This window comes from Cydia splendana, chromosome 6, assembly GCF_910591565.1.
Source record: "Cydia splendana chromosome 6, ilCydSple1.2, whole genome shotgun sequence".
NCBI classification, from domain to species: domain Eukaryota; kingdom Metazoa; phylum Arthropoda; class Insecta; order Lepidoptera; family Tortricidae; genus Cydia; species Cydia splendana.
The window spans coordinates 15,529,652-15,651,547 of record NC_085965.1 but is presented as its reverse complement, the minus strand read 5'-3'; the positions used below and the strand labels follow the sequence as shown (position 1 = coordinate 15,651,547).

The following is a 121,896-nucleotide window of genomic DNA, read 5'->3' as shown; positions in this document are numbered from 1 at the left end:
TGTGTATGTTAAGTTAGTGTTATTTCTACATTAAAGCAATGTTTGCTTACAAGAGTTAGCTAAATTAATGAATGTTGTCAAAACTGGTCAAAACCGATTAAATTATTTGTCTGGAGCGGAGCAACGGTAGATGGCGCTGCGGTGCAGAACGGTCCTAATTAAACCAACTGGAGCGTGAAGAACCGTCTTCGCTCGCTGCGGATGCGGTACAAGTATTATTCGCAGTATAAAAATCACTCTGAGGCGAGCGGTAAGACTGGGCAGCTGCGCTTTTTCAAGAACCCTTTGATTTGTCACTTTGATCGGCCTACACAGTCACCAAACCTGTTGTCTAAACAGCAATGCATAAATCGTCTGCAATAGACACAAAGGCCTGATGAAAAATCATTAACATATTACGACTGACTGAAACGGTATTAGTAGCCGGGATATTAGATTGTAGGTATTCTAATCACATATTATGCTTATTGTCATTCGAGCCAGTTCAAACATTATTGTGCTAACAGACGGGCGTACCGGACCGCGACCTTGGTCCGATCAGCTTATTTCTTTCTCGCTTTCACTCATAGCTGCGTCCTTAACAAACGTACGGCGAACCACGTTCCACTTGATCAAACAGATCTCGGACTACGGACCTACTTTAGCTTAGATAGCTTTTAAATAATAAATGACTTATCTTATCTAATACTGGACAAATAAATAACTTATGAACTAAATACATCTATGAATAAAACTAAATTAAAACTAACAACCCTAAATATATCTAAAATAAAACAAGGAATATAAAAACTACTGAAAGAGGCCTCCCCGCGCTACCCCCGGCGCAAAGGTGTCCATCACACTCGCTGCGTTACCGCGTTGAATTGCGATGGACAGCCTTTGCACCAGGAAATACCCAGAGCGCGGGTCACTACTACTTATTTTACCTACTCTAGTTTGGTTTAGGTAGCTACCCGTAGTATTTTCTATAGGTTATGGGCCCAGCACGCTTCGCGGTTCCTCATCAGTCATCATAATCACTACCACTCTCTGCATGGACGTTTAGCATCAGTTTTCAATTATATTATGTCTTTTAATAACTAAGTATTGATAATTGTAGATCTTACAAACCTACAAGTCAGAAAGATATAGGTAAGTATACAATACAAAGTATTTAACTGAACTAAAATAGATCTAAGGACTTGCAAAATTAAGAATTTATTGAAGATAAAATACTGGGAAGCATATTTTAGTTTAGTGTGGATTACAATCAGCGTGTTAAACTGACCACAAAAAAATAGAGTTTTAAAACGTTGCATATTCATTCGCACTCGTAGTTTATCTAGCGTTGTCATGAAAAATATCTGGAGATTTTCGTAAAATTATTTTGAGTTTCCCTTTCTGCATATTAACGAAGTAAAAGTCTGTAGATCAGATTCTCCATTAACCGTGTCGGAAAACCGCGATTAGTATACATAATATAAGTAGCGAACCGAAGCAAAACTAGGCTCCTCATTGATTGATGGTACCTAATTAGAGTAATTAGTGATACTTTTGGTACTTTTACTAACATATTCGTGCGTATTACAAAATCGTGCAAATCAAATTGCTTAACTGAAAAATATCTGTATAAGTCTATTCATTATTCCCAGATAAATCTTGATAGCGTAATGCGGGATTTTTAGTATATAGACGGAATAGCGCCATTTATAATATTGTAAATCAATTGACTAGGTATACGGCGGGTTTTAGGATACAGCAGGAATAGCAGGATACTAGTGGTTTGTTTTTATGTTTAAACAACCACGCCATCTAGCGGGTAATTTGGTAACTATACTGTGGCAAACTCACTTTGTAAGTAAAAAAAGGCGCGAAATTAAAATTTTCTATGGGAGCACATAGTCCTTCCCGCCTAATTTTTTTTAAATTTGTCGGCTTTTCCTACTGACGGAAATGGCTTGCCAAAGTATAAACAAGAAGCTGTATGTGTGGTTCCTATTATCTATGGTCTTTAATTTATTTTGGAAAAACAATAAATACTATAGATCATAATTATGTTGTTTAGATTGTGATCGTGTAAAATCCTTCCTTCCTTCGTGGCCTTTATTCGATTATTCGGGAATATAGCCGGTCAAACAAGTATGTCGGTAGAAAAAGGCGCAAAATTCAAATTTTCTATAGAACGATAACCCCTCGCGAACACATTTATTAAATTTGCAGCTCTTTTCTACTGAAGGAAATTGTTTGACAGAGTATATAGCTATAAAATCGCGGAGTTTTTACTGTTAGGTAACTCAAACAGCGCACTTGACAGCTGAGCTGACTGACATTGACGTTTCATTTTTGAGGTTATATGTTATATTTCGCTTTGAATCGGTAATCGATAAAATGCAATTTATGCTTAGTTTTTAATTAGAATTGGTATAAGACACAGTAAACATAATCGATAGTTTGTGTTAGTTCGGCAATATGGCGTTCGCCCCGTTGAGAGTGGGGTTTATACAAAAAATTGTTACGAATGCATTCTATACTACTATGAAACGACCTATGGCTTACAAAAGCGCTATTTCTTTGGAGACATTGTACCCCAACAGTTCTTTAAAACTCAGCACTCCGTCGTTTGTAAGTAGTCTTATTATTATTATAGATTAATCTGGCATTGTTACACTATCTTGGAATACGGCCATGGTCCATAGTAACATCTAGTTATAGTAAGCTAAAGTGATTGTAATGGGTGATAGCACTAATAGCATAGATTAACCTAATTTATTTCTTTAATTAAGACCGTTGCCTTTTGTGCAATTCAGAATCATATCCATAATTATAAAATCACATTGCTAAACAGAACACTCTTTTCTTATGTCGATGAGGCAACATTTTTTTTTTTTTGTCAGTTAAGCGTTCCTTCTCTGTGACTGTATGTATAAGTCAGAGTGATATTTGGGTAATCCTATGAATTACAGAATGCTGACCCAAAGGAGAAATTCTCTGGTTTCATCCCAATGGAGAAACTGGACATCACATACAGCGCCAGCTCCGGGCCGGGGGGACAGAATGTAAACAAAGTGAGTAAAACAATCATTGTAGGCATCTTACACTGGAATGCTAAAGGGTTCTTTAGACAGTGCAATTCTTGCACTGCTATTACATGCCAGTTTTGTTATATTCCAATATTTTGATAGATTGGTGGAATTTGTTGTACTTACTCCAGTTGTCAGTAATTTTTCAGCTTAGAATTTTTCATTGAGCGTGCTTGTGTCACCACCAGTATGAAGTTACATGAAGACCATGAAGTTTTGTCTTATTTATCAGACTACAGTGAAATGAGCTGGATATTGTATGTCTTATATATCAGACTGTTATGTATTTAGATGGGTACTTGCAGGATTGAATTGTAATGACAGCTGAAGGTAGTTTGGAAATAAATGAGTTTTGCTTCTGACCTCAATGGCGTTGTATCTTTTATTGGCGACTACGGTAAATTAATGTAATTTGTGCGCAAAATGAACAGTAATCTTTCTAATGTGGTGCTTCTTGGACAATTTAACCCAAAAACGGACAAGTGGTGTGATTATAAGGACCAATTACTATGTGCATTGGACGTGGCGGGCGTGGCGCTGGACCCGACTCGGGCGCGCTCGTTGTTTCTGTCCCAGAGTGGCAAAGACACTTATTCACTCATTGCATCACTTCTGGTCCCGCTGAGGCCAACTAATGTTGCATTTGAGGACATTATCCGTGTTTTGGACCAGTTTTTTGAGCCGGAAGTAAATGAAATTTTACAAGCGGGGAAGTTTCATAAACGCGTACAACTACAACAAGAGAGCGTGCAAGAGTTTATCGGCGCGATAAGTTTGCTCGGTGCTAAGTGTAACTTTGCCGATCTTAAGCGACAGTTGAGAGATAGACTAGTACTTGGGGTGCGTGACGAGCGCCTGCGCCGCGAATTGTTGAAGACCAAGGACCTCACGTATACGGGGGCCGTTCAGTATTGTCTTAACTACCAGGCGACGTTCCTAGACTTGTATCCTGAAGCGCGTGCTAGTACATCTAAGCAAACTCCACATAACGAAAGTGACCAGATGGAAATTGATAAAATACAATCAGTGAATTGCAAACATTGTGCCCGGGTACATAAACCGAATGAGCGGTGCCCTTTCAGTAAGGCTCAGTGTTATTATTGCAAGCGACATGGACATATTGCTTCGGCCTGCAATAAGAAACAAGGTAAGGTCCATGTGACCGAAGACAAGTGTTCATGTGACTCCAACTCGGACCAGGAAGACATGATGAATGGGATCTATGTCTGCGCTGAAGATTACTGTGAACCGATTACAGCAAATGTGCATCTTAATGGTGCCAAATTATTAATGGAAATAGATTCCGGAGCTTCAAGGTCTATAATATCTGAGGAGACATTTAAAAAGTTGTGGTCCAACCCACCCCCATTAAATACCACAAATGTGAAACTAGTTACGTGGAGCCGTGCCCCTTTAAGAATCTTAGGGTTGGTACACGTACGAGTGGTTTTAGGCGACAAAGAAGCCCAGTGTGAACTGTTGGTGGTCGCCGGCCGCGGATCGAGCTTGCTCGGTAGGAACTGGTTTAAGAAGTTGGGGCTGCAAGTGGATGGCGTGGGCTGGTCAGAAGAGGAAGTAGCTGAATGGAAGAATAAATATCCAGATTTGTTTATGGAGGGTTTAGGAGAGTACACGGGACCACCAGTGTCACTGCACGTGCGACCCGGGACCGCGCCACGATTCATGAAAGCGCGCCCTGTAGCATTCCCACTAAAACAACAAGTGGACGATGAGCTGCGTCAAATGATTAAGGATGGCGTATTAACACCAGTCAAATATTCAAAGTGGGCTACTCCCTTAAGAATTGTTAAGAAAGATAACGGATCTTTGCGTATCTGTGGAGACTATCGTTCTACGGTTAACGCATCAATAGATGTTGACACATACCCGCTCCCTACATCGACAGAGGCATTCGTGAAGCTTAGCGGGGAAGTATATTTAGCAAACTGGACTTGAAGCAGGCGTACACTCAGCTCAAGGTTGACGATGATACCGCGACGCTGCTAACACTAAATACACCCATCGGACTAATGAAGGTGAATCGTTTGGCTTACGGGGTGAGCGCTGCGCCTGGCATCTTCCAAAGGCTCATGTCTACCACCCTGGCAGATATGGAAGGAGTCGCGTGTCTCCTGGACGATGTAGCCATCACAGGGAGAAATATGGAAGAACATAACCAGAGGTTGAATGCAGTACTGAAAAAACTTCAAGATCTGGGTTTTCGACTAAACGTTAATAAATGCGTCTTTGCTTCACAGGGTATTACCTTTTTGGGCCATATGCTGGACGCCGAAGGGCTCCATCCGACTCCGGAGAAAGTAGAAGAGATTCAGGGTAAACCAGCGCCCACAAACAAAGAGACATTAAGAGCATTTTTAGGACTATACACGTACTACGAGAAATTCTTACCCGACAAAGCTACATTACTTGAACCATTGTACCGGTTGCTGGAAGCGAAATCACCGTGGACTTGGGGTGATAAGGAACAAGCTGCGTTTAATAAAGCTAAGAATCTTTTGTCGTCGGATTGTACGTTGGTCGGATATGACCTAAATAAAGATTTGTTACTGATCTGTGACTCGTCAGATTATGGTTTGGGAGCCGTGTTGGTTCACATTATGGAAGATGGATCCGAACGGCCGGTGATGATGGCGTCGCGGACACTACAACCACACGAGAGACGCTACGGGCAGATCGACAAAGAAGCGCTCGCGATAATGTTCGGGCTAACTAAGTATCATCAATTTCTGGCCGGACGGAAATTTTGCATCATCACCGACCATAAACCCTTAGTTGGTCTGTTCAACCCGGAGAAACCAATTCCTGACCAAATATCGCCTAGAATGTTACGGTGGTCGCTAAAACTTAACGGATACAGTTATTCTATCAAATATCGACCAGGCAAATTGATTGGAAATGCGGACGCTTTAAGCAGGTGGACAGAACCGGAGACGTCTTCGGTGAACCCAAATATAGACTGTCTGGGCGAGGTACTTTTGCTAGAAGAGCAACCACTGGGATGGAACCTGGATGTAAAAGCTATTGCTGAAGAAACCAAGAAAGATCAGATGCTACAAAAGGTGTTGTTTAACGTACTCCATGGGTGGCCGCGCTCCAATACAGATCCTGAAATGCAACCATATTGGATCCGCAGAGATGCTCTTTCACACAATAAAGATTGTTTATTGTGGTGTAACAGAGTCATCATACCTACTTCGCTTCACCAAAAGGTACTTAAATTGCTACATGCTCCACATGCTGGGATTGTACAGACAAAGGCATACGCTAGAGGGTACCTTTGGTGGGCCGGCATGGACAAGGAAATCGAAAAGGTCGTGGCTGAGTGCGAGGATTGCCAGTCTGTGAGGAACAACCCACCTAAAGATCCGCAAATATGGGTCATGCCTGAAAAACCTTGGAGTCGAGTCCACATCGATTTTGCTGGTCCATTCCAGGGAAAAACCTTCTTGCTATTAATCGATTCTTACAGCAAGTGGATAGAGGCAGAAATTGTTCCATCTATGAGCGCAGATTCCATAATTACTATTTTGAGACGCATTTTCGCCTCACAAGGCTTGCCGGATCTCTTGGTGTCGGATAACGGCAGGACATTTACGTCTGAGGACTTCAATTTATTTTTAAGGAGGAACCATATCAGACACATATTCACTCCGCCCTACCACCCAGCTTCGAATGGGCAGATAGAAAGGGCTGTGCAAACATTTAAAAACAAATTGAACAAAATGGCAGCTACAAACATGGCTTGGAGTGAAAAACTGGCAAAAGCTTTATACGCTTTGCGCACCGTCCCTAACAGCTCTACTAATAAAACACCGGCGGAAATGCTTAACGGACGCAAGTACAGAACAGCCATATCAAGTTTACACCCAGAGAGCACGCCGAGCCGTGCCGAACAACAGCTGGAACAGGCAGCGCAGAGGCCGAGCGCCCGCGCCTTCCGTCGGCATCAACCGGTGCTCGTGCGAATGTACACGCCAGGAACTAAGTGGGCAAAGGGCGAGGTTGAGACAATAGAGGGACCCAGCACTTATGTGGTAAGAACGGAAGATGGAGAGCTGCATCGTCGCCACGCTGATCAAATTATAGCTCGAGCACTGAGACAGCCGATGGAAGCTCCTACTTGTGACCAACAACAGCTTGAATTTGGGTCTCAGTCTTCAGCTGAAGAAGATCCTCCTATTGAGATTCCACCACCAGAGTTATGGCCCGACATCATAGGAATTCCCAATGATTATTGATTGTATAACTATTTTGTAATGAATAATGTGTTGATTTAGACTTGTTGATTATGGTGGAAAGGTATGTTATGTATTTAGATGGGTACTTGCAGGATTGAATTGTAATGACAGCTGAAGGTAGTTTGGAAATAAATGAGTTTTGCTTCTGACCTCAATGGCGTTGTATCTTTTACAGACTATGGTGGTTAAATGGTTAAATAAACTTGCACCAGAAAGTACAATAGTAAGATTGATGAAAGCTTTTGTTTGCCTGTCAAGTATTTATCATAATCATACATCGGGGTTTTCGGGCCAGGAATGTTTTACACTAGCCAAATAACAGGTAAAAACTGTAAAAAACGATACTAATCTAACATTTCTAAGCACATTTGGACCTACGTTTAATTCATAGTTTGGTAATTATTTTACAATAAACAAAGTTATAAATACACGAAATCATTCCCGGTCCCAAAACCCGGATGTATGATCATAATTGAGCCTGGGTGATTTTATTTAGTGTCTTATTATAATTTCAGGTGCACACAAAGGTTGACCTGAGATTCAAGCTGAGTGAAGCGGATTGGCTGCACCCAGAAGTGAAGGAAAAGATGCTAGAACTGGTTAGTGTTTGTTTATTAAAAACCGGACAAGTGCGAGTCGGACTCGCCCACCGAGGGTGCCATACTTTTTAGTACTTGTTGTTATAGCGGCAACAGAAATACATCATCTGTGAAAACTTCAACTGTCTAGCTATCACGGTTCATGAGATACAGCCTGGTGACAGACAGACAGACAGATGGACGGACAGTGGAGTCTTAGTAATAGGGTCCCGTTTTTACCCTTTGGGTATGGAACCCTAAAAATTACCAGGTTTTCACCGTCATTTTTGCTTCTGATTCGTGAATCTTATTTAAAATCCTTGTTTTAACATTGGATGGCTCAATTTTGAATATATTATTTAAAATAATTAAGTACATTATTGGGACAGTCATATGACCATTCTTAAGGCTTATTGCAACTAGATTCTGCTGGTGGACAGTTAAGTGTATGACTGATAAGTTAAATGTACACTCTGCACAAGAGTTCCCAGGACTTGTAGCGAAGCCACGTCGTGGCATCCCCTTACCTCGGTTTCTTGTCTTGTAAATGGACGGAGCTTGTGCTTGGACTATAGCATGGGACTATTCCAATTACTATTACAATGACTATTCTTGCATGCGACGCGTATTTGTTAACCTTTTCTAAATACTCGAAGCTATTTGATATTGAGCTGTAGCCGCGCGGATCAGTTGACGTCTTTGGCCAAATGGTTAGGGCTTGTGCACAAATCACGCGATGTTTGATAGGGGAGTGGGGGTCACCAAAAAATCACGACAGATCACCTCACGTGTATTTTTCTACAGTGAACGAAACCAGTGGGGAGACACTCAAAAAGTAGGCGAAAACACCTCGCGTAAATTGTGCACAAGCTCTTAAGGGCTATCTGTATGTTTTTATTCATAATTTCAGCATGGGAAGAAATTATCCAAGGAAGGGTACCTGATCATCCGCTCGGACGCCACGCGCTCGCAGCAGCTCAACTTAGCAGACTGCCTCCAGAAACTTCGTACTCTTCTGAGAGATGCCGCCGTCACGCAGCAGACGCCTTCGCCGGAGACGCTCGAGAAAGTTAGGCAGAGGTATGATTCAAGTGTTTCAATACCGTTGGTTGGGTTTGGTGTTTGAGAATATTTCGGGCATCATCAATTAATGCTTTTCTAAAAGAAATACATTTTGCTTTTGTAAACTATTCTAATTTTTTAACGCATTTTTAAACGCCTGTAAAGCCTGACCAGGAATATATGATCACGCGCCATGTTGTGGAATTTCACTGGAACAATTTTTTTCATACTATACTGAACTGTCACATGAGAATAACAGCGCGCTCTTGACAATGATCATATATTACCTTAGTATATTACAGGTCAGGCTTTACTAATTTAACGACTCGTTAAATTCCTACGTGTTTTCTTTCCTGCCAGGGGGGTGCAAGTGCACCCCCTTGCACCCCGCTGCCGGCGCCCATGTTAACGAGCATGTTTACAATCGATCCATTCAACAGATTACCAGATTCAACAGATTAGATACGTGTCTTGTCAGTAAAGGGTCGCTTGCAAAAACCGATTATAACGTAAAATGTTTTGATTATGACTTGACGCGATCGCTATTGACTTTGCTCCTATGTTACTCATGTGATACGGAGGGCCTTTACACCACGCCATTTCTCCATCCCTAGCAACGATTCTAAAGTAACTCCAAAAATTTCTACTTAGATGTCTTATTGCCATTGCCATATCCATCTATTTTCTAATTATTGATATTATTTTGTTGACAGACACCTGAAAGCTGCGCGTATGAGGGTGGCGCTGAAACGCGAGGACGCAGTAAAGCGCGCGCAGAGGCAACCGCCGACCGTCGTCGACTTATGATTCTTCCACTAATTGGCCGCGTTGCACTAGGCTACAGACTTCAGGACAATGGACTAACACCTAAACCAATATCAATGAAAACTTTCTGACATACAACGCTTAAGCGCGCATAAAGCTCTGTGCACACCGGGTGCGTCTGCACAGAGCTTTATGCGCGCTTAAGCAAATATGTAGAGATATTCTTTTTGTCACTTGCAAGCAAAAATAAACGTACTATTCTTCCATGTCTAATCAGATGTGAGAGCCGAAATCACTTTGGTTAGCGCGACGACCGCATGCGAAGACAGTGATTTTGAGTCGTGAATGCGACTATAATAATTCAGAAACGTCTTGTTTGTATAGAGTGGCGTATCTGATATCGTATTGTGTATGTTATATGTAACCAGAAATAGCAAAAGCCGCTGAGGACAGAATCCTATGTTATTTATGAGGGGATCAGAAAACTGGGTAAAGGGACTGAAGACTTCACTTTGAATGTTCGATTAAGTGTTTGCCCATTGCCATACCGTCTGTAAGCCAGTGTCCAAGAAACCCTCAGCTATTTTGAAAGTCATTAATTCAGTAGCGTGTTCACTGCCATAGTTACCTTGCGGTCCCTGAAGAAGTGGAAAAACGTCCGTAAATAAAACCAGAGAATTGGCAAAATGACTGTCAAAATATCTGAGAATTGGTGGCAGTCAGCCTGTTATTGGCTGCCAAACGCGTCCAGTTACCATTACCTTTAGTTCTTTTACTTTGAATGTAATTAGCTTTTAGATATGATATCAATAAAATTAATAATTGTTTATTTGTACTGTTTTACTTTTCTAAACGATCGGTTTTGTAAAACGAATGTAGGTACTTATCTACTTATTGTCAGTAGTTGTCTCACGAACGTCTGTCTCACTCTCTCCAACGAATGTCAATGGCAAATTCAAAATCTGATTCAAAGAGTATAATTATACTGGGTCAAGCAGATCTTGTCAAATTTGAAAAATGTAGGCGCGAAAGGATATAGGCCCATAGAAAATTGGAATTTCACGCCTTTTTCTACTGACAAGATTTGCTTGACCATCTATAGTTGATCTGATTTGCGTGTGTGTGCTCGTTCGTCCATACCAAAGTCCATACCTAAAGTATGGAAAAGAGGCGCGAGAAGAATTCATAATCTGAATGTAGGTACAGATCGATCTGAGAAAATCATCATCTAAAAAAATTAATGACATTGGAATATGGAATTCCGGGCTTTCTGAATTTTATTAAGAATCTGAATCTTTGATCTGAATTCAGAGAGACATTCCCGACGTGTGTGGCCGGCCTAACGCACCTGGGAGTTAACCGACCCAATGTTGCCAAACTAACAAATGTAACCATTGGTTACCATGGCAACGTATGAAAACAAACAGTGAGTTGTCATTTGGGAGGTTAACCTGGAAATCAAACGAATTTAATTCCAGTAATTTGCTATTTATAATTGTTATAATGTCGTATAGAGATCTAAGAAGTAAGTATTTAATATTTAAGGAATTATTTAATCTTCAAGGTAATATTTACAGCTTCGTTTCAGCTCTTATTCAAGTACTTAAAAATATAAATGGAAGCATTTGCTTTCATATAACACCGAAAAATTTAATTTGTCGTCTTCTTACTGTACTTTACCTATTTACAGTTTAAAGTACCCACCTAACCTACCTATATAGTACCTACCTATCTGACAGAGCGGATTTATATGTACTTACTGTTAGTTTCAAACTATTACAAAGGGCGTAAAATCATATCGACTTGAGGCTTTCTTGGCATTTCTAGGCTTAACGTGTTAAAAAAAATAGATTTCAGCGAAGCCATGCGCGCTCTCGGCTACCCCCGCCAGATCAACATGGAGAGCTTCCGCAACCCCAACTGGGAGGCGGTGGAGGAGTGCACTCGTTGGCTAGCGGCTCGGGTGGAGCCCGACGTAGAACTCCGTGGGGGCCGCGCCGACGCCGAGCAACGGGTCGCGCTCGTCACACATGCGATAGCACTCTTCGTAAGTTGTACTTACAAATCTACAATCTAATCTACGAGTACAAGCCTTAATAAAGTTGGGTCCATAGCCCACGGGTTTAATTGATTAACATATCCGATGCCGCAAACCCAACTGGGAGAGCGGGAGGCGGTTGAGGAGTGTACTCGCTGGCCGGCGGCCTGGGTTGAGTCCGACGTAGAGCTCCGTGGTGGCCGCGCTGACGCGTTGCTCATACTATTTTTCGTTAACCAGCTCACGCTCACCCGCTCCGTGCAACAGCTAGTGGACGCCCTTACGAAAGTCCCTATAATAACTCTAGATTTTGCTGCATTCATTACATAATTTTATTTCTCCTAGCATTCTCGAGCTAACCTAAAGTTGAACGGCAAGCGCCTATACGGTGCCGACGGCTGGGCGGTGCGCGAGCTGCTCAAAGTGGCGTCTCTGCTCCGCGACGCTCTGCAGGCGCCGCCGCCAGACGAGCAGCGGCCTGACGTACCCTTGACTTATGATGTCACGAGTCGGGTAAGCAATCATGTCTAATTTTTCAAAACCATTGTGGATTAAGGCCACGTTCAATTGAGGAATTAGGCCTAGGTCTACGTTTGACGCCATGTAATTCTACCTAGTGGTCTACGGTTCACTTTCAGTAGGAAATGTTGTTACAATAATTACATAAATAAGTAGGTAAGTCTAATATTGGTTTCTGTTACAGCTGGGTGAAATCAAACAAGCAAGAGCCCTAGCAACTGACATCACAGCTCAGGGTTCGTTTTTATTCGACCTGCTTGGTAAAGAAGCAGAACGTAAGGTGAGTCTTAAACATATGTCACTAAGGGCCATTTGCACCATGCCACTAACCCGGGGTTGGTTAACCCGTTAACCCAATGTCAAATTGTACAGTCACCTGCAATAATATGTTAAACTTTGAAGGCCGCAAAAATATGTGACACGCTCTTATGGCTCTACCAAAAAGAATAGATAGTATAGAGGGGTCCTGTCATTGTAAATTTTGTAGTCACAGTTAATTTACTGCCATCTATCGACACACGACTAAAACTCAAAATGAAAACGTATAAAGTTATCAAAAAATGTATATATATGGATAAATGATTTTATTATTTTTATATCATTTTGATCCATGTTCATTCACTGATATCTATGTGTTATAATTGTTAAATATGAAACGGTGTCGTCACGCCATCTAGCCGAGGATAGGCTAAAGGTGTGTGCGCCATCTATTCGGGAATGACTTTTACTTGAATTCCGAGGCACGTTTTTTCCTTAGACTTTATTCGTCTTATACGAAGTTACATATGTCTTTGGCTCTACTAACTAATAAGATCGTGTCAGATATTTTTGCGGCTTCGTTGTGTAACATATTATTGCAGGTGACTGTACTGGTAACCATGGTAACTCCAGGTTTAACCGGTTAGCCCCGGGTTACGTAGTGAATGAGGCAAGTGGCCCTAAGTCTTTTGCGATATAGGTACACTCCATACTTACACTATGTGACTCGTAGTTTCCATTCCCATTCCCGCTCGTTCTATTAGCAATTTGACTTTCGTATAGGTTATTAATGGTAACGACTAAGCTGGTTTACAGGAGCAACGTGAACAGGCCCTCGCTCGTCCGCTGGACATGTCGGCCATGGAAGCATGTCTGCGCCGTGCGGTAAGTGCTACCGATATACCTAGAAGTAGCGCCAGTAGCACATCTCAATACGATAGTATCAAATCGAGTTGGTATTCTGTGTATAAAAATATTTAGAATCCTCGACAAACCGTCAAGTACCGCAACTTAAGTTTTCTTGAGATAGAGGACGAAATTTGGGTGCACGTCGCGCATTCTAAATGAGTAATATGATCAGTGGAAGAAGTCTAGATGTCTCATAATAAATAATAATAAAATAAATAAATAAATATTGGGGACATCTTACACAGATCAAACCTAGCCCCAAACTAAGCAAAGCTTGTACTATGGGTACTAGGCGACGATATACATACTTGTATAGATAAATACATACTTATATACATAGAAAACAACCATGACTCAGGAACAAATATTAGTGTTCATCACACAAATAAATGCCCTTACTGGGATTCGAACCCAGGACCATCGGCTTAGCAGACAGGGTCACTATCCACTAGACCAGACCGGTCGTCAAGTCTTTTCTTTGTCTTTTCTTTGATATCTTAATGCAATATTTAGTTAGAGACAGCGGCAGCACGAGTGACCGACGCGCGCGAACGCATCGACAATGTGGCGGCCTCCGAGGCAGCGCTGGACGCGAAACTGGAGCGCAGGCGAGCGGAGCTGCAGCGCGCAGAGAAGCGGCTGCTTACGGTGCAGAAGATTAAGTAAGTGTTTGCTGATGAAGTGAGTTGAAGGTGGTTGAAGTGAGTGGTGAGTGATCGTTTTAGTACCTATGAAATGTAACACCTTTTATGTATACCTAATGTCACAATAAATATATTATTATTATGATTGTGAAAGAAGTATAGGTCCCGAATTAGATGTCCAGTAACACAGCAGACTTGTTAGGGTTCGCGAGGCTCTTTGCTGATAAGAGTGATAAGGAACCGGGGACCCGGCAGCACTGTGACCTAAATAGGTGGGGACACGAAATACTGAGCACTTTATCGATCCGTACTATTAAGTCAGAAAAGGACCTTAGGAGCTAGCAAGGTAGCAGTCGAGAACGGGAGCAAACTAAATACGGGAGGTATGATAGTGTAAATCACAGTTGTGAATACATGAATACGGAAGAAGCCAAAGATCACCTAAATAGGGCTTTATATTGAGGATTGTACAAAGACTATGTTCCAGTTATCAGGACTGGCCATTATGGTATGGCTGTGGTTAGATTTAATTGATTTCTTTTCTTGAGTACCTAATATTTTGCTTGTTCCGCAGGCCAGCATATCAGGGCGAGTTGACAGCTCTGGAAACCGAGATCGAGCAACTATGGGACCAGTACGTGTTGCGCTACCGCTGCGTTGAAGCGCTCAAACACCAGTTGAGCGTACTGGAGACCGCTCAAGCGGAGGTCAGTAATCGTTGGCGTAGTAAGAGTAATTTGAGGTCGTAGGACTTTAGGCCTCATTTAATGTGGAGCAACGCTGGGCTCTGTCAATCGACTTTTTCTACTCGGTGACTTTTGACAGAGTGTACGGGATTAAGTATGGATCATTCATAGGTATCTGTGACCATGTTTCTCTCTTGTATCTTACATTAATGGACAAATAATTTGTTCCAGGTTGCCGAAGAGCAGCAGGCGGCTATCATGCAGCTCATACATAAATACGAAGCGGAAGATGTGCTGGGGAAACTTAGCGAATCAGGTGCAAATCATTAAATTCATTAGTACCTACTGTCTTTATATCTTTATTTGGAAAAATAAACACAAGGTGGAATCCCTATTCCACCAAAGAATAATTACATGATATAGGTACTTTTATAATGATTGTCTTGGTTATCAACTTATCAAACATGATCAAGTCACAAACATTTGTTTTATGTAACAGCACTTATTTTTATTATCAGATGAGCTAGACTCAAGTGATGACGCAAAAGAGTTTGAAGCGAAGCAGCCACGGCCGGCCACGAGACCCAAGACACGTCTACGTATCAAAACTGCAGGTCAGTACAGTATACCTAAAAGGTACCTACCTACCAATGTGGTATATGTATATTCTCCCAAAAACGTTGTATCACGTCGAAATTTTAACGTTTTTGCGAATCAACATAGGTAGCTTATTAATTACTGTCATATTTATCGTATAATTTTAGTACCTATAGCTTTTTTATTACTTACTTAATTTTACAGCGCATTGGCGCCCCCTAGCTGTAATGCTGTAAAATTTAATTTCAATAAATATCAAATATCAATATCACTGGTACCATGAAAGAGGGAATGTTGGGAATATCAATGTATTTATTTTTACTGCTCATATTCCAATATCCTTTAGAGGGCGCTAAATTGCTTTGCGTTTCCACTCAGAGGAGCGTGTTAAGCGGAGACGTCTTGCGAGTGCTGTCAGTTTGGGAAAGTGACGAGTTTAGGCAACAACGCCCCCAAAGTGGATTCAATGCAATAGCGACGATCAACTTGCCGGGATAAAAAAGGTCGAGAAGCTGAGATACCCTTCTTGATGCTAAATTGGTTCTCGACGTTCTCGTTTGCAGGTACGGGTGCCGCGGAGGCTCGGCGGGCATTCGGCAATATGGCGGGGCGCGACTCGCTCGACGAAGTGCGGGATGAGGACGACTCGCGGTCAGACTCCGACTCGGACCGCGCGCTCTACGGTATGACGATTTGTTTTATTATAGACAAAAAAAAATGCTACACTGAAGAAAATTAGTCTGCCAGTCTAATATTGTACCATAAGTATCGGAAAAACCTTCACGTACTTTACTCATTCACTGCTAAGTGAGCTACGGTCTTAGCGCTAGGTCGTAACACGTTGTAGTGGTAAATCCACATTTGACGATGTGCATTTCGGCTGTTCGTTGCGGTACAGACGTGCTGTTCTCGAGAACGTTCTCCGTTCACTATGGACAAAACTATAGGTTAAGTAAGCATCAAATAGTGACGTCCAAAGTGGCCAAATATGTATAGGTAGGTATTGTACTAGGTGGTACTAGGAGACTCCATTAACTGTAACTCCATTGCCAAAACAAAATATGTTACCTAAACAATAAATCATATTTTTTTCATTTTCATTGTAACCACCTTTGCTCGAAATAAGGATAAGTTCCGATATATTTGGTCACTTTGGTCGTCACTATCTATTTGATGCTGACTAAGATACCTGCAACCTAAGGCAGCCAGACAATAGGCCTGATGACAAATTTTGAAAACCCTTTTATTATCGTCGGTACACTTGTATTAGTTCCGAAAAACACTATATTTCAGTTATACTCATAAGATTTAACATAGATAATTGCATTTTATTATAGCTAGTTTAAACTTCGCGCGAAAACGCCTCGCATGCCATTTGTGACGTCATCATTTAGTTGGTGGTAGGGTGGTAGATATTGTTTACATACTTACAGTTACGAATTTCCCTTGAATCCGAATGATATTGTTAATTCAGCACCATATATTACGATTAGGGATGATAAATACATTACAAAAATTTATCACAATAACTCATTTTACACAAAAACTCTCACACGGTTGCAGTTTAAGATGAATTATTTAGATACATGTAAATTTTGAGTGAAAATCACCGAACGCCGCTTTTACTTTTTAATTTTTCATTTTTTCTAGTTACGACAGCCAACATGGCAATGATAGTTCCATTCAGCCAAATAATTAAAAAAGTTTGTTGTTGAAATATCGTATTATTTAGCATTTCATTTTAAATCGACTTTCTAAAGCAAATTATTTTCTAGATTTTGTATTTACATGTTGCTTTCTACATTATTTTTATGAAAAATATAACCCAAGACTGCTGCGTACTATTACATATATATAAGGGTTATAATTGGCCATAGAATATGATGTCCTAACATGTACGACAAAACTCCCCGTGAAAGAAAATGCAAACGAGAAGCAAAACACGAGCTCAACTAGCGTCTCCACGAAACGCACGCCCACCACCCCCGTCCGCATCATCCGTCTCCTCGCAATCGTCGTCGGGCGATGAATTCGCCACCGCGCCCGACACCAGCGAGTCGAGCTATGAGTGCGGGCCGCCGCCACCGCCGTCACGACCACCTGCGCGGCGCGGGCGGCCACCGCTGTCGGCACGCTTGGGGCCTGCGGGACATCCTGCCCCGCCCACGGCTCCCGCTGCCGGTGGTGTAGTGCGTCGCATGCGATGGTCTCAAACCATTAATGAGAACGTCATGCGCGCCTACTATGGGGCTACAGAGGGGGGAACCAACTTATGCGCGTACCGTGTCCGAATGCTTCCACTGTTTCAGGCCCTCGAACCGACCATCGACGTGACTGCGCAACGACTATCGGATCAGGTGCGAGTCATCCAGCGGCAAAAGCGGTTGGATGACTCGACACTTGATCGGCTTCGCCTGGAGGCTCTCTCTGCTCGCGCAGCTTCTACCTCGGCGCGGGATCCGCCCGCCACGTCGCCGGATCCGGTGCCGGCACCCGACCAGGCACCGGGGGCGCCGCGGGTAGATCTCAGTGCCGACGAGGAGGAGTTCGCGCAGAGTGTGGGTAGTACAGCCAATGAGCAACTGAGGAGGACTCTGGACGAGGCGATTACGCGGTACCGCTCCACACCCGATACTAGGCCACGATTACCACGTTTGCCTATGAATAGACACAATCTAGCGCTAATGGGAGCCCTAAACGCTTTACTAGAGCCATATTTGCGGACTAGTAAAGATTTAGATGATACGCACGCGATCATGTATTGCGGAGCCATCGCGGCGTGCCGTGTTGCACGAGTCAAGTTTCCGGACTCTGAACGTGCACCTAGGACCGCCGGAGGTGCCCCCGCATGGCAAATACGGATCGAGCGACGTATCAGCTCTTTTAGGACTCTTATCGCAAAGCTGATCTGCTTCAGGGGGGGCAACAATCGCCCCCGAGTAATGCGCTTTGTAAACCAGGCATTCGTGGGGACGGATATCAGGCCCCGCGACTACATGGCCAACGTTACGGAGCGCATCGACTTTCTAAAGCAGAAAGTCTATGCATGGGCAAACCGTATTCGCCGCTACAGAGAGCGTGTGGACCGATTCCAGCAGAATCGTCTTTTCCAGAGTGACCAAAGGAAGATGTACCGAAAGTGGGAGGAAACCAACCTTCGTGCATCCGACTCGCGGCCACCGGATGCTACTGTCATGAATGACTTCTGGCGTAGCATCTGGTCGGTGCCTGTCGGACACACCGAGGGGAGTTGGATGAGTGTTGTCGAGCGTGAGTGCGAGTCCATTGAACCTATGGGGGCAGTCACCATCAGCCCCGATGACGTAAGTTGTGCCATCCGCACGGCCCAGAACTGGAAAAGTCCTGGGCCGGATGGATTGCACAACTTCTGGCTAAAATGGTTCCGATGCTCGCACTCCTACTTAGCAGCACAATTTCAACAAGCCCTCGAACTTGGTTCTCTCCCACCTTCCTTAACAACTGGTGTCACCTTCCTGCTCTATAAGTCCGGTAGTACCACGGAAGCGAAGAACTACAGACCCATCACATGCTTGCCTACACTCTACAAGCTCCTTACATCCGTTTTGAGAGCAAAAATCAACGCGCACATTGTCGCAAACAATATTTTGGCCTCTGCTCAAAATGGATGTAGGGTTGGGTCCCGTGGTACTAAAGAGCTCCTCCTCATAGACATGACCATCTGCCAACAAATCCGGCGGACCAAGGGGGCCCTCTCAGCCGCTTGGATTGACTACAAGAAGGCCTATGATTCGGTGCCTCATTCATGGCTGGGGAGGGTCTTAGAGCTGTACAAAGTTGATGCAGCTTTGAGAGCCTTCCTAAGCGCGTGTATGGGGCAGTGGACCACAGTCCTTCGTCAACCAGGAGGCGGGGATAACCGACCTGGCCCACAGGATTTTATAAGGATTGAGCGAGGAATATTTCAGGGCGACAGTCTGAGTCCGCTATGGTTCTGCCTAGCTCTGAATCCCCTCAGCACCTTGCTGAAGGATTTGGGACTAGGTTGCCGGCTTCGGAGAGAGGGTGAAGTTATTTCTCACCTTCTGTACATGGATGACCTCAAATTATTTGCACCAAATACCCAAGGCTTGTTGGAGCTACTGAAAACCACCGAAGTCTTCAGTAGTGCCATCAACATGGAGTTTGGTGTCGATAAATGTGCGGTTATGCATGTACAGCGGGGGAAGGTTGTAAATTCAACAAATTTACAACTTTCTGAGACAATGTCTTTCAGGTCTATCTCTGAATCAGAGACCTATAAATACCTTGGTATGTCACAGTCGTTGGGTATTGAGGACGAGGGTATTAGACGGTCGGTGAAGGAGCGCTTTTTCAGTCGGCTCACAAAAGTCCTTAACAGTCTTTTGTCAGGAGGCAACAAAGTGCGCGCCTTCAACGCCTGGGTAATGCCTCTTCTCACATACTCCTTTGGCATACTAAGGTGGACTCAGACCGAGCTGGACGCCCTGGATCGGAGGGTCCGGTCACTGCTCACCACACATCGCATGCTACACCCACGCTCGTCAGTTATGAGATTGTACATCCCACGGAAGTGTGGAGGCCGAGGCTTCCTAAACGCCAAGGATCTCCACAACCGCGAGGTGTACAATCTCAGGAATTATTTCCTTAACAACGAGTGTGGGATGCATCGTGATGTGGTGGCAGTAGACAGGAACCTCACGCCGCTCTCCTTGGCAAACGAGAACTGGCGCAAACCTGTGGTACTAAGTACTGCGGATCGCAAGGCGGCATGGGAGAGTAAGGCGCTACACGGGCGGTTCTACAAGGCCCTCACGGGACCCGATGTGGACCTGCTCGCGTCGGTGAACTGGTTACGATTCGGGGACCTCTTCGGAGAAACCGAGGGTTTTGCCTGTGCAATTGCGGACGAAGTGATGATGACGAACAACTATCGGAAATATATCCTGAAGGACGGTACGGTCGACATTTGTCGGGCATGCCGCCGTCCCGGAGAGTCACTCAGGCATATCATTTCCGGTTGTTCTCATCTTGCTAACGGTGAGTACTTGCACAGACATAATCTCGTAGCCAGGATTATTCACCAGCAACTTGCTCTTCTATACGGCCTTGTGGACCGCGAAGTACCGTACTACAAGTACTTACCTGCGCCTGTTCTCGAGAATGGTCGTGCCACGCTCTATTGGGATCGATCTATCATCACTGACAGGACTATTGTCGCCAATAAGCCTGACATCGTGCTGATAGACCGATCGCAGCGCCGGGCCGTGCTCGCCGACGTCACCATCCCCCATGATGAGAATCTCGTGAAGGCCGAGAAGGACAAGTCCAGCAAGTACCTAGACTTAGCTCACGAGATTACCGCCATGTGGGATGTTGACTCGACGATCATTGTTCCGATAGTTGTGTCAGCGAACGGTCTCATAGCGAAGAGTCTCGACCAACACCTAGAGAGACTCTCGCTGGGTGGTTGGATCAAGGGTCAGATGCAGAAGGCGGTAATATTGGACACGGCGCGTATAGTACGTCGGTTCCTCACTCTGCGGCCCTGACCACCGGCAGCTTGGGCCAAGCCCCGCTGCCGGCGGCACCCTAGGTTAGGTTTTTTATAATGTGTTTATATGTATTTTTTATTGTTTTGTAAGTGTTTTTATATTTTACTTTTATATTCATATTATAACAAACCTAACTTAAGACGAAAAATAAATAAAGAGAACAAATAGATATCTACTTTATATCGTGTAATAATATTTTTTGGACGTAATAAATGTTTAGTGGCGAAATAACATTTTTTTTGCACCTTTCGAACTCTTTGGTGCCCACGTATAGATTTCGGTCAATGAGGTTGTCTATGTTGCTCTAAGAAATATGTTATGGATTGATGACGTCACTGTTTGGAACGTTTCTGATTGGCGTTTCAGTAAAAATGGCCGATTGGAGAATTTTGCACTTTTATTTTATTGAATATATTAATAATCCTTCAGTTTATACTGAGATTGGGCCATTTTTTAGAATCATATTAACATATATGTTTCGTTGAAATCATTATTTCCATGATTCTTTGTTACTTGCAACAGGCCTATTACACGTACTTACTTATATAACTGTAATATGCTTAGGTCACGACGAGCCAGCGGCGTCGCGCTGGTCGCGCCCGCGCCCCGCCACGCGTACCATTGCCGCTGAAGACGATGATTTCGCTGATCTCATTGAAGGTGAGCTATTAACATACCTAAAACTATATCTTATCTTATACCTTTAAACTACCTTCTAACGATTTCGATGAAATTTGCTATATGGGGGTTTTTGAGGGCGAAAAACCGATCTAGCTAGGTCTTATCTCTGGGAAAACGCGGTATTTTGAATTTTTATATGTTTTCCGAGCAAAGCTCGGTCTCCCAGATATTAATTATAAATACCGCTGCGGTAATAGGGGATATTACTGCAATGTTCTGCCGCCAGAGTGCAGCACTACCGACTCAGTAAATTCATGGACTAACTTATACATACTGTGCTTTAAACTGTTTTTCGTCAAGTTTTCACAGACAATAAAATATGACATTGATGCATCAAGGCGGTAAACGCGAAAATCGAAATTTAGTTATCTGCCTCTTTATCGCTCGAATATGCAAGAGTGATAGAGAGATTAGATAACGAAATTTCGATTTTCTTGTTTCGCGGTAGGCCATGTGTCAATGTGGTTTGTTTACTGTATGTGCCACAAAGGTGCCACCTACGCAGAGCTTTGCCTAATATCCCCTATTAGTTAACTTCGTAAATTAAGCTTACATTTGTGGGGTCGAGTCCACCATGGGGAGCTACCGCAAAATCCAAATTCGAAAATTGTATGTTTGGTTTTACAAACAAACGAACGTACCTATACGTATACGTTATATAGTTCTCAGTTATATCCTTTTGTGATTTGAACCTTAGCGAACGTGAAAAGTTATATTTTTTAGGAGTTGACGGCGATGATGGTGGCTCCCTCGGCAGTTCTTCTGAGAGCGAGCTGCGACTGACAAGCGCGCGACCCAGCGCTGCACCCGGCCGCGCTTCTGTGCTCAGCGACAATGAATTTTGAACTCTTTTGAAGAATAATATATAGACATTAAATGATAGATTGTATTTTTTTGGGGGGCACCAATTCCATTGCATGCTAATAGGCTAGATGACAAAGGTTATTTACAGTAATTCGCAACGAGCGGCGATACATTGAAACACGACCTAAGGGAGTGTTTTTAATCGACACGAGTTCCTACTTCTCTCACTTGTATCGTAATGTACTATACCATATCAGTCGATCCGGTTTGTTTTGAGAATCAAATGTATTACCTACGGGACCTATTGCAATAAAGCAATACCAATTTCAGAAACAACAGTCAAAATCTGACAATCGCGCACAATGCACGAAACGAAACGTCATCACTCTAATTCAGTACCTAGGTAATAACTTGATCGTGACGTCACGTTTCAGTTGAAAGCGTCTTGAAATATGTAAGAAAACAAGAAAATTGCTATTTTCAGTTTCAGCAAAGCCTTTAAACCACTTCGTAGCTGACAATGATCATTTATCACCAAACGCCTTATAATAGCATAGAGCCCACTAGCACCATTCCACTAACCCGGGGTTAACCGGTTAAACCTGGAGCTACCATGCACCTGGTTAACGGTTTAACCGCTTAACCCCGAGTTAGTGGGATGGTGCAAGTGGGTCTAGGTTAGGTACCTTACCTAACCTACCGCGTGTGGCACGTGTGCAATGGAATGGATGGTCTAAGATTTTTTGTATACATACGGTATTGTGGTATATCGAATAAAACAAGCATATTTATTACGAATTTGTATTAATGTCGATTTACACGTGGCAATATAACCAATTAAATAATTTCGTACCTATAAATAAATATTAATTAGTCTCAATTAATTACAATTAATTATAACTTTGACTCCAGTTAACACTTCTATACGTTGTGCAGTAAATAAGTACTGGAATAACTAGTATAAAAATAATATAGACGAATTGTATGATTTACAAGGTATTTACACAATCTACTTATGCTAAACTAAAATATTGATCTAAGTAAGTACATATTGAAAATAGAGAAGAAATCGATGAGTATTCTACTTTTATTTTTAAAGAAGGGTGAATTTAAAAGGATGAATTAAAAAAAATACTTAAATTATATAGTACCTACTGCTTAATAATACACAAGTTACAAAGCTGAAGACTGTTTAAGTTTTCAGGCGTGAAATTTTTGAAAGTTAGATTCTCGTACAAAGGGAAATATGGAACTATAACAATATTACATATTCTCCCGGTTGCAAAAAGGCTAAATCTAAACTTAGATGTAAGTGTAATAATAAAATACAGTAATAATGGTAACGGTACAACAACGTTAAACTTGTAGGTACTTGTAGGTGTGATTGATCAACAATAGTTATTTGTTTTATAAGGGGGCAAAGTTGTTGTTTAACCGCTCATGCTAATACCTATTGATACCCGAGCAAGCGAAAGATTCCAAAATCGCCAAAGCGAAAAGTTCGAAAAATGGAACCTTGAGCGTTGCGAGGGTTTCAAAGCACGAGGGTTAAACAAAATTTGCCCCCGAGTGAAACTCAAAATTTTTCGCTACACCAACCCGAAGCAAATATTAAATGTAAAATATCAAACAAAATCAAACCAAATCAAATTCAAGTGAATGTTATTAAATATTTATCATCCAAAATCATAATTTAAAAGTCAATTCTACCAGCAAACATAAGAAAACAACTCAAAATATGCATTTGATTACTTTGCCTCACATGTGAATTACTGATAGCAAAGTGCAACTTTCCTATCCGTTTTTGAAGTGCAAAGTAAGCCTTTCCGAGCTGGTGTGGTGAAAAATATGTATCCTTAGCACAAACAAGCCCCGAGAATTCTCAATAACTAAATCGCAAGGACTTATTTAGACGGTGCAAGCCAGCGCATGCTAGTTTCATGTTTTAACAATTTCTGGACCCATATGACCCTCACGACCCCGATGGATCCCCTAGACCCATATGGTGGAAAGATTTGCTGGCTATGGATGAGGTCTTGGTGGCTCAGATGGCAGCGCGATGGAGTATCGATCCAGAGGCCGTGAGTTCAAGTCTCACACAAGTAATTCAGATCAGTCGGCTGAATTGGATGTAATGTCCGCAATGTAACTAAAATCGCATGCGTGTTCGCGCGCCGTCTTAACGCCCAAGAGTAGGTAGAAATTACCCTTATGTGTTTTTTTTTAATGTCAAGCCAATAGGTACATCCAAAACTTGGTAGAACTATAAACAATGTTTTCCAGCCAAGTCTATTCTCGGAGCTCGCTCGCGGTTGAAATTCAGCTGACAAGTCAGTTTATGTTAAATATTAGGTACATTATGTTTGTCGATATTTCATGACTTCTTCGGTGGAAAACGACAGAAGATGTCAAAATTATAAGCTGACTTAAGCTAATTACATATACATATATTTAATAAACCTTAGCAATAGGAATAAAATCTAGAGCAAACGCAAACGAATTGAGCAAATTTAGACGCACTATATACAGACCGATTGCTCTGTGCAATTTGGCACCGCTTAGGTACATAGGACTTCAGTTGAAATGTACAAAATAACATTAAATTGATTGTTAGAGATATCCTTGATTAAATAAGGTCGCTATGCTAATTAAAATGGATTAGGTTTTTTATTGAATTTTCGCTTAGGAAACACAAGTACTTGGTTGGTAGCTAATAGGTCGCAATGCTAAAAGCAGGATGTAGTTGATTGTGAAAAACGATGGAAGTTGACCTTACTAAACACGCCTTAAGAATTGACAAGATAAACTATATGCAGAAGTCACCTGATTGGTGAAGCGTCTCTTTTCTAGCAGCTGCTTAAACGGCTGCCAGCAAGCGATCTGATATGTATTAATAAGTACAACATTATTTTGCTTAGCTAGTCTTTAGCTATAGTCTGTTCGAGGTACGGAAAACGGTGAAAAATATAGATAATACTCCTAAAAATACGTGTGATACCTCATTCGATTCGTAATGATGTCTAGAAAAATGTATTCGAAGCGTGTATTAGCACACAAAAAATTACAAAAGTTATTAACAAAAAAGGGAGAAAAAAGTAGATATGTCTTATTTCCCAAATATCTCAAAAAGTATTAATATTTAAGTAACCAAATTTAATATTATAAAAGAGGAGGATATTTTCAATCAAACATTCCATACTTGCAGAACTGTATTTCCACTATTTATACTTCTTTTTCAACGCTGAACACAGCCCTCCGCGCCTCATATTCGGGAAACGCGCGCGGCGTGAAAAAGCGATTACGTAACATTAAATATAATTTTAAAGGTATTAAATGTTCAATGAAAAAAAAAAAATGGTGTATTTAAAATATGTCAACAAATGTAATACTTGTATAAATTTATCTTAAAGTTATTTTTTCAACAAGTTTAGGCAATTGTTAATGAACAAAATTTTCTCGAAATTCCTTCTTTATTGAAAACGAATAAAAAATGTATAAATAACTATTGTAAAATTTTGTCGCTTTCTAGAGCCCTAATATTGATTGAAAAATTTAAAAAAAATATGGTGTTAAATACACCATATTTTTTTAAAATTTTTCAATCAATATTTAATGTCTTTAAAATCATATTTAATGTTGTACGTAATGGCTTTTTCACGCCACGCGCGTTTCTCGAAAATGAGGCGCGGAGGGCTGTGTTCAGCGTTGAAAAAGAAGTATAAATAATGGAAATACAGTTCTGCAAGTATAGAATGTTTGATTGGAAATATCCTCCTCTTTTATAATATTAATTTTGGTTTCTTAAATATTAATACTTTTTGAGATATTTGGGAAATAAGACAAATCTACTTTTTTCTCCCTTTTTTTGTTAATAACTTTTGTAATTTTTTGTGTGCTAATACACGCTTCGAATACATTTTTCTAGACATCATTACGAATCTAATGAGGTATCACACGTATTTTTAGGAGTATTATCTATATTTTTCACCGTTTTCCGTACTTAGAACAGACTACTAGGTGTAAGAAGATCCTTAGACATTGTAGATTGCTGATCATCGATGTTGAATAATATAAATTTAAACGGTGGCAAAATAAAAGGTTCCGTAGGTATTTTAATGCGTGGCGGTCATTAAGGTTTAAGTATTGGTCATAAATAGCATTTCAGTCTTAGTTATTAATCAAAAATATCTCTATCAATCAATGTTTAACTACGAGCTAGATAAATAAGACTTACAAGTATCGTATAACACAGACTTTTGACGAATAAACACAAGTTTATAAGTATTGTGCGCGTGTTAGTAAATCGAGGCCTAGATCCCATCATCATGAGTAGTTTACCAAGGTAATGTATTTATTTAGATAACGCATGGAATTTAAATTTATCTAGAGTGCAAATAATGAAGAAAAAACATATTATGCTATCAAAGTTGTGTTGATAAATACTAAAATAGCTGGCAACATTAAATTAATTCATATTATCGTTTGCTGTGGTTGATAAAGATAATATGCATACTGTTGCACTCGCATAACTTGTTTACTTACTACGTTCGGATGACGGATGTTTTAACGATAAACTAGCGACCCGCCACGCCTTCGCACGGGTTACACAAAACCTTGACAAATTATACACCTAAACCTTCCTCAAGTATCACTTTATTGATAGGTAAAAACCGCATGAAAATCCATTCAGTAGTTTATCGCGAACATATACATACATACAAACAGATAGACGCGGCGGGGGACTTTGTTTTATAAGGTGTAATGCATGTTTTTTAAGACAGGATCTTTGACACAGGGTGTGTGTGTTAGTGTGGTGCGTCAATGAATACATAATGTCATCGCAGAATATTTTCATGAATAACGTCTCAGTAAATGGTTAACTTTCGTTTTGCCCACAAGGAAGACGCCAGTTTTCCCGAACGTTATTGAAACGCATTTAAGTTTGTGTCCGACGATCTATCAAAATAAAGATAATAATAAAGATGTATCAAAAAATCAACAATCTATTTCACGTAGGTAGCCCTACCCAATGTAGGATTCTAATGAACGTAAACCTAGGAAGGTTATTCTACGATGACAGATTAATCGTGTATAGTTTAGTGATGTGTAGTTAGTAACATTATATGTACAGTCGTAAAGCTATCGGGTTTAGTTTGGTATGATATGTATCGTAAAGGTTAAGCTAATTTATGAGTATAACAATAATTCTTCTACATCTAATGATAGTTTATAAATTGCCATTTTTACAGCATGAACAGACACAAACCATAACTGTAAAGGTGCCACGAAGTATACAGATATTATAGAGTTGAAATAAAAAAGATAAAATAACCTAGTCACAATTTTTTTTTAAATTTGGGTGTGAGTGATTTCGAGGAAAAAAATCCACAACAAAATCATTTCTACTGTTAATTGTCAAGCACTTTGAGGAAATATTATGGTGAATAACAATGTATATAACCCAATTTATATACCTATCTAAGAATTATCAAACGAGTATTTTAAAAGACATTTACAAAGTTAACATTAAACTAAGTAGTTACTAACGTAAGTACATAATCAAAATAAAATACTTTTACCCTGTCGCGAATTTGAATTTCTTTCAATTTTTAAATAGTATAGAGTATTGTATCAAATTTATATAATTTAATTACTGGAGTCGTTATAATTATCAAAATTACAACATTTTTTGTCAGATCAAACTTTCCACAACTTGGCCCTTATTTATAACTTTAAGTTACAGCTAAGATTACATTATTTTACGATATAAATATTGCGCCTCGAACACCTAGGTAATCAATAGGTTTAGTATTAGTTTCGCCATGTTGCAAAAAGTAACGATTTGTTAAGGATAAGAAAAATACCGAGGCACAAAATTTAAACCGTACCCTCTTTTGTAGAGATTTCTGAAAATTAGCGAACTTTATCAGAAACTCTATAGTTATGAGACCGTAAATGCCGCAAATAAACGCTTTATCTTAATCAACAACAGAATTAAAGAACACCTTGTAAGAATTATCGATGAAGGAATAGAAAATGTTTTTAATACTTAAATTGATCCCAACACCAGGGGCCTTAGTTGGCTAAACCATTTAGGGCATTTTCTATCGATTAGGGGCATCAATCGAAAAGTATACATATGATATTGTATGTCCCATTTGACTGAATCCACCAACGCAACATACAAAATATATGTAGGAATCTCGGATTCCATAATGAAAAGTCGTCAGTAGACAACGACAACTCATTAACGTATTTGTTACAACACTTAACAACCTCTTCGTATTACCGTATCTACTAAAATAATATTGAGATACGTGATTTTAACACTCATCGAGTTTTAGTTAAATGTTCATCCCATATTCTATCGTCTGGCGTCAACGCAACGACAACGACACACTTGTGGTCGTGTTGTGCTACTGGTGCTAGCTACATGGACTCTCTGTGGGAATGAGATTGGCTGGAGTCGCTAGTGGTACTGGGCAGCGAGTCGTGTCTCTCGCCGGCCTGATGGCGGCTCTCGTCGCACACGGCGATAAACTGCTCGGCGTATGCCCTGGACACATAAATAGAAAATTTAATAGCTATTGTACGTTATATAATTTTTTCCGGACCAACAAACATACTTAATACAGGCGACAGGCGATTGTCTTATTCTTTCAAAGCCCAGTATAAATACTAATTCTAAAAGCTACTCAATGACTGGCATTTCATGGTGAGGTTTCGCTTGCAGCAGTAAACTCACCTATCGAGCCCGGTGTATGTCCTCCTCAGTTGCTCGTCGGAGACGCGGTCGCGCTCAGCTCGTCGCTTGCGATGAATGCGCTCGAGTGAGCGAGTCAGCTGGCTGTCTCGGTCTCGCTCGCGCCGCCTGCGCTCGCGCGGGTCGCGAGGCGAGCGTCGTCGTCGGAGTCGCTGGAAAGAGACATGTGGTTGAACAGCATTATTGTCTTAAAGACGTCTACTGCTGGGTAACCGATCAGAGTAGTACCGATCGTTGATAAATGATGAGATCCTTGGGTCTTTTGGAATCGGTCAGGGCTTGACTGTCCAGTCGTCTCCTGCGATTTCGAACAGAACGTCGGTCTGCATTGTCAATGACTCAACTATCTCCCTCCCTACTAGCTAGCGCAGAGCACTTGCGGCTTCCATAGTTGAAGAGTTTGAAGATGTAGTCTACCTACCGCGTCGTGTACGGGGTAGAAGAGCGGCGCAGCAGCGTATGGTGCGGGAGGAAGCGGTAGCGTGGCGTAGCGCGGAGGCACCATCACGCTCACTGGCATGCGGCCCAGCTGTGGACAAAGAGACAATGATGGTTAGCAAACTGTAATAATAGGTATATGTATTAATTGAAGACAGCCTTGTACTCGTAGCGAAATCAATTTTTCGGTAAGCCTAAGAGTCTAAAAGTTATACCTATGCGTATAGATTTTTTAAAGACAAACGTCGAATTTTTAATTTAATGTACAATTGTACATAATACATATAATGAATTCAAATTTCTAAACGAAACCCGACGACGCCTGTTGCGGATTTTATCGCTGTAGTTTTGTGTGACGATGCCTGTAGCTGATTGTAAATTTGTGTTCACCTGACGAAGCCTACGTTGTGGATATAAAAGTATGGTCCCTGAATAAATGTTGAATTTTTTATTACAACAAAAATAAAAAAAAATATTTCACCTTTATTCTGTGTACATTATAGAATCCAAAGTGTTATTGCCCATTAAGCTTCAAAGTGCTCTGTAAAAACAATGATCTGATAGCAATTTTAGCGACAGGGGGCATCCAAAACCATTGTTCAAGCCTAGCTAATTAAAGTACACATTCACTTTCAAGATATTCGGCTGAGAAGCGTGTCTGTGTGTCAGTAGGAAGTGCCCTCCATTCAAATGTGCCTGACGAGCATTTTAAGTTCTTGGATGGAGATTAGGCTCTACCAGTGCCAGGCTGTATATGTAAGTAAATCCGTCCTATAGATGTCACGTTCAGAGTATCCATTACCCAAGTAGCACAGATAGCTCTATAACTACTCACTTTTAGTTCTATCTAACGCTCTGTGCGTTTTAAGACACTTATAAGAGCACACTCGTGGTCCTACAGCTGTATAATAGATCTCAGTGATATTTATATAGCTTAGGGCTGATTAAAAGCTGCATTACGGCTTATCGCTGAACATGTTTACCGCTATGCAGCTTTTATTACGCTGACTTTTAAGGGAGCACGAGTGAACTAATATGAAGCCAATAGACGTATAAATGGAACACATGGGGCGCATAATACAGCTTATAGCTGAACATGTTTACCGCTAAGCAGCTTTTATTATTCTGACTTTTTGAGGAAGCACGAATGAACTATTATGAAGCCAATAGACGTATAATGGAACACATGGGGCGCATAATACAGCTTATCGCTGAACATGTTTACCGCTAAAGCAGCTTTTATTTCGCTGACTTATTATAAGGGAGAACGAGTGAACTATTATGAAACCAATAGACGTATAATCGAACACATATGGCGCATAATACGGCTTAGCGCTGAACATGTTTACCGCTAAGCAGCCTATTATACTACCATTGGGACTGTCTGCATAGCGGCTGTTAAAACGTTCATAAGATGCCTTATAACTGTTTAGAGGTTCACTAGTGTATCGAAATAACGACTTGGACTTTATAGTGGTTCACTTAAGTATCTTTATCAGATATATAACAGTCGTATGCTGCATATAAGAATTTTAACGGTTCACGTTGCTTTTTAACATTGACCGCCATTTTATTGTATATAACCTACAAAATTGAAATTGCTTTTCCAACTTTTAAGGGTAACAATATGGTTTTGTGCCTGAGTTCTTAACCTAAATCATTAGTTTAGTACTTCCTATAACATATTATTAACTTTTTATCTCATAATTCTGTCCAAACCACTGAAATAGTAATTACACATAGCTTATTTATATCATTAATTTAAATAAATACTGATTACTTTCGTGGCGCACTGAAATTTTCTTAGATAATGTATATATATAAAGTCAATAAACTTGCATTCCCAAACATCTTTCTCGCATTAATATATAAAAGATGATGTACAAACATTTAACTAAACACTTTAACAAAATGACTTATGGTGTCGTTGCGCTTAACGTTTTTGCTTCAATATAAATATATTCACCTCTGCGTTCGTCGTCACTATACTAAATATAATAGCTGATTTTTAAGGCAGAGGTGTAAAAGTATGTTATTAATTATCTTTTATTCAGCCCAACGTCAATCTTTCCCGGTATTAGGGCGCACATGTGACATATTAGCTGAATAAAGGGTAACTGGTGGTCTCTTACCCAGCCAATATACACCTCTTATAACTCCTGTTACCCCTTATAATTCCGTTAAATTGCTGCTACAACGCTATGTGAACTTAAGGCTGCCTAATTTGTGCCCATTTAAGAGTTATAAAAGCTGAAAAGACGCTTATACAGCTCTTATGCAGCTTTTATATTCCAGCTTCAAGCGTATTCGTACTTCATTATGCGGCTGCTATACAGCTAATCTGTGCTACTTGGGTAGGTATTAAGAATAGAACTTAATGGTATTTGAAGTTGCTTTTTCGCTTCGCAAATCTTGAGATGTTGATTTTTGTTGTGATCATTCGATTTAGCGCGTAATTGGGTTGTCTCTAAAAGTGGTGGAACAAGAATAAAGATATGCTATTCCATTTTCAGACTAAACTATTTGGAACATGACACTTATCCAGTCGGCTCTGACATCACAACAGATCGTGACCGTTGCCGTAACAAGGCAATTTGCAGGCACAGCACAACTATTGGGAATGTAGGATTTCGCCAATCTCACTAGCATGGTTTAAATTGTTTAAGTTTGCCGCGAGTTTGTTGTTTACGAAACGCAAACTGTAGGTAGTTCAATATTTAGAATATGTTGGTAATTGGTCAATAAGTGCTTGCGCAGATGCAGCAGGCCCCGGCCAACCTATAATTTTGCCAATAGTAGGCAGACTCAAATTTTATCTAGGCCTCTTTTTAAGAAATGAGAACAAGATTTTATTTATGTTCCAAATACTTTTTAGCCTCCCTTGTTGTCTCTATCAACCCATAATTCACAGGCAAAACGACTTAACAGCGCAAATGAGTTGTCAGTCTTAAATCGGCTTAATCAATTTAATCACGACATGACATAACCGTTAGTCACTACTTTCTGCAGCCATTTTAAAATCGCATGCCATCGGAACTCCCGATATCTTTCCAATACAACTCATAGGTCGTTAGTTCATGTCGTGCCGGCGGTCAACGATTTCTATTTGATCTTAACTTAACATTATCAATATTTTATCATCCCATCTGTATTTGAAACCATTGCATCCTACAGTGAGCTGTCAACCAATGGATGACAGCTGATTTATGTCCACTTTACAATTTCAAGGAGATCGCATTATGCCGGCTAGGGAGGGGACACGTCCGTCACTTCTGTCACTAGTGATGCAGCGACTTATGCTAATACTGCTGTGTCACTTTAATTTGCTGCATAAATTGGCATGGCTAAACTTCCGGGTTGTTCGTTTACTTGTTTGAGTTTCAGTAGTTGTATAACTGCCGCATAACAGTCTTGTAAAAGCATTAATGCCATTAATGTTAATAATCATAAAAGGCAATTATTAACAAGTTTCATAACTTTCACCGTAACAATGGCCAGGGAATGGAATCTTACAAAATATTATAGTGTTTTTGTAGAATCAGAATAGAAGTTACAAATCAACAATGGTTTAATTTAATGTTACTAAATGGATTTGGTGAGTAGTGAGTACGAAACTGTCAGTATTGATAGACAGACGACAGAGCCTCTACCATCAGTTTTAACATTGACATAACGCTCACGTCTACGTAATTTACTTTCTGTACAACTCGCTTCCACTATTGCTCGCATATGCGAGTACGAGCGAGATGCATAGAAAGTAAGTTACGTAAACGTGAGCGTTATGTCAATGTCAAAACTGGTGGTAGCCGTACAGTTCATTCGTTGTTTTGTGCCCCCCCCCCCCCCATGATTACGAGTAGCTTTGGGTGCCAAAATTATTTGTCAACCAGTCGAATCAGTAATAATTTCTCAAGACGTTTGAAGTAAAAAGTAAACAGGTTTTAAGTATTTGACGTTGCTGCGTTGAGCGTTGAAATAATGTGACTTTCGGCCGTATTCGAACAATGTGACGTTTTTGGCTGAAGAAATGTCACTTTTGATACCATAGACTAGAAATCCTCTAGACAGAGTTTAGAGCAATTATTTCATGCAACCAATGATGCCAAAATGCGGGGGTGCGCGGGACGAGGTGAGCGAAATCCCGTGCCGTGATTGGTCCGTTCAAATACACGGACGTCACACAAAGACACTTTCGACTCGAACATGGAGTAAAATGACCGTATGCGTGGCAGAGGGGGCAGCGCGACTATGCTAAGTCTGGAGGATGTTTTGTCTGTGTTTGATACTGACAGACCGGTATCGTTTCGCTGTGACATCTTATAAGCATTGTTCGAATACGGCCGAAAATCACATATATTTCAACGCTCCATGCAGCAACGTCAAATAGGTGAAGTCTTTTTTTGCAGTACCTATCTATGATTGTAAATTAAATATACCTTCGTAGCTACTATTAGTAAATTATATTAAATTTTAACCCGAATATTAATAATGAACCCGAAACACAAAAATCTTTACCTTAAAATTTGTAGGTACCAAAGGTATTTCCAACTTAAAAGCTTTATTAATAAAGGATTTGATCATCGGCGTTTAATGAACTATGCAATGTCTTAAGAAGTTGACCTTAACATTGCTTCGCACAACCACATTCTCTTTAAGATTATTATTTTGAACTAGCTGTATTTACAAAACAGATCAAATAACGCTTAACCTTCACGGGAAAGGTTAGATAAATATTGCCAAACATGATGTTAAATGATTCTAAGAATTATTGAAGCAATTGGTATTAGGAAAGCGAGTACACAATTCTTTGTTTTAGTTTAAATATGATACGACTTTTGAATTTTGATCATGATTATCTGATAGCCTTTATATATGTAGGTACAAAATTGCAAAAGTACTTTGAGGCTTGTATAAAATGGTAATAAGTAAACAAACAAGCACTCAATGTACAAACAGCGGTGCATTATTAATAGAAAAGTTATCAAACAGTGTTGTTTAAGTATTAAATTATAAGCTGTCCCATTGGCCAATGGCCAATTGGGATGGAAAGGCAGGCACCCCTAGAACTGAAAAATGAAGCCAAAGGAAACCACTAAACATATTTTTTCCATTATTCTTGCATTTCCCTGTCATGAAATAGGCGACTGATCGACTATGACCGCATGGTTTCGCGATTCTTTTGTTATTCTTTACTAAGGCAATAAGAAACCTAACTAGTAAGTTGTGTGTCTGAAAAAATCGACGGTAAAGTATGTTATGGGCCTGAAAAGTCGAATGTTGACTTTGCGCAACAAGATGCGCAATATTTTGGCATTGCATAACCGGAGTGTCTATCTAGTTCTAATGGCATGTACCTGCGCCGGCTCTCGAACGTTCGTGCCAGAACCGAACCGCCTCGCCTTGATACGAATACGGGCGTTATTCAGATAAATACCAAACTCGTTCGCGACATTAGACTGGTGATAGGGTGGTATATGCGCATTTAGACTTTCTTTATTTTACTCTTTATACTGAATAGGTAAACAAAACCAAAGATAATAACGTCATCAATCAGGTAGCTATTTCAGATATTTACTTCACAGAGCGTACATAATCGCGTTTTTTGCTGAAAGGCATGAAATGTTAGTGACAAATGCGAGGTATTCCTGTTTTCATCACTAATAATAGTATTGTTGAAAATTAAAAATCATTTGAGAAATATATATTTTCCTGCCATCAATAGAATATTTTACTAAATCCTAAGAAATATCGACCACGCATCCTCATCCTCACTCGACTACTTACTGAAGTACTTACCCAAAATAATTTTCTTTATTTTCCTAGCCACGCCTACAGCTTTTCCGCTGTGGTGGTCTGGTTTAGAATCGTACTTTAGACAGGCAGTGCATGCGTTAAGATAATATAAAGAATGGAATCGCTCCGCTTATCTCCCTGTACCCTTGTTTGTATTAGAACTGTAGCAGCCTTGACGCAAGGCGGACCGCTGGAGACGCCCTACCCGACCAGCAACAATAGGCCACCACACAAGTAAAAGGATATGGTACCACTTCCCTTGTACGGTTCGTACGTCGTTCCGATCCTGGGCTACAGGACTGCATTCACAACTCCGTAATCGTTCAATCAGGCTGTTTGTTCTTTGTTCGATTGACTAAACAGCTTAACAGGTTTTCAATCTTTGAATGCACAATTAAGGAAGTTACCAGTAGTTTTTCTAGATATGTAGTTTAAAGCGCCGGCTGTAGCCACTTTAGCTAATGAGAAATGATTTACCCTTTCAATGGTTAACTATAGGTATACTCGTACATGACAACTTTAGCTCGTAGTTCGTAGTTCCTATTAGCAGCAGAGTGGTTAAGGAAAATAGATTAATAAAATGTTATATGAAGAGTTTAAGGATGTTTAAGGAAAATTACTAACACTAATTACAGGTCCTTAATTACTCTAAACTACGTACAATATTTTTAGAGTTCTCTCTTATAAAAATCACTACATAGTTTAGTACTTACGTCCGACGTCCGGTCGGTCCGGTAGGTACGACCTTCCCTACGTTACGTCTTACGTAAGTTGCAGATATAGATACCTTAGATGCTTTAACCTACATTCAATCTTCCATTTACAAAAATACATACCTACTTTGAATAGTTAGTATACCTAATACATGAGTATGTCGACGATAGCATGTAGGTCGCTGTGTATATAATATCTAAATATACATACATAAAAGGTTGCATATGCAAACAACTGTATCAAGCCTGAGGTCGTCGACCTGCCTGTCACTTGACCCTAAGGCCACATTGTTTAAGCCTAGTCAGTTAGTGGACCGAGCCAGTTGTGCATTTAAAAAGAACCTAAGCTTAATAACGTTTTTTTTGTGTAATTCACGCAAAATATTGAACTCTCGACCGATGTTCTGAATTATTTTATTACAATAGAGCTACGGTGTATTATCTATATAGGCTAGCACTTGCAAGAGAATTTTCTTTGTATGGGACTGAAGCTGTAGCAAAATAAAGTCGCCTATTAGAAACTCAACGAAGCGCTTTCGTAAAATACTATTAGAACATTTTGCGTGTAACATCACTCCGGCAATATTTTTAAAAGTTTTACAATACCTACTTAAAGGAAGCTATGTAAGTTGTAGACGTATAATCTAACATTAATTTGTAATTGTCAAATGCTGCGCGATAATTTGACCATCTAAGGTTTCTTCTCTCTGCGTAAGCCTTGATAATGAATGACTCATGACTCATGACTAGGGAATGCAAATCGGTTATTTTCGGTTATTTTTTGTATGGAAATTATCGGTTATTAACCGAAAATAACCGATTTGCATTCCCTACTCATGACAATTACAAGCGGCCATCTAATTAGTAATCCCGTCTCGTTCGCTTCCATTGTCTCATCAGTACGGTTACCATCAGTTTGTCACTAACATAAACGCCGTCGAGAACGTAATTTACTTTCTATACATCTCGCTCGCACTCGCATATTAGTGCAAACGGGATGTATAGAAAGTAAATTACGTTCTCGACGGCGTTTATGTCAGTGACAAACTGATGGTAACCGTACAGGAAAGCGACCCGCTTTCCGGCTGACCTTGTGCTCGTGCGCACATTTACTCGCGATTTTATTTCCCACATGCGTAGCAAACAAATTTCAACGTTCAATGAAAGTGCATAAAGTTTATTTTTGGTCGACTGCAGCTTGTATATTCTTGGATGTATAAGATAATTAATGCCTTATGTACGGCGATTAGCGTAGTAACTTTTTTTCGGTTACGTACTTAAATTTGAACCGTTTGTTTATAGTGTCAAAGTTCATTTTAGTATGCAAATGGTTATTAAAAAAGTGAAGTTAAAGTGTGTTTGGGTTATACGAGTAATTGGGAGAAATTATGATTTTGTTAAAGATTTTCACGTGTTTTGGGCGAGTATGTTTTTGTAGGTAATTAATTTTGTTGATTAAAAGTTAAAAGTGTCGGTTAAAAGTATTTTTTTAAGGTCATGGGGGAAAAATATGGTAGTAAATAAAAATAATGTAGCCTGATATAGGTACGCTCCATTGCTGGGCATAAACTTCCTTTAATTCACAAGAACTAGCATATATTCCAGAGCAATAAAGATTAAATAAATAAAGTTTTGAATTATTAAATAATTTATTTATATCATCGTTATAAATGACTCCATTATTATAATATTTGAATAGGTCTTATGATTTATTCACATAGCCTGGACAAAGCCTGCGTGGGGTTCGGTTCCCGGCATTAGCACACGAGGCGGGACAGCTGATTTATGAATGGCTCGATTTGACAGACACTTGACAGAGTCGCATTTACATTTATTCCAACTGTACTGTCTTTACAAAATAAAATCACATAATTTACTATAAAGGTATAATACAACATACAGTCGTACACTTTTGACAGCTGACAGAACTAAAAATCAACATCAGGATGGGGCGCCAATTCGGCCATACGTTTCTCAGACAAAACAAAGGCCCCACATTACATTATGTTTGCATTAATATATCTTTTATTACATATTAAAGAAAACTTATATACTTAGACAACTTGTTGCTCAAATAAAGCGAATACAAGTCGTACCAAAAATGTCTTAAATTCTGCAAAGATTTATTGCACTAATCCTGCTACGGCGTAGGCGACGTAGCATTAAGCGTAGCGCCTACGATAGGTCCCTTTACAAGTATTGTGATGCAGACCTATGGGCGCGAGTCGGATTTAATTTAATTCAGAATAGACATCTTTTAAAGATAAAGATAAAAAATAGTTTATTCAAGTAGGCATATTACAACGCGCTTATGAACGTCAAATAAACCTTTACCGGCTCCAACCGTACACCTCTGCCCCGAGAAGATTTAAATCCCCCCTCAATTGGAGGAGGGTATCCCAATATGGGACCGGCAACAAACTCGGCGGGACACATCTTTTCAAAACATTATTACATCTTATAATTAACATGCATTACGAGTAATTAAGAAAAATACCAAAGAAGACATCAAGACATCAAAGACATCACCAAGATACGATAACGATATGTTTAAGATCTAACCTGTCAAATTTGACATTTGCGCGATTCTGGAGATACTGTTGAACGATTTCCACAGGATATGACTTAGAGATCCAATTCACATCTAATAGATATCTTACTCTATCTAACGTAAAAGTGACATTGGTTGCCCGAATTGCGCTGCAAAAGAGAACTAGTTGGTATCTAAACTATAACGTATCTAGAATGGATCTAGTACCTACGTGTCGTCTCTTGTGAATATCCTGAAGTTCGAATACGGCAGTCAGTCACTTTTGCCAGTTTATTCATTGATAAATTGCTCATAGTTCTTATCAATCCAGACCTTTCGTTTTAATACTTGTATTAAAAGTGTTGTAAATGGCAGGTTTCATTGTTCTAGTGACTGACTAATTAGTTAATTACACAAACAAACAATTCGTCATGATAAATAATTGCAAAAATATAAGGTCCCAACCCAATAATGCCAATGGGTAAGTTAAGAGCTGTTATTTTATTACCTAATCGATCCGCGTCAAATAACGTCTAGCGTCCCCTAATACTACGAGTAGTACTAAAATTACCTGCAATGAAATTAAAATTATTATTAGATGGAACAATGTTGTTCATTTCGTTCGTTTTTAAAACGAAAAAAACAACATTCTATTTTCTAATACCATTGATTTCAATTTGACTGCCAATTATTTTAGCCGCTAGAGGATAAAATGAGTGTGTGAATGTTTACTATGCAAAATAATGAATGACTGACACCTGAAAGTGACGGTTTGGTACGGGCTAGCTATTGTCTGAACCTCTCGCTTGACGTTTTTCTCCAATGTCCAATGCCATTAATGAATACAGTAATTAGTATTGAAATATAATGAACTACTCGTAGTAGATTTTATTTAGTGATTATGAAGGCCATCACCCGTCTTCGCACGGTGAATACATTCACGTGTCATAATCATGTTATGCTATAAAATATTTAAAATCAAATAAAAGTTATTAAAACTTCTGTTTGAATACTTTTAATGAGACAAGTGAAGACCAAGGCAATATTTTACAAAGATAAGTTAATTGACCCACGAACATTCCAAGCGAAATAAAAAATCACGTTTGTTGTATGGGAGCCCCACTTAAATATTTATTATATTCTGTTTATAATATTTGTTGTTATAGCGGCAACAGAAATACATCATCCGTGAAAATTTCAACTGCCTAGCTATCACGGTTCATGAGATACAGCCTGGTGACAGACAGTAGATAGACGGGCAGACGGACGGACAGCGGAGTTTCAGTAATGGGGTCCCGTTTTTACCCTTTAGGTATGGAGCCCTAAAAAGTGTATTTTATTGGAAAGTGAGTTCGCACGCTCCCAATGCACACTTGCGGTCTGCCGGCAATCGATTTATTGCCTTAAACCTAAAAATATCGATAGAAGATTTGAATAAGTCGATTAACTCATTAGCATAAAGGCTCAATAAATTATTGTTGGAGTTAAAGAGGTATCGATGTAAATGAATGCAAAGACAAATTCGTTAATGCTATAGGAGTACAGGCAATCAAAGGGCAAGCTTTTTCGGCAAAATACACAAGTAATTAATTAATATAATCAATTTTTAGGGTTCCGTACCCAAAGGGTAAAACGGGACCCTATTACTAAGACTTCGCTGTCCGTCCGTCCGTCCGTCTGTCTGTCACCAGGCTGTATCTCACGAACCGTGATAGCTAGACAGTTGAAATTTTCACAGATGATGTATTTCTGTTGCCGCTATAACAACAAATATTAAAAACAGAATAAAATAAAGATTTAAATGGGGCTCCCATACAACAAACGTGATTTTTGACCAAAGTTAAGCAACGTCGGGAGTGGTCAGTACTTGGATTGGTGACCGTTTTTTTTTTGCTTTTTTTTTTCGTTTTTTTTTGCATTATGGTACGGAACCCTTCGTGCGCGAGTACGACTCGCACTTGCCCGGTTTTTTTTCGTTTGGCGCAGTATCTGTTTAGGTAACTCTTAATTATGATTTTATGATTAAAATAAAGATCTTACTTGCGAATATAATATCGGCATTTAAAAGTCGCACTTTACGCATGGATGTTGTAAATATACTGATCGTATTTACATATTTAACTGTAATTGTTTGACTATCATTTATATTTTAAACTGAATATTACATATAAATTCCTTTTTAGTGTTCCACATCAAAATTTGTAAAATGACTCTCATCTTCGAAATTCGGCCCTATCAAGTGCATATACTTAACCAGGGGGTCCCATTGTTTCCCATAAAGTTTTAAGTCATAATGTATTGTTTGTCATATTATCGTTAGTCATAAAACTGAAACCGTTAACTTTTCAGGATTTTCGTAAGGTTATTCTGTAGATAGGTTAGGTTAGGTTAGGTTTGTTTTGTGGCAATCCTGAAAAGTTACACGTTTCTGAGAAAAACCAATTATGACTAACGAAAATTCGGACAAACAATACATTATGACTTAAAACTATTTGGGAAACAATAGAGACCCACTTAACCAGACACTCTTATAAATATAGATTTTTATTTTGAAATGAATTATATTTTTGTATGATAGAGATAGACGGGTATTGTTTTCCTTTTGATTACTTGCAAATTGCATTGTGACCACATGGATCGTGCAGCTATCCACTCTTGCGCAACACGTCCGTCCGGTTGCGTCGCTTTCTTCCCCCGACCTGTCAATTAGATAACTACACGACGCCGATCAAGTGTTAATTGTGACTTGTAACTGTTTGTATAAATCATTTCAGTAGGAAGTGGTCACTGTACGAACATTATGGTGTGTATAGGTAGATTTTAAGTGATTTACTAGAAACCGTGATATTATTGAAAAGTGTTAAAATAATTTTTGTTCATGCTGGACCTACGCCAATTAGTTTTCGTGTCTTTTTTGCATGTTCAAAAAGAAATCAATGCCATTATACTGAAGTGTGTTAACAAATGGAAATGACGTGACTATGATTACCTGTGATTATTAAAAAGAGGCTATAATATATGTATTATCGGTTTACAGCGACTCAATAATCAACATAGAACACAGAATAAAGTAAAAAAAAATTGCTCTATGATGCATTTTGCCCCACGAAAGTCTTACATTGATTTCGCTGGTACGAATATGTCCCGAAGAGCAGTAATGTTACAACACCTGTGATAACTTTATAAACGAAATTCAAATTTACTCTTACGTCTGTTTCAGATTCGGATAAGGCAGTCAGTCGCTCGAGGCGGAAAGAAAGTTGTGAATTAGAGATACCTACAACCAGCTTGCGGTGACCGCTGACCACACGACGTCACAAAACACAACCGGTTGATAAGTCTATTGAGTCTATTCTAATGAGGAGTGACATTACAATCGCCTAATCGAGTTAAAGGCTAGAACAAACCAGTCCAAACCATTAGTCCACTCTTTAAGTATGATTGTTACGGATTTAGAAGTTCAAGTTAGACTGGTTCGGAAAATAATAGGGCTCAATCAAAACGATACTAATGGAAACATAAGGCGAGCTCTTACCGCACGATCACCACTTATTCGACATATACTAATGTAACTAATTTTGTAAATAATATGCAACTAAACCGAAAGATCTCAGTTTGGCGCATCTAACACAAATAACACAATAGAAGTAAAAGTCTAGTGAAATCGAGAGGGTCATTCTAATCAATAATTTAATTAATAAAAACAATGCAGTAGATGAAATAATACTAAAATGCAGGACTACATAACAGGAAATTATTCAAATATATATATCTTTGTCTATAGATTTAGCTTACTTTGCAGCCAGAGACTAGGAATCCTCTAGACCGAGTTTAGAGCAATTATTTCATGCAATCGATGATGCCAAAAATGCGGGGGTGCGCGGGACGAGGTGAGCGAAGTCCCGTGCCGTCATTGGTCCGTTCAAAGACACGGACGTCACACATAGACACTTTCGACACGAACATGGAGTAAAAAATTATCATATGCGTGGCAGAGGGGGTAGCGCGGCTATGCTAAGTCTGAAGGATGTTTTGTCTGTGTTTGCAGCCCAAACTTCTTGAAGCATTTGGATTTGGCATATAAAACGTCGATCATTCCATTGTCTCATGTGTATTTGCTTCTCTGGGATAAGGACGTTAACATTATTCTTCTAGTAGGTAAATAAAATAAACTCTTAGTTCGTCGACATCATTTAAATGTAGGTAGGTCATGATCATTCTTGGCAAAAAAGCTATTCAGCTACTGTAGCACATGTTGAATACCAAGCAGATTGTCCGCGGTACAGTCGGCGCCGTTTACCGGAACGTTTACATAAATTCTAGTTTTCTCCACAACGACTGATGTTGTATGTATGAGCTTTCTCCGCGGATTCCTCGCCGAGACTTGCCCGACGCGCCCGCGATGATTAAGATGTCAGAAGAATTGTTATAAACGTCGGCGTTTATAATGTCGCAAATCCTTTAACAATAAGTAAGCGCTAAAATTTATGATGGCTATTTTTTATACGAGAAAGCTACCAAACAGACTTTACCCAAGTAAAAATTGCATTACCTACAACATTATAAAATTTTGGTAATCCGTTGGCCCTTCAAAATACTATGTAATAATATGGTATCGATAAATCATCGTATCTACTCTCGTCCTTTTCGTCACGATTTGTGTATAAATTAGACCGTTTAACTCGCAAACATCGCAAAATGCGCTTGCGTCAGTCTTTTTTTTTTTCTTCTTTATTAGGGGCTATATAAGGCTCCAAAGCCTATGTATCACTGCGACCATTCCTGATCTATTGTGATCGCCACCTATTACAACTCTCGATCCAACCCTGCAACTTCGAATAGCTGCAGGATCCTTTTGGTCTCGAGAGACTTTACCTCCTCCGGGCGTAATATGTGTCCGCCCAAGATTAGGTCACGAGTACGCATTAGGCAAGGGCACTCTGTGAGGATGTGCAAGGGCGTCTCCTCCGCCTCCATGCAGAGTCTGCACCGCCCTATGTCACGTTTCCCCATGGTGCGCATGTGCTTATTTAGGCCGCAATGCCCGGTAAGCACCCTTACCAAGTTGCGCAGTTGGTTCCTAGACAGCGCTAAGGCGTTCGAGGACGCCTTTTTGCTGAAGGCCTTGATAAGCGCTTTGGAATGGTTCAAACCTGTTGTTTCTCTCCAGAGTTGAATGGTTTTGTAGTGACAGTAGGTCTTTAGGGTGAGCCGCGTTAGGCTTTTGGGGATACCACAAAAGGGCTCAGGACTGTAGTTCTTCCCCTTAGCCCCTGCTCGCGCGAGTTCGTCGGCCTTCTCGTTTCCTACGATACCCGCATGCCCCGGGACCCAACGTAGAACAACCTTGTTCCTGGCTCCAAGGTTGTTCAATAGTTGCCTGCAGTTCTCAACCAGCCTCGATGTGGTGACATCGGAGGTTAGAGCTAAGAGTGCCGCCTGGCTATCCGAATGGATATAGATAGTATGGTTGCCGTAGTTGCTTTGCAGATTGATTGACGCACATTCTAGAATGGCGTATACCTCTGCCTGGAATATAGAGCAAAAACGTCCTAGGTTTAAGCTGATGCTTTTCCTAGGCGCTTCACCGTATACTCCGCAACCTACTTCAGATCCGGATTTGGAGCCATCAGTACCACCTCAGGCTTCCTTCTTTCCACTTAATTTGACTGTTTGACCAGTCCTCCCGTTTGGGGATTTCCACTGAGTAAAGTTTGAGTGGACAAAATTTGGGTGACATAGTGTCGGTTGGCATCCCAAGAACAGGAATATCGTACACTGATTCATTAAACAGTCTCAGAGTTTGCGATAACCAATTACCTCTCCTCACGTCAGTCTTACTTCACCGTTGACAGGCCGTGCATCGGATGCGTGCGTGCATCGGCAGCTTTTGCGCAACGACACTCGGACGAGGCTTCAACTTTAGCCTCCAATTATTTACCTATCATTATACAAGCTAAGACACGCAGAACTGCACAACGCAAGACCTTGTGATAAAATTTACGATCAGTCAAATTAACTGTGTCGTCGATGGTTCTGTATTATAATGTCTGTGTATCTAATATGATACTGGATGTACATACATTATTACGGCCATGAAATTAATGCCGGTTGAATTAAAATAATATAACACCTGTAATAAGGCCAGTTGCTACAACGGCTCCCATGAGGCAAAGAGTTAGGGACACTTCCACTTGGGTACATTTCTCCTATCTGTCTAAAGGAGTTCCTCAAATTCATAATGTGCCTTTCCTTATTTTAAAAATATGCACTATTTCCCCCACTGACCTTACAATAATAAACAGTGATGATATATGAATTATTTTCTATGTTCTATGTTCATCAATCATTCCCTCAATGAAGGCTATGAGGCTATGGTCAATGTTTTTACCATTTGTAATAATGAAAGAACCATCATTAAGTATGTACCTAATACATGTGGCGGCCATGTCGTGGCAACACCAAATCCTCTCACTTGCTGATGACATATACCTACCTATCTGTCCAGTAACTCACTGACATGACGTGCTGCAGAGGTACGGGACAAATACCACCGAAATCGTCGTCATTACCAGACTGTCGGCTCGATTCGGAAAATGAATTAGATTTCTACTAGACTTCAACAAGTTACGATACGGATAATTTAAAGATATTTGTAAGATAGAAATGTCAAATTTGACGTTTCTGCGATTCTGGAGGTCCTCTTGAACGATTTCGACAAGTTATGACTTAGATATCCAAGTCACATCTAGTCGATATCTAATGTAGATCTAGTTGATCTCTAAATCGTCTCAAGATCTTGTGATTATCTCGAAATCCGAATAGGCCTGAGGATTTTGTATGTTCCGCTATGAATTGCAGTTAACCATGACACGTGTTATGGTATGTAAGTATATTATGTAGGTTGCTAAATATTACGGTTACTATAATTCTGATTGGATCTTTATCAAATGTACAGTAGATTGTACGTTCGATGAATATCAATAAATAAGTTTCTGCTTCTGTTCATCATGCAAAAGCGTCGCCAGGTTTGTTGGCCAGTGTTTTTACTGGCAGCTATCTTGAGATTGTAAAATATTCCTGATCAGTATCTCAAAAGACAAACCAACACAAATCAACCTACCTACTTCTAAAATAAACTCTAGAAAACATGTTCAATGAAAGTTTACAAATAAATAGCAATCCTCAAATGCTTCTGAACGCAGGACCGTCAGCCTAGAAGGCACCACTACCAGCTATAGGCTTACCACATTATCACTAAATAATTTTATGTTGGCCTAATAGTTACAACTGCAATAAATTGCCATACTAGAATTGTTTTGTTTTCGTAGCTGGACAGATGAATGACCTTTGCAGAATGTGCGCACCGCGTTGCGCAAACCAATCTCGCGCCGACGCTAGTGATCCCCGCGGCGCTGTTTAGAGGCCGGACACTGTGTGTTCTGATATGTTGCCACCTGATAATATTTGGCAGGTGGTTGGCTAATGTATGGCCTAAATGTCTGTCGTACTTGTAGTATTAATGGTTTTTATGGCCGTCAAGAGACTGTAAACTTTGCGAATAATGCGACATGAACGTTAGCGGTATTAAGAGCAATCTATCAATGACAGGCAAAATGATCTAGAGCTATGAAAAATAGTAGGTAGGTACCTATACAAATAGTGATTAAGAGCGCTCTTACAAGAAAAGTCGAAATAATGCAAAATTGATGATACTAGTCGACGAAATTCAGGACTTTGCGCTCATTATTAGAAACAATGAGTACTTGTTCCAGTAAAAGCGTCTTCTTATCTTTATACATATCGTTGTAAATATTAGAAAAAGGACTTATTAAATTAGTAATGATTTTTTTTCTGATGGTCGTTTCCGAAAAACCCCGTGAAGCACTGAATGGCGAGCTGTTATTTGGAAATGTTGAGAATTTTACTCTGCTAAACCTGGCTTTTTTGTATTACTAATACCCTGTACTTTAGGCATATCAAACTATATTTTTCCTACATACCTTTGAGAAAGAGAAAATCAAAGTAAAACGAACTCGATTTTCTCTCCGAAACAAGTGTCAATTCCTACGAAAATCTACTTAATATCGAAGTCATTTTCATACTCAAGCAATCTGCAACGTTTGCTTATACTGTTGGTATACATTAGTGTTTATGAAATTCTACTATAATTTTTTGGCAATTTTTTGAAAACTACTCTATATTACCGATGACGCGCGCTGCGCCAGCTCAGTGCCGCGGCAGAGCTTGTAGAGGCAGGACGTGTGTCGGTCGGCTCCGCACATTTTCAACGGCGACGACGAGGTTTTTTCATCATTGTGTGCGGCGGGCGCCGTGTAAAACGCTATACTGTGTGCGTGTAAACCGCAACGAGAGACTTTGATCCTAGCACTGTTTTTATAGTATTATAATTTATAATGGTACAGTTTAATAAACTACCGGACAGGATTAAAAATATTTGAAACGACCTGACATTCTATATGTATTTATTTGACTCAAGATAGTACTCAGGGTCTGATGATGGAGCCGGAAGGTGGTCACCGGTACCAATCAACCATGCAACTAAACCACTTCGTGTTTAGGCTCGTTTTATTCATCTCAACAAGATCTTTGACAGAAGATAGTACTCAGGGTCTGATGATGGAGCCGGAAGGTGGTCACCGGTACCAATCAACCATGCAACTAAACCACTTCGTGTTTGGGCTCGTTTGATTCGGCTCAACAAGATCTTTGACTTAAGATAGTACTCAGGGTCTGATGATGGAGCCGGAAGGTGGTCACCGGTACCAATCAACCATGCAACTAAACCACTTCGTGTTTGGGCTCGTTTGATTCGTCTCAACAAGATCTTTGGCACAAGATAATACTCAGGGTCTGATGATGGAGCCGGAAGGTGGTCACCGGTACCAATCAACCATGCAACTAAACCACTTCGTGTTTAGGCTCGTTTGATTCGTCTCAACAAGATCTTTGACACAAGATAGTACTCAGGGTCTGATGATGGAGCCGGCAGGTGGTCACCGGTACCAATCAACCATGCCACTAAACCACTTCGTGTTTAGGCTCGTTTTATTCGTTTCTATAAGATCTTTGACACAAGATAGTACTCAGGGTCTGATGTTGGAGCCGGAAGGTGGTCACCGGTACCAATCAACCATGCAACTAAACCACTTCGTGTTTAGGCTCGTTTGATTCGTCTCAACAAGACCTTGGACACAAGATAGTACTCAGGATCTGATGATGGAGCTGGAAGGTGGCCACGGGTACCAGTCTACCATGTAACTGAACCACTTCGTGTTTGGGCTCGTTTGATTTGTCGCAACAAGATCTTTGACACAAGATAGTACTCAGGGTCTGATGATGGAGCCGGCAGGTGGTCACCGGTACCAATCAACCATGCCACTAAACCACTTCGTGTTTAGGCTCGTTTTATTCGTTTCTATAAGATCTTTGACACAAGATAGTACTCAGGGTCTGATGTTGGACCCGGAAGGTGGTCACCGGTACCAATCAACCATGCAACTAAAGCACTTCGTGTTTAGGCTCGTTTGATTCGTCTCAACAAGACCTTGGACACAAGATAGTACTCAGGATCTGATGATGGAGCTGGAAGGTGGCCACGGGTACCAGTCTACCATGTAACTGAACCACTTCGTGTTTGGGCTCGTTTGATTTGTCGCAACAAGATCTTTGACACAAGGTAGTACTGAGGGTCTGATGATGGATCCGGAAGGTGGTGACCGGTACCAATCAACCATGCAACTAAACCACTTCGTGTTTGGCTTCGTTCGATTCGTCGCAACAAGATCTTTGACACAAGATAGTACTCAGGGTCTGATGATGGAGCCGGCAGGTGGTCACCGGTACCAATCAACCATGCCACTAAACCACTTCGTGTTTAGGCTCGTTTTATTCGTTTCTATAAGATCTTTGACACAAGATAGTACTCAGGGTCTGATGTTGGACCCGGAAGGTGGTCACCGGTACCAATCAACCATGCAACTAAAGCACTTCGTGTTTAGGCTCGTTTGATTCGTCTCAACAAGACCTTGGACACAAGATAGTACTCAGGATCTGATGATGGAGCTGGAAGGTGGCCACGGGTACCAGTCTACCATGTAACTGAACCACTTCGTGTTTGGGCTCGTTTGATTTGTCGCAACAAGATCTTTGACACAAGGTAGTACTGAGGGTCTGATGATGGATCCGGAAGGTGGTGACCGGTACCAATCAACCATGCAACTAAACCACTTCGTGTTTGGCTTCGTTCGATTCGTCGCAACAAGATCTTTGACACAAGTTAGTACTCAGGGTCTGATGATGGAGCTGGACTGTGGCCACGGGTACCAGTCTACCATGTAACTGAACCACTTCGTGTTTGGGCTCGTTTGATTTGTCGCAACAAGATCTTTGACACAAGGTAGTACTGAGGGTATGATGATGGATCCGGAAGGTGGTCACCGGTACCAATCAACCATGCAACTACACCACTTCGTGTTTGGCTTCGTTCGATTCGTCGCAACAAGATCTTTGACACAAGTTAGTACTCAGGGTCTGATGATGGAGCTGGACTGTGGCCACGGGTACCAGTCTACCATGTAACTGAACCACTTCGTGTTTGGGCTCGTTTGATTCGTCGCAATAAGATGTTTGACACAAGATACTACTCAGGGTCTGATGATGGAGCTGATAGACAGGTACCCGTCGCCACCTTCGCGCTCCATCATCAGACCCTGAGTACTACCTTGTGTCAAAGATCTTGTTGAGATGAATAAAACGTGCCTAAACACGAAGTGGTTTAGTTGCATGGTTGATTGGTACCGGTGACCACCTTCCGGCTCCAACATCAGACCCTGAGTACTATCTTGTGTCAAAGATCTTGTTGAAACGAATAAAACGAGCCTAAACACGAAGTGGTTTAGTTGCATGGTTGATTGGTACCGGTGACCACCTTCCAGCTCCATCATCAGACTCTGAGTATCACCTAGTGTCAAAGATCTTGTTGAGACGAATCAAACGATCCTAAACACGATGTGGTTTAGTTGCATGGTTGATTGGTAATGGTACCTTCCAGCTCCATCATCAGACCCTGAGTACTGTCTTGTGTCAAAGATCTTGTTGAGACGAATCAAACAAGCCCAAACACGAAGTTGTTTAGTTACATGATAGACTGGTACCCGTGGCCACCTTCCAGCTCCATCATCAGACCCTGTGTATCTTCAGTGTCAAAGATCTTGTTGAGACGAATCAAACGAGCCTAATCATGTTACTACATGGTTGATTGGTATCCGTGACCACCTTAATCATCATCAGATCCTCAGTACCAGTTCGTTTTTAAACCCTCGTTGATACAAACTTTACAACCTATAGGTACCAAATGCAATGACGAAACATGTAAATAAGCGAGTAGGTACCTATAATTTCTTTCGAGTAATATACCTTCATAAGTACGAGTATGGGGCTATTCATAAATTACGTCGTTTCAAATGGGAGGAGTCGGGGGGTCTGGACTTCGGATGATGGTAACATGACGTAGGAGGAAACAGATTCATCCGAAGCTTGATTTTTGGATGATTTGAGGGGTGGGGGGGGGGGGGGGGGTCAAAAATCGTCAAAAATAGATGACGTAATTTATGAACAGCCCCTATGTACTGCATTTATTATTTTCGTACTTACCAAATAAGTTTTAGAACTTTAAAAGTTAAGTACAGTTAGTGTTGTTATGGTTGATTTCAATATGCTTCGCGAAGGATCAAGAATGTTTAATCCATCATTGTAGTGCGAGTGTGGTAGAAGGGATCGGCATACTGAGCTCGCACGGCCTGCCGCAGCGCGTAAAATACCTAAACTCGCTCAACGCCGAAATGTAATAGCGCTCTTAATAATTTAGATTAAATTAATTAATTAATTAATTTAGATTTGTGACTTTGTTAATAAAAAGGTACACGCATCATTGTCGCTTGCCATATTTAAGGACGCTATGACAGGTTATTCGTATAAAGTTATAAGCAGATTTCGTCTTTATGGTAAGCGACAAAGTGGTACCTTTTGATTGAGAACGTCACATTTTTTGCATTCTAGATATAATACATAGTAATTATTGTTGGGGTCATGTGATGTAAAATCGTTGAAAATATTAGATATTAGATGCAAATTTCCAAATGTGGTCTTAGTATATGAAACTTATAAGATAGGTATCGATAAACTAAATATCGGAAGGAAGAAACTAGCGTTGCCTCGTTCGTGCTAGAAAATTCTCTATGTCTATACATAAATAACTCAATCAAACATTTTCCTACCGTCTCTATCCCTTTATCGAATAACAAGTCATCAATGCCGTTTATTCCTGATTCTTTTATTAATTTAGGTCTCAACTATTAGGTTACTATGCGTTAAGATACGCAACTTAAAGTAACAACCTAAATATTAACTGACGACACATATAGCTTGTTAATTTAATAGCTTAATCGTAAGCTATTACAAAGTTATGCCATGTAGTTATATGTTGAAATATTTAGTCCCTCTTTAGTCTGGCACATGTACATATATACGTAATTGGACATTAAGAAGTGGACGATCGCTTATTCTACATACAAACGTAGGTAGTCCCCAGTCACCCAGGATGAATAGGTCATTGACTACGTTGTGTACTTGTCTCTATGATTATGGTACTTACAAGGAATTTTTAAGTAGGTAAGTACTTAAGCATGGAAACTACTGCTCTGAAAGTAAGTTTTACATTAGGAATAAATTGTTAAGCCTTTTGTCTTTGTCAGTAATTAGACTGACAAAGAATTCTTCAATTAAATCTTTTGTGAGTGATTAGATTAGTTGTTACTTTTTGGCGAAACTAGCGAACGAATATCTTGGCTTTACAGTATAAATCTGATAAATAGTAAAATTAGGTGTAGCTAAGCGGAACAGATTGAGTGCAGTGCAAGCGTGCAGCGTGTGACCGGCTAATCGGCGACCTTTCTCTGTTGTTTCAAAAGTTTCAAAACCAAGTTGCACAAACCATAGCGAGCAGCGTCAGCAACAACAAGACAGGCTAGAGGCTAGAGCAAGGGTTACATTTTTGCGCTATAGTGTATGTTGATGGTAGGTACTACATATTAGGTAATAAATATCAAAATAGGTGACACCGTTTTAAAATCATAAGGGGTCATCCATTAATTACGTCACACGTTTAGGGGGAGGGAGGGGGTCAAGAAAATGTGACATATTGTGACATGGGGGAGGGGGGAGACACAAACTTTGTGACGTCACTTTAACTTCATCAGTAACCGAATTTTTGTTTTAAATTATTTTATTCGCTGTACATTTAAATAACAAGTTTTTAAAACGATAATCGTTTTTATTCTTTTAATTTTCTTTCCTAAGCAGTTTTGGGTTATAAAATTACTAATATTTATATCGTCAAAAATATTTTGATAAAATATTAATAATACTTAGGTACTTACTTAATTCGATTTGGCGATTTCGTAGAAAAAATGTGACGTCACACTAGGGGGGAGGGGTTTGCCAAATGTGACCAAATGTGACAGGGGGGGGGGAGGGGTCAAAAAACCTAGAAATTCGTGTGACGTAATTAATGGATGACCCCTAATGTAAAGGAGATCTATGTTAACCGTTACATGTAATATTTATATTCACACCTTGTGCTAGATTTTCCATAAAATATTTTCCAAATCGAATAGGTTGTTAAATTAAAATTCCTTATAATATTTACACATCACACATTGGTAATTATCAATTGCTAATATATTAGTAAATGAACATTTTTCAACTATGGGGCTGTCCATAAATTACGACATCGATTTTTGACGATTTTTTACCCCCCCCCCCTAAAATCATCAAAAAATCATGCTTCGAATGACCCCGTTTCCTCCTACGTCATGCTACCATCATCCGATGCCCAGAACCCCCCCCCCCCTAATTTGAAATGACGTAATTTATGAATAGCCCCTATAATGAATACCGATAGGTAAAACATTAAAATCTTGGCACTCAATACATTTTCAGTCAAGGTTGTAAATTTTTATATTCATGTCGATAAAGAAAATCATGGTAGAAGTACAATTAATTTGCCGACGTTACTGAGATAATCGAATCGCCGCAGCGCCCGCGCCGCGCTCGCAAATATCTCATTAAAACAAACTGTTTCCTTCATGTTTACACACATTTATTCGTGCACTATTATTTTATTATCGTTTAAAGCTCGTTATACCTGCAGAAATAGTGATCCATTAGTTTGATAACGTATATTATAGACTTCAACAAGTTTGGCACCGACTTGGCAGTGACAACGCATACCTTACGGCACATAGGAGCGCCATACTTGACATAACACTTGGCATGAAAACTTATCGTCGACTTACAAATAGAATTACAAATAGATATACAACAAAAACAAAAGGATTAAGTACTGTGTTGGTATCATGAAACGGGCTTAATTCAGCATAATATTGCCTTAAACCGTATGCCCATTCGGTAAAGCCAGTAAAGACGACGTATATTTATAATTAGAAAATAAAATACGTGTGTTCATGCTTTCACGATTCAGCATCTAGCGAATTCGCTCGCATATTTTATTGTGGATAGTGGTTTGGCATTAATTGTGTAGGCAGGTAATAAAGGCTTGTAATCAACTGAATTTAATGGTAAAATGCTTGTAATAAATTGAATTTAATAGTAAAGTAAGTATTAGGCCTTGTAGTTTGTAATTGAAATGCCCGAACTGTAATCAAGCCGGCCACTAAACTGCGCTTTAAACGGTTGCAACACTTAATTGCCGATATGTGGCCCTAGACTGCCCGTATATGGCAGCTAAGGCTGGAGCCAACACGATAACGCGCTAAGCATAAAAATGCAAATTTTAATATAGCTAACAAAAGTAATCTGTTCCCAATAAAAAAAGAGAAAAAATAACCTAAACCCACTGTGCATTATCAGTATTGAATGTACATTTGAATGTAAATATTACCTAAGCCGAAATAAATGTCATATACGAAGGGAAAAATGACCAAAGCCTCCAGTGTCCAGAGCTGGAATCGAACCATAATATATGGATGGTTTATACTTTATATGATAGTGTGTCTACTGGAAAAAAACACAATTTTTTTTTAATACAAGAAATTAAATTGTTCTTAGAGTATTGAATGTCATAATACCCATAGTGTATGTCTATTTTTTTGCGATTACATGATTCTTTCAGTGATAGCGTTTTCCGTTGATGTGAAATTTCCTCTCTGTTGCCTTGAAAGTGCAACTTAGATGTTTTCCGCTTCCCGTTTAATTCTAGCCACAGCTTTATAAAGCCGTCGATCTAGAATGCGCCCGCGTGGTGAAAGGGACGGCCCTTCGCCTCGACCATTCAAGTGCTAATCACTGTTATCTATTCAAAATACAATTTACCATAACAATGTAAGTAGGTATTTTGAGACCACAGGGATCATATTGGTTTCGCCCCGTTCAATTGATGTTTCTTTTTTTCATTTGTACGAGATAGTTAAGATTCATCTATTCTCGCCCACCTTACATACCTTACCTTCATCAATTGATTTAATTGTTATTATCACCACCATCATCATCACCATATCAGCCCTTTATCGCCCACTGCTGAGCATAGGCCTCTCGTCTAGTAGGTACTCCACTTGTTCCGTTCCTAAGCTAATCTCATCCAGAACTGACCCGCAATCTTCCGGATATCGTCCACCCAACGAGCCAACGGACGTCAGGCGCTTCTTTCATCCGAAAGCGGCCACAATTCTGTTAACATTTTAGTCCATCTGTCATCACTGTGCCTTGCAACATGTCCATGCAAATTGTTATTATGCGTGTGTGAACGTGGGATTTTCTCCAGAAAATTCATTGTCCTAGGGCTCCTCACACTTAAGGCAGTCTATGTTTGGGTGTACAGCCTCTAGGTTAGGCGCAGCTAAAGTCAGTGTCTAATCTCATCAGCTCATCGCAGTGACTTCTATGGGATTTTTTGTACTCTTTTGCGTAGTTAGAGCTAATATTTTTCTGACTTATGGATGTAATGTTTTAACTATATGCACAATACAGTTTTCAGACAAACTTACATCTGTATGCTAGTATTAATTTATTCATTCTGTTTTACGTTCCCAATTGTTCGAATGAAAAAAAAATACAAGGTTAACTCCCTATGATTGTACTAATCAAATTTTAAATAACATAATAATTATAATTAAGAAGAATCACCTAATGTCATGGTCACGACGCTCATTACCCAAAGGTTGGCTAACTGTGGGAACATATACATAATTAATATGTGTTATTCTTATTCGAAGATGTATAGAATGGTGAATCATAAATTAACTGTCCATGCCGGCTTAACCGCTGACTACCTGCGGCAATCGTATCTATCGATGCCTTTTGCAAGGCCGATTGTATGTAACTTTAAAGAGCCTTCTAACCGTCGGCTAGAAAAGCAATAAAGATCTTAATTTTGAGAATCGTAAAACCATAAGAAAACTCTTAGGTATCCTTAATGTAAGAAAGCGTGAATTCATGATGGGATGATGATTATTGAAACTTGACTGAGAATTGTTTATTCCAAAATATACACATTTTTTGACGCATTACCTACCTCAAGTTTAAGTAAGTAGGTACATAGTAATTGTTTCAGTCTTCAAAATGGGTGCGGGATTGAGTATTTTTGGAGTAGCTTCACGATCAAAACCAGATGCATCATAGATCACAGTTCGAGGTTGCGCTGCTAAACTCAAATGGTATTAAATACATCTAAGATTTCATTATCATACGTCGTTTTAGTTGGGCAGCCTCGACACAGGTGCGCCGAGAGTTGCGCAGGCGGCTAAAGTTTGCGTCCGGCGCGGGCGCCGTAACTATTAATTCATAACTAAGCTGATTATTACGTTAGGTTAAGACAGGCGCCTTCAGATTCATAAAATATGATAGGTACCACTTTGCTTGCTATCCAGTATTTGCGATGTAGGTCATGTAGGTACATACCGAAATAACAAATTGAAATGAAGTCTAAAGAAGAAAAACAATAATACGTACTATAACTAGTCCTTTTTTTTAAATATTTGGACATTCATTGACCTCAGAGTCTTGGTACTGTTATGAGCTGGTTTTCTGTTGACGGTACTCAGTAGTGTAGATAACAGGTCATTGGCCTTTGGCATAAAATAAGTATACTTGTAATCATATAGGTACACCTACTTACTTACGTCTTACAAAAAGAAACCAAAAAAATGCCCGTCAGATAGTTTATTCAATAATCGTGACTCTGCTTCCCGTTTACCGTACTAAACTGTACCTACTATATGTTACTTGCCATGCTCATTGTGTGCCCCCGAATGATCAATCATTGCACCATTGATGTTTCTGTTATTGTAACGGCATCGTATTTAAAATAAAATTGACGTTGATAGACTCATACTTGTGGAAAGTGTCGGTTTATGTTTAAAGCTTAAAGGTTCGTGTACAATACAAGCTTTTATCGCAGACTGTACTTTTCCTCAGACAGTTATTGGTACAGAACGAGTAGGAGTAGCTGAGCGGGTGAGATGTTAAAAAAAAACTTACAAAAGCTGTTATTTTCTCTAAAGTGAATTTGAATTTTCAAGACAGCGCCCCCTTAGCAACTTCTGCAACTGATTGTACTAATACTCATTCTCATTATGATGATTCTAACAAAACCGAACATAATTAAAGCCTGACCAGGAATATATGATCACGCGCCATGTTGCGGAATTTCACTGGAACAAATTTTGTCATACTATACTGAACTGTCACCCTAAACAATGAGAATAACAGCGCGCTCTTGACAATGATCATATATTACTGGTCAGGCTTTAGGTTACTTTATTTTATAATATAGTTCCTAATATAGACACTGCATGGTTAACATTTAAAGAAGTCAAAACCAACTAACTTTTTTCATATGTACTACTTATGAAAAAATACAGCCCAAGCGAATGCCGAAAAATTAGATGTATTTCCTAATATTCGACAGTTCTAACTAATAGAAGGGAACCGACCTGATTATGTTTTCATGACACGCGTTCTGACTGTTCTGAGTCCTATTGCCGGATCGGATCGCATTGCAGCGCTCTCGGGTTGCGACGTGTTATTGCTCAACTGTTGTGGGAAGTATCGGTATATTCCACTATTTTACTACATTTCTTACTAGTTTCTTGCAACGTATTCCGTGTGAAGTTTATCTCATGCTGATTTCATAAGTGGTTTTCCACGTGACATTTAAGTAGAGAATCTATTATTGAAAGTGGCGGACTAAACTATATTTTTAGAGAAACTAGAAATGCTTCATCTTATTTACATGCTTACATAATTACATAGCTTACAATATTGACCTACATTATGGTACATCATTAATTACGTGGCCACGATTTTAACTCTACCGATACCGTCTCGACTGACTCGAAGATTTATCTTACGCCTAATGTATGAGATTTTTTGCTTGCTCAGGTAAAACAATCTTAGCTGATATATTTATGTTTTCCCTTGTACCAATTCTAGTGCTATTAGACAGGAATTTAGAGTTTATATTTTTACCACCAAAACTAGAAATCTCCGTCGAAACGTCGGAAATAGAGGTAGGTAAACAAAATAAATTCGTGATAGACCTTTTGCAATTTATGATTTAGTCATCATCATCTTCCTCGCGTTATCCCGGCATTTTGCCACGGCTCATGGGAGCCTGGGGTCCGCTTGACAACTAATCCCAAGAATTGAGGTATGTGTTATGAAAGCGACTGCCATCTGAACTTCCAACCCAGAGGGGAAACTATGCCTTATTAGGATTAATTCCTCACGATGTTTTCCTTCACCGAAAAGCGACTGGTAAATATCTAATGATATTTCGTACATAAGTTCCGAAAAACTCATTGGTACGAGCATCCGGATTGAAAGTCGCACGTTCTTACCGCTAGGCCACCAGCGCTCTTTATGATTTAGTATAATTCAAGTTTGTTTCAGAATTCAAATTTCAAAATTTAACAAATGACTTTCCATTCACCTAATTATTATTTAATTGCAGGAGTGACAGTGCAATCCTGCGGTCGGTTGCGCCATGACCTGACGAAAGCGGCCCAGGCGCATGGTGCACTGTTGAATAGCAATGCTTTTTACACTAGTCGCGTATATATTCAAATTACTAGGTATATGCAATTCGTGCCAACACCATTTGTGACTGAATGAGAACCACAGGCATATTGCAAGTATAAACCGAAAGGGCTCAGATTTCAAAGATTGAGCTAGGAATGATCGCATTGCCTAAGTTATTATACAGCTTTTACATAGGTAAGTACATAATTTGATTACAGCCCCTAAAGAAATGTGGCACACTTACCTAGTTTATCTACTATACTATTATAACCGGTAGTAAAACGTATGAATTTACTGTTACGGGTTACCCTACCTATCTTATTTCTATGCAAACTACTATATTATATTTATAAGGACAGGTTCCTTTTCCCCAAATAGATAGTGTGTAGCAATGATAAATACTAAATATAGTTGGTCAAGCAGATCTTGTCAGTAGAAAATGGCGGCAAATTTGAAAAATGTAGGCGCGAAGGGATATCGTCTCATAGAAAATTTGAATTTCGCGCCTTTTTCTACTGACAAGATTTGCTTGACCAACTATAGGTACTTAGTTTCGTGCCAAGATTATCGATAACGTTTGTTTGTGTATGGGTAGTAGGTAACCTCTAGATATAACATATGAGAATAAATAGATGTGGATTTTAACTTTTTACTTACAAAACGACTGAATCGAACGTCCGTATTTTTATTAGCTGAACTTACCTGAAACAAAAAAAGTTCTTTAGTCTAGAATATTAATGGCATACCAATATACGGGCCAGAAAATCACGACTAATGGCTTTACTTCTAGGAAATTACATTATTATATTACGCCGACAACGTCTATGGCGAAATTTTCTTGTCCATTTACCGAGGATTCCACCTCTACAGTAAGGCTGATGTTATTTACAGATTAACATCAATAATGACGCCGCCACTCCAGCAGGTGCTAAATCGTGTCGCTAAAAGCATTAAACCACTCATATGATATGAATCAAGTCTCGATGTAACGTTACTCGCGTGACGTAAGAAGTCGGTTTGTGGCGACAGGTCGGGCCACTCTCGCTGGCGAAACGGAAAGCGGATGGACGGGATGCCAGTGGACGACCGCGGTTCCTTTTTCCTTGCTAATATTTTACGGGCTTGGAATAGGTAGATATCGCTGGCCCAATATTACAGGGTTCTATGTTTCACTTTTATCGAACTGCAATTGGAACATTGTCATAGTGACATTAAGTCGAATTTCAATTACAGTGAAACCTGGATAAGTAAGACGAGCAGATTTGTCTCACTTAAAGAGGTATTCCACTTACCCAGGCTCTCAGTTAGCCAGGTACAAATAAATTTCTGTCTCATTTACAGAGGGTCCCATTAATAGAGGTGAGAATAGAGGATATATCTCAGTTATAGAGGTGGTTAATAAGGTATTTTGTAATTATCTTTAAATGTTTAGGTAAAATAATCCTTGTCCCTAAATATTTTTTAAGTCAGTTTTAATATTTCTTTGAATTTATTTTGAATGATTTTCCAAAGGATTGATTTTTTCAATTATATTTGATACGGACTTCATTGCGTCTTAGAAATTAATTAAATGAAAATTTGTTTATTCTTGTTACTTATCAAGTTTTCAGCTTTCGTTTCGATAGTTTTAACTACATAAAGTAACTAAATGAAACTTGAAGTCGTTTAGACACAATTAAGCAAATGCGGAATTTGTGGATAGACTAAGAATTAGTAAGAATACGGAAATAGATCAATAAAGTCCAAGTTAGAGAGGTCATAGATTGACGTTATCTCAGATACAGAGGTAATTCGTATAAAATTCTAAAAAAACAATTAGGAAAATGTAATCTTATAAATATAGTCTCAGTAAAAGAGGTAAAATACACTCTCTGTCTCAGTTATAGAGGTAAATGTGACTATAAAATCCAGAGGCGTATTTACAAATTTGGCGCCCCGGGCCATTTTGATTCGCCGCCCCCCTTCATCAGTGACGATAAAGTATTTTATTTAAGAATAAAAAAACCTGCAACAAGTACCTTTGGGGTGTGAAATAAAAAAAAACTAAACATTTACCATTTACTCACATAGGCATTTACAGGGTAAGGAGGAAATGTTCTCGGAAATATTAATTTTCAATATATTGTCCTTAGTGAATAGAATCAGGCGTTACTTTGCGGAAATCCATACTAATTAAAACCAAAATATTACTTTGCTAATCCGCGAAAAGATAACGTGCTAGTCAATCAGTGCTAACCCGTTATACTTACTTGCGTATTTTTACATGCAATTAATATTCCCACCCTCCCACCGCAAAAATAAATACGCAAATAAATATAACAAACCACCACCAAAAGAATAAACCTCGACACGTGTTTCGCCTCTCTACGAGGCATCCTCAGGAGTTGTTGACGGTCTGACGCCCGGCAACGGAATGACCTGTCTAGAATGGTCGGCCATATTTATACCTTGACCACTCCCCCTACCGTGCAAGTGTGAGTGAGATGGAAAAATTCGTAATAACGGCGATGACGCAACATTCAATTGTTCGTTAAGAATCATGCCCCTATTGTTGTACCTAATTATTTCCAGTTGTTCCAGAACACCCAAACGCAATCCCTTTTCGCAAACATGTAAAATATCAAAAGAATGATTCTCAGATAAAGTGTGACCTGTATCTAATAAGTGCTTTGCAAAATTGGACTTCTCTGGATGGTTATGTCTATATGACGCAACATGCTCTTTATACCTAGTAGTGAAACTACGGCCCGTTTGCCCCACATACACTTTATTACAATCGTCACAGGTAAGCTTATAAACTCCAGACTTTTTCCCATTCTCGATCTTATCTTTGCCATTGCAAAGCTTCGAGTGCAAAGTATTATTTGTCTTAAAGGCCACAGGAATGTCGTTAGACTTCAAAATTTTGTAAATTGCATCAGACAACTTGCCAACATAAGTTATGCTCGCTTTATATTTCTTAATCGGTTCAGAGGATCGTGCCGCATACAACATAGTGTTGACCATACTATTCCGCTTTTTCCTGATGATACCATCCACAACAGACTTATCGTAACCATTCGAAACTGCTAAGTGATAAATATTATTTAATTCAATCTGATAGTGTTCATCAGAAAGAGGCACAGTCAACATTCTATGCACATAACAATGAAAACCACACATCCGTGGCAGCATAAGTTGGCTGCTTTTCATTGTTATGTGCATAGAATGTTGACTGTGCCTCTTTCTGATGAACACTATCAGATTGAATTAAATAATATTTATCACTTAGCAGTTTCGAATGGTTACGATAAGTCTGTTGTGGATGGTATCATCAGGAAAAAGCGGAATAGTATGGTCAACACTATGTTGTATGCGGCACGATCCTCTGAACCGATTAAGAAATATAAAGCGAGCATAACTTATGTTGGCAAGTTGTCTGATGCAATTTACAAAATTTTGAAGTCTAACGACATTCCTGTGGCCTTTAAGACAAATAATACTTTGCACTCGAAGCTTTGCAATGGCAAAGATAAGATCGAGAATGGGAAAAAGTCTGGAGTTTATAAGCTTACCTGTGACGATTGTAATAAAGTGTATGTGGGGCAAACGGGCCGTAGTTTCACTACTAGGTATAAAGAGCATGTTGCGTCATATAGACATAACCATCTAGAGAAGTCCAATTTTGCAAAGCACTTATTAGATACAGGTCACACTTTATCTGAGAATCATTCTTTTGATATTTTACATGTTTGCGAAAAGGGATTGCGTTTGGGTGTTCTGGAACAACTGGAAATAATTAGGTACAACAATAGGGGCATGATTCTTAACGAACAATTGAATGTTGCGTCATCGCCGTTATTACGAATTTTTCCATCTCACTCACACTTGCACGGTAGGGGGAGTGGTCAAGGTATAAATATGGCCGACCATTCTAGACAGGTCATTCCGTTGCCGGGCGTCAGACCGTCAACAACTCCTGAGGATGCCTCGTAGAGAGGCGAAACACGTGTCGAGGTTTATTCTTTTGGTGGTGGTTTGTTATATTTATTTGCGTATTTATTTTTGCGGTGGGAGGGTGGGAATATTAATTGCATGTAAAAATACGCAAGTAAGTATAACGGGTTAGCACTGATTGACTAGCACGTTATCTTTTCGCGGATTAGCAAAGTAATATTTTGGTTTTAATATTGTCCTTAGGCATTTTGTACAAAGAAATATTGATTTTGGAAAATGAGATCGTTCGATTAAAAGTGTATTAGGACATGCATCTTTAGGAATTTCGTACATTAGACATTTTGATTTTCGATGTTCTGTTTTAGGAATTTCGTACTTAGGAAATTTGATTTTAGAATTTATGCTATATAACCGTACAAATTGGTTGACAAAATCATCAATGACGCTGTCGTAATTTAAAACGTTTGTCAGCTCAGCTTCTATGTATATTAAAAAGAGCTAAGCTATTCAGGCCTTAGGCGCTCTTCGCTGATAGTGGAACGTAGATATTTTTTTATTCTTTTGAGTGCAGAAAGGTGACGTCACTAATTTCACTATTCTAGATACAGATTTATATGGGCCGTTTTTGTCACTCAATGACGATGCGACCTCGTTATATTTGCCTGATCTGATCGGTGACCGGTTGGTACTGCTGGGTTTTGGCCATTGAGAATCAAGGTGAGGCATTGGCAGTCAGGCTGGATATAGCTAAGGAGTTCGGTCGGGTCTGGCATCGAGTCTGCTCGAGGGACTATGTTATACAAATGGATCGCTAGCTTTTTTTCCGGTAGACGCACTAGAGCCGTATAGTAGGCGGAAGCTGCTGCGATAGTGTGGACATTACCGCTGGCGTTGCACTAGGTTCTGTGCTGTCATTGCTGCATATCAATGATAATCATTGCTATGCAGACGACAGTAGTAGGGATGCGTATTACACAGGCCGTACCATTATCCCTCATTCTGTGGTGCTGGAAAGTCATGAAAAGTATTGTATTTGTATCTGATATCGAGAGCACTCTATCTGTACTGAGTTTCGGCATGGGATCGGAACAATTTAGTGAGATTCAATACCACGAAGACACAAGAACCGCCCGTATGTATATAGTCAGATGGGTCACAAATAATGTTAGGTACGTAAGTGAAAACGCGAGCGTAGCGAGTGCGAAATTTTTTCGAGAAAATAGTAGGTAAATTTTTAGGGTTCCGTACTTCAAAAGGAAAAAAACGGAACCCATATAGGATTACTTTGTTGTCCGTCCGGCTCTGTCTCAATATAAAGGGTCTTGACACGACAGAGGGCGGCAAATCGACAAGACTTGTTATTTAAATTTTACAAATAAATAGGGGAGCGACAAAATTCTGGTCGACCCTATCTGAACAGCAAATAAGATATTTTTTTGACCCAAATTTGCCGCCCCCTAAAATCTGCCGCCCTAGGCTTCAGCCTACTCAGCCTAGTGGTAAATCCGGCACTGCGCCGTACTAATACTTCTTGAACGAAAATGTTGCTTAATTTAGGTACTTGTTGGTAGATATTTTAAGCAATTGGTGGGGTTTGAAGCGTTAGTTTGTTTATTAATTTAAATGTGAATTAAAATATAATAAAAAATATAGCTAAGTTTGATTATAAAAGGCGCCCAGAAAAAGCCGCAAGGGGGCGGCTTCGCCGCCCCCCTGCGGCCTGCCGCCCCGGGCCATGGCCCCCTTGGCCCTAGGGTAAATACGCCCCTGATAAAATCACAACAACTAATCCCAGTTATAGAGGTTCGTTTTATCTCACTAACAGAGGTAATTCAGTGCTAAAGTGTCGGGACCGCACCATGAGTCCCAGCTATAGAGGTTTCTCACTTATCCAGGTCCCACTTAACCAGGTTTCACTGTATCTTGAAAATGTAACATAGAACTTTGTAATATTGAGCCAGCGATCTGTTACCGACCAACTAAATCTGTACGGTGTATATATATACATGATGATAAAAGGGGCAAGCAGGGTACTTATTATGATTACGGTACGGTACGACACATTAAAAATCTTGCTACAAAATATGTATCTTAGACTTTGTAGGCTTATAATTTCGCTACGTCCTTTCATCTGTCTGTCTGCGGCTTAGTTTAGAGACCCTCTAAAAGCTATAATCGGCAATACATTATACAAGTCGCGAAATAATAAAATATGACTATAATTTAGGATTAGCAAAACAATAGGTTTAGAGTTTTAAGTTACAAGCGATTAACCAATTAATTTTATCAAGTAGGTAGTTACAGCTAAACTAAATGCCGTTTATTTCAAAGGCATTATCAAATGGCATTTTGTTTTCATTTGACTCTCAAATCTGACCCTAGCCTTTAATCTAAATGAGACATGTTCTAATTCTGGTCACCTAGTTTTAAACACCGATAAAATCAATCTAATCCATCAAAATGCGGGCAAGTTCCGTCACAGCGTAAAAACGCGGAGCCTGTGGTAGTTAGTTCCGCGTGCTAGCGGCGGCGCGGGCGCACGCGAGGGGAAACAGACGTTTTCAGTTACAATTACAAATGTATATTTCCTCAAAAAAAAACACATAAATTATAGGGCAAAACAACCATGGATTACATTGAAAAATACTGGCAATTGGCTTCCAGTGTTTATACAATTTTCATACCAGGTCGACAAATTTATCGGGACACATCGTTATTTATATGGTAACAAAGTATTATGCTAGTAGATAATACACTTATTTGGCCACCATGGCGATACATCTATTTTATGCTAACTGTACAATTTAGAATCATGTAATTAATTTTAACTTTTTAGTACATAATTGTTATTAGATGTTTTATTATTTAAACCTACTAATCACTACACCTTATAAATCAATCCCCCGCCGCGTCTGTCTATTTGTGTGTTTGTTCGCGATAAACTCAAAAACTACTGAACGGATTTTCATGCGGTTTTCTTTTCACCTATCAATAGAGTGTTTCTTGAAGAAGGTTTAGGTGCATCATTTCTTAACCCGTGCGAATCCGGGGCGGGTCGCTAATAGGTAATAAATATAAACAATACTTTATATTCAAACCAACTAAGTATGCAATAATTAAAACGTTTGCTGGGAAGAGATACATAGCACGACAAGAGGTTCAGAATTGCATTTCCAATTACTCTCGTGCGTGTATGAGATTTGGCATGTTGTCGCGCAATGCGCACTGAATATCAACATCTATCTGAATAGCAAAACCATTTTCCCGAATGCGTGGATCTCACTGGTATAACTTTACCTAGAGGTCCGTAACAAGTATGCGTATTTAAAGATCACATTTATACTGGTTTTGCAGGCGATGCGCTTGTTAAATGTTGTAAATACTCGTCCAGGTTTTGACCCGGACATAGAGTTTGTGAGAAAACTACTCAAACGAGGTTTAAGTAGGTATATCTACTAGGTATTCGGGTTCTTTACCTGACCCGTAGCTTTACTGGACGGTTGGCAAATTGTTTACGCCTCACCTCAAAGGGCTAGCAAGCATAGCTAGTTGCGAAAGGGATATAGGTATGGGCAAAACTTAGGTAAAACTCTACTTAACTGTAGTCGTGTACAGTTCACAAAAATGCATGTAACTCACATACTACTTGACAGTACCAACGAGCATAAGCGTAATCATATCAACCACAAGAGTAAAATGACTAAGAATGAGTGTCTATCCGACCCCTTTAATATAAACTAGAAGTTTTACGTTTTTTTTAAACCAAGATATCTAGACACATTTAATGACACCAAAGTAGGTTAGGTACCTAACTAATATCAAAAAAAGTAGAGAAGATGGAAAACACAGTAAATACAACCTAGATGATACATTTCTTGTCACATAAATTACCTACCGAAAAACAGGTTAAGACGACGTAGACCATAGTAAATAAACGTATGATTACCACATTGTTTCATAATAACTGGTATAAGCTATCGGAACTGCGTTTCCTTTGGAGCCGTGCCGTCGCGGGCGGTCCGCTTTGCTCTCTTTGCACCAGTCGCCTGTTATTTGTAACACTTGTGTATTGCCACAAGAATCACAATATAAGTATTCAAGCCCAGTTTATTGACTTCACACAGACCATATCAACAACTACAAAATTATAACCAGGGTTAAAATTAAAAAAAAAGAACAGACATGTATCTACGAGAGACATAGCTCAATAACTAATAAAGGTTCATTCATTTCGGAGCTAACGAAAGCACAGACAAACACAAACATGGTGATGATGGTCTCATCGGAAGATCAGCGCTGGAAGCCACCAGCACCATGCTGAGATGGGGCCATTTCGTGGCACTTTAATCTTATTTTGTGTTTTCTTTTATACTATGTACTGTTCCGATTGTTTGTGCTTACGAATAAATCTATTCTATTCTATTCTATTCTATTCTAAACAGGAGATAGGTACTTACATGTGTTATTCTGATAAAACCCCTCTTTTAGATGTTGGGAATGGGATTGTTGGCACCGCGGGACATGCACCGCGTCGACTTCAACAACTCAACCTCATTGTTAATAACCAACTCAATAGGTTTCTCTATAAGTCTAATACTTTTGTACTGATATGTTTGATTACTTATAACAGATATAAAATATACTATTTTGTTAGTCATTCGCCGTTAGTCAACATACTGCCTATAATATAGATATTATGACTGGAGAGAGGAGGCGTGCACTTGCAAAGGTTGTCATTTCGCTAATTAAATAATGCACGTTGCAGTTATATCATCGCATTCCCAAAGAGACCGGAATGTAATCTTTATGTAACTATTACATAAGATTGTTTATTGATACTAAATATGTAGACTTTACTATATTTGTTTGCAATAAACTGGGCCACTTGCACCATTCCGCAACCCGGGGTTAACCGGTTTAACCTGGAGTTACCATGGTTACCAATACAATTTGACACTGGGTTAACAGTTTAACTGGTTAACCCCGGGTTAGTGGGATGGTGCAAGTGGCGCTAAGGGTTGCTATTATATATTATTTAATATTAGAAAGAATGAAGATAGACAAAAGCAAAAAATAAGAAGTTCAGAAGAAATATTATTGTTTGATACGGTAAGTAACTATGTATTTCATTTTAGTTTTTTCCCGATTACGCTCCCATTTACTCTGCACAGGGTGCGATAAGCGTATGTAACTAAAAGTGCAACTTGCATTTTTTACATGAGTTTTGTGCATCATTGAGTATACGAATTTCACTAAATAGAAATTTCGTCGTAACATAATAATAAACTAGTCAGCACATCAAGTTATGAGAAATGTCGAGCAACGCAAAACATTTTAACAAGAGAAAACGGTCGTCACGTCAGAGCGATTCATCAGGAATTTACGACCCATTATTAGGTGTAGCCACACCTCGTGCTCATACAGCTTGTTACTAATAGATTTTATTAGAGTTATACATGCGAAATGCGAACCAAACACTCAAGACCCACCAGAGTTTAAAAGTGGCGTACATCCACAATCCTTAAAAAATAATTTGTATTTCAAAATTTCAGACATAGACAAGGTAGAGTAGTTTGGGCTGTTCAAAATCCGAACGGGATGAGATAACATTCCACTTCTCTATTCACAATATCTTTTTTCATTTCATGGAATTGCTTGTTTCTGAGCTCCTGAGTTTAATGAAGTACGTTATTTATTATACCTACCCACCGTTAACCCCTTCGGCTTCTTTTTACTTCTCTTAGAATTTCATAATGACGCAAGTAACTTTCTTTCAACATTCGTACTGAGGGTCGCATGTATGATGCAACGAAACTTCTAAAGCAAATTTTCCGTTATCTTCTGCAATTAAAACAAATCGATACAGTGCCGGTACCGTTCTGCAAAGCGGCGCAGCGATTAGCTTTACATTAAATAAATTAAAAGTCCATTTAAAGAATTAAGATTATACAGTAAGTGGCTGTTTCCGCCGATAACGACATACTTTGGTTAACACTACCGTTATGTAGAAAATCGTAATTAGCCATTTGAGTTTAAGTACTTATCTAAGTGTGATTTGTAGCTGCTTTGTTACTGCACACCGTTGTATGGGGACCTTGCACTTTGAGACTATGCGCTGAAACTTCGCACAGTTGATTCTTAGCTGGTCTTGAGCAGATACAGACCGGGAGACCTCGAGAGCCATGTCTCATTTAGTGGGGGGGAGGGGGGGAAGTTCGACGCCGCCGCGCTTCACTTGGAGCAACATTTCTCTAAAACTATACCTATTAGGGAATGTAATATATCATTTTCGGATAAATTAAGGATGAGGAATCTAGTTTTGGAACAAAAACAATGCACTTTCTAACAAAAAAAAAGCATAAAGTAGAAAAGACTAAAAAACGTATTTTTGATTTTTTCATAATTACCAATTTTTTTTTAAAGTATAGCAGGAATCTGAAAACAAAAAATACAGTCGTAAAGCTACACTTATTACGTTTAAGAAAATATATAGTTTAATATACAAAACTGTTGATAAATGGGAGATAAAAAATAATATTAAGCGTGGGTCAGAGTGATCTCAATACAAAATATGATGAATGTGGGAAAGTTACTTATAATTTGTTCTACAATCGTTTATTTTTCTTGTTTTTCGTAAATAACTCGTAAACGGTAGCCCACAGCAAAAAAATATCTGTTACGTAAATAATCTGTTTCAGATTTCTTATAAAATAAGTACTACTGTTTTTCGGTACCATTAATATTAAAAAAAATATTGAAGAGAGAAAATAAATACTTAGGTCCCCTTTTTTAGTCATTCGTAAATAACTCGTAAACGAAGGCCAATAGCAAAACAATTTTTAGTACATGACTAATTTACATAAAATTTCCTACAAAAAAGGTCATTCGAACTTTTTCGCTAGGATCAATATTAAAAACGATATTAAAGAGAGAAAATAAATTCTAAGGTCCCCTTTTTAAATATTGATCCTAGCGAAAAAGTTTGAATAACCTTTTTTGTAGGAAATTTTATGCTAATTATTCTTGTGTTAAAATATTTTTTGCTATTGGACATCCTTTACGAGTTATTTACGAATGACTAAAAAAGAGGACCTTAGTATTTATTTTCTCCCTTCAATATTTTTTTTAATATTGACCTTAGCGAAAAAAAGGAGCACTTATTTTATAAGAAATCTTAAACAGATTATTTACGTAAAAGATATTTTTTTGCTGTGGGCTACCGTTTACGAGTTATTTACGAAATTATTAAAAAATAAACGATTGTAGAACAAATTATAAGTAACTTTCCCACATTCATAATATTTTGTATTGAGATCACTCTGGCCCACGCTTAATATTATTTTTTATCTCCCATTTATCAACAGTTTTGTGTATTATACTATATATTTTCTTAAACGTAATAAGTGTAGCTTTACGACTGTATTTTTTGTTTTCAGATTCCTGCTATACTTTAAAAAAAAATTGGTAATTATGAAAAAATCAAAAATACGTTTTTTAGTCTTTTCTACTTTATGCTTTTTTTTTGTTAGAAAGTGCATTGTTTTTGTTCCAAAACTAGATTCCTCATCCTTAATTTATCCGAAAATGATATATTACATTCCCTAATAGGTATAGTTTTAGATAAATGTTGCTCCAAGTGAAGCGCGGCGGCGTCGAACTTCCCCCCCTCCCCCCCACTAAATGAGACGTGGCTCTCGAGGTCTCCCGGTCTGTATCTGCTCATGACCAGCTAAGAATCAACTGTGCCAAGTTTCAGCGCATAGTCACAAAGTGCAAGGTGTCGTGCACTAACAAACTAGCTATTGGGACTAACAATTGACTGAGGTTACTGACCTTCTTGCGTCATTGCTATCATTATTAAATAATTATATTATATTCGATCAATTACTTGATTGGTTTCGTTAAATTATGTAAGTAATATTTTGCATACCTTCGCAATGGATAGACTTATTAAAATGTTTGGAAACTGGATGACGAAAATTTTATTATTTACTTAAGTATTTAGGGTGTATCTTCTAAACAACGACCCCTAATGTCCTGAAAAAGATCTCGCCATTACATTTCCTTTCTTCTACCCTACGCAGCTGTAATATGGATTGTTTTATATGGATTGTTTTTTTTTATTGGTTTTGAGAGCTCTGCGTTAATAGAGCAACCCACATCAACAGGTAGAAAAACGAGCATGATGATAAGGATAATGTATGGACACTTCAGTATCTTCTTTTGCAGTACTATATCTTTCTCGTGTATGAGTAATGTCAATCAGCAGGCGGTATCGGTAGCGCGGCTATGAGAGCGGAACGGGCAGCAAAAACGATAGCGTGCGGCGGAACTTACTGTAGTTCTACAAACAACTGCGTGCGCTTGTGGTCTATCAACAATCAGTTAGTTTTAATAACTTTTATTTATAATAGCATAAAATATTCTCCAGCTTGCCATATAGGTGAGTCCCCGTCTCATTCTTCCTCATGTCCTAGTCATAATCTTAATGACAGGTATCAACAGCATCTTGCTGGTTGCTTCGAGATTTATGATCTACTATGTTTATGAACTTGACTCCTTTGATTGTTACAATGAACAATTCTCCGTTGGCTTTGAATTGTCTAGAGCAGCGGTCGGCAACCTTTTAGCAGCCAAGGGCCACATAGCAGTTAACGAAGTGGACGCGGGCCGCACTTTGTTATTATTTATGACTTTATCAAATTATCAGACATTGTCATTTGTCAATATTACATACAAAATAGCCAGGGAGGCTCGCGGGCCGCAAGTGAGAGGTTCGCGGGCCGCATGCGGCCCGTGGGCCGCTGGTTGCCGACCGCTGGTCTAGAGCAAGAGATGTAAAGACTGAAAATTGTCATTAATCATCTTGCCACTGAATTTATAACTTTATAACTATTTTGAAGTGAAATTTATTCAATTACCTTTATTTACCGACGTTTCGACACAGGTTTCACTGGTCCTTGGTTGTTTTTTTGCTGGGACATCAGCCGCGACCACGACCAGTGAAACCTGTGTCGAAACATCGGTAAATAAAGGTAATTGAATAAATTTCGCGTTAGACCGTCTATAAATGTGAGTTAATATGTGTTCAAAACGCGAAAGTTTTAAATATTATATTTTGAAGTGATTTAAGAGTATAAATTATCAGTCAGAGTATAATCTGACAATAACAAATTAGTAGGTACGAAATTAACTGTTTAATGAGATCTCGTATCACACTACCAAGCTTTTGAACTTTTGTTGCCCTGACAATAGTCTCAAATGGAACAATGTCGATAACATCTCGAAAGACCGGAGTAAAAGTGTAAGAAAGCAGATAGCATCAGCGTGGTTCATGACGCTTTCGAGCGTTGACCCATCCTTGGCCCGCATACCGTGGGTGTGGCGTTTGGCAAAGCATGCCACCAAACTCACGTGTTTTCTGAATCTGAATACTAAGTGGTCGCTTCGCCTTTCATCTTTTTGCGGAGGACACGATACTAAGTCCATGTATTCTCTGCACTTGTGCAGATTGAGACAAGCTAAAAGATACAAAATATTCGGACGACAGAGTACGCTAATCGGAGTCCACTCATGGAGGCCCATAATGTGTTCCCACGAAAGATTACGCGAATCTCGCGCCTTGCCTGTGACGAATTGTTCTACAGGAAATAGTTATTCTCTTGGAGGTTTCTCTATTCTTACTATCCCTATTCCCTAGTAGATGTAGTTTGGGTCCCGAAAAAGGACGTAGGATAGTTTGATCCCGAAAATCATCCCTCAATGAAAACGGGGGAGGAATTTACTATGGAAGAGGGTATAAGCTACATAATACTAAAACTTACTTTAATTAAGCTTAGTTATTTTCAAAAGTAAAACATGTTCTGGCATATCGTACCTAATGGTAAATACCGGTCATAGCTATTTGAATGTTGGGGTTTTTTCCCATCATCTGAATCATACTTTTTTTGATGTACAGATAAGCTTTTTATAGACCAAAGTAACCCCCCCCCCCCCTCTAAAGCGAGCTGCAAAATTGCATGGACACATATAGGAATGAAAATCATCCACAAAGTGACAATGCACTTTTGCAGCTAAGTGTACCAAACCAAAGAAATTCTAGTTATGACACAATCTTATCATCAAAGTTATAGATAAACACGTAAAAACGTTTCCGTTATTCATAATTGAATAATAGAAAACTGGAGCATTATACGCACGCGCGCGGCATGTTCCATCGTCTCATCTCTTATTTACTGTCATCTTTTTCTTATGGACCTTTATTTAAGATCCATTTCAGAATGGCTGGCATATTTTTTTAATATCATGTCTCTTAAGTATACTTGAATAAGGTCTAATTTACCTGATTTGGACTTATCGGAATATTTGGAATGCATCCAAGATTTGCACGTAGGAATTAGAGCGCGATGGTAAAGTTTGATAGAAATTCTGTTTGATGAAAGAAAGACCAGGGGGGCGATTTTTGTATGTCGATCGCTCGATTTCGTCACTCGAAAATCGGTGGAAAACGGCGAAATGCTAATTTTTGAAATAAGAGCGATAGAACTTTGGAATCGAGTGGTATTTACCACTCGTTTTCAATTCTATTAGTAGAATTAAAATGCCTAGTAGTAGAGATATTATTGAACGAAATACACGAAATCCAGCGGTCCAAATTAAAAAATCGGCTCCCAGTCGTGATTTATCATGAATCATGAATGTCATGGTCATAATACATTTTTCTCAAACATGCAATGAAATATTGATGTTATGTTCCTTATAATAGGCTGCGAAGTATGACGTTTCAGGTGCGGCTAGGACAAAAGGTCGTTAATGGAATTTCATACACATCTTGCAGGCCTAGGCTGGCAAAGTCCTCTATATTAATTTTCATTTCACAGATATTTGTGACACAGCATCGTGGCATTCATCCATAAAAAAAACTAGATGCAGTATTTGCTTTATGGTTCGTAATGACACTCTGCCACTACGCCTATAAAAAAAACAAAAAACAATGTTTGCTATAATTTGCAGTTTTATTTGTATGAAATAAACATGAACTTAATAAATAATACATTCTATAATTTTATAATTTTAAATTATAAATTTAACTACACAAATAAAAACATTTAAAATATTTCATCTAAACGTTAGCGGTAAAAAGGTCTACTCAAACACGCGTAGTTATATTTTTTAAATTGTTGTGGAGGTAAAGTTCAAAAATATTCATTCTGTTTTATTGAATTTATGGTGCGTTGTTGATTTTTACTTTAATATGAGTTCCGACGAAATAATGAAATTAATATTAATTGTAATGGTAGGTGTTGGAATTGGCAGCGTAAGCAGAATTGATTTTAATAACTTGCTGCCTCTGCCGCCAAGTCAAAGACGAAGTATGTATATGGTTGCTTATGGCAATTTTATTATTTGAGAAACTAAGAAAAATGGCTTACAGTTTATTAGAAACAGTTTTGTGGCATATTTTAAATGAATGTGACTACAAATTCGTCAACACTGTGGAAATTACACTTATTTACTCCATGCATAAAGCAACGATGTATGTGAAACATGATATCAACATGAAAGACTATGTAAACTTATGTGACGAAAACGACAGTCAGACGGATACAAGGCGAAAAAATCAAAGATACATGAAAATATACGGTTAGTAAAAATACACGACTCGTGTAAAACATACGCGTGATAATGATATAGGTACGTGTTGGTTATATTTTGGGTGTAGTTTACTTTTAGTTTTTTCTATAAATAAAACTTGGGTTTCGTGGATTTTTTATTTTATTTATTTCATTGCATGTTTGAGAAAAGCACTATACATACCTCGGCGCGAAATGGGGTTGCCCGCGCTCAGACATATGTCTTCGGCCGCAACCCCTTTCGTCCCGGCCTCTGTAGTAATATACTATTATAATATAATATAACCCTATAAGCTATGATATTTTATATGTAGATGTGTTATACACGTTCCAAAATTGAAGCACTCACCTCGTGTCATGTGTACGAGTTTGTCTCAGTCTGCCTGACGCAAGCGCAAAGGTGTACACCGGTTAATACTTTTCCACAAATAACGTGTATTACGCAACAAAATGCTGACCTGCGTTATGTTGAAATGCTCAAATTATCCGCGGAAGCGCAAAAAAATTGACGGCGTCACATATCATTGGTAAGTAAAAGCTGAAATAACCCGTTTTTCTTCGGTTTAATCTTGAATTAAATAAACCCAGCCGCCATTTTCGCCGGCTGACAGAACGAGATAAGTTTATGTTCTCATCAGCGAGAATGACAAGGACGCACCAACTGCGTACATAGATTATCATAGCAGACGCGTCATGGTAAGTTGCATTCGTTGTTTGGTGCTTGTCGTACAAATAAAAGAAATATACTTAAATTTCAATATTAATATTGAAGTTTTTTACTGCCATATTATTGTCCGGGTCGCGTCAATTAAGTAAATAGGTATATTGCTGTTTATACAAAGATTACTACAAAATTAGTATTTATTGTCAGGCATTTCATTTTCTCACACAGTAACAATTATTAATAACATAAAATTGTTAGTAAAATAAAGGATTTTGTTGTTATTGAGTTTGCTTTTTGTCAAAATGTTTCTATAGTATAAGAAAAATGATGAATAAAGAGTATAATATAATATCTTTTATTTACATAACTAAATATGAAAACTTTTTACTTCGGTAGCGAGTACATTACTACATACAACTGCATTAAAATGATTTGCACCTTCTGTCAAACATCTTAGTCTTTGATATTTTTTTTTTCTTAATAAGTTTTACGCTTCGCGCCTTATTCACTGTTTGCCGTCGTGTTATGGTGGTATCACTGATTTACCAAATTCACGCGCAAGTGACAAACACTAGCCGTCTCTTTTTTGGTTAGGTATTCTTTTAATTGTGCCGTCTCTTTTACGCATTTGCGTATGAAGTTGTAAACAAATTGTAACTAATGCTGCCGTGTCGTTGGCAGCATTGGTTGGCATCATTTTTTTCGCTTGATATGTTAGTGTATGGCTTATCTACATATAAAATATCATAGCCTATAAGTACTTTACTGTTTTATTCTATTTATAAACTTCACTCAAGTAGGTGTATTCTTATCATACAATTTTTTTTTGAAACAAAAACATGTCAACAAACCACAAGAGTAAAGGCGTCGCCTGTCGCTTTTGTTAAGGTAGTATGCATCTCTGGATTCCTTTAGGATGTAAGTAACCGGGAAATTACTACGAGGTGACGAGAGTGGAAATAATTAACATAAAATGTTTAAGTTGTTCAAGGTATTTTTGTGGAAAGTCGAATCCTACTTTCACTCGAAGAACCTTAGATGCAGTAAGTAAGTCTATAATAACCTAGCAATTAAGTCAGCCGTCGCAGGCTGTCTAGATTCCATAGAGCATAGACTAACGGCGTAATGGCTTCCGGTGCGAACGATTCAAACGCGCCGCGCCAAGAATAGTGATGTACCTATTACGAGATTCGCGAGAATATTTCCTTATTGCCGGGAATATCCTCTAAATGTTATTTTTAAATACGGGCTTTTATAAGCAAGATTTTTAATTAATACTAACAGTACCTAGGTATTTATTAATTATTATTTTAGTATGATTTTATTTTATTAAATAGGTACAATTACAAAATATAAACAAGTGGTTCTGATTCCATTTTGATTACGGTGAGTATTTTTATCTTTTTATTTAGTAGGTAATACGAGTATCACCTAGAGATACTAAAGGTAGGATGGGGACCATAGCTAGGCATTGGGAGGTATGTAAACTATTGATATTACTGTTAACAGTAATGTTAATGTTTTAATCGAAATAGTCTCAGATTTTATGTCAATGCTATTTATTTTTATTATTATATGCTGTTGCTAATATTAAAATCATAAGATTTTTACTACTTATCTTTGAGAGGGTTTTCTTCGCGACATTGGCAGTAATTCCAGGAATTAACAGATTTTTTATCTGAGAAGACTAAAACTAAATAATGTCTCGGCCAGGAGAACAATACTTACAACTAATAAGCTTTTCTTTATCTAATTAAATTATTTTAACTTTCTCAATATTTCCTTGTACTTACAAGACACATCACTAGGCAAACGATGCGAAAACACTCCGCATTAGTTTGAAAACGGACTAACTCTACAAACCAGCAGGTTTCAATCTCAACCGTGTATCTTCCATTATAAAGACAAAACTATAGAAACACAATATTCTCAATGTTGCCCTTTTGGTTGCCATGGACGTAAATAGCGTGAACATAAGATTTTGATGGACAGATGCACTGAGCAATCTCATGGGAACGTATACCACCATCGAGCTCCGGGCAATCCTTGTCATTCGTTCAGGATTATTTCACGTTTTTGCTGGGTTAAGTTCTATTTTTAATGTCGAGCTCAAAACAAGTATTCAACGGAACTAATGGACTAAGAGCTATAAGAATCGGAGTAGTGTTTACAGATAAATACACGATTTATAAATAGTTTCTGAGGGGCCCACTGATTAACAGTCCGCCGAACGGTATCGGCCTGTCAGTTGTTCGGAACTGTCAAAATTTTGATCTAACTGACAGGCCGATACCGTCCGGCGGACTGCTAATCAGTGGGCCCCTTTAGGAGCCGCATGAATTAAAAACACTTCAGTTCACTGCAAACCTACTTATTGATTAACATGTCAACTCCATATGATTTTTCATAAAAAAATAATGAAATGCTTAGATTTAGAGACACTAGTTGTTTTAGTCTTTAGCCAGAGGCTAAGATCAAAGTGACAAACTCGTATTAATGTCAACCACTTCAAACTGTAATTTACTTTTCATCACACTTGCTCGGAAAAGATGTATTTACACGTAGGGCTTGCGGGCGGGAAATTGAATTTTTCGCCCTAGGGCGGAAAAAATCTTTTCCGAGCAAGTGTGATGAAAAACACTTATTTACACGTAGGGCTTGCGGGCGGGAAATTGAAATTTTCGCCCTAGGGCGGAAAAGTGTTTTATACAGAAGTTTGTTTTTATTAATTCTCCTTTTTTTCCTTACAAGTGTGATGAAAAACATTGTGTGTGCCACGGGCGGTAAAGAAATTCCGAACTCGTGAACATTTTAAGCCCTCGCTTCGCGTCGGGCTTAAAATTGACACTCGTTCGTAATTTCTTATTTCCCGCCCTTAATACACAATGTACTATTTCATCACACTTGCTCGGAAAAGATGTATTTACACGTAGGGCTTGCGGGCGGGAAATTGAAATTTTCGCCCTAGGGCGGAAAAAATCTTTTCCGAGCAAGTGTGATGAAAAACACTTATTTACACGTAGGGCTTGCGGGCGGGAAATTGAAATTTTCGCCCTAGGGCGGAAAAGTGTTTTATACAGAAGTTTGTTTTTATTAATTCTCCTTTTTTTCCTTACAAGTGTGATGAAAAACATTGTGTGTGCCACGGGCGGTAAAGAAATTCCGAACTCGTGAACATTTTAAGCCCTCGCTTCGCGTCGGGCTTAAAATTGACACTCGTTCGTAATTTCTTATTTCCCGCCCTTAATACACAATGTACTATTTTAGTCCACTGAATAAAAATTGAACAGCAGCTAACCATCTTTATTTATGTGTACGTACAGCAGGTGCTCATAAAAGGAAACGTGAATAAATACATAAGAACGGAGCATTATGTGGACAATCTGCTAAGCGTATGCGGGTAAGGGCTGCTTTCTCCCATTACAATTTATAATTATTGTGCTCTCCGGCCTGCACGCGATCGTTAGATAAGCAGGTTTTTTGACAAGACTATTTAATAGTCTGTATCTTTAGGTATTTAAATAAAAGTAAACAAAATCTACCCTCAAATGGCTCCTTAAGCCAGTTGAGGGTAGATGAAAACATTACACGATCATATAGGTTAATGTAGGTTAAAGTCAGGTCGTTCAGTGATATATCCAGGCGGTTTTGTATTTGGTTGGTTAACCAATAAATGTTATATAACTACCCGAAAATTTACAAACATAAACAAATATGTTATATGATACAGAGTACCTATAAGTTCCACCCGCTGAAGAAGGGAGGGTAATATTTTTAATAGGGTATTTGACTACTAGTCAAATCAGTTTCTTTTTCAAACTGTCAAAACGATTGTGCTACTATGGAATTTATATGAAACACTAGCATGTGACGTCACAATCAAATTACCTACTCTATATAGTTTTATACGGGTTTTAAAATAGAAATTGTGTCTAAAAATAACTGCTGTCCACGTTTTTTAAAGCACCAGAGGATTAATTTCTCTGGTGCTTTTTTTCATTCATGGTGAAAAAATAATTTATTTTAAATACAGTCAAATACCCTGTTGTAATATGTATGATTTTTAAGCACAAAATGTTAGTTGTAAATTCGGGAGTAAGAGACGCAGTAAATCTTACGAATATATGTGTCGTAGTGCTCGGGCTTAGGGCTCGGTTACACGTACCGAGTAGAGTGGCGAGACAGTAAAACGAAGTATGGAATTGTTACTCGGCCGAGTAACAATTCCATACTTCGTTTTACTGTCTCGCCACTCTACTCGGTACGTGTAACCGAGCCCTTAGCAGTAGCTAGTGTTTTTTTATATAAAAATATAACTGTAACCACAAAGTTCCTTAGAAAGTCAATCTTCCCATCTCCGTACTCGTTATAGTACTGAATGAAAAATCTCCACCACAAACTGAATATAAAATTCATGTCATGACCCAAACAAAACAAAAACACAGGAGAAATTCGAGCCGTTTGTTTATTTGTACGTTCGATAACAAGAGAGTAATCGGCGCGCGAGTTGCATCACTCAGGGTTGTCAAAAAATATAAGTTAGGTGAGTACCTAGTAGGTGAGTACCTACCTACCCAGCTTACTTTACCTTATCGTTTTTCCAGCAAGGATCGAATACCGTAATTTTTTTTAACATGATCGCTATGTTTATTGTTAGTGTACGTGTTGGTATGTATGTTATTACATTTTATTCAGCTAATCAAATAATTTATTGTTATTATTTAATCATCAAAAACTTATCAAATAGTAACGAAACTGCAAGGGCGTTTGTAAGTAGATTATTAGTTGTGTCGTAAAGATTCTCGTATCCCTGCTACGTATATCTCAAGAGTCGGAGTCATAATAATAAATAATACCAAGAATTGCCTTTTGAGTTACCAACGTCGTAAACTTCCGACGAAAAAGAAACAATTTTAAAAAGAAGATTCAATACTGCCAATTCGGCCGAGCTTCTTAAGCGGCGCAAGTATGCAACCATAAATAGTGGTTGCATATTTGGGGTTGAGACTAAGGGGCCTTAGGGAAAGCGCCCACAGGGTTTCCAGCGAATGTAGCCGCTTGTTAGTTGAATTGACACGTGACCAGAGGTCTGGGTCATATCTAGCGCAGCGGATCAGCATTGCCATACAACGTGGCAATGCTGCCAGCCTTCTGGGCACGCTGCCAATAGACGGCGATTTGGGGCAAATTTTCTATTTATAGTTTATTTTTAAGCTTAGTTTGTATCTCCGTATATTATTTTTAGTTTAAACTTTAAATATATCGAATAATTATTAGTAAATGTTATTTATTTATTTTATTAGTTTTAATTTATTTTAGTTTATACGTCATTTTAATAATAGTTTATAAGTTTTGTTATTTAATAAATCTTGTTAAGATTCAATACTATTTCCATAAAACAAATCAGTACGTATTCTTAGACACTTTAGAAGACGAGTCAATAACGTGACAGCCCTAGCGCGCGCCCACCGGCGCCCGCGCCGCCCGAACGTGCTCAAAAACGAAACGAGAGACTCCAGCGCACCGTTATTGGGGGGTTCCGTTACGACGTTTTAGATTATTAGCCCATATTTTTTTACAGTCTAGCCTTGCCTTTGTATTTCGGTATTTGGCCTTTGCCCAGGTAGCACAATTTCTAGGTTATGAAAAAGATCTTAAATTTGTGTTCTTTTTTCCTTCCAGATTCCGCTACTTTAAATTGTACCTACTGCGTCTTTAATGTACATATTTGCATTTATCTTTAGGTACCTATACAAAATTTACACGCGAGGGGTTCCAGGGTTCCTTAAGGAAGGCAATGAATCGGCCAGGATGGAGAGCACTACAGCACAGAGCGACTTATGGTGGTCACGACCCTCAGACATGAGGATTCGACTAGGAAGAAGATACAAAATTTAAAAATATACATTGCCAATACCTACGCAAAAATTACCCATCATTAGATAGCGACACCAGTCACGGAAAATTACTATTATAAAACATAAATAACTATACACAGTTGGACCACAACGTGCAAAATCTGACTGAAACCAGTTGTAACCACTTTACTAATTAGAAACTTAGAAACCCAGCCCTTCCATTTAGGCACGGAACCTTAAAAACTAGCCCCGGCGAGAGGTAATTGCGGTACTTTCTCTGCGCGAGAAATCGCCGGCATGCTCCTGCGCATGAGGTACTCCACAACCAAACGGGTACATACGCCATGGACTTTAATGGAATTACGCCTTTTAGATTAGGTCGTCTTTAGATTAAGTCCGGGGTGCATTACTTGCTTGTAATGTATCATCTCCGTGTTTACTAAAAATATTGAAATATCTCTGGAATTACCATTATGTTTAGGAATAACCGTACGAAGTTGGAGCGTAAACGCACCTTATGGAATATACGTCGGTCGTCGAAAGGGAGGTCACCTTACCTCCCTTTCGTACTGTTGCTCGACGCAGTCCCAGTACATGTCATCTTGAAACTCATTGTCAATAGAAGTGACAGCAGGGTGTCATCTATTGGCCATTAGCATTGTCGAGCACTAGTACCACCACCTTAGATTTGGTACGATTAGGTACTTAGGACTTACGAATGCCAGAAAAAATCGGAAATGAAAAGTTTATTATCCAAATCTGATTGACATTTTTCCGGCTTTCTATTTAGAATGACATCATGATAATTTACGTATCCGCCTTCGCAAATTTTGCTACAACCCATATACCAGAAATTACCAATCCAGTTTACATGGCATTGATATGATGAAGCAAATCCGATTGCAATAGAATATATTTATTGTAGCTCTCGGTTTTTGCCACATCAATCATGTTCATGAACCAATAGTTAAGCCCGCGATAATAATCGTATAGGTTGCGCGGACGCGGGCGCGGCGTAAACAAACAAACGAACGAACAATAATAAACAATACGCAGGTTGTCGACCGCGACCAGCTGGGAAAGCCTTCGCCTAAGGTGACCACGCTTATGGGACTTTCTGGGACTAATCTACTAAAATAAAATCGGGACACTTTGTGGAAATATTAATAGAAAATTACCTGTTTCACATTTTACAGCATTTGGGCGTCTTAGGCGCCTATTAAATAATACAATTCTGATAAGTAGTGTTTGTTCTGTGTATGTAGAACAAAACACAATCATTTTATCAATTGAGGATTTTAAAAGTTTTTAAAAAGATAGGGTGAAGGAATTTGAAGTTTTGTAAACATCTTCCTAAAATATTAAAATTTAAAAGCTTGGATACTTCTTAATTTCTATAGGATTATTAAATCAGCAAATAATATTATTACCTTTTTATGCATAGTTACTACTAATACGTGCTGAGATTGTTTGACCTTCAGAACAAATTAATAATAGATAATATCTATTGAATTAAAGGCAGGTCTGTATATCAAAACTACTAGTGTTTCCGCATACCAAAATGTCATAAACCAGACATGTGAAGTTGCACCCAGATTGCCCGAATGCACAGCGAATACTTAAATATGACCTCGATTTATTAAGCTGATACAATGTCTAAGGAAAACATTGTTAGTTTGATATAAATCTCGTGCTAAATAGTTATTTGATGTTAACTGTAGGCAAATGTTAAGAACTTGGGCTCAATAGTACATTATGGTAGGGAACCCAAGAGGTGATTTTTGTAGTTACTCGAGCGAGTCAGATTAAGATATGAGTGATATCTTGCTACCCGTGCTGGAGTCTACCTTAACAACATTTAGCCGTCTATCTGGCGAGGGTTGGTGGGCAGTTAAAAAAATCGTTAAGTAGATTGTAAATTTGGTTAGTTTGGTCCACGTAAATGCTATAATTGTGCTTATACTTAATCTAAATTTGCATGTTAAAACTAGTGTCTACGTCTCCCCCTAATGCCCTAGAAAGTCCTAGGCAGCTCGAGAAGCCTGGTCGCCCTAAAGCTCCGTTTTTGCGCACGCTCGCGACGACGCCCGCGCAGCCGCGCTCGCACAAAGGGTCCGCCGCAAAAACGCGTTCACACGTTACTCGCGCATTGTCAGCCGGCAGGGACACAGGTTGGTTAACGACACCATTATCACGTTATCTCCTATTCTATGTATCTATCACTAAGTTATTGGAATATATATTGATATTGTCTTTGGTTTCCAGAATTAGTAGCGCTTCCTTTTCACACTAGGCCATTTCCAAAACGGGAAGAAATTAACTTTATGATATTACTTTATTATTTTTATTGATCAAATAAGTAGGTAACATAGCATTACAGTAAACCCAAGACACTGTGAAAATACCAAATAAAAAAAATACAAGGAGACAAAGAAAAACAATACACATAAAAATTAAATACAATTAAAACATTGAATTGGGATTGGATTTAAAACTACTTCTTTGATTAATACCAAAATGTATTTAATTTATGAGCTAGATATGTATATTACGACATGTAGGTGAAAATTATTTGTTCAAATCATATAAATTAATATTCATGCCTTTTACAATTGAATAAAACGTTTTTAAAAGAAGAAAAATAATAAAACCTACGCCATTATATTTGCACCTCCATAAAAGAAGGTTGCGGGAACGGAACCTCTGTTAACGAGAGCCTATACGATTTAGAGACGACATTTTATTGAAACTATAAATATTTGGTATGTACAACCTGCTTTAACGGAATAGATATCTGGTTAATTGACACAATTGCCGATCCCTTGAGATTTACATTTTCAAGGTTTCACTGTATACCTATACGTACCTATACAAGTTTGAGGATGATAGTAAAGATGAAACTAGTAGGTAAACACAGCAGATCCTAACGGTTCAATAGATATCTTCAGGAGCGTCTTCACAAACTGTTTTGTGCCCGACTGTGATTCCATCCTCCGTTTAATTTAACCCCTGGATTCGTCTTACTTATGCGTGACCCGAAGTCAGACTTAACTGGTTCTTCTCTAGATACTCAATAATAATTTGTGAATGTGTAAAGCGGTCTAGTAGCACTTACACGCTAAAGCACCTTGTTTGAGCAAATGACTACACATTACTGTATGTTGTTAGTTGTTATATTTTATATAATATATTATATTTTGCTGACGCCTCCTCAGGTTGTTAACCTCCAGTGCAATAAGTACCTAAGTTAGGTAATGCGATGAACACGTCTTTGAATGTAGTCTGCCATAAAAACACGTCTTAATGCGAACGTTAACGACTTAAAATTACTCCTTCGTCACTTTGCAACGTGCAATTTTAATATAAGTGTGAACTATTGCATGGGCGCAAAAATGATTAGTAGCGCTATAGGTCTAATGCGGCTTGGTTAAGGCTGACTTTCCACAGGCTTTCTAGTGAAGCAGAGATGATAGGAGACGTGCGTAAATTGTAATCCTAATGATATTGATTGATTCCCGCACGTGTCCTCTCGTCTGCGCTCATCTCCGCCTCATTGGAAAGGCAGGCTTAATAATGATCAAAAGTAGACACATGGTAGCCCATAATAGTGGTCAGTTGGTCACATTGACGAGTCACATATAGCTCTAAATTTAATACCTACTACCTATACCTTGTTCAATTAGTAAATGGGGCATGGGGCATGTTCAAATACCTACTCAAATCAATACGACGCGACGTCACTTACCTACTTGTATTCCTATAGTCACATACAGACAAGTAATAGGTAGTTATTTTAACCGTAACATTATCTATGTTACATAAACACAATTCGATCTTATAATCAAAACACGTGATTACTATTCGGGTCGGACACTTCAAGCCAAATATTGCAGTAGAAAGCAATAACATGCAATAACACTTACTGCATACTTGTCTATATGGCATGTGTTACGAAATAGCAATTTTTCGCCATCGCGTGGGAATCTCCGATAAAATGCTTTCTAATATGAGATTGTTATCAAAATTCGTGTTCTCGCAGACTTTGGCGCGTTATATACGTTTTACACTCTCGTTGTGTATTATTTTGTAACCGTACGTCATCTGATTTGCTGTTTGTGATGACCCTCCATCACGAAACTATTTTGTGAAGCTAAAAATTACTATATTACAAGTCTATGTTGGCAACAGTACGCATATAGCTTTTAAGTTAGATAGATTGTGAATTTAAAATCAAATAAATGGTGGGAGATGGAATGATGGTAATAAATGGTTGTTCTCAACAATATTCTGGGTCATTTTGACCAGCTTGGACGTGAAAAATATACAAATAAATTTGGGGACAAATCTCTATTTTTAATTGGTCAAATGACCACTGTCGCTTATAGTATACTAGCGACCCGCCCTGGCTTCGCACGGGTTAACAAATTATATACCTAAACCTTCCTCAAGAATCACTCTATTGATAGGTGAAAACCGCATGAAAATCCGTTCTGTAGTTTTTGAGTTTATCGCGAACAAACACACAAACAGACAGGCGCGGCGGGGGACTAGGTTTTATAAGGTGTAGTGATAATGATAAGTTTATAGCAGATACAACCAACCTTAAGTAGGGGATAGTGGGATAATGGATCCTTCGCCACTTTTTTGAAATCCTCTTTTATTTTATTTCTAAGCTTCCTTACAGCTATTTTTGATTTGACTTGTTTAAAAATTGGATATGAAGGTACTTTCCTTTGTACTTGCCTTTCTCTGTATCAATTACTTCATAAGAAAGTTTCTTCAAATAATCATGTTTTGCTTGATATTACTAGGCTTAAAAAACCGGGCAAGTGCGAGTCGGACTCGCGCACGAAGGGTTCCGTACCATAATAAAAAACGGAAAAAAAAGTAAAAAAAAACGGTCACCCATCCAAGTACTGACCACGCCCGACGTTGCTTAACTTTGGTCAAAAATAACGTTTGTTGTATGGGAGCCCCATTTAAATCTTTATTTTATTCTGTTTTTAGTATTTGTTGTTATAGCGGCAACAGAAATACATCATCTGTGAAAATTTGAACTGTCTAGCTATCACGGTTCGTGAGATACAGCCTGGTGACAGACAGAGGGTCGGACGGACGGACAGCGAAGTCTTAGTAATAGGGTCCCGTTTTACCTTTTGGGTACGGAACCCTAATAATAGGGTCCCGTTTTACCTTTGGGTACGGAACCCTAATAATAGGGTCCCGTTTTACCTTTGGGTACGGAACCCTAAAAAAGAATGAGAGAATTCAATTATAGGTAGTTACAAGTGACACGAATCTTTTGACAGCGATGCTGTCAAATGTCACGCGCACCGGCGCACGTCCCATACACAATCAAAATAATAGAATCAGTATCAGGACTATAGTTTGAAATAGAGAAATAAGTGGAAATGCTGCTTATAAACTCACAATGTTGATGTGATATGTTGAGATGACCGTGATATCGAAAGTGACCCTTTTAGGGTTAAAATTAGAAGTAGGCAGTTATATTACTTAGGTACTTACTGATAGATGGATAGGATAGATGTGAAAATAAAAATAGATAACATACCCATACAGGAGCACGTCAAAGTTTATAAAGTTAAGATACTGGAATAATACTTTTCACTGTGCCCGATGTCGTACTACGACAAACGGTTAAATTAAATTTTTATGGTCTCTTGCGACCCGTGACCCGGGACATTCGTTCCTAATAACTCTCATTTAAGTCTTTGTTGTGGTCGTTTCTTTATGTTTCGTACATGAGAAAAATTACGTTGCATCTAAACTCGCGTACATAATGTTATGGCCCGTGAAAATTAAATGGACTTATGTAAAATAGATACCCATGTGATATTGCATCAAATTGTGGGATAATATTTGGAGACATTTATGACGAGGAATTTTCCATACGGCATGAATTATAATTCATGCCGTATGGAAAATTCCTTAATAAAAGAAGGACAGACATAGGGCTCCATTATAGGCGATGTCACATTTTTTAAGAACGTACCTCACCCCACCCACCCACAAATGTACCTAATATATATAGATAGTACGTTATTCTTTTCTGGGTGTCATCACTGGCATGAATGTCATAGGCTCGAAAAAAAAACTTTTTTGAAGAACAAGTGTAAAGGGGGTAAGTCACTTACCGTGCTAGCGGGATGTGCGGGCAGCAACAGCAGCTGCGGAGGCCGCTTGCGCACGCCGCGCCCCCGGCGCCCGCGCGTGGGCGCCACCGGTGCCACGGGCGCCGCGGGCGCCAAAGCCGGGGCCTGGCGACCTAGCCAGTGCGACACTAGCTTCTCCTTGCTGTTGGCGCTGCCGAACTCGGGGGATTCGACCTGCTGGAAAATGATATGTAGGATTATTAATCAGATCATTTTGAATGACAAAATTTCCAAAGTCTCGTCAAATGGATCTGGCGTTGTTGCACTTAAGTACTTGTACAATAAGGTATTGAAGTTAATAAGCTTCAGAATACGCCCTTGAAATAAATCATCAGATAAAAGTAAGAAGGGTGAAGTGTGATCTAGTTTTATAAAGCTGCAATCAGTTTAATCATAGTAGTTACCTGCATACAAATAAACCAAGTTACGCTTCGAAACCACGTGTAAGTATATACGGTACGACTGTATAGTCGCTATCAGATATATCGGAGCGTTCAAGGTGTTCACAATATCTGAACACGCACTCTAGCACTCTGACAATAGAGGCGAGTTCAGATATTTGTGAGCGCCTTAGCCGCTCCGATATATCTGATAGCGACTGTACCTAAGTAACGAAGGTTAACTCATCTGGTGGAAAAACAGCCTCAAGACAACGCCTGCCTCTACTTACAGTAGACGAACGTATCGTAAGTGTACCTAATTGATATTTTTGCTGATTTTAACGATTTAGTTTACTGTTTATTACGAAAAAAATATATCCGACTCGAAGCCAAATTTACCTTTTTCTTCTTCAACGACTCTCCCTGCAGCTTACTCTCCAACTCCTTGCACAGCTCATGTCCCTTCTCCCTCTCCCTCTCTCTATCCCCCTTCTCTTTCTTCTCGTCCACATGCACCACGTAAGGCTTGAAGCCCGGGTCGAACTGGTTGTGGTCGTAGGCCTGCTTGGGCCTGAAGCAGGGGCACACGCGCTTCGACAGGTGGTAGATGCTGACGATGCAGACGAGGCAGTGGACGGAGGCGATGATGAGCACCGCGATGTTCGTGAGGACGGGCGTCCAAGCTTCCATTTCATCCTGGGGACAGATGGTGACTTTAGTTAGGTACCATACATAGGTTTGGTATCATAGAAGGCAAGATAAAAGGAAAAAGAGGCAGAGGCAGACCAAGACGTAGCTATGGAGACCAAATAAAAGAAAAAGCTGGTGTCGTGTCGTATCAAAAGGTCAAGGATATGACATATGAGTGGAAGAAATGGAAAATACTCCACTGACAAGAGGATACCTCTTAAATTGAAGAAGAGACCATACGTCGAATTGCTATTTAAGTAATGCAAATATGTTTTTCATATCTCATGCTCTGAAAGTGGGTCGTTGTTGTTCTACAAGGTGCGCAGAAAGTGTTACGTTTATGCTCTAGCGCAGAAAAGTGGTGTACTCCTCTGCGTCCCCGTCCCACGAACAACTGGGTGGAAACAAAATGGAAAAATAGTGTCTTTATTTCCTCGCCTGGAACAATTGGTAATTGTTTAATTTTACTAATCCTACGTTGATCCTTCTTTTATAAAAAAATATGTAATTAAATTGTTAAAAGCAAATTACATTTTCTTGATTTCTTTCGTTGAATTCTATTTACTCGATTTCATAAGGCGGGAACCAAAAGGAATACACCAAAAATATTTTTTTAAACCTTACACTTGCGTAAATGAGCAAAGGCAGAATCTTATACAGCCACAGTTAAACGTTTGTACGATATTTAATTGGTTTTTAAAGTTATTTAGCACTATATTCATGAAAATAAAATAAAATACAAGATAAAAATTTCTTATAATATTATGAATTAAATTGTTATTTATTTTTAAAATACTTTTATTATGTTATTACGTGGTGCGGCGCACCAAGGTCGTGGTGCGGTCCGCTAGTCTGTTCCGGCTTTTAGAGCGAAAAAGTATAAAATTAAAAAGTAAGAGGCAATCCCGCTGATTTTCATACTATAATGAACAAATAATGTTAAAATTACTGCAGTTTGTTAAAAAATGTGTGTTGTCGTAAATATTGCAATCTAAATGATTTTCGCTAGGGGTTATTAATCTTCACACATGTAAAGTCTCCGATTGCAAGTAAAAGTCATAAGGAAAAAAATCATGGCCGTAGGTCTATTAGGTACTTCAATTACTGATTTTGTGAAATTGCCTTGTCTTGTTTGGTTTCCTCGCATTCGATATGAAAAGTAGAGTGTTTAACTCGGGTGAAAGGCACCATTTCCGTCTCGGACTATTGGCGCTCTCACTGCGTTCGAGCTCCAAACTACCTCGACAGAAATGGGTGCCTTTCAACCCTTGGTTAACAATCTACTATAGCTGTACAGCAACTCTGCTCTGACATAGATAAACAAAAACTACGAAGTCCTTGGGTCAAATAATTTATTGTGTTGTATAATGTATATGTAGTAGGTAAGTATTCGCTTTGATGATATTTGGATAAATTATATGGTGTTACTTTTCGGTGTAATTACGTTTCAGAAAACAAATGAAGACTAATTAAGACGTTTCCTTACTAATAATTAAGTAATGTATATCACAACGTTGTTTTCTGTCAGAGAAGATCACTACATTTCCGACCTAATGATCTCAAATGGTATAATCAGAAACATGCTAACTACTGCAATCGTACAGGATGGAAAGCTCGTCTTCGTTTCTCATTTACTCTAATTATTATTAGCAACATGCAGAATTGCAGACTTAGAAATGTATATGGTCTTGCGTTTTCTACGCTAATCATTGGTCACTAGGCAAAATATCATATGTAGGTATATTACATACTTGTATATTAAATAAATGTAAGTATTTCTTTAAGAAAAATCTCTTTAAATATAAATTATAAGTTATAGGTAAGTAGATAAATAAATGACACCCACCTACTAACCTGGTTTATCACAGATAGACTCACTGCTTTATTTTACGTCACCACTCACCACCAGTTTCCAAGTCAATTGTTTCAACCCGTCATTTACTAAAGAGCAATTTACAACTTTAAATTGATTTGTTGGTGCCAGAACTGACTTCTAACCAGCCTAGGACCATTATAATAAAATAAAAACATGACGCAGATCTGACGGCACTTTTGTTTTATTTATTACGATTCTGTGTGCTTGACCGCATGATTGCTTTTTTTTATCAATGCCTTGTTCTTGATCACATAATTACAGTAACGTGAAACAGGCTGAGGGTCACTGGCTTAGAATAACTGTTCTCAATACGTACTAAGTAAAACCTAAATTACGACTATGACTATCTCGAAATGTCAATTACGTTTTATGTGTGTATGTACTTCATTTGTGCCAGAAACCATTTTAGATTTAGACTATACTCACTGCATTTCGTAGTTATCGGTCCAGTGTCTGTTTATTAAACTAACGATAATATACGCTACAAACAATAAGAACTGCAATAAAACAGTAAGAGCGTGAAAAGACTGGGAGATACTTGCATAAGTTTGATTTGCATTTCTAGAAAGTTTTAGAAGTACCTACCTACCCGCTTACTCAATTTTAATGTATGCAAACAAAGCTATTCCGTGGATGTGAAAATTTAAACAGTACCTCTGGAGTATTTAATGGTTCGTAACTAAGTAATTTCCCCACTGAAGAGGTTTTAACGACAGCTATGTAATATGCTTTCACTGAATATTAGTTAATTTTTTTGTAATGTATAATATTACTAGTATATAGAAATATGTGTTCTGTGAACAAAATTTTGTACGGAACACTAAAAATCATGACGCTATAGATGTAATAAAATCGGAAGTATCACGAGCAAACCTTGAAACCGGGTCAGTCTTTGTCTCAGACTGTATGATGTCTAAATGTAAATAGTCTTTGAGGCCGATTTTGAGTTTTTAATCTTAACTAGATTTGTAATTGTTATGATCTTAACACGAATCGCAGTACATCTCACGCGCATAAAAGCTTGTAGAGGTAGCATATCAATAACAAAATGATAACATATTTTTAAATATATCTGAATATGCCACCTAGATAGTTAAATCAACCGGATGCGCACACGCAGGTCAAGGCGCCGCGGCGACCGATCATCGCAGCGTGAAGTAATACCGCCATCACGACATCGGCTAAAGGGCGCTTATCTTAATAATTATCTGTAATCGCCTGTGAACGTGAAGACGTACATGTATTATAATTGTTTACGGTGATGTAACTGTCGTATACATAATTATAAAAAAATATTTTAGAGTTGCGACGTGAAAGATACGATCTGTGATGAGGTAATAAATTGACGCTGCGCTTAGAATTATCCCTGTAGGAAATCCAACTTTTTCTTTGATTCCATTGTCAGCTATTGCATGTTTCTTTAAATACTATCTAAACTCTTCTCTTTCAGTGTTCTCTTAAAATGTTCTAAAATATTTATTAGTCTGATATCTGGGGCCCATTTCTCGAACGATATTAGTCTAATATTATTAGTGTTTTGTTATGGCAACACATACGATTTGACAGTTCGTGGACTTATAATATTAGTCTAATACCATTCGAGAAATGGGCCCCTGATCGTATTCATCAGCTTCCACTAATCATGTAGCTTTATTAGACAATTAAATGAATAAAAGTCAAGTGACATTTTAAGCGATATACCTAGAACCGATCGGTTCGGGCACCTGAAGGACATGCGGTGAACCGCTGCACTATCGAACCTGTCGCGTGTCATCGGTCAGCTGTGTAGGTCACCTGACAAACTACAATCTATTATAGAATTAGAGAACGTTGGCATCGTCCACACCCTGTGGTCTCTATGACAATATTAATAAAATAAAGATTTTATAATTTTCTTATTACTTGTTTTTACAATAAGTTACATTACTAGTATTCATAGAAAATTCAATGTACTTAGATAATTACCGTAGAAGTGACTAAAGAGATAGTTTTCGAGAGCAAAATACTGAAAAAAGATACCTTCCCCCTTGGGGACTTAAGTACCTAAGTTCATTTGGACACCTCAAAAAGAAACTGTACCAATATTCAAAACACTACGAATTATTTGGATTGCGCGCCGATTTTTGAGCAAATTCTTATAAGTACTTACGTATGATGTCAACGGACACGGGAATTTGTTTCATAGGTACACGTACAGTCAAGTGTAAAAATAAGTTTTTGGCAAAAATTTAATTTTTGGTACAATCTTTTATCGCTGACTGTACTTTTCTTACGACAGACAACTAATACTCATCGAGACAATTCTAAAAACCCCTAACGCAATTAGGTTGCGTTGTTTCATCACAGAGTTCCTATGGCCACCTCCTGTCTCCATCATCAGATCAGTTCGACAGTACCATATTATTGTAATGTCATCAGAACTACATACATCTGCCAATTTTCATAACGCTACGATCCTTGGAAGATGGTTAAATTAGTTACCTTAGATTCCATTACATAGTTACATACAGGTCGACCTATTTAATAATAAGTTTTTGGCAAAAAAATCATTTTTGGTACAAGCTTTTATCGCTGACTGTACTTTTCTTACGACAGACTACTAATACTCATCGAGACAATTCTAAAAACCCCTAACACAATTAGGTTGCGTTGTTTCATCACAGAGTTCCTATGGCCACCTCCTGTCTCCATCATCAGATCAGCTCGATGGTACCATAATATTGCATTGTCATCCGATTTATAAATGCATGCAAAATTTCAGCTTAATCGGAAACCGAGAAGTGGATCAAATTTAACTTGCAAGATTTGATTACAGACCGACAGACAGACAGACAACGGTTAGGTGAAACTAAATAAAAGCTTGTAATAAAAGCGTGTCAATATGGGTGCACACATTATACTCAATAATATGTCCCATAGCCTTTTATCTGCGAATTAAGAACTATGGGACATATTTTTGAGTAAGTTATATGCACACATAATTTTACACTTGATTGTATAACTGTGACACCAATTATTGGTACTTTTACTCCCTCATATATTTATGCATGATAATAGTTACAATGCCCTCTCATTAATGGAGCAAATACTATATTACAGAACCATTGGGCCGTAACGCCTGTTACGCCTGTCAATCTGGTAACGAACGAAGCAGAACTGTCATCAGATCCGATAGTGTCGCACGCGCACCGCCTTATGCTAATTTTATTGCAAGTCGATAACTCGGTCACGAATGATCGAATTTTATCGATGTTTTTGATATGAAGACGTATTTTGATTATAATAATAGGCTATGAATTTGATCTGGATATGCTATGGATATGATCATGTTTTTACAATCACTGTTTTTACAATCAGAATAGGTACACCACATGATGGATCCAAAGAGCGATTTCTTATTTGGGCGCGTTTATGTCGTTTTCATGTACGCTGTAAGGTGAACGGTAGTTATGCTTTTGGCAAAGATGTTGGCTTTTTACTCTAATTCTAATTTAAATGATCTATCTAATCATGGTTAGTATTGCAAACCAGGGACAGGGAGTGATTTATCGCACTACAAATACAGGCAATATGGTAATTAACCGTTTGATTTGGTCACACCGCGCGCGCCCGGGCAGAACCGACTGATGCAACTCCAATAATATCCACTTCCCAGGTTTAATATCTCCGACATGCTCTAAAATATGCAATTTATTTACACTGGGTGCATTTTGTAACTTATCAACTAAGTCACGCTTTACTCGCTTTAAGTTACTTTGTAAGAGTGTCGTGTAATCTCGGTGAACATTTTTTTTTAGAAAGTAATCTTAGGAGGGTTGTCTACATATTCGTATAGGTACACAGCATGCGTTTGTAGGCTAAACCTTATAAAAAGAGCTATTTGCTTGTTGGACCATACAAAAAAGATTCCGTACACTTCAAAAACGATAGGATTATTTTTAAAACGGCAACACAAAAAATAAGATCAGAAAAATCCTTGAACATTTAAATTAATTAAGGTTTAGACTCTGTGCGGAAAGAGATATAGTTCGCTGATATACAGACGAATGGACACACAAAGAAGACTCTGTAATAGGACCCCGTTATCACTATTGTGCAACTAACAATTGAAATAAATTACCTAACTACAAATAATTAAAATCAACTCTAATTGACCGAAGCGAAGCGAAGGTCTACGTTTTGACTCGGGCATTTTGCTTTCGTATGTCCGGATGTTCTCCTCTACAGGTCGCAATTCTTAACCGATTCTCATGAAATTTTGTGACCAGATTCTATGACTAAATAAATTTTTTTTGTCAATCCGGTTTTTAGAAATTTTAAAAAATGGCGGAGTCGTGATACCTGGCGCCTAAACAAATAGTCGTATCGATATCATAAGAGTTTTTTCTTTTTGATATATGTTTATAGATTAAATGGCCAAAAATTCAGAAAATTTGTATCACTGGTTTCGGCGGTATTTAGATATTTAGTTTTTACTTGAGAATGAGTAGCTAAATTTCGTCAGCTTTAGTAAGAACTATCATGGCGCATTTTGCAAACGTTCGCTTTTTTGTTTGCATAGGGAGGTCCCTGGTTCCATCCCCAGTAATTGTATGCTGCTACATAACTTTTTGTATTTTTTTATACTTAAATTTCGTATCAATTGTTGTTTTTTATTTTATATTTTTATTTTGAAAAAATGAAAAAAATCGTATTTTTTATTTATCAAGCGCGGGCTAAGCGCATTCGTTTATTTTTTGCAACAGATGATGGCTTTTTGCGCTTTAAAGAAAATTTGATTCTTGAATATACGGCGCCATACCTTTGGCCTATGCTCGTCTAGATGGCGACACCATTTTATATTTAACAATTTTTACTCATATCAGTAAAAGAACATGAGTCAAAATCATATGGCGTTCTAAAAATAAAAAAAATCATTTATCCATACATATATACATTTATTGATATTTTTTTTTCATTTTCTTTTTAATCCTGTATCGAAAGATGGCAGTAAATTTACTGTGACTACAAAATTTAGTATGACAATAACCCTCTACTACATATAGGGACCCTGCGAGTTGGAGGGTCTGCCATCTTGTGGCCTGAATCGGAAACATGTACATTGCCAAAACAAGTTCTACCATCTACCGTTCTTGTAGGTACGTTTCCGTATGCATAGTAGGTTCTGTCATCTTGTGGGCTACATCGGAAGCATAAACGTCACATTTACGCCTCACGCCAAAAATCTGACGGCTCCTATGCTACCCCCTATAGTTCACGCACGCCCACTATAGGGACCGTGCGCGTTGGAGGGCCTGCCATCTTGTGGCCTGAATCGGAATCATATGTGCACATGTACATTGCCAAAGCAAGTGCTACCATCTACCGTTCTCGTAAGTACGTTTCCTTGTGCATAGTAGGTTCTGCCATCTCGTGGGCTACATCGGAATCATAAACTACACATCTACGCTTCGCGCCAAAGATCTGACGGCTCCTGTGCTGCCCCCTATAGTTCATGCACGTCCCCTATACACTTTATTCTCTTTAGATTAGATATTTAAATTCTTACTCGAGAATAAGTAACCAAATTTCGTCAGCTCATCTAAATGCTATCATAGCGCAGTTGGAAAGACGCTTACAAGCAAGGATATGGGAATAGGTACCCGGTTCGATCCCCAATAAATGCAATTTTTTTTATTTATTTTTTGCACTTAAACATCGTATTGCTGATTGATCAAGCGAGCGCGAAGCGCGAGGTAAGCGTATTCGTTTGATTTTTTGTTTGAATATTTTTTTAGCGGTTTTAGTTCAAGGGCATGGCTGTTCCAGGAGTCAATTTCCACTTACGTTTATAGCATGGGCGGTCACCATCCATAAATCGCAGGGGTTAACATTGCCTAGGGTAGTGGTCGACCTTGGGCTCAGGGAACTAGCTGTAGGTTGCTCGTACGTTGCGCTTTCCCGGGCTCAAAGTCTAACTAACAATAATGTTAGTTAGACTTTGAGCCTTTTAATTTGGATCGCCTCGCTAAAATGGCCCATAATTTCCGCAAATAATTTTTTCTTCGAGGCAATTACTCCGTTCTCATTTTTTCCCAGTGGAATTTCTTCGCTTTATTTAATTTTTCGTGTACATTTTTTCATAAACTAAATTTTCGTTTTCTCAATTTATTCCCTTTTCTTTTTAATCCCAGTAGTTAAAATAACCAGTAGGTTTTTTTTTCACTAACTAAATATTCTCTATCTCCACATTTTCTCTTTTTTTTAATGCTAGTGGTAAAGATAACCAGGTTTTTTTCAAATAGGTAGGTTAGGGTTATTTTTTTTGATGACCCTATAAACGAAACTGCTCCCAGAGATAGGTAGGTTAGGCTTATTTTTTTTTGATGACCCTAAAAACGAAACTGCTCCCAGAGATAGGTAGGTTAGGGTTATTTTTTTTTTGATGACCCTAAAAACGAATCTGCTCCCAGAGATAGGTATGGTTAGAGTTATTGGCTGACAGCGTTTGGTTTTTTACTTGTAGTTTTTTAGATTATGTTTTAATTTTAGTGTTTTTGATATTTGTTGTATGTGAAATACCTACAAGTAACAAATATAATTACTACACTATTAACATACAGTAACAAGAAAATATTATCCTAGATATTTAAAAGAACGAAAACTATAAGGAAAAGATTAATTTAAAAATATTAAAAATAGGCGATTGCGGAAGAAAACCATTGGGAAAATATGGGAACGGAGTAATTGCTACCGAGAATGAATGATTTCGGGAAATTATGGGCAACGCAAAATATGAGAACGGAGTAATTGCCTCGAAGAAAAAATGATTTTCGGAAATTATGGGCCACACTCGCGCACGAAGCTTCTTAGTTGCAGTTTACAGGTTAATTCAAAGGTAATGCATGGTATAATAATATACTCCGCCTGGTACTCCATTCCCGTCTTTTCTAGGTCACCTAACTGACACGGGCTTACGTCATCATGCGACAGCGCTATATGATAATATGCGATAGCGCTATATATAGCGGCCATGTTGTTGTGACGTAGCCCCGTGTCACTCTGGGAATGGAAGACCATGTTTTATTAGACTATGAGGTAATGTTGGTTTCCTAACATAGGTAGAGTTAGACCAAGAAAAGTCTGCAGAGATTTTGACACTGGCACAAATAACATTGGCACTGCGTGTGCTGTCAAAATCTCTGCAGACTTTTCTTGGTCTAACTCTATCCACTTTTCTATACAATTAGTATGGCGACGTGTATACTTAAGGGGCATCGACCGTACACTGACATCGGGATGATATTTTTATCATGTTATTTAGTAGTCATCGTGCGTCTCGCTTGCGCCAATACATGTACGGACAAGAACGAGTGAAATGCACGATAACTAAATGACATCAGTTAGATGTCTTTCTGATATCAGTGTAAGTTTGAATTGGCCTGTTAGCCAAAAATTGTTTCGTATGTCCATATGTTCTACTCTACAGGTCGCATATCTAAACCAATTCCCGAATTTTGTAAGCAATTGATAGTTAAGTTTTTATGGTCAAATTAGATTCTCTAAATTCTTCAAAACAACGGAACCATACATTTATTCAGTTTTAAACTCTGCTCGCGAGGTCTACAGCTCACAGAGCCACTAGTTATAATTACTAGTGTGAAATTGCACACGTATACATAACGAAAGCGATATAAAATGGAATGTCTGATTATGCCCCTTAGGTCCCACATTTCAGTGGACTATTGACCAATTCTATTGATAAGTACTAAATTATAATGATATGCTGACATGTCACGACAATGCAAGTCGTTTAGCAGTGCACCGCGCCCCGGCGTTGCCTCACCCGTTACTGGTGCATGGATAATCGGTTACCGCGGGTTACGGCGGCCGGCAACGATCTGGGCCAGTGGGTAACTGATGGCCTTAATCAAATGTCTTTCGAGTCTGTGGCTTGAAGATGTCTTGTGATGGAACTAATTTAGGGGAATCGTTTAATGAGTCGGTGTTGTAATTGTTGAGAACAAATGTAATATCGGGGGATTATTAAGTTCTATGGTATTTGACGCATTTTCATGGAAAAATATTTAATAAAATATGCTTTATGGGTGAACAGACGCCAGTATTCTCAAATTAATATTACAGTGATTAGAAAGATACTCTAAACTGTAAAGTTATGATTTGCAAAGTACGTCATTTTTTAAATATTAATTAAAAACCTCCTCCGTCAACTAGTAAAAATATTATTGTCTTTCCAGAAAATATGACGCTGTACGCAGTATGCTACGTTATTATGAAGGCCTAACCCACAAGAACGGAGACCGAAACTCTATGAAAATATTGAAAAACATAGTCTCTTGATGAGCTCTAATGAATTGATCTGTGTACCTATTAAATGACAATTCTTTATTCTTTTTTCAGACAAACACTAAGTATAAGTTTACAGCTGCAGGATGCCAAGACATTTATACTGTTAATACAATAAAGTTCGCAATTTACCTGAAAGCTGGCATTAGGCCCAGTTGCCGGCAGAACCCTGGACGAGGCCCTCTGCAGGCCCGTGGCGGCGAGAACGGCCGCGCTGTTGCCGCACGCCAAGCATAGCAGCGACAGCGCCAGGAACGCCGTCAGGAGACCACTCCTGCGGAATTCACAACATAAATCAATAAATCTACTAATATCAAGTAGGTACATACCGTCGGCCTAAGTCGCAAACCTCGTATTAACTCCATTTCAAGGAAATTAGTAATTGCTACCTTGGACAACAATACTTATAGTCGCAAACCTCGTAACTCCCCCGGAGGAGTTACGAGGTTTGCGACTTAGGCCGACGATACGTAATATTGTCGAGGACGCAAAACGGCAATACAGTGCTTTTCACCAAACATGCGAAAAATAAGGTAAAATAATCAATTATTAAGCATCAACATCACTCGTATACTCGGATCTTACCATCATCAAAAACTATGATAATTATGATGATATCTTCCCTCCTTAAAACTTTTTTAGAAGGACAAAAAAGTAAAATTAAAAAAGTTTAAGCATGGTATAATAATATACTCCGCCTGGTACTCCATTCCCGTCTTTTCTAGGTCACCTAACTGACACGGGCTTACGTCATCATGCGACAGCGCTATATGATAATATGCGATAGCGCTATATATAGCGGCCATGTTGTTGTGACGTAGCCCCGTGTCTAGGGTTGCCAGATGGTCGGGATTTGGCGGGATTCTCCCGATTTTTAGCAGGTGTTCCCGATTCCCGACAAAGTGTAAACTGTCCCGAAAAACAGCTTCACGTTATAAAACAATAATTTCAAGTTCCGAACTGTCGTCGAGCGAGCGAGCTGACGTAGTGCCAATAATGTAAAATATCGTTGTTTTTAATACAATTACTTTAATTTGAATGTATTTTTTTTAGAGATGCCCCGAATAGTGATTTGGCCGAATACCGAATATTCGGCCTCTCTCTCGGCCGAATACCGAATATTCGGCATGACATGCGAACATTTTGAGTCACAATTATTATGCAAACTGTTCGCCATCAAATAAAGCACTACGTTTGCTGATATATTTCTATGTTGAACAGAATTAATGAATGTATATTAGAGTCAATCAAATCAGACTCATGATAAAAATAAAATATTTTGTAATCGATAAATGCTCAAAAACGTGCCTTCGTATTTAACTACTTTCCAAGAATACATTTAAAAAATATTAAATATACCTAGTTTTTGGTTTTTTTTTGTAATTTTTCTTTTTAGGTAGATGCAACAGATATTCGGTATTCGGCCGAATAGTAGGCAACATTCGGCTGAATACCGAATATTGGGCAAAGTGTCCGAATAGTTGCCGAATCATGGCATCGTGGCAATCGTGGCATCTCTAATTTTTTTTTTCCCGACTTAAGTTCCAAAATCCCGAAAAATTGATATTGTTTCCCGATAATAGCGCCTTTCGATCTGGCAACCCTACCCGTGTCACTCTGGGAATGGAAGACCATGTTTTATTAGACTATGAGTTTAAGCAATTTTAAGAACGCTGTTTTTGGAAACCTGTAAACCTTGAAAAAAAAAATTGTTGTAATTGTCTATGATTACTATTAAGCAGTATTCGCACGATCGTACAAAATGGTCCTGGAAGAACGAGACATAGAAGGTCACTGTCTCCCTATCTCGTTCTATCCCACAACTTGAAATGATAGCTGTACCGGGCCGTGTGGATGCGGCTTTAATGATTGGCTATTTGTTTCGAGTCGTAACATTTTATTTATATAGACAGTCAAGCAAATCTTGTCAGTAGAAAAAGGCGCGAAATTCAAATTTTCTATGAGACGATATCCCTTCGCGCCTACATTTTTCAAATTTGCCGCCTTTTTCTACTGACAAGATCTGCTTGACCAAGTATAGTCTGTCTCTCTGTCTAGCCACTTCCGTCAGTAGAAAAGACAAATTTAAAAAAATGTAGGCGCGAAGGATCGTCGTCTAATATAAAATTTTATTTCGCGCCTTTTTCTACTGAGTAAGTTGTTTGACCGGCTATATTTCAGTTTTAGTTTAGTTAATCGTTGTATGTAGCAGCAAGTGCTTTGGTGACAGGCGACAAAGGAGACTAAATTCAGACGTGACGTAATTAAGTATGTGTGTTGCTGTCGCGTGGACACATTGTCAATAGCTAAAACTGCTGACTCCATATCTTACAATACAATACTTACAATGTGTTTGTTTTCATTGTTCGTAATATAAGTTGACGATCTTTTAGTGAAAGCCTTTGTTTTATCCTTTTGTGTAAAATACTGTGTCTTTTCTTTAAGAAATAAATATATCTAATCTTATCTAATCTATAATTATCCGCAGGGTCTAGGGGTCTACAATAAAGATGTTTAGTAGGTACTTACTTAATTGTTTGTTATTTGGCTGTGTGTAGAGGGTAGGTAGGTACTTAATGGGAATGTAGTCTGCTTACTTTTTCCAGTGTTACATTTACATTTGGGTTTTAAGTTTAAGAATACTTGTAAATATCATGACCGATAAGTAAAAATGCCAAACTTAAGTACTTAGGGTGCGAATCAGGACAAAATAGAAAAGGCCGTTTGATGAGGTATTAAACGCACCCGTGCGGAGCTTCTTTGGATCTTGCTCATCTCTCCATACTTTTGAAAAAGTTAGAAGAAATAGAACGTATCTGCTAATCAGAACAACGCTGAAATAGAAAGCTCAATTTGTAAGTGCGTTCGTATGGTGAACAGCTCACTGAGTTCAAAACTGCCTGTCAAAACATTGAGAAGAAGCGGCGCGGCGGAGCGAAGAATAAAGATACCAATACTTACCACTCGTACAGTATTTTTGGGCAGTCGTGTATCAATAGACAAGTGAGTAAGTTGGGTCTGGATTTTATTCGATGTTTAAATCCTTTAATTCCATTCCACCAACTCATAAGTTGTAACTAAACTACTTTTCTAATTGTCTTTATTTATTTTAAATCATACATTGCCTTTAACCCATAATGCTTGAACTTCTCAATGCCTCCTTCCCAATACATATTACTTAATTTAATAGGAAAAAGTCGACGACCGCTTTGGGGTTGTGCACAAATCACGCGAGGTGTTTTCGGCTACTTTTTGACCCCCCCTGGTGATATTTGGTGAGGTTTTTCGCTACCCCCCCTCCCCCCACACAACCTCAAGTGTATTTTTTTGAAAGTTATTCATTCGACTTAATTTAAAGAAAAAATGTATTGTATATAGAAAATCTTGTTTATTTTTCTATTTTCGTTAAATAAAATAAATAAATAAATATTAGGGGACATCTTACACAGATCAAACCTAGCCCCAAACTAAGCAAAGCTTGTACTATGGGTACTAGGCGACGATATACATACTTGTATAGATAAATACATATTTATATACATAGAAAACAACCATGACTCAGGAACAAATATTAGTGTTCATCACACAAATAAATGCCCTTACTGGGATTCGAACCCAGGACCATCGCTACTCGCTACTTTGAAGTGCAGAGTGAAGATCTGTGTTTAACGAAACCGAGAAAAAGTATCTACTCATGTGGTAGGTGTTTTTTTCATAGTTTCGTTCACTGTAGAAAAATACACGTGAGGTTTCCTTATACCCCCCCCCCCCATCCCCAACGTGATCTATCGTGATTTTTTCGTGACCCCCCCACCCCCTATCGAACCTCGCGTGATTTGTGCACAAGCCCTTTTCCATACTAAACGTAGTAACTATTTTCCTCCCCGGACATAAAAAGAATAGAAAATATTTTTACACAATTTGATGTAGAGCTGATGTAGAGATACTTGGACAAAGCGGGTAAAGTCGCCCGGCTACTGAGCTCCGCTTGCTAAAATAAACCATGAACCATGATAGACAAGACAGCGTTACGCTCACTTGCGCACGAGATAAGAAGTTTTAAGAACCGTAATGTTGGCTGAGCACCTTAATCTCTAATAAAATACACTTCATGTTAATACAATCACGAGTTATTCAAGCATCCACCAACTATTATATGAAAGATACGTGGGTTCCGAAGAAAGTAAATATCGTATGGGTTCCGCGTACAAGTAACATTTCTTGATTAAGTGTCCTGTACGTCTACCACCAGTTTTTACATTGACATAACGCTCACGTCTGCGTAATTTACTTTCTGTACATCTCGCTTGCACTAATATGCGAGTACGAGCGAGATGCATAGAAAGTAAGTTACGTAGACGTGAGAGTATATGTCAATGTCAAAACTGATGGTAGACGTACTGGCGTGCTAGACGACGTGGTTATGGTCTCTGGACTCACAGAAAGACAGTTAGGGGCGTTTATCAACATACCCCGAGTAGGCGAGTACCCCGCGTAATCACGTTTTTTTTAAATGATATGTTTCCATCGTGACAGTTTAATTAAGCCGATATAATTATAGTATGACTTACACAGAGAACCGAGCATAATTTTTTTTTAGAAAACCTCGATTAATTAAGAATTTCATCATCGGAACAATACTTTACTAGCAGCAAGGTGCCTGTTACTTACAAGTCTTACAACCTCGCATTAAAACAACGCCTTATTTAATAATCTATGATCTAAATCGATCGATAAAACCGCAAGCTATGTCAAGGAAAACTTATACAACTTTTATCGTCATAATAGGAAAGTTGGTGTCTTGAACTACCTACATCGTAAACTTAGGAGTTGCTATAAAGCAGCTACCTATGACGCATTTTATACCGTATATTTAATTTTACTGTGCTTAGATTACTTGGATGTTTACTTCTTTCTCCGCTGTAAGGAATTTGCAATCAGGAAAGGTTATTATTATAATATAAATTAAACAAAACCATCGTATGAAGAATTTTCTTAGCTTTGGTTACTTATATAGTAGCCGGCGCTCAAATTTTAAATAAAATGGATAGTTCTAGAACAGACAAAGCGTGACACGGGCGGATCTAATCAAATGTGATTCTAGTCCAAATTTGTAGTCGGTCAAAAATCCGAAACTCAAATCTAACGGGTAAACTAGTGATAAAGTCAGATTACACTTTTTTAGTAGAGAAGTCAAAGTTACCGTACATTTACATAACGTACATTAACGTACATAACATGCATTAAGGTAATTTCAATGAAATCAGGGAGTTAACTACTAATGTACCAACGAATGTTCTATAGTATACCTATAATGTAGTTGCCATATAATCGTTATGACATATCGTTTACAAAAAAAACAAGCCAGAGGATTTAAAAGTATAAGCCCAACGGCTCGCCTACACTTGACTTCGTCTTCAAATCTGATTGATAATCTACTGTTTAGTTTTTACCCCAACAACTTCATAATTAAAAAATAATTTCTAGCCTTCAACAAGTCTGGATAACAATCTCGTCAACGGCATCATATACTTACAAAACCGATCGCTGATGCATGGCTCCCATACATTTCCAATGGTTAATGACAGCCACTTTCCCCGGCTACGCCCTAATTGATGCCCCAGCCGTGATAGATGGGTGACTCGGCTATTAACACCAGTGTATTATCGTCGGCTGGCACAGGTAAGTTGAGTTCTAATCTATACTTGGTCAAGCAAATCTTGTCAGTAGCATAGGGCGGCAATATTTGTAAAATTTGAGGTTATGATAATTACGAGTACATTACATGTTTTGGTTCGATGTACATTGCTGCTTTTCTTAGCGCAATACTGCTCTTTGAGTGTTGCTCTACTTCACTTTGCTTGTACATTACTACTGTCATACTTTGCTTGACAGACTAAAAAATCGTATGCTTAACCATTAAACATATTTGAAATGTGCAAAAGGGAAGCCATCACTTATATAAGCATATCACCACTTTTGGATTTCTATAGCGGCCTAGTGATCCGCTGAATGTTTCAAAAGATAAGATAACCGGGCGGTAAAAATGAAAAACTGCATTAAGTAGACAGCATTTAAGTATTGTGCGGTTAGTACGATAATTCACGCAATCGTGTATTAATTCCGACTAGAATCAATCCAATGACACTTGACACTTTCAATAGGTTTTCGTATCTCATTGAGTTTTTGGACAAACATGTAGAACATGACCTTAAGATCCTTAACAACTATGGTCCTTCAAACCCATCCAATAACATTTCATCGGTCTCAATGACGGTGCAGCCCTACTACCTAACCCGTCTACCTCCACTCTGCACTAGCGCCATGTTTTTGTTGTTGCTCATTTTGTTTTTAACATTTTTTTTATAATTTTACATTTTTGATGAATAAATAAAACCTCCTATGTGGATTAGATACTATATTTTAATGTCTAATTACTAGCTAGACCAGCATAATTATATCGAGGTAAATAAATATGTCTTATTAAACTATTCGTAAGCTTGCTTGAAAGCTGGATTCTCTTGCGCTCACACAATCAATCATAATATGTACTAAAAACAATGCACTATCAATATTACACCTTATTTCATTGCAATAGGGTATAAGAATGGTCAGTTCGATCGTAACTAAGTATGTTCACGATGATACGCGGCTAGATCATTACAGTATATGGATTTGGTCATTTCTTTTACACCGGAGAAAAACATCGAACTGTTCCGTGGAACTGTTATTTACGTGGTTATAGCAATATTGTATTTTACTGTTTACTTATTTTATTGATACCTATGCTTTACCGTTGACCGTATGTTCCAAGTTCATTCCTTTATCTTCTTTCTAATATCATATAACATAATACGGAAAATTTAAAGGAGGTACATATTATTTAAAATGTTTATTAGTTCACATACTCATCTTGTGTACTCTTCCAGTAAAAAATACGAGTAGGTAACTAGCACTACCATAAAATAACATTTTGTATATCATTTTACAAATCTACAATAATATAACCAGCAAGTGTGCAATGTGTGTGTGTGTGTGTGTGTTTGTGATGCGTGTTACTTAAGTATGTATATGTTTTTATCACATATCTATTTGCGAGTTCCTGTAATTGGCTCTATACATCTATTTAAGATTCTATTGTCATTTAGTTAGCTGTTGGATCTCCTTACTTAAATAAATAAATAAGAAGCGAGACCAAAAGTTACAATATACTTAATATGTTGAAATAATCCTAACACAAGATAGACGCCGGCCATTCAATCATTATAACCCACAAAATCATAACAAACAGCTTGATTCGTTTTAAGCAGATACATCATCTTAATTACTACATTCCATCCATGTCCAATACAGGGCACTATATACTTCTAAAAACATCTTTATAACTATAAAGTTAAGGTTTATTTTCCCACGTTTAGTGTCGGTAATGGATGTAGTAGGAGAAAGCCTGAACGCGCTACTTACTCGGATCTTTATTAAAAATCACTATTTAATTTCCGAGGAGATATGTGTTGTTAGCAATGAACATTATTTATTATTACTCTCATGTGTATTTGGATAAAACCGCATAGGCACAGACGGCCATAACCACGAACACATAACTACGTAAGATAAAATCTAAGACGTCCAAGGTTTGTCCCTTTTTAAAGTTATCTCAATACCATTAAGGATTGACTCTCAGCCAGAAGGGCAATCGAAAAAATAAGACATTTATGCCTAAGTTTATAAGTGCATTGTGTTTGAAAAATACCTACTGAACCTCTTAAAGAGGCCTCATTAACCCCCCGGGGTCTGTGGAGCACACATTGACAATATCCAGCCGTAAAGGATTAAAGCCGATAACCCTTTACTATCCGCGACAATCTGATATTTTGTTAGTCAGAAAATAAACATTCAACTGTCATCGATGTAAATATACACTAAATAAAATAATTGTATCTAGATTGATATGAGATTACAACTCAACAGTTATCGCGTAGTTGAAAGCCATACTTATCTTCGGTCCTAGTTGAGATATGTCACGTTACTAGGCTGCAGCCGGCATAGCACGTATTCACTACTCACTCGAGCACTAGATTACATTTTAATTTATGTTACGTATTGACATAAGTTTTGGCATTGGCATTTGTTCATGCAGTTAGAGCTGTTATACCTATTATAAGAACTAATTATGCAACTGCTAATCCCTGTAAAGTGTCATCTACAAACGAAAATACGTGTCGCGGTTAATAATATGATACCTATTTATATGTTCATGTTAAGTAACAGCCGAATTATCATGGGTGAATTAATACCTTATTATGTGACGACTCTTAATTGCATTTGGTGAGTACCATACCAATTAGCGTTAGCGGCTCATCAGAATCGGTCTCCATGAAGTATTTAATATGACACTACACAATAACATACTAAGCATACTTGTGCTATCTAGTAAACATCACAATGCTCGTTCGTACCTACACCGCGATACCATCTCACTAATCACGACGGTTACATCTCCGACTGATCTACAATGCTCTAATCTGTGGCATAAAGCTGCAGGTACAGTTAGTGCATCGCGACAAAGGCAAGGGAAGAGTACCTACGTACAGTCAGCTACGTAATTCTTTAGCTTTTAGTTGAAATACGTTGAAAAATGGTAGTAGTTAAGTAAGATGTCAATCATGACCATAGAAGTTATACGTTATAAACTCTATTGAAGTGGTACTTAGAACAGATAGTATAATTAGTGGGCTAGTTGGCTGCATAACAGCTGTCTAGGTTTTTGTGAAAATGTTATCGGCGCCATTGTTTTAAAACAGTGATGTAACTACTCAATAAGACGGTCGTATCAAACCCAAACTTAATGAGTATGCGTTAATGTATTACAGAGTTTCTATGACCAAATTCGGTCTCCATTATTAGATCAGCTTAGTGGTACCGGTACCACAATAACATTGCATTGTCTCCAAAGTTACGTAGGTATGCTTAAATTGCAACAAATTCTGTGAAACTGAGAATTAGGTCTTAAGGCCCCTCTGCCGTGTCACGCGCATCTCATGTAACTTTAAAAGTTGAGTTTCGAGATAATTACGTTTAAAGTTTTAAAGATTCAAATGCTGTTATCGTTGATAGTTCATCGTATTTTTTTTATTTTTTCTAATCTACATGTAGGAAATATGGTCACAGAATAGGCCCTTTAATTTTTTTTTCGCATAATTGAATAGTTTTCATTTTATTCAAATTAAATGGTTCCGCATGATCAACTCTTCCATACTATAGTGGTCACACGAAGTCATGTAAGTCAAGTTACATGGCCTACGCGTGATCAGACGTGACACGTATTACTTTACCAATATTGTTGTCGTATAAACCAAGCGCTCGGCCAGTCATGCCTAACTCCGGTAACTTAAGAAACGATAGTGATATTTTGGTTGTGTCAGTCATGTAACTCAAGTTAACTGAGTTGTGCCTGACGCCATCGGCAAAAAAATGAAGTTACATGAGTTAGTCATATGCTTTTCTCAGTAAATAATGAAGATTTTCTTTTAGAAGATATATATTTAATGGTTTTTAAGTAAGACGATTTAGGCCCACTTGCACCATCCCATTAACCCGGGGTTAAGTGGTTTAACCGTCAACCCAGTCTCAAATTGTACTGGTAACCATGGTAACTCCAGGTTTAACCGGTTAACCCGGGGTTAGTGGAATGGTGCAAGTGGGCCTTAGACTGGTTATCCGTAACTCATGTTACTCATGTAACTCGAGTTAACGGAGTTTGGCGTGACACGGCAGCCCTGTATACAATGGGCCAGCGCCGGCCAGTCCAAGGGACGCAGCCATGCGGTAGAATGAGATAGCAATATCACTTGCTCCCTCTAACGCATAAATGCGTCCCCCAGACTGGCCCACGCTGGCCCATTGTGTAAGGGGCCTTTAAAACTTGTAAGATTAGATTAGATTAGGACATGTGAAACTTGGATAAAATTATAAAAACCACTGGGGATCGTTCATTCATTTGTGCTCCCTGTGGTCTAAATGACAGTCGTTTTTAATGCATTCATTCTGACAGCTTTGAATGCCGACAGGTTGACAATACAGCACCGAGGGTAATTTGCGTCGACAGAGATTAACGTATGATCAAATTAACGTTTATGCGTAATAATCAATGGGAGTCTGACTTCCGCTCTTGACTGTACTGGGTCTGTGTTGTACGTTCAGTTACCGCTGTGCACTAGATTACGGGCGATTATTGTTATAATTCAGCTGGCCCTGATTGCTGCGGGTTCACACAGGTTGACAATGCAGTGCGGAGCGTAATTTGCGTGGACAGAGATCAAAGTAGCGTTACTCCGCGCTAATGTTCGATGTGCGGTGCGCAACAGCCGTATATAAACATTAATTAGGTAATTGTATAAAAATTGGATAACAATTTATGCACGTTATTGTGTTGCACAAATGTATCAAATCCATTATTGTTTTAATTCAGGTATTCTATGTCATAGAGATATAGTACTTATAGCCAATTTCATATAACCATAAAACCAGATCTCCTAGAGAATAATGGTGCTGCTGCTGCTGCTGGTAGAGAATGCCTTACGGCATTAAGTCCGCCATTTGTATTTTTATGTATTGTGCAATAAAGATTTAATAAATAAATAAAATGCTAATTAAATAAGTAGCTACCTTATATCATTGTCGCCTCTACTTATAAATGACATTAAGATAAACCTCAAAATAGCCATAGATTGCACAGACATCAACTATATATATCCAGATGGTTACAAAACTGGTCAAGAAACATGCTAAGTATTTTATATTGTTATTTTCGAAACTTCCGGACGAACAAAATATAAGTATATGCAAAATTACTTACAGACAAGAAAGTTTCGTTTAGCAGTGAACAAATATTCTAGGGGAAATGAAATAAAAACTTGTAATAAAATAAACAGGGCATGTAAATTAGTACAGAAAAATATCGCATGACTAGTCTTAATCATAATAAAATAAGTCAGTTTTTTAAAACGGTGCAATACACAGGTTTCACCTATTGCATTAGGTTAGGTTAGGGTTGCCAACCGTACTATATTATATAGTATGTACTATATTTTGGCTCTCTGTACTATATACTTTTGGAAAAATATATAGTACTCTAAAATACTATATTTCCGATTAAACGTATATTACACTCATGTTTAGTATTTTATCTGAAAGTACTATATTTTTTTGGAATGTACTATATTTTTATTCCTTATTCTGGAAAATACTATATTCCACCAAAAAAAAGTTGGCAACCCTAGGTTAGGTACATATTATCGCGCCAAGTTTCTGAGTCAAGATGGTGTAATTACTGTGGTGTATTATTCTTTTTAAATAAATTTTGATATGCTTCCTTCCCTGCGTACGTACGTCGAGGGGAAATGTGAAAGAAACGCAAGAGTGCGCTCGCGCAGCGGAACGGCGTGCCGACCGCGCGGAACGTCTTGCGTGGACAAATGGCCCACGGAATACTTTAAATGTTTTATCAAATATTTCATTATAAGATGAAAAAACTAGTACGTTTTTACAAACTTTGATCAAACACTGTTATTTCGCTGTATGCTTTAAATTTATTTGGATCAATTCTGTTGTGAAAGTGCCTTCGCTAAAAATAAACCCGGTATTGGGCTGAAATTTAATATGATTTAGGTGAGTTTATAATATCGCGGGAGGATGCAATAGTTAGATGAGGACCGAGAATGTAAACAATATGAAGGTGTAAATAGTTCAAAAATCGCTTTTGCCATACTTATACATATAACTTGTAAACTGAATGTATTAGATGCCATTTGTAACTGAGCGACCGACCACCGAGACATGATTTTAAGTACTCGTACTTTATTACTTTTCTTTATGCAAATGTGATATGTGAAACTTAAATTTGGCGATACGAAATCGCGTTATGGTTACGTATATCTACTCTAATAGAAACGGAGCGAAACATGTTTGTTTTGCATAACATGATAATATGATATTGATGTATTATTTTCAAGCACTTCATCCGTCGCAATATCCGCTGTCAGTGACGAATAAAAACGTGTCGTTAAGTAATTGTTACAAAACATTCACTTGATTTCATATTATAGTAGGTAAGTAGTTTAAGTACCTTTTACTCCGTTCCAGATAATAATTTATTTATTGTAAACTACAATTATATTTTCACATCACCTATTCGGAAAATGGCTTTTTCTTCCCCGCTAGGAGGGATCACAGTGGCACTTTTCCTCCCTGCTAGGGGGGATCAAAGTGGCACTTTTCTGTTCTAGGACACTGTTTTTGTTATTTTTTGCATTCTTTTTTTAGCTTGAATAATATTTTGAAACATAATATTAATTGTGTCAACGTCAACACTAAGATTTTTGTCCTCATAATTGATGTGAAAAGCAGTTTGTGTCACACGGTATCAAAATTATTTCGTCTTGGGCGTTAACACTAGAATCCCTCATTACGCTCAGGATTCTATTGTAGAATCCATCGCTTCATTCAGGATTCAATGTACGCCCTTGACGGAAATATATCATTTTGATCCCTTGTAACACAAACTACTATTTTGTATTAGGTATTTACAAATTATGATATGACAATACATGCGTGAGAGTGCGTTATGAACCTCACCAAGACGATCGTCACGATCGTATCAAAACCAGTTCAAACCCGTAACAAGTTGTTAAATCCGAATTGGCTCCCAAGAGGCTAATTCAAAATTTTTGTTGTCAAAGTGTATCATTTAATGATATCTAAAATATATCATTTTGTTATCATTTCCCCATTGGTACGAACCAGGGTTAGAACCAGAGACATCCGGGTTGACGTTACGTTCTTACAGCTAGGCTACCAAAGCTTTTGATATAGGTATGACCATTTAAATAAAAACCGGGCAAGTGCGAGTCGGACTCGCGCACGAAGGGTTCCGTACCATAATGCAAAAAAAAAACGAAAAAAAAAGCAAAAAAAAAAACGGTCACCCATCCAAGTACTGACCACTCCCGACGTTGCTTAACTTTGGTCAAAATTCACGTTTGTTGTATGGGAGCCCCATTTAAATCTTTATTTTATTCTGTTTTTAGTATTTGTTGTTATAGCGGCAACAGAAATACATCATCTGTGAAAATTTCAACTGTCTAGCTATCACGGTTCGTGAGATACAGCCTGGTGACAGACGGACGGACGGACGGACGGACGGACGGACGGACGGACGGACGGACGGACGGACGGACGGACGGACGGACAGCGAAGTCTTAGTAATAGGGTCCCGTTTTACCCTTTGGGTACGGAACCCTAAAAAGTGGTCACTAATAATGAATGACTATTGTGTTTCGATCAAAATTTATTTTCGTTACTCAACCACTTTTAATTTAATTGTAAGCTTTATAGCATCGTTTGCAGACGTTTCTGCTTAATACAAAATAAATTCGTTATTTAATCCTTCCTTCCTTCTTTCAATTTCATCTTCTACTAGTTAAGTTAATTCAGGTCCATTGCAACAATAGTAGTTTATGTGACTGCTACATAATGAAAGGCATTAAAACTCGTGTGTGGGTTTATAAAACGAACGCAGTGAGTTTCATAATAGTATCACACGAGTGTTTTAATGCCTAATTATGTACAGTTACATACACTGCTTTATCTACACACATATTATAAACTCTCTATGATGTGTTCAGGAACAGCATGTTACGACCTGCATCAGTGCATTGATCAGAGCTATTAGCAGTAATTATTAGTAAAATAATACAAAGACAAATGGGAAACTGAAGTAATTTATTTATTATAATAATAATTATTCACTGTTTGTATGGTACAGTTATTATAATGTACTTGTCCAGCTTGGATATTGGTTGCATCTTGGTCAACACTTGTAGAATTATTTGGTAAGTTAATATTAACCACTTCTTTTTTTTGTATGGTATTCAAAATTTTATTTGAAATTTCTACCTTATTCTGGATTGAGTCATCAATGTAACCTTCGGCTACAGTTGTAGAACGCCAGACACAATGGCGTTTCAATGCTGTTATGTCACCCCCTGCATCAACCAATATTGTGGCAGAAGTTCTGCGGAAGCAGTGCCCGGTGTACAATTCAGGATTTGGTAAATTTAAATATTCAGCAATAGTTTTTCCAAGACATCCAAATTTGTTGATACCAACTTTCTGTGCTGTACATTTACCGGCTACATATTTAATAAAAAAACCGGGCTCCGTGCATTGACTTGGACGTAGTTGTATGTATCTCTTAACCACATGGCAATAACTACCCGTTATGGTGAAAGTCCGGTTGGTCTTAGTTTTAGTATTTTGAATAGTAACAATTAATGATGGTAGAGTCAAAGTCTTGAACATCACTGAACAAGACATTGTACAGTTCCTGTCTCCGGCAAGCTCCCATAATTCCAAATATTAATCCGACCTGCAACAATGACATACAATGGTTAAATTCTAGCAGTCAAGAAAATAGGACATTTAGAAAATAAAAATCAACATATGAAAATTACTATTGAATATAGAAAACATGTTACCTTTGTCATCAGGTACAATTTATCAGGTGCCTCATTCAGGAAGTTATCAATTTCAGCTGGTGAAAATGTCTTAGCTTTTTTTTTCGTGTTTCCTTCACTTTTACGCTTCAGGAAGGCGGTTAATTTACAATATTTTGCGATGTCTATGTTGTGTTTAATATTTAGTGTACTCTTGAGCATTGAATAGAAAGTCCACATGCTTGTTGACTTAAATTTTGTGGACAACTCCTCGAAATACGCCAGAAGTACGTTTTCTGACAATGACGACGTATTTTTGGCCATCCTCCATTCCATGAAATCATTGTAAATCTTCTCGTACTTCTTTCTTGACTTTGATGGTAATAGATCGTTTATTACGCCCGTCGCTTTGTCGCGGATATCAGGTGGCGTCTCCGAAATATCAATATCACTATCATCACTCATTTTTGCCGAATAGGCTGCGATAATTAGGAAACAAATAGCAAAACGATCTAATATTTGCGAACACAAACAGAACTTCCAAATATTTACTTCCAATGGCGGCAAATGTTCAGTTTTATTTTTCTGACGCATGTCACGCAACCATAGCTTTTTTTTTAATTCAGAGACAAACTAGAGTCGGCCCTGGGGGCCTACCGCAAAAGTCGAGAATCGAAACTTTGTTATTTGTCTCTCTATCACTCTTGCATATTCGAGTGATAGAGAAGCAGAAAAGGAAATTTTGGTTTTCGATTTATGCAATAAACCCTCTGAGGCCAAATTAAATTGCTTTTTTTCCCACAGATGTTCGAAATTTGAAAGTCATTACCAAATCGATTTTGATATAGTAATGAAGCAATTACAACATTTACACAGATAAGAAATTTGTTGTAACAAAATAGTGAACTTTTATGCAGGTCGTTATTTGCTGTTTTTGAACGCATCATAGAGGGTTTATGGTATGTGTGTAGATAAAATTAATAACTAAATCGTTTTCGCAGTTTCGGCACGTGCTGTACGAGTATATTGTCAATATTATATGTAATATTTTTCAATGTCACTTTTCTGTAATGACTGTTTGTGCCAAAATAAAGAGAAAATAAATCTTTATTTATCCAAGTCTAACTCTAGTCTAGCTACCTTCCTTCAGCCGTCTTGCCTCATGTTTGTTTGCGGATGCGGTGCGGTAACAACGCTGGCATTTCATCTGTTGAAACTGCATTTTCTTACAACTACGTAATTACTTTAATCAAATATTTTCACCATCAACTTTGATTGGTTAATTTATATGGTATTCTTTCAAAAATGTGTTAATTGTTATTGGAATTTGTAATATTTGTTTTTGCCTTGTCGATTCTTTCGGAATACATTCTATTGTAGAGATAACAAATATTAAGTGTTGAAATCGAACGATTACGGGCATCAATGCCGTCAGGATAAACTCAGTGGGGAAATTTAACAGAAAAATGATAAATTAGCGAATCATGATCGACGAAGATTTCAAGGATAACTGTCACGACCAGACTAGTGCGTGAATACACGAGTGGCAAATGATAGAGAAAATCAATACAAACGATTAGAAACTTGAAACATTGTAGTATAGCTCTTAAGTGATAGAATTAAGAGTTGTCAATAATGTAAAGTTTAACAACATAATGTGTGCACAAGCCGATACCGGAACAATGGCAATTAATCGGCCATTATGCAAGCCCCGTTACGGGAACCGATACGCGCCTAGTACGGTAAGAGCATGTCGGCATTGTAGTCTGGAGAAAATGTTAACACTAGGTAGTCTAGGTGCATTGCTATCTGCACATTTTCATAAAACGTCGCCATTGATTAGGTATAGAGCTCAATCAAAGGTTGCTGATCCGAGTATCAATAAACCTTAAGATTATTTTATCGTAATTAGATACTTGTAATTTACTAACCTTAAGGTTAACTACTGGAAGACTATATTACTATCTACTACCGGCTATATATCTATAACGTACATACATTGGTGATGTCCAAGTAGGTACACATAGTGTATTTTAGATTTTTGCGCGTTCTTCAAAGTTAGAAGATGTTTTCTATTATTTCATAGGCGCGTTTATGTCTAATACTCGTACAGTCACCTGCAATAATATGTTACTCTTTGAAGGCCGTAAAAATATGCGACACACTCTTATAGCTCTACAAATAAGATCGTGACAGATATTTTTGCGGCCTTCGTTGTGTAACATATTATTGCAGGTGACTGTACATAGCTTGAGAAATTGATGTTTTCCACATTCGACTCGATTTAATAGCTAGCCTATGATGAGAAGATTATAGGAACCTTTCTAGGATCCTTTATGGTCAGCTATAAAGAGGAGGTAATGAAGGTTTTTAATGAGCATTTCCTTTCAACTGCAATTCCCAGTAGCATTTTCTATGTTTGATGCTCGTTTACATATAATTTTTATTGCTCACAACGTTGTATTCGTATATAATTATACTTAAACTAAAATGATGGTCGACATACCCGTTTTTGCCTCCATTCAGTCCATAGCAGTCATTAATCCCGGCCAGCACGCCGACGACGCCGGCCACCACGGCTACGCAGCCCGCCCACAGCCCGGCGCCCACCCGGGACAGCGCAGCCCCCTTCACCACCGCCAGCGCCCCCGCCCCCACCAGAAGCGCCCCCAGAATCACCTGCCCCAACCCCAAAAACACAACCAACTTCTTCTTCGTAACCCTCACACTACCGGCTTCGACACTTTTCGAGCTAACACTCTGTTTATCCTTCTTAACATTTTTCACTTTTTCTTGTGGCGTTTTGCATATCAACTGTTCTGTGGAGTCCTCGGATTTGAGGGAGGAGACCGTAGCGGTCGGCCGCGGGAAGTCGGCCTCCGCGGATCGCGCGCGGTCGTCCGTCATGGCGCTGACATTTGCGCGTGCGTCGAGCTCTGCTCGCGGCGCGGGGCACACTGGCGCGGGTGAAAGTCGCTCTTCCGAACCTGCAGGGTTCGGAAAAGGGCAGGCAGGTGATAGAGCCGGCGGTGATAAGCGTGATACACGGTAATAGTGCGGTGATAACGCCGTACGTGACTGTATATGCATGTGACTACTGGGATTCTCGATAGTAGGTCGGCGTTCAGTGGGTATAAGATGGAAAATGTTGCAGATTATTTCAGATTATTAGTTGACGCTATGATAATGTCTAAACGATTGTTTAGTATTTTATACTTTAATCCTGAAAAAATATAAACCGTAACAATTTCAACACATTTCTGTCAAAGTCTGACACCACCTCACCACTAGCAATGAGGTTGAAAGGCGAAGGGTGACGTGCGCCTCTAACACACAAAGAGGTTTATCCTCTGTGACCAGTGACCACAGGTCATTCAGCATAAAAAAAATTACAGAGGTAGGTCGGAAAAGTAGAGTCTGACAAAAAACAGTAGAAATTAAAAAGTGGCAATACTGTAGTATCCCCCCTTTCAAATCAATCAATCTAGAATAAGAAAACGGGACGACACTACAGTATTAATTGCCACTTTTTAATTTCTACTCGTTTTTGTCAGACTATAGGTAGGTTTTTCCTTTCAAAAAGATTTTGAATGTTATGTTATTCCATCACAGGTATTAAATAAATATAGTCAATAAGACGTCCGAAGGAGTGAAATTAATCGCCGCTTGTCCCCCAGTCCCCCACCCATCCCGGCGTCCAGCCTCCAACCTCAAACACCGAATTCATGAACCTCGTCGTTGCTTGCTTCCTATAAACTTAAGAACAAACTGCCACAGACAAATTTAAGGATATTAATTTATAAATAATTATGTAAGTATATAAACATACTGTTACAGAGTACCTACACATGGAGTGGACCATCTCCGCTAGTAACTATTAGTGGCGACGCGGCGGTGAAAGCGACTGTCGAACTATCTCCGGCCAGCGCGGACGCATCTCCGCCGCTGTACATCAATGTATGCGGCGTTATATTATGCATGTTGCATCTATGTAATACTATCTCTTTGACATTTGAATAATTTGTTAGCAATTTTAGCATCGATTAGCAGTCTCGTAATTTATTATTCGTACATGAATATGCTATAAATATTAGTATTTTTTGTGTGTTAAAATAATAAATAATCTTAATTTGAATACATTCGCGTTATACATAGCTACAGTCACTGACAGACAAGGCCCATAGCATAAACCGTTGAAGGAAGATCCTTGAAATTTGAAACAGGCTTTGGCTCTACGCCATTTGAAGAATACCTATATTCTTCAAATGGCATAGAGCCAAAGCCCCACCAACCACTGTAACCAGCTTCACCCTAATTTTATCATAATAATAGAGGTCACTGAGAAATATCAGTGAGTGGCTAAGAAAGAGTTTTATGAAATTAAACCCCTAAAGGGGATGTAAATGAAATATTTTCAACCACTTGTGGCAATTTTAACAGTCGCGAGCGGAGACTAGTGTAATAATTGCAATCGTGGGGCATGTATGTTTACATCTTGTTTACACAAACACATTGATTGAATCTATACATTTGCTAATATTTGCGTTTGATGAGCGTTTGATGATAAAATCTGTGAGAATTTTCTCGCAGCGTAGGTAGAAAAGGGAAGGGAAGGGAAGTTATATCACAGTCAGAATCAGAACATCAGAACTTTATTTTGCTTTATAATGGGTACATGAAAAATGGTATATTAGGTACATAAAAATAAAATACCTATCTGCAAGTATACGGAATAAAGGAATGTCAGTGGGTACTTAATTAATAAATCCACTAGACGTTTTATTTTTAATTCTGTAAAATGTCTCTGGATCACTGTAGGTCTCGTTGAACCTCAAAAATGTGTACTTTCGTCAAAACATTAATTTAAAGAATTCTGTTAGTTCTTAGATCATGCACTTGGCCGGTTCTTATGTTTTTGTAGACTGTTTTACTAATGCACCCTTTCACCATTACTAATGTGTCAATCAACATGTAAATCAAGCATCACGACGCATCGCACGTATCCCGGTCACGTTACGTTGTCGTTGCGTCGTCGGTGTCGCCCGTAGTCCGTACTAGGGGCGAAACTGCTTAACGTAATACGTGTAACATTAGATCATTTAGACGAAGTTTGAATTATTAATATGATATTAACTAAACATTTATTAATAAATGCTCTAAGCTTATTATAAACGTAACCTAAACCTTCCTCAAGAATCACTCTATTGATAAGGGAGAAGTTTTCGAGTTTATCGCGAATATATACATACTTACATACACATGAACAGACAGACGCGGCGGGGACTTCGTTTTATAATACTCTAAATCGACAGACATGATAACAATAAAATTACTTTTTAAAAAGTTACTTCTTAAGAAGGCGTTCTTATTTTCTTCAGTCTATTCTGCCTCAAATGTTCTTAAAACAAAATAATGTCATACATACGTCAAACGTGTAAGCTCTTGATTTAGAACATTCAATATTATTTTATGAACAAGCTGTAAGTACTATTTATACGATTACTTTTGAATTATTTATTGGTTTAGGTTTAATATATAAGTCAAAAAATCATCGTCAGTTTAGATCCACCAATGATACATTATATTTCAAAAGGGTAGGCCTATTTAATAATTTATTATTATTAAATGTGTGGTGCAGTGTCGAAATAAAAAAAATGGTTATCTAATCTTTTAGCCTATTCACCAATTAAGACGAGAATTCTCGGACTAGCCATAGCACCAATATCGATAACATTGTAACATGTTTGTATACGTACGTCGCTCAGATACAGTCGGACAGGAAGAGCTTCACTCCTACTCTACCGACCTTCTGTAAGCGGAGTATGTGTAGGTATACAAACGCAAGGGTTAAAAACGAATAAACAGCTTATAGGAGAGCTTAGAGCATTTAATAACTGGCGTCGCCTTTAAGAGCTTACCCCTCTGCCGAAAACCTTGCACAATTGTGCAAACTTTTGTATGGACTGACATGGCTCTTTGCACGTTACGTGGAAATCATGTAGAATTAGCAATACCTTTGACGTCCCCTACCCCGCAAAAATCGGCAGACTGTTTTGTACAGAAAATGACAGCCATGACGTCTCTAGTTACTAAATGCTCTAAGTAGGAAAGGTTTTCCCTTATAGGCAGTCTTCTTCACATCGACCTTATTCACAACTAGCGACCCTTACAAACACAAAGGTGGGACCTTAACAAATTATATACCTAAACCTTCCTCAACAATCACTCTATTGGTAGGTAAAAACCGCATGTAAATCCGATCAGCAGTTTTCGAGTTTATCATGAACAAACATACAAACGCGGCGGGGGTCTTTGTTTTATAAGGTGTAGAGATATGTCCAAATCGCGTATGAATGACATATCTGTATAACAAGCTACAATTCTGAGTAGGTACTAATCATTTTGGATCCAGATGGCGAATCAACTCGTGCCCCTTTATATTGGCACTGGCATATTTGCCGCATTGTTCATATTTGTACCATGTTGTATAAGAAAAGGACCTAACCAAGGGTAAGTGGGATAAGTACAATTCTAGGATGTCCCATAAAGAGGAAAAGGATGGATTAATTTGGGATTGGAGGGCAGAAAGTAAAAAATATAATGACAATATTCAGTTTACGCACTTATTGCATTTTGAATCTACATGTAGGCAGTATGGAGACTAGATGTATTTTACGATAGGTAGTTAATGGTTTGGCAAACAAGCTTGAAGTCATGGTGACAAAAATTGCAGTTAGTTACTCCATTTAGATGGTACTTGTAACATATCACCGAAATATCAGGAACTCAATAACGCAAATATAGTTGTTTTTTTTATTAAGTATTTCATTATGGTATGCATGGTGCGATTGATACGTCAGTTTTTTCGAACTACCTATAAATCATTCTGTTTTTCAGGATCATACGATGCAGCATTTTGCTGTCTGTATTCTCAATGTGGATATTGTAAGTACCCAAACTATTATGTAGCCCTAGCAATCCAATCTCATGTAAATAATACCAATATTATTGAAGAGGCCTGAAAGTGACGCCATGCTCTCTATCAACATTGCGTTTTGTTTTTTTTTATTATACGAGGATTAAATACACAAATTGGCACATAATTAACCCGTAAATGCATAGTGTTGCCAAATGTCTACAAAGCATTAGACAGCTCATAGATTTAAAAAAAAGGCTTACGTTCTTGAACGCACCTTTATACCGAACGTCAAATAGTAGGATGATGATTTAAGGGTTAAATTTACGCTATATTTTTAATTTATAAAAATTACACTCGATTTAAGACGAAAAGTCGGAAAACTTGGAAAAATCCAGAAGTTGGTAATTTTTAGTATGTGATTTTGAACGGTGTTTTCCGGGTTTGTAATTACTTTATCATAGCTATATCACAAATAGTGTACCTTTCTAATGGTAGTAAAAAAAATCATATATCTATTTCGATTACTGAAAAGTACATATTTACATAAATATGATTTAGCCAATTCAACTTCTAACACTGATTTCACAGTGAAAATCGAAGTTATATTTTTTTTACTATTTTTCCTAGAATCTGCAAGCAATTATGTGACACATAAGTATATTAATTTCGGGCAAAAAGAAAAAATCATGCATTTAAGGGTTAATTGGCTAACTTGAAATCGATGTATAATTTGGGAGTACCAGCCAAATGAAGGTGAGGTTGCTATTGCTATAGATAGAGCATCTCTCCGGCAACCCCTACTTCGTATATTGGCTCTGTGCTGATGAGTCAGTCAGTCAGGATTGCATCGCATGGGTTTATGTGTTATATAGATGTGTTCTAAGATATATAGATGTGTAGAGATATAGATGTGTTTAGATGTTTATGTGTTTTGTAAGTGAAAGTTTGAACTAGAGGGTGTCAGATACGTTGGTGCGTTGTTCTATCCGCTACTATTGATGCTGACTATACACGGTGGCTAAAAAATAACTGCATCCCAAAGCTGCTCAGTATAATCCCAAAACCTCCCTGTAGGGCTACCGCCAATACCGAAAATCGTCAATTGCGGGCATTTTTCTCTGTCACTCTAATTACGCCTTCATTGGAGTAAAAGAGTAAGATCCCCGCAATTTGCGAATTTCGGTTTTCGCGGTAGCCCCTCTGGCAACGGGGAAGGCAGTTATTTTTTAGCCACCCTGTATACATGTTGCAGTTGGGCCACCGTGTATATCTCACAGATGAATCCTGTAGTCGGACCGCGCCACCTCAACTCCACACTCATCTGGAAGAAGCATTTGGTGATTAATTATTGCATTTGTTAATGTTTTAGACATAGCAATTTAACAATGGCTATCTGGTTTTGAGAAATAAACAAACATTTATTTAAAGCACCCAAAACGCGCGCAAACAAAAAAATTACTTTACAAATCGGTCCAGAAATGACGAAGTTCTCAGGTAACATATATCTATATTAAAAAAAAATACGGTCGAATTGATAACCTCCTCCTTTTTTTGAAGTCGGTAGAAATAAGCATTCCCATACACCGTGGCAACGTCAGCGACTTAGGTGTAAGTAAACGGTTATCAGTTTATTAATAATCGGTACCTACTTATTACATGTTTTTGTTATTTCTTTCATTTAAAAAATAAATAGTACTTTTATCCACTGACTTAATATTAGAAATAGACACACAGAGCGGAACAAAAACGTCAACAAAATGTGGGTCAGAATGACATTAGCGGAAAATTTGCATTGATGATAAAAACGCTTACGTAAATTTTGAGTCAAGATAAATATTTTGTACGGAAAAGAACTTACTGTCGTAAGCATTAAGTGTCAAATTTGTAAACATTAGTACCAACACTGTTAAAACTTTTAAGTCCGATGGCACTAAACGTAACGTCACCATTGTATTTACGTCAAACAACGTCAAACGAGAATAATGAACGAATAGAGTCCCTTTGGTACATTTTAATAGGTATTACTGTACAGAAAAATCAAAGTAATAAATGAAACAAATTTAATTTGATCGGGAGTTCAAATAAAATTAATACATGGTAACAACCCTTGTAAGTTATCATCAAACAAATTTATTTTTAATAAGTAAGCATTCGTCTTTAAATACTATTTTCCTTGAAATAAATTCAACTTATTAAATAACTGTGTATTTTAGATCTACATAATACTCTTCGCGCTTTAGTTCTTTGCAATATAGTGCACGGGGACATTTAGGTCGCTATATACTGGTACTGATTGGTTATGGTCTTTATCAAAAAATCCTGTGGTTGTCACTGTGTTCAGACAGGTTTAGCATTTACAGTTAGTCGATGACCTTATTGGTCGTGTATATGTCGGAAACAAGGAAATGGGCTGAACACACAAGTGCCGTTTTGCCTTTGTTTAAAACTGCATCACCCCTATCTCTTGCTATAATAGCAGTCCACTCTGCACGTCGCATAGGTTTTCTTGGAAATCTTGAATTTAAACATAATATTATATGTTACGAATTCCATATAAAAATAAAAAAGTATTAACCTCACATCGACTCATTAGATTTTTGTTCCTTCACATCCCTTCTTTGGTACTAACAAAATAATTTATTCAAAACCATGAAATTACCACCAGATTACATAAATTATGTGTGACGTCCCACGGTCAAAGGTACCTTATGGCGGGTATGGAGTTATGCATACCCCAGTAATCTACAATAAATAAGCTATCGATAACATAAAAGATCAACCTTCTAGGTTGCGTAGTTACAGAGATATGATTTTTTGAAAATAATGTTGTGAAATGAGCAACTTTACGATAGAGAAGTTTTAAGTTTAGCCGCCTAAAAAACTATGTTCCTGAAGTAAGTTACATAGTTGACTACAAATAATAATACCTTATATATCTGAGATTAAAAAAATATTGCGACTTGTTCTGTAATGCAAATAGAAACTTTTGATATCGACTGATTTATGTGTATACTAACCAATCTCTTGAAAATAAAGTTTTATTTCATTTTCACGAGTGATTGCAATGAGCTCGCAAGATTTCAATTTTATCTATTAGAAAACGACACTGACAGACAGTTTAAGCAAAAAACAATACCGATTTAGAGGTGAAAATGTATT

General features: G+C 38.4%; 3 protein-coding genes and 1 long non-coding RNA gene across 5 annotated transcripts; 3 read left to right on the top strand and 1 right to left on the bottom strand.

Annotated features, from left to right (window-relative positions):
- Positions 1–2,304: 2,304 nt before the first annotated feature.
- On the top strand, positions 2,305–10,550 carry LOC134791755 (large ribosomal subunit protein mL62). The gene is made up of 5 exons (XM_063762903.1): positions 2,305–2,601; positions 2,943–3,044; positions 7,834–7,917; positions 8,807–8,976; positions 9,672–10,550. Exons 1-5 carry the CDS (start codon positions 2,449–2,451, stop codon positions 9,763–9,765), a joined length of 603 nt encoding a protein of 200 aa, XP_063618973.1. The 5' UTR covers positions 2,305–2,448; the 3' UTR covers positions 9,766–10,550.
- A 592-nt stretch (positions 10,551–11,142) lies between these two features.
- On the top strand, positions 11,143–23,143 carry LOC134791702 (clusterin-associated protein 1). Of its 2 annotated transcripts, none has more exons than XM_063762809.1 (12): positions 11,143–11,248; positions 11,574–11,770; positions 12,107–12,274; positions 12,465–12,560; positions 13,355–13,423; positions 13,961–14,109; positions 14,666–14,798; positions 15,009–15,093; positions 15,296–15,391; positions 15,938–16,057; positions 21,494–21,589; positions 22,334–23,143. In XM_063762809.1, exons 1-12 carry the CDS (start codon positions 11,227–11,229, stop codon positions 22,453–22,455), a joined length of 1,353 nt encoding a protein of 450 aa, XP_063618879.1. In that variant the 5' UTR covers positions 11,143–11,226; the 3' UTR covers positions 22,456–23,143. The 2 variants fall into 2 exon arrangements, with proteins under 2 accessions (XP_063618879.1, XP_063618878.1); XM_063762808.1 differs by having other exon boundaries at positions 13,355–13,427; positions 13,965–14,109; positions 22,334–23,142.
- Positions 23,144–28,787: 5,644 nt separating this feature from the next.
- Positions 28,788–114,798, bottom strand: LOC134791683 (uncharacterized). Its single transcript, XM_063762778.1, has 7 exons — positions 114,325–114,798; positions 97,459–97,600; positions 86,814–87,110; positions 86,017–86,208; positions 29,599–29,706; positions 29,160–29,329; positions 28,788–28,970 (listed from the first exon to the last, which is right to left on the bottom strand). Exons 1-7 carry the CDS (start codon positions 114,723–114,725, stop codon positions 28,844–28,846), a joined length of 1,437 nt encoding a protein of 478 aa, XP_063618848.1. The 5' UTR covers positions 114,726–114,798; the 3' UTR covers positions 28,788–28,843.
- Positions 114,799–115,102: 304 nt separating this feature from the next.
- LOC134791875 (uncharacterized) lies at positions 115,103–120,075 on the top strand. Its single transcript, XR_010144358.1, has 4 exons — positions 115,103–115,116; positions 115,700–115,765; positions 118,716–118,763; positions 119,990–120,075. It is a non-coding gene; the product is annotated as an uncharacterized LOC134791875 (long non-coding RNA).
- The last annotated feature ends 1,821 nt before the right edge of the window (positions 120,076–121,896 follow it).

What these genes read in the sequence shown, in the direction of transcription:
- LOC134791755 (XM_063762903.1), top strand. Translation starts at nt 2,449, where the DNA reads ATGGCGTTCGCCCCGTTGAGAGTGGGGTTTATACAAAAAATTGTTACG. An exon ending in AACTCAGCACTCCGTCGTTT is followed by an intron (nt 2,602 to 2,942) that starts GTAAGTAGTCTT and finishes TATGAATTACAG; the next exon opens with AATGCTGACCCAAAGGAGAA. An exon ending in AGGAAAAGATGCTAGAACTG is followed by an intron (nt 7,918 to 8,806) that starts GTTAGTGTTTGT and finishes TCATAATTTCAG; the next exon opens with CATGGGAAGAAATTATCCAA.
- LOC134791683 (XM_063762778.1), bottom strand. Translation starts at nt 114,725, where the DNA reads ATGACGGACGACCGCGCGCGATCCGCGGAGGCCGACTTCCCGCGGCCG. An exon ending in AGTCGTTGAAGAAGAAAAAG is followed by an intron (nt 86,209 to 86,813) that starts GTAAATTTGGCT and finishes ATTTTCCAGCAG; the next exon opens with GTCGAATCCCCCGAGTTCGG. An exon ending in CCGCACATCCCGCTAGCACG is followed by an intron (nt 29,707 to 86,016) that starts GTAAGTGACTTA and finishes CTTTGTCCACAG; the next exon opens with CTGGGCCGCATGCCAGTGAG.
- LOC134791702 (XM_063762809.1), top strand. Translation starts at nt 11,227, where the DNA reads ATGTCGTATAGAGATCTAAGAA. An exon ending in CACATGCGATAGCACTCTTC is followed by an intron (nt 11,771 to 12,106) that starts GTAAGTTGTACT and finishes TATTTCTCCTAG; the next exon opens with CATTCTCGAGCTAACCTAAA. An exon ending in AAGCATGTCTGCGCCGTGCG is followed by an intron (nt 13,424 to 13,960) that starts GTAAGTGCTACC and finishes TGCAATATTTAG; the next exon opens with TTAGAGACAGCGGCAGCACG.